Raw genomic sequence first — 143,099 nt, 5'->3', positions numbered from 1 at the left:
GGCAATTGCTGTGCTAATTGTAACTTTATTATTGTTATTTTTTTTTTTTTTGAAGCGTTTAACTCACTACAGGTTGTAACAGCCCAGCATCAGCTGCCTTCAGTCCTCCACTTTGGGGCATGGGATGAAGAGGAGAAAAGATCAGAGGAGGAGAGAAAATCCGCAGAGAGCCCATCTTCAGCTCCTTTCCCACAGCACAGATGGAAGCCCCAAACAGCAAGAAGGGGATGGGATTTGAATGTTGGCCCTGTTCAACAAACAAACCACACTTTTTAAAGGCTGCAGCTAGTGGTTGTACTCCCCAGCCCCTCCAAAAATGCTACCAGCTCCTGCAAAGTTATGGAGAGTCTTCTAATATTTAGCATTTTTGTGCTAAAGCCCCAGGTCCTGGAGTCATGAGAATACAGCAGGATGTCAGCCTCCAGCTAGAGTAAATAAAGTATAGATTCCCATTGCTTGGGCCGGCCCAGGGAAGCTGAATAACGTGACCCTTCAGGGCCAGAGGAAAATCATGGAAAGCACATAGAGGGACATGGAGGCAGAGTGCTGAAGGCTGGGGATCAGCCTGGTCCCACCTGCTGCTCCAGGGTCCTGCTTGTGCCATCCACCAAAGAGCTCCAGCTGGGGAAAAGGAGGCAAAAAAAAAATATATCCCTACGACAGCACTACATTTGATTTTGGTTAGCTAACGAAGCCAGCAGTTCACTTCCCATCTCTTTCATGTGGCCACGCTGCCCACCAAGCCACTTGGACCCATGGGGCAGAGCCCCAGGCCGCACAGCAGCCTCCATCCTGGGTCATCTGAGGCCAACCACTCCACAGTCTCCCAAATGCCTCTCCCGCAGGGCACATCGGCCAGAGCTCTGAGGCCTCAGCGAGGCTCATCCCCATCCCAGCATTCCCCAGTTTACCCCAGGGAAGGCTCGTCTGGGAGCCTGAATTATTTTGGAGCCAGCCTGCTTGAGAAGAGGAACAGGTGAAGGAGGCCGGCAGAGCCCGGGGAAGGCCCCCCAGGAGATAAATTACTCGCTGCCTTCTGACGGCCTCGAGGTTGGCTTGGATAAACCAGGCGTATGACAGCAGCGGGAAACCGCAGCAAAGTTGGCCTGGGGCAGCTCGGGATTAAGAGGAAACTTCGGCATCCGCCAAACCTCCCGGCCTCTCCCCGCCAGCTGCCTCCCAGAGCTTTCCCCCCGGATCCTGCCCTGACCTCCCGTCCCCTCCACTCCTGGGGGCTCAGCACCAGCCACGCATCCCCTGCCAGCACCGCGCTTCGTGCTGCGTGCCAAACATCCCCCCCGTCCCCCCCCCACATCCCAGCATTTGGGTGTTTAAAATGTATCAGCGGTGCCATCGCGGCTGCTGTTTTTCATCCTTCAGCGATAAGGCATCTGCGTGTACACAGCACCCAGAAAATTACTTACAAACAGCAGCTTCCTCCTGCAGATTTCCCCCCCCCCCTCACACAAATTATTAATATTATCACAGAGGCAGACCTGCTCGGGTGCTGTTTTCATTTAAGATATTTTTTCCCCGCTCCTTTTTTTGTGTGTATGAGTGTGTTTGTGTTTTTTTTTTTTTTTGATTCTACACCCCACATTGTGATCGCCGATTGGAGATCACAAACCTGACATTTTGGTGCCTGCTTTGCAGTGCCAGGCGGGCAAAACTGCCGGCAACAATCGATTCTCCCTGCATCGTCTACCGGTGCCATCCAAAACATTTAATCAACGCAAGATCAACCCTTCCGGCAGCTCTCGTTCGCTTTATTATTATTATTATCATCATCATTTTTCGCCAGCCTCTGAAAATATGCAATGCCCTGAAATGGGGCCTGTGGCACGAGCATGGTTGGGGGAAGAAAGAAAATATGCCCGGAAGGCGTGGGGGTGAGCCAGGGAGGGTGGGTGGGTGGCTGCGTCAGCCCAAGAAGTAAGGGTGACGGCCCTGTGCCCATCCAAAAGTGCATGGCAGGGACTGGGGGGGGGTGTAGGCACCAGAGAGGTTGGGGCTCTGGGCTCCCAGGGAGAGCTGCTGGGACAAAGTTTCCCTGAGCATCCCTGCAGGCTGGTCCTCAGCCACTTGGGTGAGGTCTCTGCTGCCGGTGGCTGGAATCTCACTAGGGAATTGCCCAAAGGGAATCCTACAGGGACAGTGGCGAACTGAACCCCTATGCTGCATTTATGGCAAGTTCCTCATTCACAGCCACCTCTCAGCCCCTTTCCTGCAGGTAATCCCCTCCTGCCCTGCGGCTGTGGAGATGTGCTGACCCGTTTGGCAGATCGGGGATGCTGAGGCAGCAGGAGGGAGCTGGGGAAACAACAGCCCCCCAGAGCCCTCTGCTAACTCACTGCAATCAGCAAACGGGCCATGGGGCTCCCCAGCCCTCAGCTCTAGCCGCCAAAGTGACGCCTGGCCCCGAAGAATGCGTCCCCCCCGTCCCCACGCGCCGTGCCCTAATCCGGGGGATGTCTGCAGACAGCTGCGCCTGCCCCAGCGGCCTGACATCACCGGCCAGCTATGAAAGCACTGCCTTGGCAAAGGGCTCCTTCTCCAAGGGTTTCCAGGGGAGGGGGGCCAGGGACGCCCACACTGCTCTTAACCCTCTGCTAGCAGAGTGGGAACATTCGCCTGCCGCTTGCACAATGGCCCCGTGTTGCAGTGCTGCTCTGTTTTGTCACCTCCCTTGCTCTGCTGCTGGTGCTTCAGAGCTGGGAACAAAAATATGTGGAAGGAGGGTTGCAAGTGAGCCTGAGCTGGAGACACGGTATCATGCAGGGCACGCAGATTCCCCGTGTCTTTGCTGCTCCTACACCTGAGGCCACCTCCGCTGTGGGACTGCTGTGTCCCAGGGTTTTGTGGTGACCCTGAGACGAGAGGCTGGCACCCACAGAGTGGCACTAGCAGCCTCACGTCCAGCCAGCAGCTGAAGCCCCGCTGTGCTCTGGTCCTCCAGATGCAGCTGGGTGACAGTGGTATAGCTGTGGACGGTTCCCACTTGCAGCAAGGGGATGGGATGTCAGTCACAAAGTCCTTGCAAACGTGCCCCGCCCCCCCCAGATCTGTCTGCTCAGGGTTTTCTCTGGAGCTATCAATCAGTGTGGGGACATGATCGTGTTTTACAGTCAGGGCTGCTCGTGAAACCCAAGCTCAGCGCAGCAGCCCCAGCTTTGCTCGGAGGAAAATCATAGCTGTGGCTTTAAACCCTTGCAATGGGTGCTTGGAGCAGCTCTGCAGTAGCCCCAGCTTTTTGGCTTTCTCCTCTTCATCCTCATCTTCTGGTGTGGGTCAGGTATAGCACAGGCATTGTTCAGTCAGTGCTGCACAAACAGGTGACATGCGAAGAAACACGGCTATGCCTTCCCGTACTATTTACAGCCCAGACTTGCTAAAAACAAGGCTGCACAAAACACAGCCAGGTCTGCATGTGCTCCCCTCCTCATGCTGCTGCTCAGATGCACACAGGCACTATTCTGCGGCATGCACACAGGGAGAGAGGCAGGTGAAGTTTTGCTACTTGTGGTTCCTTTCTGCCCTCCATCCCTCTACAACACAAGCATCCTTTAGGCAAGTCTTTGGAAACACAGTTCTTTGTCAGATTTCTATCAGCAATGTCATTACTAATAAGCTAAAACCAAAGCAGTGCTCAGGCAGGGTAGCATTGGCTCCAGAAAGTTTACCCTGGGGTGCCAGCCTCGGTGCACCCCCCCACCACCCCCCCCAGAAGCCTGCTCCCAGTGTGATGCTGTTCTCTGGGAATTGCTCCAGTGGCTTCAGTTGTGCTTGTTCAGGAACAAAGCGGGGTGACAAGGAACTGGGCTGAGGAGAACTTGGGAAGCACTTGCAGCCCAGCCAGCCAGGCTGAGTGGAAATGAAAGGTTGGACTAGATGAACGTAGAGGTCTTCTCTAACCCGAATAATTCTATGAAATCTGCTCTCTGAAGCTTGCAAATGAAAAATAGAAAGGACAGAGGGATGCATGCAAGTGGAGGATGTGTTTGGATCCCTGTGAATGTTTTGGGACCACTACACGCTGGGTGCCTCCTGAAATTCTACCATCTTTTCTGCACCAGGTGTTCACTGTCATGTAGCACCAAGCAGCTACAGGGAGCAGAAGTGGAGCCTGAAGACCAGAGCGTGCTTTCAAGCAGCACCAGCCAGAAAACAGCAAGGCTGCTTGATTCATGGGACCCAAGTGACCCTTGGCAGTGCCTATGGAAATGCAGAGGAGCTGCACATGTTCAGCTCTTCCACTATTCACATGCTTTGGGAAGGAGCCAGGGCAGCTGCTGTGATGTCAGGTGCCCACACGGCTCCACATCCGTGGTCCACCACAATTATGACTGACCACATCCATCACTCACCATGTCCATCATTCACCACGTCCATCTGGGCTTTGCTGGTCTCCTTGGGACAAGCAGGGAGTGCAGTGATTAGCTACATCAAATTAGTTGCTCACAGGGCAGAGCTGCGATGCTCTGAGGTGTGAGGTCTCTGCGTTCACAACCAGAACTTGCTGGCAAATGCTGCATTATAAATGAAGAAATTTGCTGATGAAGAAATTGAAGAGATGAGATGAAAGCTCTTTCTACGCTATCAAAAATAGGAACCAGCTGATTAAACCAGGGTTTGTCAAGAAACTGGCTCCAGGACTGTGCAGCCTTGCTGGGGACTTGCATAGCCATGGCTCTGCAGCCTGGAGAGGTGAGGGTGGTGGTGGGAATCAGTGAGATTGCCCCCAGATGTCCCAGAATGGCAGCAAGAAGGGGTCTGCCCCCTGCTCCTGGCTCAGCCACTGTGTGCTGTTGGATGGTTAGCCCTTGGAGGATTTCACGTTCCCTGTCAGGGACTGAATATGAAAGGAGAAAAGAAGGGAGGTGGCAAAATAGTTGTCTTTTCTTCTACTTTGGCTACTAAATTGGGAACTGCTGGCCTGTTTGCACAGCTCCAGTCCCATCGGTGTGTGTTGAGCTCCTCAGAGGACATCAGTGCCCACTGAATCCCTGGATCCCAATTAAGATTGATCTATGCCAGCAGCTCAGAGACCTGCTCCTGAAGCCCAGAGCTCCCTGAGCATCCTTGCACATGGGGCAGTATCTTTGTGGTGCTGATTTACTGCAGCCCAGGCTGCGGGGAAGGTGATAATTCCTCGCCAACACCTGCATTTGCTGCCTCCCCCACTTGTCATCTCCTTTTAACCGCAGCCGATAACTTGTCACAGGCTCCTGACGGCGTTTCAACCCTGCACTGGGCAATGTGGCCAGCAGCTGTGTATGGGAAAGGTCTCATCTTTCTGCTCCAGCCAGGGAGGACCCGGCCATAACCTCCCCACTAAGGCTCTGGCACCACTTCAGACCCTGCCTCCTGCCCTGGGTGGGTGAAGCCAGCTGCGACGCTTTCTCACAGCCTGGGAAAATAGCTCAGGGCTTGGCTTTTCCCTGAGAGCCCTGAAATTCGAGTGGCCAGCGCTGCTGCTGCCCTTCCCCATCCCTCTCCCCTTCTCTTTCCCTCCTCTTTTCTCACCCGAAACTACACAGCTCTTGTTTTGAAATTAAGCGTTCTTCCTCCCTCATTAGGGGCTGAATCAGGCATCCCATACCTTATGAGGGGTCTCAGTGCTGTACACATCCCTCACATGCCTTCCCCCAAATATTAACCTATTCCTTCACCACCCCGTTATTTTTTGAGACCGCAATTCCAACCATTCCAAGATATTCCTTAAAATCCCGCTCTCCTTTTCCATGTGGCTGTGACTGCCACAGGGCAAATGTTCCTCAGGATCCTCCTCAGCAGCCCCCAGGCAAAGAGCCCACATCCACGCACCTCTGAGACCTCCCAGTTGATTAAGCCCATCAACGCCTTGCATTTTGCTCTTCTCCCACGATGGATGAAATTGCTCCTTATCCCTGGTCTCTAGACAAGGAAATGAGGTGCAAAGAGATTTCATAGCTTCCCAGTACCACAGAGCATGGCCTGGGGTTTGCTGAACAGGAACCTTCCACAACCCAGGACCACTGTTTCAGTGAGCGTATGCCTGTTTTACCAACGAGAACCCCCAAAACACATCACAGATGATGATTTCTGTGGTTGCAGCATGAGTTTGTGGTGCTCAGACGAGTGCAAAGCCACCTTCTGTTTTTCAGCAGGGAGCTGAGGGACAAGCAGGGCTGCTGTTTTCAAGCTGGATCCTACAGCTTTGTGCATTTGTACTTCTGCAAAATGCTGATGACTCACAGTGGTAGTGTTTCCCACCCATTTTGCACCACAGAAAGCTGCAGCACGAGGTGTCTTAGTGTGGAGACAGCATAAATCCCTGCCCAGGGTAAAGTAGCATCAAGAAAAGGGCATGCCACCAGTGTGGGTGGTTAGACAGAGGATACACCTCCAGTGGTTTGTGTGGGAAGGAAATACTAGTCTTAACAACAAGTTTTACTATTAATGCACATTGGCTTCCTCTGCTTTTCTCCTTGTTTGTTCTACAGGAGGACAGGGCTGGTCGAATCCCTCCAGGTCCCTCCTGGTCCCTAGCAGAGGCTGCTGGCAGCAGCTTTGGGTGCGCATCTTGGCTGCCTCCTACAGATGATTTGGGTCAGCAATTTGTCACAACTCCCCCACTCATCGTGTTTCAATGATGGGAAAGATGCACAGATGTGAAAGCTCAGTCCTGTGGCGTTGATTCGAGGTCAGATTGACAACCATACGGAGCGTGATTTTTGATGCAGGTTCAGCCACAGCTGAGAGCCATTAGCCCAGTGCTGCGACCCATCATGATCAATAAATTTGGTGGTGGGGACAGAAACGGGCAGGAAAATTCCCAGACCGGGAAATCCAACCTTTGAGACAAAGCCTGAGCTCAGAGATCCCAGTGCTAGCCTCCGTCTCCATTTGCCAACCATCACTCAAACCAAAACCACTTGAAGTTTGGCCAAAACCTCATGCACAAGAGGCCCACAGATGCTGCAGCAAAGCTGGTTTCAGTTCTGCCTCCTCCTCGGTGCAGTTAGATGAGTTGTGAGGGTTTGGGGAAGACGAGCTCTGGTGCCCTTTCCCCCAAAGGCAGTATGCCAGCGCTTCCAAACTGCCCAAACTGCCCTGCCTCTCACCTCTGGCAGCGTTCCCAAGGGCAGGGCTGATTTCCCCTTCTCCATGCTGCTGTTGCAATCGGAGGCAGCTTTCAGCAGCTGTATTGTGCTGCAGGGACTGGTGCTGTGATGCTCTCACCAGCTCCCTCATCTGCCCCGACACAAATTTATTTATTAACCTCTTGGACGCGTTCCCTGTTCTCTCCCCTTGCCTTTTCCATTTGTCTGTCTGATGCTGGGGATGGCCCCGGGGGTAGGATGAGCAGATACCGGGATGGCACAGAAAAGTAAAGCCCACGAGTCAGCTGTGGTTTTACCTCACTGAGTCTTGGTTGCCCACATTTGGGAATGACTGGTTGCCCAGTTTGCAGCCAGTTTGGGAATGAGCTCCCTGACACAGAGAAGAGAGGATGCAGCTCCCATGGAGACAGCACAACCTTTGGGCAAGTTCACTCCTAACTGAGAGACCTTGGGGACCCCTATCCTCCTTTATTTCCACAAACTTCATTTCAGGAAGGCTCCCAGAGCTGAAGGAAGTCACAAACCAGGCCATCTAAGATGGAGTGTGATGCAGCAGGAACGTGACAAGCAAAAACAGAACAGCACAGCTGGAGTCCTGCGAATTAATCAGACAGGGGGGCCAGCAAAATGGGCAAGCAAGAACTGCATCTCTAACCTTGATTAAATTAGAAGGCTCTCCAACTAACACAAGCACCCCTCAGTAAGCAAGGATGTGGGGGCCGACAGAGTGGATGGGAAGCAAGCTGACAAGTGATGGGGATGCTGGCAGGGAGGTAGGGTGGCTGCAAAAGTTTAGAAAGGAGAAAAATGGGAGCGTAGAGACACGTGAGTGTCAGCAACAACCTGAGCTTGACTGAGATGTTGATTTGAACTCAGCAGCTGGGGTTGAACAAGAGGGAAGCACGTTTTGCTGCTCCCTCCCTGCTGTCTCCACCAGCGGTCATTTACTTCATTTGGGTGAAAACTATGGGGCCAGCTCTGGGGTAGTGATCTGGCTGAAGGAGCTGGGGATGCATCAGTGTAAAGGGAGGCAAGAACAGAACCCAAAGTCTCTTCTCCTTCCATCTGGGGACCATTTACCCCCCACATCCAGATGTGAGAAAAAACATGAAGTTGCTGGGACCTTTGTCTCTCCTTTGCAGAGACAAGGCCACCAAGGCACTCCATCCACTCATGTCCATCCCTCTGCCTCCCCTCCCTTCTTGCTTCTGCATCCTCTGCATTTTTCTGCTGGCTACTTAAAAACAGTTGTGTCTTTCTTTCTTTCTTTCTTTCTTTCTTTCTTTCTTTCTTTCTTTCTTTCTTTCTTTCTTTCTTTCTTTCTTTCTTTCTTTCTTTCTTTCTTTCTTTCTTTCTTTCTCTTTCTTTTTCTTTTCTTTCTTCAGTGCATGGCAAACCAGGAGGCAGAGCAAGTTTTTTCACACCCCTCCCCACCTCCGCTATGCCAGCGAATTTCCAATTTTCAGCTAATATCAAGGTCATGACAGAAAGCGCAGAGGCCCTGGTAGGACATAATGGCAGAAGAATTGTAAATGTTGCTTTTAGTGAATGCAGAATGAGGAAGGGCCAAGGAGGGGAAATTTTCCATTCAGTGCCGGCCTCTGAAAAGCGAATACATTTTCTCCTCCAGTGTGTCGCATTAGATTTCCAGAGGTGCTCGGCACCAGGTACATGTCATTAGTAACAGTTTGCGTGGTAATGAATCCTTTTATTTCTCTTCCACACAGCTCATGAATACATAAAGAGGCCGGTTTTAGTCGCATCTGGTTCAGCTGCAGGAGCCTCACATAACTTAATTTCTCAGCCTCTTCTGTACGGTGGAAAACGCAGCTGGGGCCAGCCTTAAAGGCACAGGGTTTTCAATAAATGAAGTAAATTCTGGTCTCAGAGGTGAGGATTTTCTTGGGGGTGGCTTTGGGCTTGCTAGTGGTTGCCCTAGGGATGGGGCTCCCTTTGTTTAACATGGACAAGGAGGTGTGCTCAAGCTGGACCATGAGTTTGAGTGTTTGGGGCAACATCAGGTAGATCTTTCAGGAACAGACAATGGACCAGAGCAGCCTGTTGTGTGCCTCACAGGGAACGGCATCCTCCTGGGGCTCATTTTTCTTCACGTCATCTCTCCAGAACCAGCGATGCAGATGCAGATGCTCTTTCCTGCCAGCACAGTGTCAGCATGATAGCTGTGCTTTCTCCTTCTGAAGTTTTATCTTTCTTAATTACAATTAATTGCTCTGTAATTTTAATAATAATAATAATAAAAACTCTCATGCATTTGGCTCTCTGTGCCCACCTGCTGGCTCCCAAGCCCTCCTGCAGGAGGTGCTGAGCAGTAACAGCAAGAAGTGGCTGCGAGGGATGAAAACTTCCCTTATCCAACAGAGATGCCCATGAAGCACGACAGGAGAACAAATTAAGCCCAAACCTCATGGAGCACCATCTGAAACCAGACCTGCTCAATGCCTAGAACTCCCTCCCACTGCTGCTAGATGGCAACTGAAGCTCTAGAGCAAGGCTCTCTCTCTAATAACGTACAACCCGCAGTTTGGAGAGACTCTTGGAGATCAGATGCTGAGAAGATGTTAGACATGGATCCACAGGACGTGGATCTACAATGGGAGTGAGCTTAAGCCACCATGAGTTCAAGCTATTCACGGAAGGTGAAGGTTTCAGAAGAACATGGCTGTAGACAGCATTATGTAGCTCCCAAGGCAGACATGGTCCTGTAGAGCAAATCCCGGTAGCTGGGGGGCTCTGTATGAATAATGAAGTGAAACCCATCATCTCCTGGGGTTGTTACAGCTCACGGGCTCTGCAGGGTGAGGCTGGGCCTCTGGCTGAGCTCGTTGTGCCTGAAATGGGAAGACAAGAACACAGCTGAGGCCTCGGACCTTTCCCCCGGGACAGCTTTCTGGATACCTGCGTCACTTGGTGGGTACCAGATCCAACACTGAGCTCTGAAAACACCTTGGGAGGATTTAAAACCGAGACCTCTGTAAAGAGGTCAGGCTGAGATGTAGGATGGGTGTGCAAAATCCAGGTGGGCGATGACAGCCTTGAGTGACAGAGATGGACAACACCTGGAGCTGAATGCAAGCCTGCTTTTCCTAAATCCCAGTCACAGGGAGCAGCTGAACCTCTGTCAGCAGAGATGCATCTTGGCTCCTTTTGGATTAAAAGGCAAGTGACAATAGTCGTGTAAACTATTCTCATGCTTCTGAGCACAGGCTGGGGAGGTTTGCCTTCCTGAGCACTTTTCGTTCCCCTGCTACGTGAGGGTGGCTACGCTCCCTCTGCAGGCACAGGGCTTGGCAAAGAGGGAAGTGTGGTTTTAGGGATGGTTCTCTTGGATGCCTCCAAACCCAGAGCATCTTCACTCAAATCAGGGACTGCCTCCAGTTTGGGGGGGAGGAGGGAGGTGGGGAGGGAGGGTCTTTATCTCTGCAAATTTGGTCTGTTTGGGACCTCAAGCTGAGCCTGAATGCCACCAGCCCTCAGTCTGCTGGGACCTCAATGCCACCAGGCCTCAGGGCTGCTGGGACCCTGAGCTTTGCCCAACGGAGCCCTTGCAGGTGATGCCCTGGTGCAGTGGGAGCACCGTATTTCACTGCTGGGTAGTACAACAAGTGGCTTCAGCTGCTGTACAAGCACTTGTCCTTACCAAATTAACAACAATTTCTCAGATGAAGTTATCGATTGCTTAAAAAAACAATGATCGGCACTTTTTTTTTTTTTTTCTGCTTATCTATCTTTTCTGAACTGAAATAAATGTTTGCTAGTAAATATAAAGTGCTGCTAGATTTTCTCAGGGAAGAAGGGAAATTTCAAAGAATATGTTAACAAAAAATGAAATTGTTTTTAATGGGATAAGACATCATTTCCTGGCAATCCCTTTATCCTCTGCCAGGCTGCTTCTGCTGCAGGTAACTGGACTTTGAGACTTCCCAATAAACAGTCCCCAGATCTTCCTTATTTATGCACACTCAGAACACTGAATGCCATAATTACCTTGAGAACAGCTTTAAAGTCTTCCTAAATTTGGTGAAATACCCTGCTCGGAGGATTAAGGGTCTGTGTGGTCTCAGAGAGCACCAATACACGTTCTGCGATGTGAGCAGCCACAGGGATGCTTCCCTCCAAGGGCATTAACACCTCTGAAGTCTCCAACATTATTATTTTTTTTTTATCATGAGCTCATCTGAATTTACCAATGGGTGTGGCTTTTTTCTTACCCTTCCTGACTTGTAGATGTGCTGAACGCAGATCACAGAGTGTGATTATTTTGTTAAGAAACTTTCCACTGTCATGTTTTTGCGGGTAAAGTCTTGGAAACGTGAACAAAGGTCAACTCACCTTTAAGCAACAAAGACTGGAAACACCACAGCCAGCTTCCCATTCCCTGTATGGCTGCTATAGGCAGGGACACAGTTTTGGAGAGACAGAGGGATAGAAATTGGTCCTACTAAGAAGGCAGGACCACCTCTGTACTCAACGTTTCTCAAGAATATTTTCCGCTGCACAACCACACACAAAAAGCCGCAAACATTTTAATTTAAAGAGCTCGTCGCGCCCTCCATGAAGCCAGACATTATTTCCCCCACACCAAGTCTCCATGCAAATGGTTTTAAATTCAGCCAAATTTTAAATTCAGGCTGCACAACAAAGAAGGGAAGAGGAGAACTCCCAACCTCATCCTGCCTGGGCAGTTTGCTGCCGATATCCACAATAGGTCAGACAAAATGTGTCTCCACCAGTTGTGTGCTGCGGCAAAGGCTGCATGAGCTAATTTCAAGGCACCGCTGATCTGTGCAAAACTGATGGGGTGGATTTTTGAGCACAGGATTGGCTTTTCACTCCTCCCTGGCCAATGTGCAGAACCATTGGGCTCACGGCAATGACGGGTGCCTGTATGTCATGGGACACACAGTCATTTCTGAAGGACTTTGCTCTCTTTCTCTGCTCCAGACCAAAAAGTTTGTATTCTATATTCACCATCTGAAAATATTGAATTGTGTTCCAGATAACAATTTAATCCCAGCACACACCCATCTGGTAAAATATTCCCGTGACCCATTTTATGAGGGGTTTAAAAAGGACCACTCCAGTGTAGGGCTACCAAAGCACCAAAGAACTTCACGAATTTTCAGTGTAAGAAGAGGCACAGTTCATTCTCCCAACCCACTAATGACCTTTAATTTAGATAAATTCTAAATAAGACTGCAGGTTAGGCAGCAAACTGGGAGTGCTGGAGGATGAAGGGATGGCAGCATTTGCAGAAGTCATGGCCCCAGCCCCACACTCCCTGGAACCCACCAGCAGAGCTTGGTTCAGGTGTGACAGGTTGCAAGAAGCTCCCAGCAAACTGCATCCCATGGGGGTTGGTTGCTTAAATCTCCACCAAAGCACCTCATCTTTAGGTCTTCAAGTGTGGCATTTTACCCCAAGTAACAGGCACCGCTTCTTTGCAGAGTGTGAGCTGGGCAGTGTCAGGACCCCTCTCACCCACCCTTCTCTTCCTTGCCAAACTTCCCTGCTGTCAGTAGGACCTGCATGGGCATGTGCATGGAGAATAATATCTCCAATTCACCTTGTATCTCTAGCTATCAAAAGAGAACATAATGGAAAAATAATTAAAAAATAAAAGAGAGGAATAAAAAAACATCATTTTAAGGGAGAAAGGGGGGGGGGGAGGCAGGAGATCTGCAGAGCCAGTAGATAACCAGCAGATGTGATTTTTGCAGATAAGCGTAGTAATTTAGATAAATCTGGAGGCTTTAGAGCCTTTCGCTTGCGTTCCTTTTCTTTCTGTCTGATTTTTTTTTTTCAATTTTATCTCATAAGTCAAGAGGAGGGGGAGTGAGGAGGAGGGGGGGGAAGCTTAATCTTTGGGTAGTTTTTCTTTTCTTTTTAATGTGTTTTTCCCCAGAAGGTGGGATAATGTGAGCTGCTCTCCCCCCACGCGTATACACACACACGCACGCACATGCACACAGAAGCTGGGGCTATGTTTTTTAAAAGCGGCGGACAAAAATCAAAATATTTGAAAATGTATTTCATGGTAATTATGTCATATTTCATGGACTGATGCCACTACTGAAAGAGAGCCTGAATGCCTTAATTTGTATAGAAATTGTAATCATTTGTTCATTTCAAGGTGAAAATTGCATTTTTTAATTTAAATTGTATCCTGCATGATAGTCTATTATCTAGTAAAATTGTCTCCATGTCTGAATGCCTTATATGCAGCTGCAATGCTTGTTACAAATCCAGTTATATTCATAAAAGCTTTGTCGACGTCTCAGGAAATGTGAACAGTTTCTTGTGGGTTTCTTCTCTCTCTTTTTCTCTTTTTTCCACCTCTTCCCTCCCATTCTCATCCTCCCTCCCCTTTCCCCCTACCCCCCCCCCCCTTTTTTTTTTTTTCCCAGTTGAAACAAGCTCATATCTGCTATTAATAATAATTAGCCTGGGTATACACAAAAGACAATTCTGTGTAGAATAGGGTGAGGAACATGCAGAAAGATTCCCCCTTCTTTATTTATTTCTGAGAGAGCACCTCAAGGTTGTGTATTGCTGGGGAGTAGGGGGCAAGAGACGAAAAAGGATGTGATAAACCAGCTCATGCTCCCCTGGGAACAGCAGGGCTGGGCCTGGGTGCAGCCCACCTCAGCACCCAGAACTCCTGGGAAAATGACAGGAAAGTCAGCTTGGGTAGGAAATGATGGGAATACAGGCCCAGGAATGCATAGCATTAGGAGGACTTAGTGCTGCTCGCTGCAGGAATGCAGGATGAGCTTGCAGGCTAGTGTAAATCAGCAAAACCAGTTAAAATTCTGGGCTGGTTTGTGCCTGGTGAGACTGTGGCCCGGCCGGGACAGGATATTAATTATATTAATCCTTAAAAAAGAAAGAAATGGGCCTCACAAGGAAATCCTTTTTCAGTCATTAATTCCCTTTCATACACCTCTCCCTGCTCAGAATACCCTGATTTTATGCAGGTCCACAGCCCATTATAATAAACTTCTCTACACCTATTCCGAAAAGAAATTGCTCATAAAATGCTGCAGAGCTAAAGGCTGCTGAGCCAGATTTGATGGCACGGTCACTGTCTGGCAGTAGCTCTAAGCACCAGGACAAGCAACAACAGCTCTAAACATGGGTTGTGCGTGGGGACTGACCCCAGAGGCAGGCAAACAGCCCTGCAGGAGCGGGGGTGACTGAAGTGCACAGCAATTCCTAGCAGGACACACTGTCAGGCATGCATCGCGTGGGCAACTCGGGATTTCTGTAATTATGCCTTTTTCAGCTTCATTTGTAATCTCCCCAGTTCATCAGAGAGATTTAGCGAGGGGAAATAGCAGAGAGAGCTGTAGGTGAAATCCAGGCTGAACTCAGGGTGTTGCGGGGCAGGAGGCTCGCTTGTGAAAAGTGAGGGAGCTGGTGGGAAGCAGGTGTAAGAGAGATCACATGGAGGAATTGTTCTCCCAAAGAGGTGTCGATGCACTCACCATCCCCGTCCTGCTCTCCAACAGGTTGCATCTGCTCTACACAAGACTGAATGGAATGAGTTCCACTGGAGTCTTGTGGTGGTGTTTGAATCAGAAGGGAAGTGCAGGTATTTTCTTGTGACTGGAGATCCTGCCAGAAACAACAGAGTGGGCATTTGCACAGGATGGATGCTCTGCACTTCCCCAAAAAATCAAGCCCATGATGCCAACTTTTGGAACTGAGCTAAAATCATGAGCAAGTTTTAAAGATCTCAGTGAGGTGCTTTAAAGAGCAGGGACTGATGTTAGGACAGGCAGCAAGGTGTGTGGACACACCTTCCCTACGTGTGCGCAGGGCCGGTCCTAAGTTGGGCTGCACCTGCACTCTTTTATGGTCCCTGGGTCATACTTCTGTGTGCATTTTCACCTAAAATGCAAAACAACAGGCAGAATACTATAAAAATGCCCCAAACTCTCACAGCACTCGCACCCTGCACAGCTGGACTTTCTGCCTCGCTTATCTCTAATCTTTAAAACACCACAGCTGAGATTTGGTGAGTGGTCAGCTGAGACACGAACAAGATTCAGACACTTAAAACAATGATCTTCTGTAAGTCACTTAACCTTCGTCTGTGTTTGTAAAACAGCATTTAAAACCATTACATTACAGCAATGCCGGGAAAGGTAACATGATGGAAAAGAGGAGAAATTAAAGCTGGTTAAAACAACATTTTCTGAAACATTTTGTTTGTCTAAACAGGATGTTTTACAAATTATTTTTAATTATTCAGTTTTTAATACAGAGAAATTAAGGGAAAAAAAAAGTTTATTTAGTTTTAGCTTTAAAAAAGTTTTAAATTCCAGGTTAGAAAGGCAAAAATATTTTGTTTCCTTTCCATGTTGTTCTTTTCTTTTCTTTTCTTTTCTTTTCTTTTCTTTTCTTTTCTTTTCTTTTCTTTTCTTTTCTTTTCTTTTCTTTTCTTTTTTCTTTTCTTTTCTATATTTTTTTAAATGAGGACTAAATGGAAAAGTGGAAGCAATCTCAATATTAAAAGTATTTTTATCTTTTCCTCTTATTTCTTCTTGGAAAAATATTTGTGAAAATGTGAAGATGATGTAAATACTTTGAACTTTTTTTTTTTTTTGAGTAATTCAAAAGAAAAGTTCTGATTACCCTGCCAAGCCCTCCCAGCCTCCAAAATCATGTAGCACTGACAGGTAGAGGTGTTCTGTGTCTGGGCTCACCTGGAGCCATGTCCTCCTGTGCCTTCCCCAGCTGCAGAGGGGTGACTGCAGTGGTCCAGGGGAATGTCCGTGCAGCACATACGTGCCTGGGTGTCCCAAGGTCAGACTCCACGCAGACATGACACGGTGACCCCTGGGCGCCTCGCACTTGCCCGTCCCCAGCCTGCAGGATGCAGTGCACTTGCAAAAGTTAACAGCTGGTGTCAAATTGACTTGAATTTGATTTATCACCGGCTTATCAGCAGATTAAAGTTGATGACAGCTTAGAGCCATAATTGACTGGTGATACTTGTAGCTGGAGCTCTATCGGCCTAGAGCAGCTCCCTCGTGGGCCAGCTTGCACCCTTGATGTCTTTCAGAGGGCAATAGATAGGCTCTGGCAAGGCCTGGGAAATATCCTGTGTTCCTCAGATAACGTTTGAGTCGTTAGGAGAGAGGACAAGGAGCTCAGGGAACAGTTGAGGGCAGTGTTGAAACGCTTGCAACTGCAGGGCCGGCGGCAACAGCGCCTGGACGTGACCAGTGCTGGAGCAAAGCTGTTTCTGGGAGGGCTGGTGGGGATGCACAAAGCTGTTACCTTCCAGTGGCAGCTCAGTGCAGATTTTAGAAAAGGGATGTGGCTAGATATGATGTCGTTTTAGGGCTCCTAGGAAATGACAGTCACCTGCTCTTCGCACTGCCCATACAAATCCCTGTGTGAACACCATGCGGCCCGCTGAGCCACTGCCAAAATGAGCCGGCTGCTGGGTGAACTGCAGCAGTGAGAGTGCATCTAGGGTGGAAAGGGTGTTCTGTGTGGATAAAATTAGCACACCTGGGATATAGTTCCCCTGGGATGCAGCTAAGAAGCTGGTGCTAGCATCCCTGCTCCGGCTGTTAAAATTTAGTATGGTTCTTTCCCAAAGGTGGCCTTTTTGTTTCTCATGTCATCACACACAAAAAAGAGCTTTTCTGACATCACAGCACCTTTGCCATCATGCGTGAGTTTTTTCTCCATTCATGCTCCCAGAGCTTGGCAGAGCCCACCACAGCCCCCAGCCCACTGCCCTGCTGCAAACCAAGCCCACCACAAAGCCACCTCCTGGGGTGGCTGGCCCCAGGCTGGTGTGTCCCCTTGCATGCTTGATGGGAAGGAAGGCAGTGGCCAGGGTTTGAAGCCCACCCAACCTGAAGGGAGCTTTGCTGTGTGCTAAGAACAGCTTCGGAGTCCCCTGGGAAGGCAGAGGACACCGCACAACTTCAGTGAAGATTTCTGCCCAAATCCAGGGTTCCAGGCTCAGTGTTTCCTCAAAGACAGCACCAAGGGGAGCAGGATATTTTTAAGACAGGATCTCAGCAACTGACTCTGAAGCTAGCTGCATGTGGCGGTGTGCACAAGGTGAAGGATGGTGCTGCTGGCAGTGTTTGCAAACACAATGGCCCCTTTGCCTCCACTGATTTGTCTTGTGCTGATGCAAGACTCCAGCCAGGCAGATTGCTGCCTCTTTTGCTCACAAGAGACAAATGCATGAGCAGCATCCCATCACACGTTTAGTATGTTATCTAACACTGATCTCAGCTGGGCTGGGGAAGGCAGTCAGCTCCCACTGCCCCTTTGTGGATTGATCCCTCTGCTGAAAAGCAACCAGAAAAAAAAAAAAAAAAAAAAAAGTCAGCACCTAATTACCCTGGTTTCTCTGTGCACATATTGGTCCAGCACCACTTGGATGAGGATCAACTTATTTTACAGAGAGCCAAAACATCTTCAGATGGAAATTGCTTTTGAATTCAGTGCTTTGTTTAAAGGCAAAATGCTTTATTACCAATTGCTGAAGCCCCAAGCCATGTATTGCTCCATAGAGTTTCAAAATATTTTTCCGCTTGTTGATGCTGTGCTTTGCCCTCTAACGAAAGCCAGGTGCCTGCAGAGCTGGAGTTAATGTGGCAGCCTGGTCCCAACCCAGCCCACACTGCCTGCCTGCCTCTGCCCCTGCAATCAGTTGCTGAAAATGAATGCATAAAGAAATGGTTGTATTTAGAACAGGCCAGGTAATTGTCCTTCCCTTGTGAAAAGTCACAGTGAAATTAAATATTTCATTTATTTGTGTCGTTTTTCTGCATTTTCATTAAGGAACAAAGCCCATAATTTTGCTTTTTTTTAGCAAAAAGATCTGTAATTTGTGTGTGGGTAATTATTTGTGATTTACCACCTTTTCTCCTTGTTCCTGGCATGCTGCAGAATGAGTTAAGCAAACAAGCCACCTAAAGACACTTTTAATTTTTTTTTTTTTTTTTTAATGTATAACAGTTATGCCTGAGTTACAGAGAGACACCTACAGGCAGCAGGTAGTTAAAGCAAATACCAGTTTCTCTTTCTACTATACTACTCCATATAGCTGAATAAATTATGGTGCGATTATATATATACACACGCACGCACGCAGGCACACACGCACACATACTCACACGCAGGCTTACACATGGAGCAAAATGGCTATGAGTCAAACACAGAAGCAACATATTCGCAGTTACTAGGAATAAGGAATGTCCTATAGTGCTATGTAGATATTCCCCAGGTGGGTATATGGAGGTGTTAGGGATGACGGGTTAGAAGCATTAAATACACAAAGTCTCTGAGCAACAGGAGCCAATCTGCTGAGCTACTGGACACAGTGAGGAAATGTCCATTCTGTGGTCTCAGGATGGTGTTGAGAGGTGAAGGAGGGGTGCGGGGAGGTACAAGAAACCCACTTGGCGGTTCTGCATTCCCCCAAGGCTGTCAGTTCTCATCTGCAGGCACGAAGAAATGTCGACCTGAGAGAACGGCTCTGGAGTGCATCACATCGCTTGGTGGCTTCTTTGTGCGAGGTGCGTAACCGGTTTTGGATCCCTAGGCACCCTCAGAGTCACCAGTGGGCGAGTGTCTGCTCAGTCCCTGTTTGGTCTGCTTCGAGCGACCACGGCCGCACATTCTTCAGGGTCCCGCTGTCCATCGCTTGCTTGCCTGTTGCCGATTGCTGCTCTTCCATGCTCGGTTTTGTTTCGCCTTCACGGCACCTCCCTCTGTTCTGTCCCACCCTACCCCCTGAGTTTGTTTCTTTCAGCAGAACTGAGGTTGGCAATCCATAAAACAAAACAAAACAAAAAATACTTTGACTTTCATACATGAATGTACCTTAAAACAAAACAAAGAAACCAAAAAAATCCTCAAATCAAACCCATCCCACCCCAAAGATTCTGGAATGTATTTTGAAAACACACGATAGGCAAATTTCTACATTTTGCCCTTCCCACCCCCTTTTTTTTATTATTTTTTTTTAACTAGCACGGTACTCACTGTGGTTTTAGTATAAAAAAATGTCAACTTTCTATAAACATACAGCACATGACCAAATTTCCAACTAATGTACAAAGTGCGACCACAAGGGAAAGGTCAGAGAATAGCTATTTGCACTAGCATGGGGCGTTTTTCATATTCCTCTAAGAACTCTATTTACAGCAGTGCCCGGGTGTTCATGGACTTTCTGGTGAAGCTAAGTGGCAAGCAGGTTTCTGCAGTGCTCCCTCTTTTTAAGACATTTTACTTGCAGGGTCCTGTACTCGGCTCTGAGCTCTGAAGTCCTGCTCAAGAACACATTTGCTGCTAGGACTGACTGTCCGCTCTTCGAGGATGCTTGGGAGGTGGGCTACGTGCATGGGTATGCACAACTGGAAAACAGGACAGTGGAGGGGAGAGGAGAGCTGACAGGTTTTTGCTAGTGGCAGTTGCGGACAAGCAATTCTCATAACAAACTGAAGCTTTCCTTCCAGTTTAGCAGGCAGCTAGGAATGCATTTGGTCAGAAATTTCAGTGTAAAGTACCAGGGATACAAGAAGGGATTACAAACATCCAGGGCAGGTACAGGGCCAGCAGTCACTGTCTGCAGACTCTGCTTCCTGGTGGCAAGGAGATGCATGGGGCTGGAGACTTGAAGGTGCTCTGAGACCAGAGATGATCAGCATTTGGCCTCTTTAATATTATTTGTGGTAAACAAGAAAATCATGTGCTCTGTTGTTTTAGCAGTCAGCTCAGAATGATGCTGACACGCAGGAGCAAATTCAAACAGGTGTTTCAGGCATTAATCCCTAGGCTGGTGTCCACCACAGACACCCTTGCTCTCAATCCCCCAGTTCAGCTGTGACAGTCACAGAAGGTGATTGTTCTTGGGAATGACATTTAAGCCAGGATTGGATTTCAAAAGGGATTTCTCTCTCAGATCATCTCTAAAGCATTAAGAACATGGAACGGCATCTTTTGTTGCTTTCCAAGATTCCAAACTGGCACAAAGCAGGGAGATGCTCAAGGTAATGTGACTGGTCCCTTCATTTTGGCTCTTCAGTCACCTCAAGGAAATCAGTGCCTTACCTGTTCATCCAGCTGTAGCTGCAATATACTGGCCTGAGAAAGGAAGCGAAGAATGCAAGCTACAAGTGCTCCAAAGCTTTGTGACCCAGGGGAAGTCTCTTGCGACTAGGGAAGATTTATGTGTGATACAGCCAGACAAGCAGAGGCTGAACCAGGGTCTCTGCAGTATAAATGACAGTAATGCAGCCTGCAGTTGTCACCCTCTCAGCTCCTGCACAGCCACATGCAGGTGAGTGTGAGGCAGAACGGCCAAGCTGGTGTATTAACACACTTCCAGGAATGTAGAGCAGGCTCTGTCACACCCATACAGCAGAGCTGATCAAAGCCACATGTGGATCTGATAGGATGCTGAGCAACATAAGAAACAAAACTCTGCTTTGGTCCCAACAGGTACTTGCCCACATGGCTCAAAAGAAAGCGCCTTGGTCGTTCATGATAAATGATGTTGGGGCAAGGCAGGGGACAGTTCCCCAGAAAAAATGTTGTTTCAGCTGCAAAAACAAGATCAGATTATTTGGAAAGAATGGAAGAAACAGCAGTAACAGAACAGGGCATGGCAGAAGTGTCTCCTTTAACAACCAGGCCCTAGGAACATATGCTAGACCAGAACTCATCTGACCATGTGGTCCCTTTATCTCCAGTGGGCAGAAGCAGGTATTTGTTATCCTTTAGGATGTTTCCTAAGTAGACATATAAAATAGCAGACTGTAGATGACTCTGTGTACTGCCTGTTGCCATGGGACTTTACAAATCGGCCACTGGCTGGCACAGATTCTGTGGATCAAGATGGTTGTCTCAGGGGTGGTTGTCTCAGGGGCAGCTTTCCTCATTGTCTCCAGGTCAAATTTCAGGGTGTTCTTGAAGCAAGCCCTCTGGATACAAGGAGATGAGGGAAAAAAAGCCTATATATATATTTGAGATCTGCTTAAGAATTGTCAAAGATCGTTACCACATGCAGAAGGGAAACTAAAACCCCATGTGGTTCATGACTTAGCAATAACTTCTTATTGTGGGTTTCTTTTATCTGAGCAGTGTGATGAGCAGAATTGTGAGCTGATACAAAAGCAAGAGCACTGGCTTCTACAGAAAAATGGGGTGATAAATCCAGAAAACAAGATCTAGCTTAGAGAGGGAGAGTCTCCAGCACCAAAATGAAAAGCAGAGGGAAGGAGCTGAGAGATCACATTGTACAGAAGAGGACGCAAAATGAGAGGGATGAGGGAAGAGCAGGGAGGATGGACAAGGGCAAGCATTTCTCCTGGTAGCTGGAGGATACAAAATGCCATCAGTAAGGTAAACAGTACTTTCTTCTGCAGTACAAACAGGTGCAATGTTGTGGGCAGAGAGCGCATTTTGTTCCTAGATGCTGTTAAAGACTCTTCAGGCCATCTCCCCTCTGACTCCACATCCATATCCATTCCCCTGGGACAGGCAGCTGCAGGACAGCACCTTCAGAAGAAGCACCATTTTCTTTCAGGTGGCCCTTTCCTTGTAGAAGAACACAGTTTTGCACACTGACCCCTGCAAGCAGGCAGCTAACAAACATCTTTGACTCTTCCCTCTCCTGTCTTTGCTCTCACGGCAAACTTCTCTCCCACTGAGTAAAAGAAGGGCCGTGACAGTCCTCATCCTTCTCGACTGGATGGGCAAAAGCTCCAACATACTCAGCTGTATCCAATGTCCTTCCTCTGTGCATGCAAGGCCAGAGTTTGCTATCACATCTGCAGCTGCTATCTGAAGCCCATGTCTTTTCAGTGATAATCAGGTCTAACTTGGTCCCTAAGAGGAAATGTAAATGTTGCTTGTGCCTGTGCCCATAATCTCCAGTCCTCATGCAGCAATTTACATTTACATTTTCCAAAGGTCCCAGGCTGGACAGACTTACATCCTGCCCCTGCTTAGCAGCAATCTGGCCTGCCTTGGCCCTGCTTTGGGAAGCCATCAGTGAGAACAGAAGGGTAGAGTGGGGTGGGGAAATCTGCTGTCTCTTTAATTTATGTTTATGATTTTTGTTTGTTTGTTTGTTTTTAAACAAGTTCGTATATTTGGTCCATAGGCCTTCTGTGGTCCCTATTATATCATCCTTAACGATCAGCTTGGTTATTCCTTCGTATACAACATTCACCAAATTTACACCAATGGAAAGAAAAGGAAACAAAATGAAACATTTCTTTTTTTTTTTTTTTACAAAGAAAAAAAAGATCAATTTGGCTTTGACTATGCCAGCTACCTAGATCAATGGAAAGTCCTTAAGTGTGGGCAAAATGCCATGGCCAGGTAGGTTAGAGGGAGGGCATGAACTCAGGGTTAATAAATGTACCCAACCCGTTGTCTCTGGCCACAGAAGTCAGGTCATTGAGGCCAGGCTTGCCTCTGAGTGCTCTGGGAGGAGCTGGATACTTGGAGACCCCTCCCCATCGTTTCTGTCTCCTTCACAGCTCAATTTGGTGCGAGGTGGAAGGGAATTGGGAAGGAGTAGGGTCCGGGTACAGGCAGATCTCTGGAAGGCTGGTGGTGTTTTCTCCAGTGGTACCAAGTTGCTGGAGTGGGTTGTTGGCACAGTCGGACTCTTCAGTAAGCTTGGCCTGTCTCTACTGGTAGGAGACCCAGAACAGCTGAATGTTCTCCCAGCTTCATCCTACGCTGTGTAGACAGGCTCACGTTCTTGGCCAAATAATCAACAGCAGCTGAAGTGGGGGAGGGAGGGGAAGGAGGGTGAGAAAACAGCACAACATGAGGATTAGCTTTTTGTAGAAATGAAGCATTTGACATCAAAGGATATGTAACCAATAGACCTTGCAGACTGACTCTTAGAAGAGAGGCCTAATTCAGTGGTTGTCCCAGGCACAAGGGTCCTGTTATACTCCTAGGAAGGAGTGAAAACAGTCCTGCTAGAAAAAAAAGACAGGGTTAAGCACTGCTGTGGAGTGCAGTGTGATGCTGCAGTCCCTCAAATCTCTCCATGGACCTACTGAGAAGAGCTAAAATTCTACTTCTACTATGGAAAATGGTGTTTCGAGAGGAGCTGCCTGAAGATGGGCCTGATCAGAAAGCCAGCAGGATCAGACCTCCAACTTCACCTCCCTGTGCCACCTGCAAATCCAAGCCCTGCATGCAATGATGCCAGTGTAAATGGCTGCAAAGATTTCAGTGGGACCTCCCCAGTCTGGATGGGGCTTGAATCTGACTCACCCACTGCATGCTGACTCATCTCCATGAGCTCTGTTGCCTGCCTTCACCCTTCCTTCCTACAGGAAACTGCTTTGTTTTGGTGAGAAATGCAGCCACAGCTCCTGAGGCAGTGCGTGAATCTACATCCCAGCTCGCCTGACTGCCCCGTGGTCTGAGGGGGATGAGGAGCAGGGCAGGATGGTGACATTGCTCATTAGCTGAGCTTCAGTCAAAGTCTCTCCCTTTCACTAGCTTTAATGTCTCAAATTAGATTAATAAGGAGCTGGCAGGAGATGTACAATCAGTGCCAATGAGTAAACAAATTTCAGCCATCAACGTCTTGTCAGATGCCTGCCCCAGAGGAGGTCCCTTCTAGACACAAATTCTTATTAGAGTTGTCATATCTATTAGAATTCCTTTCACGCTTCTGCGTTCCAGCACCGGCATCATTAACACAGCTCCGGCCTTTGGGAACCACAAGGACCACATTAATCTGGCATCTCTGCTCCTCACCGGCTGGGATAGCACAGGCTGGCATGCTGGAAGCAAGCAGGCTCATCTCAGGGTAGATTATATGGAAGCACGGCTTCTACTGGTAGCAGGGTCCTTTCAGATCTGAGTTGGGCACTTGGGGATGGCATGCTGGCTGGTGCTCCCCATGGACTGGGATCCTGGAGTAGCTTGTCTCAAGCACTGGTCTCTATCAAGTTGTGTGATGGTGTATCCAGCTTCAGGGAGATACCTAGGATTAGAGTCTGGGAAAGACCCTATGCTATGGCTCTTGTCCAGACCTTATCAGTTTAGTCCCCTGATATTTCAGGTCATGACATTAAATAATGACTTTGAGAAGCTGTATGTAAAGAGGGAATTCACTCCTCAGGCATGTGTGTGTGGTTGTGCCTCTTTTCTTGCTGGTGCCTGTGCTCTGGGTGAATTTGAATGCATAATTGGGAAAGGAGGGAGAGCAAGGTGAATGGTTGGAGCTGTTCATACTGCTCTTGGCTGTACCCAGCAAAACGGAAATTTGATGGCAACCCTATCCTCCTGAAAAAAAACAAAAAACAAAACAAAAAAAAACCACCACCCACTTTCAACTCTCAATACTGCTTTTTGTTCCTAAATTCCTGTGGGAAGAGTTAAAAGGCACCAGGGCATCCCACACCAGAAGTCAAAGTTATGTTTTGTTGGTTTAATACAGGGGAAGCCAAAAAGGCTTATGATTTTTTTTATTTTTTTTATTTTTTTTTTTTGCCACATCACAGAATGAAGAAATACATAGTTTGAACTTAGCATCAATAAATAATGCCTTTATGGAGGTCATCTCACACTGATCAGCATTCAAAGAGAAGCAGTGAAGAATTAAACCTGGAAGGAGTTAGAAATATCTGCTAAATTCAAGATGCACCGAGAAAGACAAGAAAAAAATTTCTTATATGAAGGTCAACTTCATGTAAGTGCCTGCTCTAGCAGGACTAATTAGCAATGAAAACTGTTTCCTCAAATAGAGGTTATTATAAATGGAGCTCATTATAGGAAATGTTTGTAGTGAAGCAGACATATATTGCCTGAATTTACCTGTACGTATAAATACCTATACATATACATGCACACATGGAGAATTTGCTGCTTAACATAGATCCCATGTTAGAACAACTACAGTTGGCTTGTGCTGCAGCTGCCGTGCAAATTCTTAGCAGCTTTATGTGTAAAACTTGCTGTCATGCTGGGTGTGACTCCAGTTCCCTGCACTGCAGAGCAGCAGCATTCTAGACAGTGCGTGGTGGTTTCTCACCTACCTTCCTCGCTCGAGCATGAATCCTTCATGACTAGCTACCTAGAGGTCTGTGGGCATGGGACACATCTGGACTAATTCTGTTGACCACACAAGGTTTGCTGTTAGTAGCCTGGGATTTTTAGCTCCTGTGATTACTAACAGAAAAATACTCCTGCTCCAAACCGAGCCCAGTGGGCTCTATACTGGACTTCTAAATCGAAAAGAGGGAGCTGTGTGACAGAAAGCAGGAAAGGGAGGCAAATAGAACAACTTAAATAGCACTGGGTGAGTAGCTCTTCATGAGCACAAGGAGAGGCCCAAGTAAAATTCCTGCAGCAACCAAGACAAACCCTTCTTTCTCTTTCCCTCTCCTTTGCTGGTTGTTCTTTCTCAGAAAATGTAGATCGTCCTCCTTATTTTATTTTTTACACACATGGGTGTGACTAACGTCTTGCCTAAGGGAATCTTTATTGGAAATACATGGTATTGGAATTTGTTTAAGATTTTTATCAATAGCACGTGTGTCCAGCCTCACATTCAGAAGCGAGGGGAAGGTCAAGGGGTCACAGATCAAACTCCCGAAAAACAAAAAAAGGAGGGGTGGGGGGAAGCTACTATTGATCCCGTCTGCCGCCACAGCCGGTTCTCATTTAGCTGTAGAAGTTAAAGACATTAAAGGGCTGTGACGGAGAGGGGAATAAAAAGCCACAGCCAAATGGAAAGAAAGGTCACTGAGGACAAGCTATGGGCAAGCAGGAGTGCTCCAGGAGGAAGAGGATGCACCTTTAACCCTCCGCGGATCACTCTCTCACAACACCATACTTATTATTAGTTTAACACTGGCAGGTGAGCCCTTTGCCAGGCTTTCTGGAGGAGAAACAGACCCTCCAAGGGCCTCACTGCCTTCCAGGTCTGAGCTTTGGGTTCGGGATTACAGTTCCAGCCTCACTTCAGTCTTAGTAGAACCACAGCCCAGTTGACAGGCACTGGCTTAATGGTTTTTGTAGCAAAAGCTGAGTGTGGACCCAGCCCTTACATTATGGAGGGCAGGGGAGGAAGCAACATACATTGCTCTACATCACTAAGGGATGGCATTAAAATCCCAGTTTTCCTTTGGCTGAACAGGATGAACATTGTAGGGCTTTCGGAGAAGCAAGAACTGGAGATGGGGGAGGGAATAGATCTGGGAATTCCTGTTCTTCTTTACTAATAGAAATGTTTTTACCTAAAATATTTTAATTAGGAATTTTGAATTGGACTGTAAGGGTTCTGGGAGCAATCTCTCTATGCGAAGCAAGCTCCAACTATCTGGTGACTAGATTCCCTTTTTCTCTCTAGATGGACAAATTTCCATGCAATCCCTTCCAAAACAATAGCCGTACCTTCACAGGTCCCCTCCCTCTCCTGTCATATACCCTGCACAGAGGAATTAGGAATACATTCAGCACACTTACTTTGTCCATACTGTCCATATTGGTAGCCAGCCACTGGGTCCACACTGTAACTGGTAGTGCTGTAGGTGGGAGGACAGTAAGACTGCGAAGTTGGGAGGCTGTCCACGGACTTGATGGAGTCACTCCGCTGGCTGCAGCTGGCAGAGATGGAGTTGGTAGTGTCCAAGCCACCGTGAAGGGGAGAGATGGAGAAGTCAGCCTGGGGCTGTGGAGGAACCCCACTGGGGTTGCTCAGGATGCTCATCACCTGGAGAAACACAGGAGACAACACACCATCATCCAGAGGAGAAAGGACGTGCATACCTTCATGCATTCCAGGGAGAGGCTATCTATGTATACTGGTGCTTGATCAGTATAATATGCTGTATCAATATAGGTTTAACTCAGATGGAAAATGAAGGCCTGCTTTCACCTAAGACAGACCCCACATTTGGCTCCCCTGTGCTTAACGCTTTATATGAAAGACATTCCTAACAGGTAATGGAGAGGTTGCTTTGTGGCACACTCAGTCTTTGGTCTGTTTTTTGCTGCCCTCTGAACAACATTGACTGTGCTGTTCAGAATGAACGCTAGAGAAAGGAATAAAGCAAGGAGAAACCTGCTCAACATGCTGCCGTGAGCTAGCACATCCTCCCTTCCTATGCACAGCCCTCACAGAAGAGGGGACCCATGAGATATCAAGCCATGATCTGCATTTTGAAAAAGGGACTCTGAAGACAGCCACTGTCTTTGGAAGTCTGAATGGTTTGTGAAGGTCCCTAACTGAGCCAGACACAAACCCTTCCTGGTTTGGATGCAGATTCTGCAGTAGGGACTGAAATGTCAAAGCTCTCTTTACCCTCAAAAATCTGCATTAAAGGATAACTAGTCCCAGTTCAGCTCATTTCAGTATAGTGCTTGGTTTTAAAATGTAATTAAATTTGCACACAAGCTATCTTCCTGCTTAGAGACCTGAAACAGATGAACTTTTTTTTTTTTTTTTTTTTTTTTTTTTTTTTACTTTTTTTTCCCCCCACAAAAATGCCAGATTTGTTCCTGTGGGTGAGTTTGAGGTAAGCTGCTGCCTACAGGCCTTCACACCAGTGCCCTGATCCCGCCAGCGCTTTAATGCAATTGCCTTCTGCAATCAGCAAAATGACCCTCGGGCTGCCAAGTTAAGAGTGTAAAGAGTTTGCAGGAGCGGGGCTGCGGCGAGGGAAGGAAGGGAACTCCTGATGCCTCTCGTTGATCTCTGCCGGCCGCCGCAGGCGTGCCTGGCTACATTTGTGCTGGGGAGAGGTGGGGGGAGAGGGGACAGCCTGTCACCTCGGGGGGCCAGGCCAGCGCTCAGATGCCGAGCGGCTGAAAATCTCCGAATTTAGCATAACCTTATTGACATCAATTAAAGTGGCAAATTGGAAATATTTGGAGCCTGGCAAGTGGTAAAATGAGCCCTTTATCCCCCACCAGCGGCCTGGTGAGCTATTGTGCGGAGGATACATTCTCTGGAAGGACACAAGAGGGGTTGTATAGAGCGGCGTCTCCCCTTCCTCCTCACCCCGACACCTTCCCCATCCCCTCCTCCCTCACCTTCCTGCTGGAGCAGAGGCTTAGGCTTGGCGCTGGCCTTTGCTTTCTAAAGCTTCTCCTCCCCCCCGGAAGGGCTCCGGAGTCTTGCCATGATGCTTTGCCTTGATGTGATGCCACCTCCCGGCTCAGCTGGCCTGAGACCCTTCCCAGGCATTTGTCTGGGAGGGGGATTTGGAAGCAGGGGTGGCTGGACCCCTGCGGAGCAGGAGGTGGTAGGGAGGTACTGCGGAGGGGGGAGTTAAAAAGCCTGGAAAATCAGGCTTACTCTGACCACTGGGTTTGCCTGCAGTTAGGTGCAGAGATGCAGGAATAAGCTTTGAACAAAAAGCACAGTGTTGGCAGCATGGAGCTCAGAAAAAGTTCACTTAACCTTTCCTCCTTCAGGTTTTTCAGCCTGCACTGAGCTTAGGGTTTCCTACTGGTCCCCAAAAGTTAAAACCATCTTAGCTGTTTCAAGAACCAGGGCAGACTCTGCTCCAACAGAGCCTAAATTACCTCTAGCCCTCCAGACCCTCCAGGCACAGCTTCTTAATCACACCAATGAGGCCTCGTGGTATCTAGATGAACTTGTTCAGTCACAACTGTTCACAAAATGTGCCCGTGGAACTCCTTGCCCCATGACAGCACAAAGACTGACATACAGGGAGATGAAGAAAGGAAATTGCATTTAAATATGCAATACTGAGTGGATTAATATGAGAATAGGGCTGTCAGGATGGATGTAACATAAACCTCTCTGCCTCAAGGCTTATGCAGCAGGGAAATCATGGGAGTGTAGCCTGAATGTAGTTTTCCAGCTGCTAAGTTGTTTGTAACCTTCCACTAAAGCTGGGTCATGAACTTTGATCTGTCTCAGCTACGAATCCTCCCTCTCTGCCCCTCAGTGCTGCTGACTGCAGACATACCTCCTAGCATCAGCCTCGCCTGGGCTGTTGGTGTCACGCCCTGCACCGCCTTGCCCCCATGGATATCCAGGACACTCATGAATGTGGCAGCCACAAAACATCATTGGACTTCATTTGCAAGCAGAATCAGATGTTTAAAACAATAAACATCCTTCTTGCATGTACTAATACACAGACGCAGGAATTGTGAGTTATTTTGGGCAAGCTCCAGCTTGGGCAGCACTAAGTAGGAACATTTTGATGCTCCCTCCGTGAGCTGTCCAAGTCTGGCAGGGCTGCTGGACTGCAGATTTGGTGCATGCACTGCAAACCTCTGCAGGTGCAGGAAGAAATCATGCACTAGAAAACAACGGGCTACTGGAACCTCAGAGACTGGAGGGCTTTCTAGTGCTCTCTGTCTTGGCCATCTCCCCAAAAAGAGTCAGCTGCTTTATATTACTCAGGAAAAATATAAAGGTCTTAAAGAAAGCAGAAGTCATATTAACACTTCCGCTAAGGCCTTTTTAAAAAGAAAAGGGGTTGTAAAGTAATGTTGGTAAATGAAACCCAGATTCACACTCTTTAAAGTGAGAGGAGCTGAGACTGGAGAAGACACTTGCACAAATCCTACTAAAGACAGTAATTGGCTTTAGTCAGTCAGAATCAGGACTGGTTTCTAATCCTGGCTCTGCTACTGACTCGCAAGGGCTTGTGCGAGTCACTTAAGCTAGGACTCAACTCAACTGCCCTTAGCCACGTGAAGTTAAGTTTCTAGTCTCTTCTAATCCTCCAGAATCCCTCTACAGAGAGACTGACACTTCTAAGGGACAGTTCACCCTGATCTAAGACCCCTTTCATAAAAAGATGGTCTTTATTACCCTCTGGAAATGCACTGTGAGACACAAGGATGCTGATATTTCATCATGATGATACCAGGGTGGTGAACGGACATGTAAGCGAGCAGAGGTCAGAGAGAGGGGGTGCTGGAGGGTGAGTGTGAGATGCACATCCCTGCTGGATGCTCCCACAGGGGTAGGGTGGCTGTGTACTGCAGACCAGCTGTGATACAGGCTCAGCGGAGCCAGGAGCCCCAAAGAGCCAGTTCCCTCCTCAACAAGGCTGACCGTGGGAAACATCTGCCTTTTCCAGGCACACTGAGCAATTTGGGACTGCCAGCCACCCCCCTCCCCCTGACTCTGTTTGCACAAGGACAGCATCTGATCTTCCCCACCCCAGGACATGAAGGTGTCAGAAATAACAAGAGCAAACCACAGATTTCTACTCCCCCTTTGCTCTGCAGCCGCCCAGCATGGATAACCCTACATGAGCCCTTCAGCCTCGGCAGGCCAGCATTATCTGACTTCTTGTTTCAGCTGGATAAACTCATTTTCCAGGCAACTTTTGAACTTAGGGAAGTCTGAGGCATCTGGAGAAATACCCTCCTCAAGAATGCAAAGTCCTTTTACCTTTTCTTTTTGACCTTGCTTTCTTATAATTTATTACTTCTTGGTGCATTATCATCACTAACTAAAAATCAATACCCACTTCACATCTGTAAGGTTTTATCTGGAGGGAAATCTGCTACCTGTCCATCACAGTGACTGACAGCCTTCCCTTTCCCCTCCCTCTCATCGGTTGTCTCTCTCCCTTTCCCCATCTCCTTTCCCTCTGCTGCTGTCCCAAATCAGTCACAGGCTTGGCGTGGGCTTGCACTTTAGGCTAAGTCAATAACAGCCACAGTGCTAGGGGCCTTCGGCCTTGTTCCTACCCTTTCCGGAGGTCATTTGTCATGGGGGAGAGAGGATACAGGTCTCGATGTGTTGGGGAGACCAAGGTTAATGAACAAAGACCCTCATGGATGAAAGAGCCAGCCCCCCCTCCCTTGCCTCCTGCTGCTGCTGCCCTCCCCACCCTCATCTCTGCAGCTCCCCCCTGTCCCCCCCCATCCCCCCCCCCGGGACGTTTCATCACTCTCTCCCATACTTTAAAAGAGTTAAAAAAATGTAATTAATTCCCTCCATTTCTGAGCTGGCCCTCAGGGCCTCTGGCCATGGAAACTGTAGCAGGGGAAATGTGCACCCTTTATGATAAACGAATGTGGCTTTGGAAAGGCAAGTGCAATTAGGGCCTTCAATCTGTGCAATCAGGCCTTCAGATTTTAGGTTTGGAGGTTGGGGGGGCAGGAGGGGCTCGAGGGACAGACAAGTGATAGGGAGAGATACTGCTCAGATAGAGAAGGGTGTGTGCGTGTCAGGGAGGGGTAAGGGGGGATAACAGGTTGGTCTGATAACAAAACCTTGCCCCTGCAGACCTGGCTGCTGGACGGCCTCTCTGGCCAAGATCTCCATGGGATGTACAGGGATGGTCTGGGCCATGTTGGACAGGCTTCACCTCCTCAGAGTCCCCACATCTCCTGCCCTGCATCACTGGTTTGCTCTGGGCTTGCAGAGATGCCCAGCCAACAGGCATCAGGCCCTGAGACACTGCAGACTTGCCATCTACCCTCAAGTGGTGCTGCACTATCTCATGACCAGGAGGACGCAGAGACATTGTAAGATCAGATCCAAAAACCAGAGTGATTGGGAGGCAGGAGCCTGTGGACAGCATTTTCTGGAGTGACTCCCAATGCTGCGTGTCTCTGGTTTTGTGCACCTGATTTGACACAGCGTAAAGCATCCAAAATCAGAGGCTGCCTTAGAAAAATGCTGCATTTAGAAATTGCTGAGCCTGGCTAAGTTCTGAATAAAGGGAAGACGTAATCATCTGCAACTAGCTGAAGGGTGTTAACTCCAAAGAAGCTGCCGGGTAGTCCCAAAGGAATGCAAACTGGATACCAGGCGGCAACTGAAAAGGACAAAGCAGAGGAAGGGTCTCCTGGCAGTTGGCAGTATTTCTGAGGCTGTGGTACTTTTTCCCTAGGAAGAGGTAGAAATCCTGTCTTTGGGAAAGGCTGGAAACACAATTGGTTTGAATATTTAATCCTAATCAGAAACATTTAGGAAATTCTGCTGTGAAGAATCTGTTTGTAGGCTGAAATCTCTCTTTGTTGCAGATTCTGTGGGGACAACTTTTACACCAGTTAGCAGGGGATGAATATCTGACTGATATTCACACTCGTGCTTTCCCAGTACGACTATGTGCCTGACAGTCATGTTGGGAAAGGTGTTAGGTCTTTTGGTTTTATACTGTGTGGAGCAAGCTGCCAGTGCACTGTGAGCTCCTCTGTGAGAGGTTGGTCTCTGTCATTCATGGTCGATTCAGCTTCTGCTTTGGGGAGGTCATGTGCTGTCCTCAACATCTGTTCTTAGCTACTTGGTGGGGACCCAGCTTAATCTTTTGCATCTTTCCTTTGCAGTCTTTTCAGCTAATCTTTTCCTTCTCTCTTGCAGAAGGCACCTTTCCTCATATTAATGCTTTTTGATCTCTGTGGATTCATTTTCACTTGGTGGGAATAGGAAGAGCTGATTATTCTATACATATATTAAATAGAAACAAAATGAAGAGGTGACTGTAAGACTACTGAAAGACGAAGAAAGAGTTGGGAGGAGATAAATAGTTTCCCCAAAGATCTTCACTTGAAAGGAGGATAAATATATGCAAATATGCCCCTAGGTAGGACTAAAATGACTTATGTAGCAATCACTAACAGTGCACTCACAAAGCCAAGCAATTAATTTTGAATATTTTCTAAATCACTAGACCCAGCTGAGTTGTATCCCAATATGCCAATCCAGTAAGTGTACCCATTAAATTTGATTTTGCAGTCAGGCCAAGAAGCAGGACAGTGCTTCACATTTTTTGTGCTTAGAAAATATCTGATTTGTTCAGTCTAATAGCATTTCCAAATAAATTTTGGGGCTTGAGGAGTGAACTTGACATTAAACTTCCTTACCTTCACTGACTTCAAGCACAATCCTGATTCACACTGGCATAAATGAGCAATGACTGACTCTGTACTTCCACTTTGGTGTGGGTTAAAGAAAGCTGGTGCTCCACTGCCCCAGCTTTACCTCACTAGTTTAGCATGAGCAGCCTCTGAACAGACTCCATCCAATGCCCACCGGTCTGAACAGCAGAAGGAATGGAAACAAATATCACATCCTAGAAGATTTGGTTTTATTTCAACTCAACATAAAATTTAATAGTGCCTTTTAAATAGAATTTGAAACATCAGGAGTGAAATCTAAGCTCCAGTGAGGTATGTGGGAGTTCAGCCATTAATTTAAATGGGGCATTTATTTTGCTGTAGGATTTGGTTGTATTATAAAAAGCATTTGATGTAAATGGCTTCATCTAGCCCAGCACTTACAATCAACCCATCAGCATGTTACCTGAGCATCAGATGAGGATTTCTAGTGCTGAGAGTGCTGAGGAGAATGGTGTTATAAATAGGAGCTAACAGAATCTTACAAGCTTTAGATAATTCCTCATCAATCCGAATTCCATGGCTTTGTTTTGTTTTGTTTTGTTTTGTGTTTGAGAGGCAGATATGCTATTGATTGAAGGAATGCTTATGGTCTTCTCTGACTGGAGTTTCTTATAAGGCGAGAAGAAGTAGAAATATTTGCTTCCTATTCTAATCAATGTTATTGCAGTTGGTGTATTTACATTGAATAGATGCAGATAAAATGGCCATACCCCCCAAAATGTTCATCACAAATGGCAAAGGATTGCTGTGGAAGGACTCCAGGGCTGCTGTTGTATAGCAGTGATGTTTCATTTACGTAACCTTTTCCACTCCAGTGGAAAATGTGTGGAGACAAGTGAAATGACTTTCCCAAGGCCACACAAAGTGGATCGGAACCAGAGCCAGGAGCAGAATGCAATGTTTCTGAATCCTTTCTGGTAAGTATGGGACAGACCATACTGGACCCCTTCAAAGTGATCAGAAACAGTTACTACAGGTCTGTGCTTGAACTGTGATACGGTTTGCCAGTGAACAGTAAAACCAGAAATATTGTCAATGCCTTTCAGTGACTTAAAACATCTGAAGGATGTTTCAGCACAATAGGGGAGTAGTCTAGGACACAGCAGGTGAAACTGAGATGAGCATTTGTGTCCTAAGACGACCCTGGTCACTTGATGGATGACAATCTGCCACACACTCAAGATGGAGAGGGCTTGGGGAGATGCTGGTGATGAGATGGAGCTGGGGATGCAATGGTGAGCTGCAGCAAAGCAGGCCAACGCAGGCTGCACAAGGGGAGGATTAGAAAAAAAAGGCGATGGGAAGTTATTACCTGATTGTTCAAGGCTATGGTGAGGTTCCACCTGGAGCACTGCATCTTGTTTTGGGCACCCTGCTTCTGTAGAGATGTACAAATTATGGAGAAGGTCTAAAGAAAAGTTTCTAAGCTATACAAAAGAATGGGAAGGTCTTAGCTGTAATGGTAAGAGAAATTGCTTAACCCGGGATGGGCTAGAAAGAGAAATGGGCTCTTCTTGCAGTGGAAATACCATAAGGAAACCAGAAGTACCATGGGGTTATACATCCAGTAAGGGCTATAAGGAACTTTGCAGCAGAAGTGTAATTTGGAGGGAAGAGGGCAGGCATCACTGTGAATAGGAACCACTTGATCTAGAAACAGGAGCTGCTATCCCTTGTGATAGGGCACCAAATTCTACTATCACTTCTGTAAAAACAGATGCTAAAGTTTCTAAAACTCTGGATAACCAGAGAGGAAACAAAAAGACATGCTGTGCTAGCATAAGCTGTTGGAGTTAAAGGGAGGTTCCAGTTCTATGGCTTTCAAATTCATTAATGAGAAAAATCAAAAGACAGGACTCACCCCTTTCAGAAACAGGAGAGACTCAAGCCTGCAGGCTAACTAGTGCTGTGCCATGTTGAAACTGTCGGGGTTTGATTTTCAGGCACTGCTGAATATTTCTTGTCTGAAAATGGGCTGTTTGTGCTTTACATCAACATCTTTATTTGCTTTATGTTACCTAAGCTTGAAGTGTTTTTTCCTGATTAAATTTTTGTAATTGCTAAGACACTTTATAGAGAAAACCAAAAGAAAGTCGGTGCTTCCCAAATGTGCTGGGTGGTGATCTAAGCCACCCCATCTTCCTTATTTCCAGGTAGTTAACCGCACTAAAAAAAAACAAAACAAAACAAAACACAAGCAAACTCTACCCTAATTCTGTTTTACTCCAGAAAATGTTTCCATGTTTCCCAGTGAAGACCAAGTGAATACACTGGAAAGGAAAGCCTCCATGGGAAAATTGCTTTGTTGAGATATGGAGCATCTCTGGGCACCTTTACAGAGGGTATTAATTGCAGGAAGATGAATCTTGCTTGTGGCATTTTGGAACTCACAAAATCATCTCAAATGAGAAAGCAGAAAGGCACAACCATGGAAAAATGGAATTCCTGAACATTTTCAAGCCTTGGGAAGGACCCAGCTTAGGTTTGGCTTTGGAAATGGGTTGGGTTGGGGATCCTTGTGTCTTATTTTGCAACTATCAATCCAGTTCTGGGTAATCTCAGACATGCTGATGACAGGTGGGGAATGAACATTTTTCAGGTCTGGGTGAGAGATTTAAAATACCAAGAAATAAACAAACACATACAAAGGTTTCCTACCATATCAGCCCTAAACCTATTGCTGTGCATCTGCCTGACATGAACAATGGCAGGATGGGGAGATCATGCAGTATAGCTAAGTCCCAGCAAATTAAAACTGTTTTATGAACTTCTGTCATTCCCCACTGAGCCGGCTCTCCTGTCAGCAGCCCCACACCAGCAGAGACTAACAAAGACAAGCCAAAATTCACAGAAAGGTCTCCTTTTCCCCTCCTCCCTTTCCATTTCTCTCCCTCGCTTTATTTATTTATTTTCCCATTTCCCAGCTAAGCTGATCTGTGCTCGCTCACTATCACAACCCCCTGCGGACACTGGTAATGGAGTGCGGGTGCTGACTTACTGCTTCGAAACAAGATTTCCTGAGATCCTTTGAGCCTGCTCCATGCCCCCCCTCGTCTGCTTTTCTCTCTCTGTCTCTTTCTTTTTGGAGAGTGGAGGGGAGCCTCTATAAATGTGAAAGGAGCTGCACTACAAAGAAATCCCCGAGTGGCATATCCCAGCCCCAGGCGAAACTGCTTGGTGCACTGATAGTCCTGCGTATCTGCTGGAGGACTCCTCTTTCTCTTCCCCTCCCTCTTTCTCTGATCAATCGAGGGCTGTAATCAGTTAAGGTCCAGCTTAGCTGCAGTGTAAGATACACCAGTTAAGCAAAGCCAATGCCTCCAGGGTTCCCACCGTAAATACGGAGAGGTCATGGGGAGATTAAATAACCCTGATAAGTTCAGCAAGTGCAGTGCTAGCTAGGCGCGCACCAAACACTTAATAACTTGAGCTGGCAGAAGAATGGAAGAAGGAAAATCAGAAGTGCTTCCTAATCCCAGCTCCTCTGCTGCTTGTTCACTTCCTCTCCCAGTTCCCAGCCTTCCGGAGGAGGGTCGGTGCCTTTTTTAAGGTGAGGGTTTCTCTTTTCACCTCACCCCAATAAATGAACAATCCCCTGGTACTGTCCAAGAGTGCAGGGATGAATTTGTAAAGTCAGGACCTCGCCTTCCCTCACCTGCAGGAAAACGACAGCTCCTGAATCCAGGGAAATGCCTCCTGCAGCCCTACGCAGTGTTATGTGCTTTCCCCTTGGACTTCTCTCTGCTGCTAGGGAGCAGTGTGGGATTTTTAAAGACAGGGAACTACTTGCTTTTGCCAAACATGAGCCCCAAACCTTTTAGGATCTGAACGGTGGGACAATGGAGCTGTGTCCACCATGGTCTGGAGCCAATGGTGTGGAGGCATTAGTGCAAATAAAAAGGTGAGAAGACAGAAGAAAGTTGGTATCTTTGCTGAGAACAGTAACTTAAATAAAGGATTACCCTTACAGTTATGATGTTCTAGCACAACAACCTTTTCCTTTTTTTTTTTTTTTTTTTTTTTTTTAATGGTAAATCTTTTCCTTCCTCTCCATAAATGCCCATTTTCAGAGATGGCCCAGGAAAAATTGAGCCCTTTGTATCCGTTATTTATAATCACCTTTACACTAAGTTAATCACCTTTATACTAAATTCATGCTGTGCTGGATCCAAGTAGCTTATATTTTCATAATGCACTTCTTGAAGAGGCTGGGGATGCTTGGGCTGCCGAGGGGACTTTGCTGTGTAGGATAAGCTACTGTCTGCTTCTGTTTCAGAAATGCCAGAGCTCATTTCTGCCCCTCAGACATGAGAAATCTGGCAGGATTTGGTGACTACCAAATCCTCCCCCAAATTCTACCTGGTCTTAATCCTGAGCAAGTGACTGGCTGAACACAACATGAGGTTTGGAGCCAAACAGCACTACATCAGCTCCCATCTAATTGGACATTGGCCCACTAGGCATTACTGATAGGGAAAAAAAACCAAACATGTAAGATTTATTAAAAACGATGCAGACGCACAAAGAGCAGAACAAAATCTTTAACCAGAAGTGATAAGAAAGCCCTAAAGGATTTGAGTTTAGATAAGTATCCCTCTTTGAGTCCTCCAGCTCTCTAAAAGCTATTTGGACTGGAGTTTTCCTGTGGTGTTATAGGTGCTTACTTAAGCAGGGGATGAGATTACCTCTTCCCCGGGTGTTTCAGCATTTCTGCACCTGGGGTCTGCTGAGGAGCAGCACAAAACTTGATCAGTTTGCAATGGTTATTTGATTAGCCATCACAAACAGGTGAAGCCTTGGAACAATAAAGTATAAAAATAAAAGAAACTCCTGGGGTAATGCATCATTAATTGTGTCTCTTTCTTATTTATCTAGCACAATTCAGTTCAATTGTGGCTATGTCTGGCAGCACTCCAAAATAAAGTATTTTTTACAATTATAATACAAAGCCACTGAGAAGCACTCTCAAACATCAGAGTAGTAAAATGCTTACCTTTAAAACCTTGCTTTTCCTATTAACATTGTTTACTGCCTTGAACTAAGTGACTTTTAAGAAGAAAAATATATGTTGATGAAAAGTAGCTGTCTGCTGGCAAAACTATACCCGCACCAAAGGGAAGGGTCAGTACCTCATTAAAACTAAACCTCTTCCAAAAGAAAACAGTAACACGTTTACTAAATGGGTACATAAACCAAAACATTCCTTGCTCTCCAGTACAAATGCAAGGAACTTTGTACATTAACCCCACAACTCCTGACCGAGCTACAAAATCTCTTTTAGGAAAATATCTTGACTGAAAGACTTGAAAATGGCAAATCTTCCAAGGTGCTGAGTCAAGTTGTGCCCCTCGCCCGTCCTCCTCCCTGTGGAGCCAAGAGGAAGAGTAAAGGTATCACACCCTTGCATTACTTGAGCGGAGTTTTTAAGGCATCTCCTGCATGCAGAAGTTTAAATCACACAAGCCACTGCTGATCCAGAGATAAATGGTGGAAAAGGGATTAGAGATACTTAGCGGAGGAGAGGGAAGACTCAGGAAGGGCTGATTATTTTAAAGATATGACTATTTAAAGATAATGATTGCATAAATTTAATTAATGCATTTTCATGCTGCAAATGGCCGTTTTGTAATTAATGTATCTGGCCTCGCTAAGCATGGGAGATCACATCTCCCAGCCCCCCCCTCCCTTCTCGATTCCCCCCTCCGCCTCTCGTTTAATGAAAGACAGAAAGCAGATGACAGAAACAATTTGTCAGCCAGTACGGGTGTCAGATGCCTAATTGGTTGCGCTGAGTTAGTGGAAAGTAAAGGGGGAGAGGGTCGAGGCTGGGGGGGTTCTTTCCTCTTTATCAAGGCTTCAGGGTGGGTGCCTGTATCGGTGGGGGGCGCGGCGAGGGGGCGAAAGTGTTTCTTGTTAATCGATGGAGATTAGGACACAGATTGGCTGTGGCAGGGACTGGGCAGTGACAAGAAGGGGACAGGAGAGGCTGGTTAACACCCGTGCAAACAAGCTGCCATATCTCACAACGTGTTAAGTCCCGGCAGCGCTGACAACACCAGCGGTCCCTGGCTGTGACGGCTTGGGGAGAGCTTGGAGAGTGGCTCGGCAGCCCTGGGCACAGTTCCCCCCTTTCAACGTGCACCCTTCAGAGAGGGCCAGATCACACCCTCCAGCCTCACTTTGGAATTGAGGAATCGAGGCATTGGCAGAAAGTTTGGGATCCTGGGGATGGGGGGGGAGGATGAGGGGCTGAGGCCATGGGTAAAGCAGAAAGGAGCTGGTCAGGATGTCGAACCCAGAGCACTGCGCAGGTCTTACTTGCCCTAAGCTTTGCTCTGGGTTCAGATCACTGTCTCGGTGTAGGATCCTCAGAAAACCCACACGTTCTGTCTCCTCCCATGCCTGCCCCATTGTGAGGTTGCTTTAAAAAGTGCAAGATTAAGCAAAACAGGAATTAATGTATGTTCCATCTGGTTCCTGAGCTTTGTGGGTGCATTTTGGTCACTTGTCATAAACACCACAACCAACTAACTATCCCCATGTCATTATGTGGGAAGCAAAACCTCCTTCTCCATGCAAGAAGGCCCATGAGTCTGAATCTTGCTGAATGAGGGAGCAGAGGCTGCGAGCCCCCCCCAACCTGACTCCAGCGAGGACTGAGCATCGCGACCCTTCAGCCCCCCCAGAAGGCAGCAGGACACAGCACAGGCTATCCAAAGTCACGGCCAGGAGAAAAGCAGAAATGTGTCTCATTTCTATGGTCTAGGCAACTCCCATGTATTTATCCCAAGCAGCAGGCAGAGCAGGGCTGCCACCTCTCACCTTACAAGTGGAAAAATGAGCCCAATAAAGGCCGATAACTTGAGACTGCACCAAAGTTTATGGGGGAGCAGGAATTTGATCATCCCAAACCCAAGGCTGATGTCCTCATTCCTGACAGCCTTGCTTTGTACTAAATTAAGCAGAGAAACGAGAAGAATATCAAAACGTTAGATGCTAATTGCTTAGTGTCTCTACAGGACTCCCCCTGGCAATATAAGAAAGCTTTACAAAGGTGGGAACAGTTTCATCAGCTCTCACTGACACCAAGAAAGGTGATAGGCAGAGAGACATGGGGAGAAAGAGCTAAGAATAGAAAATGTTGAGTTTCCATACTGGGCTCTGATCACATTTAAACATGCAGCCTGTGGTAATAAACATACTACTAAGCTTCTGCATTACACTGCAGGTCCCTTTGTAAGTGGTTTACGAAGGGTCGCTAGGTGATGAAAAAATGTTATGAAAAAGATAAACAACCGTTTCTTTTAGATGAAAGAAAGACTTTCAAATAGCATAAATGGAAATGGAAAGGGAATGGGTGATGGATGCAAGTGAAAATACAAACTTTTGATTTTGAAAGATCAAAATAAAATAAAGGCTGCAATTTGTAACAAAAGTATATTTAAAATAAAATATCCAATTGAAACAATTTTGTCCCTTTGCTTACAACAGAAAAAGAAACTCTCCAGAGAGCGTTGAATGAAATGGCACTATTCTGCTCTTTGCAAAATGTCCCAGCAACCTGCCCCCTCATCCCTGGTCATCTCAGTTACCCACTCAGCTGCAGGGTGAGCCTGTTACAGATATGTGACAGCATCTTGTAATCTGAAGCCATTCTTATTGCTACCTATTTCTGCTGCAGTGACATGGAATTGCTGCAGTCTAGGGGCATGTACCACTGTGCAAGACCCTGCACAACACAAGAAACAAGATCCCAAATCCTCAAAATGGCAGATGTATCAGATCTGGGGACTTGCTATCTCCCATCAAGCCTGGCTCTCCTACTACTCACACCCCAAGAAAGCAAACTCAGAAGAAAAAGAAAGAAGGTGAGGTATCATACCCCTGAATCAATTCCCCTGCCCAACTCTAAGAAGCAAAAAATGGCCTAAGATGCTGCAGGTAAAATGGAGGAATGGGAATTACTAATCCCTGCTGAAAATTTGACTTGCACAGACATTGAAGAAATATTCAGCATTTACTTCTTCCCTACACACGGCATACTCTCTCCCCACCACAGCCCAGCACTGTCCTGTAGACTCCGGTATACACCTAGCTTTTTCCTTCTGGTTTATATGACAGGAGAGCAAATCACTGGGCAGGGGAGCTCTGTGCGGGAGGAATATGGTCTATTGTGTATTAAACAAATGCTAAATGATTACAAGCACCATATTGGCAGAGAAAAAAGCAGGCTGCGGTGAGTTGTGCCTGTCACATCACTGCTCCTGCTTGGCAAATAAGTTCTAATGCCCAATTGGTATTTATTAGATGACATACAACAACTGTCTCATTAAATCAGGGCTTGAGTGTAGGCCGGAAGTCTTAATTTAAAGTGTCACAAGCTATTGAATTCAGATGCCTTAGACAGGAGGAGAGAGAAGGGAAGGGAAAAAATGGGGTTTAGAGAGGTAGGAAGCAGTAACTGGTCCTAACCCACCTTCTGAAATGGGTTGTGATTTTGATGCTGGTCTGAGCTCTGGTTCAAAAAATATTTGTTCTGCATTTGCTTTCTCTCTCTCTCACTCCCCTTTACATGCACTTTCAAACTCTCCCCCTAATAAACGGTTGGGCACCTTTCTCTGTGCTTTAAATGCAGCGTCGAAAGCAAAGGTTAATGCTGGAGATTGCATTCCAATTGAAAACGCGGCAACCGGTAAATTTGGTTTGTTTAGAGTGGAAATGCTTGAACTGCTGTAGATGGGTGGCGGGTGCGAGAGCATGGGGAGAAGGGGGCGGGAGGCGCTCCACGCGCCCCGGCTCCTCTCCGGACAAAATTAAATTTCAAAGTTTAATGAGTTGCGAAGGGCACTGGATTAAAAAGCCTGGTCCCTGCGCTACCAAAACTGAATCTGTGCGATGAAGAGAGAGAGAGAGAGAGAAAAAAAATCCCACCAAACCCAAAACGTCAGGGAACAGAGCAAGTGAAAAATGTCAGGGCAAATTGCTCTTGACAGTGTTAATATCTGCACCTCATAGCAATAATTACATGTAAATAAATAGTGAAATAGCTCTCAGCTGGAGTCTGTACTCCGAGTGCAGATGCCACTAACAGCCAGCTGGGGACCTTTCACTCTTCGACTGCCATTTTCCCCCCTTTCTTCCCTCCCTCCCTTCATTTCATCTATGCCAGAGCTGCGAGCGCAATTGCTGGCAACTGCAGGTCTGTTCGCAGCCCTCCCCCCTGTCACAGCACCATGCTCCCTCCCTCTTCGTGTCGCCCTCCCAGCCAGGGGCTGCAATCGGCTGTCAGGGGAAAAAAACATGCTGCTTTTAGCCCCTTGCAAGGGGAAAACAAGCTTTCCTGGATTCACGTCTGGCAGTCATGTGAGTAAAGCTGAAGGGATGAAAACAGCGTGGCTGGCTACCCTTCCATCTCTGTGGGCTCCTAAAAACATCAGATGGGATGGAGCTATCTCTTTCAAGCACTGGGATTAAGTTCCTCATATCACCAAGGTTGTCTATATTTCAAAAGAACACTGGAAAACATGCGGTTCAGCATCAGAATGCAAAAAGATGCTTCATTTCCACAGGAGACACATCTCCCATTGCTATCAGTAGCATCCACAGAGATTTGTGAGCCTGAGCTGGCTCTTCTAACCTTTGCCCATAAGAAAAACACACTTGTATAAGCCCACATCATTCTGCACTTCTACAAACCCCCGTCACTCCTTCCTAGGGCATGGCTCACCACAGGGCATCATGCAAGGCTGCTGTGACCTGAGCAAGGGGGAAAAAAAGCCACCGCACCATCAACAGCATTGGTGAAGGTGGGCTGGAATCCATCTCTTGCTTCCCCAGGCTCTGGAGATTTGCTGGCAGCTTAAGAAATCACAAATGATGGGGAAAGAGTGAGTATCACCAGACTATTCACCATCACTTCCATTGAATAAAGGGAGTAGGGGTGAAAACCAAAGTGCACGAAGCGTTGCTTCACTCGGTGGAGCATCGGCCTGCGGGACTCCTTGCCACACGAAGCAGCAGCTGTGTGGATCAAAAAGGAGACTGGAAAAGTACATGGAAGGAAGGTCCATTGAGCACTACTAGACAGAAAAAACACCTTTTTTTTTTTTTTTTTTTTTTTAAGGAAATTCCCTAAGTGAAAATAGCGAGAGACCAAGCAGTGCGACTACCACTGTGCTCTCAACGGCCCCGATGTAAACCTTCCCACCACCTCCCAGGCCCTTCACTAATACAGCCAAAGAGCTGCAGGTGTCTCAGCAGGGAGGGTGGAGGGGAGGACTGCGGAAAATAAACATGCAATTGCATACAATTATGCAGTTACTAAAAATGGAAGCATTTGTACAGAGAAGGCCTTTTGGGCTAGAGCAGGGAGCTTTGACTACACCCAAAGTCTCAGGTGATAAGGTTCCTACCTTAAAAGTCTAAATTTAAGCAAGATAAAAACCCTGTGTCTCTGTTCTCAGTCGTGGAGATAACAACCTTCCCCACGGAACCGTGAGAAGAAACACATCCCAGGATGATGAGATGCTAAGATATTACGATGAAAGTCTTAGATAAAGCTAACCTCATTATTGTAGTCCCGTTTTCTTCTACTCGATCAATTTATATCTCTGTACCCTCAGTTTAGCTCCCAGCCCTACAAACCAGGGCCTAGTTATAAAGCCACAGGGCCCCGCTAACCATCCAGCAGACCCATGCTGCCTACTCTTTGCTGGAGGAACTGCAATAACTTGTGGTCTGAGACAGCAGCAAACAAGCCCACAAGGTTAGCACACCCAAAGGGGGCAGGAATGGTTTCGCCCAGCCACACAACCCGACACCCCAGCACCCAGGGGTTGCTGCTCCTCTTGCCTGGCGGGTCACCCCGAATGAAGTTGGTCCCACCACCAAAAGGTGACGTGCTCTCCCACCAAACCAGCATCACTCCAGGGCCAAGCTGCTAGACCAAAGCAAATGAATAAAAATAACCTGCCACTGATAATAGGGAGATATTCTTAGTGAACTACTGCCTTGTGTAAGGGAGAAAAGCTTTGAGGGTTTTCCTTTCGGCTAATGAAATTCACAACAACACCCCACACTGCACTGAGCAACAAACACAGCTCCATTATTTGGAAAACAAATATGTTCTTTAGAGCTTCCTGGTTGTCAAACACCTTTTTGTTTAGCTCAACAACTAATCCACTTATCGGAGGATAAAGCTGCCAGTGAATCACCAGTATGATAAAAGCATGCACAAAATTAGCAAAAATTTGCCTATGGCTCCTGCACATTTAACAAACACCAGCTAAGAGAAAAATGATTTTCTTTTTTTTTTTCCTTTTTCCTTTTTTTTTTTTTTTTTTTTTAATAACTGAGATCCCCAGGAGAGATTCTGTCAGATACTGGCTTTTATTTTGCTTGCAGTTTTTCTCCCCCTCTCTCTCTTTCCATATAACCCAAGCACTGAGGCAAGGAGATGCTGGGAGCTGATATCAGATGCACGGTGAAATTGGAGGTATTTGAATAAGCAAGAGATGCAGACAAGCAAAATTTTATCTTGTTTATTGTTATTATTTCATTAAAAAAAAAAAAATAGTGCTCAGGCATTGGCTGCTTCTCTAGGACCTTGGCTGTGCTGGATGTTTTCCTGCTCCTGAGGCTGTAACACCTATAGGACACTGGATTTGTCCTTCCCTGCTCTTCAGTGTGGACTGCAGCCCTTTGGGATTTTAGCTTCTCCTTTCTCCTGCATGACAGAGCCATGTGAACTCTCCCTGTTATGTGGATGAGGAAAGGTTGGGTAACCAAGTTGTTCACAGGGGATATACTTCTCAGAACTTCCAGTCCTCTGCTACGACCATTAAGTTACCATCCCACTCTTAAAGTCTTTCACGGAAACCTTCACAGGGACCTCACAGAGCATTAACTGGGTAAACAGAAGTTATCTGCCCTCTGAAATTCACTCAGCTACATAAACCTTGGGAATTCTCCATTACAGATGTATGCAGACATGTTCTTGTGAGATTTCCAACATTTCTGGGCACAGTTATAAAGCAGTGTATGTGAAAGAGAGAATGAGAGAAAGAGAGAAACTGGGAATGAGAGCTCCTTAGCACTGGAACCTAGATAAAGAGGGTTTCTCCTGGCCAGGAGGAGCGAATAAGCCGATGCACGGAGCAGCAGCCAGACCTTGCACCACATGTTACACACAAACTGCTTCAGAGCCCACCAAGGTAAAATCAGGTGCTGAGGATGCTTCCTTGATCCCAAATCCTTATTTTCCTGAGGTAGTATCAGTTTCAGCCAGACATTTGCTGGACACTGTAGATGAGCAGGAAGATGAGGTTAGTTCAGGACTGAATTGCTGCAGCTGAGCTGAGAGCACTGGGGGCTTTGAAGGCTTCTGGCTGTACTTTCTGAACATGCACCTTTACTGGAAAGTACCACCAGCACCATGAGTATTGAAGGTGCAGATCAGCAACTGTTCCAGGCCATGGTGCCACTGCAAGAGCCAGAATGGAGAGTGCCTAAAGCATCTCAATACCTTCTTTTCCTCCACCAACTTTGCCTAGGCTTGAACAGGACCACAGCACATGATGAGGGGATCATTTAGGGGAGCTGGGAATTAATCAAGAGGCACCCACCTGTCAGGCTGGTATCTGGAACTAAATGGAAACACTTGCTAGTGCTTGACCTCTCGCCCTCCAGACAAGCCTGCGGCTCTTGAGTGGCTGGAGAAACCCTCTTGTCGGGGCCACAGCTCTGAGACCCCAGGTGAAATAAAGCAAGGGGAGCAGGCAAGGAGAGGTGTGGGAGCTGGGTTATAAGAGGTGGAGGAAGCAGAAAGAGGTCATAGCTGGTGGGGCTGATGCAGGGACCAGCAATCTTTTGGCACTGGTGGCAGAATTCAGTCAGAGAGCTGATGAATGACTTGGATGTGATGGGGAGACAAAACAGCACACAAGGGGTTGGCCAACAAGCCAAGAGCAAGAACTGCCTGAGGCTCAGTGCTGTAGGCAACAGGCTGCATATTCAGAGATGCTGGAGACAATTAAAGTCAAATACTCCCATGCCTTTCTATATGTCCCCTGGATGGGCTTTGTTTTGGATGAGGTATATCAAATGCATCGGTGTGGGCTGTTTAGCAGTACAGCACATGTTTCAGTGTTAAATCAACCCTTCTTGTACTTAACAGAGGCCAAAACTGTACTGACTAGTGGTCAAACCAAGGCAGTGCTAGCTGCTAAACAGCAGAAGAGAGCCCTGAATGCCTGCCAAGGGATCTTCAAATACCAGTCCTAAGGTATAGGATTAGGACTTAGGACTTCAGGAGCATCTGTGTAAACACCTGAGGGAAAGGAAAGGACAAATGCTTCAGGGAAACTAGCCTTCTCCAGCTGTTCAATACTGAAGAGAGAAGAATATGGAAGAAGATCTGAGCCAATGCATGATGTGTTGGGACATCTTATACTGGTGACAGCATCTTATAAGATGTCCCCTGGACAGAGTTTATACTAGAAGCCTCCTGGAGCTGCAACATAGACCCTAAAATTCTCTACATGAAAACACTTTACAAATGGGCACAAAAATGAAAAAGGGAAAGGACATTCATGGGAGCTGGGCAGAGACTGAGAGCTAGGACAGCAGCTCAGAGCAAGGAGTTGATTTGCTTCCTGAGTTTTAGTGAGCCTGTGGTCTTGTGATGGGAGTAAGAGGACAGAAGTGGCTGCTATGGGAACCAAGAAAGCATTTTCCACAATTGGTCCTGCTTTTTCTTCTCCATTGCTCCAAGCAGCAATGACTGTGAGGCCCCAGGGAGAGTTCTAAGCCTCACTGCACTGGGTGCTGTACAGAAATGTGGCTGAACTGCATTCCCTTGGGCTGAAAGCCTGGAGGTATGGATGCTGCAGTGAGCAGTGCTTTTGTAGAGACTCATGCATAGAAGAGATGAGGAAACAGAACACAGCTCCAGCCAATGATGCAAAAACATCTGGGGGATGGTATGTGGCTAAATTGAACGCCCTAGGAGTGCCAGCCCTATCTGGTGTTGAAGTCACCCTGCTTCCTGGGAGAGAAGAAGGTGCTGGAAAATCATGCCACACAATGACGGAGCAAATGCCTTTAGAAGCAGGCAAGACAGCGTCACATTTTGCTGCAATACCAACGATCCCCTCCAGCCCAGCTCTCCTGCATCAGCGACCTGGCTCTCACCACTGCTGCCCATTTTTAAGGAGCCCTATGTCCCCTTGGAAAGTGATCCCCCAGGCCACCACTGCCCCACCTCCTTCTCCTTGCTGCAGCCTGCGTGTCCCATGGCAGGAGGTGGTGCCCACCAAGGTGCCTCCTGCAGGGCACAGAGGTGCCAGCAGCACAAGCAGCCCCCACAGCTTCAGTAGAGCTGTTGGACCCACATTCCCAACAGAGTTGCTGAATCCTGTGCTGGCTTTTAGGTCTGGGGAGACCCCATGTGGCTCCTAATTCGGGGCTGGATTTGTGCTCAGCTGCACACTCTAATCGCTAATTAAAGGTTTGCCATCATCCTCCAGCAGCTGTCAGTGTCCTACAGGTCGATCCCCAAGCAACACTCTGCTGAGCCAGAGCTGCCGATTGGAAAGTTCATTGTATGGGCAGTGTCCAACCCCTTCCCCATCCTCAATACACCAGGGTATTTATTTCCTTGTAGAAAAGGGTTGCAACATCAGACAATGCTCTGCTTTGCACCATCTATTTTCCCCTTCTTGCAGTCAGCCCACAAATATTTCTTGCTTTCTCCCCTTGTTCATTCTTTTTTCTTTTTCTTTTTTCTTTCTTTCTTTTTTTTTTTTTTTTTTTTTTTGAACGAAAAAATGTTATTTTGTGCCTCCTGAGCCTTGTCGGCTGGGCTCGGCTTCTGTATCAGCTGGAGGAGCTTATGAGCCTCGTCTCCTCGGATTTAGACTGAAATTTTGATTTTCTGCCGCGCTCAGATAATGTGGAAATCCTGTTCCCCGATATTTACTGTTTATCAGTGCAGCACAGCGCAGTTCTGGGGGGAAGGGAATCTCCCCCTCCGTGTCTCCCCTCATCCCCTCCACCCCCCATCCTGCATGCTAATGGAGTTTGACTTTGGAGCAGACGCTACAACAAAAGCCTAATTATGGTGAGTGGAGGGGACAAGGAACTTCCCGGCAAAGAGGCTCTGCATCCCTGGGACAAACCCTGATCCGTGTCCCCATCACCGGGGCCTGCCAGAGCATGGGGCTGTTCCCTTGTCCCATCTGTGACCACCGAGCCATCTGTCCCTCTCTTGGCCCACTCCTTGCAAGGCTTTGTCACCTTGGGCGGACCTGAGGTCCCCTCCAGCTTTATGAAATCAAGGATGGGGGAGTGCAGGAGCATGGCAAGACTTGCCACATCCGCTTTCCCCCTGCTCCTCACCTGGATTAAGTGGTCTTGTCTCGTGTCTCCAGGTTGCCCTGAGCATCCTGGTCTATTGGATGAGCTCCCTCTCCTTTCACATCACGTTTGTCCCAGAAGAAGCCCACGTGTTTGGGGACCCTCTGAGCATTCCGTCTGCAAGCGCAGTCTCCTTCCAAGGCACACATCCTGCTCCCCGTGTGCCAACACACACACCAAGCCCCGCGTCCTCCAGCGTGGATTAGTGTTGCTGAGCCCTTGCAAACTCATTCCTGAAAGGAACCTGGAGGCAAGAAAGGGAAGGGGCGGGGGGGGGCACTTCGCTGCCTGACATGAACTAGGCAAGAAAAATAAAACAATAATAAGAAAATCTGGGGCTCAGCAGCAGGGGAACAGCTCTAAGGACCACTTAAGTGGCCAGCGGTGCATAATGCCTCACTATTAATGAGGCCTGCTGCCGATCCCTAAAAGGATTGGTTATTGTCAGATAATGTACAGGGTTTTCTCTTTGCCCCCCAGCCCCTCACGGGGAAAGCAGGCATTTCCCTGTGGTTGGGATTGAGCTGAATAATGTCCTGGCCACCTGCAAACGTGCTGGGCTTTCTCTGCAACTGCATAATTAGAGGCAGGAGGGTAATGCAGCATGGAGAAAGGAAGGAAAAAAAATGGGGAAAAGAGTGTTTTTTTTTAAAAAAAAAAAAAAGGGAAAGGAATGGAAAGGGAGACAGGAAACTTGATAAAGCTCAGCTAGGCGCTCTCTGTTTGCACTGTTCTCTATACAGCTTGGCTGTTGGCTGGCTCTTCTGGTTTAAAGTGACTCCACTTCTTATGGAAACGGAGAGGCGGTATTAAAAAAAAAAAAAAAAAAAAAAACAAGACACAGAGAGCTTCCTTATCTCATGGAGACAGTTGTCAGGAATCACTTTGACTGAGTCGTTTTGTCTCCATGCTTTTTTTCGCTGTCAAGCAGGCCTCAGGACATGGATCAAAGGAGAGGCGCTGAGCGCTCGCTGAAACTTCTGATCCCTTCTCGGTACAGACGCACGAGTGGCAGACAGCTCTCCTCCACATCAAATGGAAGGAGAGAGGAGAGGGAGGAAGAAGGGAAGGGAGAGGGAGAAGAAAAGCTGGGAGAGAGACAGAGAGAGAGGAGGCTGCGAGGCGCTCTCTGCCGCTCCAGATCTCAGGGGACAGACAGACAACACCAGCCTTTGCTTTCCCTCTTTCCCATTTCTTATCCAGAGCATCCCCTTGCCAGTGTCCCCCCAGAAAACTAACAGTAACACAGATATTTGCCCCAAACTAACAGGTGAGCTCCCCAAAGGAGCCTCAACCCAGCTGGCCCCAGACATCAGTGGTTCCCAGACCAAGCTTTGCACTGAAGCAAGAATCAGTGTGAGAGCTCCCTCCTGCATTGCACGCTTGGATATCAGTTTCAGCTCCTGCACTGGTTTGGTGAGTGAATTCCTACACCAAAACTACCCCCTGGGTGTCAGCCTTGCCTCCTTCCCTTCAATCTCTAAAGCTGGTCCCAGCAGTTTTTCTGTTTTTGCCAACAAGCAGTTCCCCACCCTTTTCCCTGTGCTGCTCACGATTCCCTTTCAGGTACTTATTCCCTGAAATAAGATCCCCCTCATCTCCAAACAGGATAGGCTTAAGGGCTGACTCCAGCTTACTGCGGCGAGCTAAGACCCTCCACACCTTTGATCAATTCACTCCTCGCACACCCTAGACCCTGCTAGGATTTCTGCTCTTCAGCCCTCACTGTAAATTGATCTGGTGCACGCCTGTCTGATGGAGGCAGGGAGCAGCATCTTGCATCTCACCTCACCTCCACTGCTCTGCAAGGAGAAGACCCCTAGGTGGCACATTCCCTACAACTCAGCAGCCCCCCCATTATCTCTCTGCTGCACACACGGCTACATCTTTTCGCCTCTGCTCTTCACCCAAACCTTCACCCAAACCTTCACCCAAAATGCTGCAACCTGGCTGTCCGCAATCCCAGCAGCTGGAGGGCTCTAGGATGGGGGAAGGCCTGGGTTTCCTTTATCATTAGCACATGTAGATGGTGAAGTGAACAGAAAAAAAAAACTGTACTGCAAAACAACCCCTTTCAAAAGGCATCCCTCAGGCCTGGGAAAGCTGGAGGTTGTGGCATATCCCCCTAACCGTGCACACCTGTGGTGGTAGGCTGTCCTGCCTCCTTGCATCTCTGCTGTTCTCTCACACCCACCGAACCCAACATACTTTCCACAACCCCTCTTTGGGGAAAAAAGAGGAGGCAGGTTGGGCTTAGTGCCTGACCCATTGCAGAGCTCGTAGCTGCAGATTTCTCCTGTCATAGATGGCTTTTCACAGCCATGGCACAGCTGGAGCACAGCTGTTACACCACTGCCAGACTTTAACAGGCACACAGAGTGCATGGGCACGTACGCTGGTGTGCACACAGTGTGTACACGTGGGACATTGATGCCCTTGTGCACACAGGCGTGCGAGCACATGCACGTATGCCCCTGCCTCCGAGTCCTTATTATTCCTTTTATTGCATTCCTCCCTTTTAAGCTTCCCCTCTATTTCATGTCCCTCATTCCGGCGCTGCCTTTCCCTGCTGCAGTCCCTTGATTCCTCTCGCAGCTCAGCACCAGCTCCCCAGTCCCTGGGTTATTGCAGCTCTTCGAGCCACGTGGCGAAACACTCGCCTCTGAATGCCAGAGGTCGCTCAGAAATGCCTGTCACCAGGCTGGATGCTGTATTAATTGCTAATCTCTCATTTTCTCTATCTGCCCTGCCTGCCTTGTCTCGAGTTCCCTTATTAATCATAAAGCAGGGCAAATCCTGCATTTGATTCCTCCAAGTCTGTGTCTGCCAGCCAAGTCCCTCTCACCCTCCCCGGTGTGGAGAAGAGACAGGACCCAGAGGAGAAACATTTCAGCTGAGTCGGTGCAACAGAGCTGAAAGCCCCAGCAGCCCTGCTCAGCCGTCAGCAGGAATTACAGCCCCGGCAGCACCCACCCGGCTTTCACTTTGCTCCCACCCGCCTGTAAAATGGGAAGCTACAGCACAGGGCTCAGGTAGGAAGGAGTATTTAAAGATTTTAGGGTACAGATTTTCACGTCTTAGCCTTGGGTGTCTTAAATACATGCTCCCTGCTCCTAAGTCTGGGGGCTTATCAGACATTTTCACACCTCCCTGCATTTATTCCTCCTGTTGTCACTGGTCTCATCATTCTCCTCACTTCCCCCCTCCCCTGTATTTCTTCTCCTATTTCCTCCTTATTCCCCTTTCTCCCCACTTCATCTGTCTCTGATACCTGAGTTTACCAACAGCGCAGTCCCAGGGGCTGATCCTGGGCCATCTGAAGTTAACAGTGAAGCTCCTGGCAATCTCAAGGCTCAGGAGCCGTTTGCTCTGAAATCCTTTGGTGTTTCTCTGATTTCAACATCTCAGTAATACACACAGAGAACAATGTCTGGTGTGGAAACCACACAGGAACAAACACCACCGGTGCCACCCAGAGCATTAGAAGTAGGGTTAAGGTAATAAGATACTGTTTTAATTGTTTCTAATCAGTTTTTAATGGGACCAGAGCATCCAAATAAATCAAGGAAACTCATGAAACCTCGTTTGCTACACATCCCCAGTGAGGGCTAAAAGCAGTTTCTGCAAACTTCCTTGCATGCAGAGTTATGTGACAGTCAGGTGTAAACGGCATGGGTGAAGATAGTTTTACTGCAGAGGAAAAATGAACAGAAAGCATTTTGGTGCCTCAGATATCAATTTTCCCCCTCCCATCCTATTCCTCTGTTTGCAGAAACAAAATCATGAGGAATCAGGCAAATAAATACGTATCTATTTTCACACGAGAAAAATGTTCCGTTCTCCCCTTTTGCCACTGCTTGGAGCAGAGGCGTCTAACTGACAAGAGCAGATGGGCTTTGTTTGGTTAAATAAAAAAAAAGAAGAAAAAAAAAAAAAAAAAAAAAAGAAACTTTAGTGGAAAAACCACCAGCTTTCCTGGGACACATAGGTTAAAAGTTTAGAGAGACGGAGCTGCATTTGACACTGAGCAAGGGAAAACGCCAACGCAGTCTCAGCAGAGCCAGTTTCTCCTGGAGAGAAATCTGGAACCCCCGTGCCCCTGGCAAAAAAGGACACGGATTTTAGCATGCGTTTGCCTCATCCTCCTAAAATCCTGCATGCAATCTGTCACAAGGTTGTGGGGAGGCTTCTTTGGTGAGGTAGAGATAGGGTGCAAAGAATAATCGTGACTCAAAATAGGGACAGAAACCATCTTCTGAAGGAGAAAAACTTTATTAGAGGGAATCACAGTCCTCTGGAGAGATGGGGCTGGAGGGGGAACTCAGAGGAGGCAGCATACGGGGGAACAAGGCAGAGACTACATGGAAAAAAACCTGGAGTGGAAAAGGAGTGGTAGGAGAAAAGGAAAGGAGAGGTAGAAAAGGGAGGTAGAGAAAACCGTGAGGAAAGGTTAAAAAAAAAAAAACTTCTGTGGGGTGGCACCCAAGAGCAATAGAGGTTAAAGAATATTAGAAGAACATGTTCCTACACTAAGATAAGCCAGAGAAATGAATCCTTATCCGTCCAAAACCAACCCTTTAAAATTCGAGTGAGAGAAGGGTCTCCTTTCAGGGAAACGGGGAATCCTTAATGCTTCCTCCCTCAGCAACTGTAATGCCAGGATGTTCCCAATCTGCTTTGAGGGATGGAAAGATTAAGAATAATAAAAAAATTGCAATAAAATATGTGTGAACGAGGGGGTAATTGTGGACAAATGCAGCATTCAAATTCATTTTTCAGCTCTTTTACACACCATTTCAATCTTATTTTCTGCTTGTTAATGAGATCTTGTTGGTTGGGGTGGGCACGGCTGCCCAGTATCGCTTGGGTAATTGCACATAATTTTCTCTCTACTAGTGATTTGCATCAGATTTTTTTTTTTCTAATTCTTTGCTATTTAAATCCCCTTCTCCCTTTCCCCCTCCCCCCCAAATCTCACCCTCTCCTCCCCCTCTTTCTTCCCCTCCCCTTCTCCTGGCCCAGCAAGACTCATTTTGAATGCTTATTATAGGCACAGTGTCTCCAACAACAAAAAAAAAAAAAAAAAAAAAAAAGGGAACTAGACAGAAAGGATCCATGTCACTGAAGGAAGCAGCGCTGTCTCTCTGGAGCCAGACACCACGATGCCTGCTCCCATCTCGCCAGCTAACATCGTGTCCTTCCCAATTGCCAGTTTTCCCAAAAAAGGCTGCAGCTGGCTCTTCTCACACTTCTGCCAGGACCAGCGTGCTCCTGACAAGGATTCAGATGATCCCTAATCCCACTCCACTGGGGCCGAGGAAAACATTACCCTGGACAGTGGAAAGAACTGGAGCCCTGGGATGATGTCAGGAAATGTGAAACTGTGCTACGCTTGTGTAGACTAAGAATGTCCCTGAGTTTAGGACGTAAAATTTCAGGCAGAGCCTGACCTGTGCCTTTAAGGCTCCCTCCAGGAATGGTGATAAACCTGAAATTGTAAAACCTGATTCCAACCTTCAGTCTCCAGCCACATTAACTCTCTGTGCTGACTATACTGCCATTACACTGGGAGTGAACTTGCTCATAGAGCAAAAAATCCACTGAAAGCCCCAAGAAAATTAAAGCAACAAATATGAGATGATGAACAAGTTTCTCTTGGCTCTTAGTGTTTCTGGAGGTGTCTTAATCTTCTGGTGATCCTGTGGGTTTGCTGAAAGAGTCAGTGCTCTCAGAAATAACATGGTATGAAAGCACAGGAAGCGCCTGACTCTTAACTATGCCTCAATATATTCTTCAGCTAGACAGTGGCCATTTGCAATAAACTAATTATCTTCTGCTTTTCAACAACCCCTTGCAAGACCCCAACATGCTACAGTGAACAAGTGAATCAGACACATTTGAGATAATAGGCCAGGAGCTAAAAAGGAAGCAGAAATGTTAGGAGGGGAAGCAGTGGACAGGATCCTTCTAAAAATGTGAAGACATTTTAAGAGGCAGAAGAGATGTACTAGAGAGGAAAGTAGCCCAGAATACAATATGACCCTACTTCTTTGTTGTTTAAAAAGCACCCAGGGAATTGCCCATCATCACAAACAGCAGAGGCTCAGTCAAACGTGGCCCTCATTTTTCTCTTTGTGTTGACTTGTAAGGTACTAATTTACTTTATTTCCTTCCACCTCAGCCCACACTGCATACCGCTTTCCTGAAAGACCATCAGGCAAATGTTGATCTGAAGTTATACTGATTTTACCACTACAATGAGCCACTTGTCATAAACTTTACAGCAGCCACAGTGAGAGGCGAGTCCCAGCTAGCAAAGATCTGAACTTCAGAACAGTTGGATGCAAAGTTTGTTTTGCTGTCAGTGTGAAGCAGGACCTGGCTAAGTATCTCTTGGTGCCTGGCCTTGCTCTAGTTGGATTTGACAGGTATTCTCAGATAAAAGGGAAACGGCTCCTCTGTGGGATGAAAATGAGTTGGAAATGTTTAAAAGGTATTCATGAAATCCCACCCATCTCCACACACACTAGTTTTACAACCTACTCTGTTCCAGTGCTTTGAGAAATGGTGAGACTCCAGGGCCAGAAACCACCCACTGGATGACTGCTACCTCTGGTTCTCACCCTTTGTATTTAGCTTTGCTTCAGGCCTGTATCTCTTTGCTAAGTTTTGGCACAGGCATCAGCCAGCCAGGAGGCAGCTCCCAGCCGCAGTCAGGCCAGCTGAATCTGTGACAGCTGCTGCTAACCCACGCGACCTCTGGGGAGAGATGGGGACCTCACTGCTGCATGCTCCGGCTCCCTGGTACTGAGCTACTTTCTGCTAATCTGTGACTGCTGCAGCCACTGAGTGCACCCTGGCAGATGCAAGGTGACTCATCTGGCTGCAGCTGGCCAGCCTGTGACATACACATTCTCAAACAGGCTACGCTCAGAGCAAGATCTCTTTCCTACAAAGGCTGTCCCAGCACGAAGCAATCTGAAATAACTGCTCAGGTTACCCTGAGGTTTCTCACTAAGATCTGGGAAGGGGTAGGGAATAAAGAATCATGCTGGGTAGCAGTTTAATTGTGTGGGACTCTCCTTCGCACAACCGAGACAGTGTTCTTAGGTGAAGTAAAACATCATCATGGGATGAAGTAGCTGAACTTCCCAGATGACTTATTGCTCTTTGGCAGTCTCAGCTCTGGAATAAAGGCACAACAGCCTCTAAACTGGGGCAACTAGATGTCACTTCCGAGGAGGGCTTTAGAGATCCAGGAGCAGAATAGGACGAGGCACAAAGCTGTGCATGCTGCAGGCTGGAAAACAAGCAAGAAACGTGGCCATTTCCCATGTGAAGTTTGGGTAGAACTTTCAGCAACGTCTGCCCTTTCTGTCAGGAGGGGGAGGACTGAAGTGCATGCAGGGGGAGCGCACCGAGACTGCAGAGGCCGAACGTAATCCCCTTTTCTCTGTTGTGGGAATGGAAATGCCATGCTTCTCCTCTTGAATTTCAACTGCCAGCACCGAGCCTGTCTGGTGGATTCTGGCCGGGACACCCAATCCCAGGGTAACTGGATAGTGTGCTGAGCGGCAGCAAATGCTGGGAGCTCTTGACCTGGCAGGCCCCCACCCCCTTGTCAAACTGCAAAGAAATCTCCCTCCTGCTGCTGCTGAAGGATGAAACCAGAGAACTGTCTGTTTGCAGCTCTCAGACAAATTGCCATCATTTGAAGTTCCCATTTTTTTCTACCTCCTGACCACTCTCCTTCCCTGTGGTTGATATTTACCCCTGCAGAGAGCAAACAGATACCACAGATACTTGCTCAGGAGAATGGGAGGGTTGAGGTGCTATGGGCTTTACCTGTAATGCTGTGAAACAGCTGAATCTTATTGAGACCTCGCAACACTTACACACACCCCACAATATAGATGAGGATACTTCTGTATTTCTCGCATCCCTCCACTAGGAACAGCAGAGAGCTTAGAAAGGCAGGAAGTTGGCAAGATCAGTAAATATAAAGCACTCATAAAATAACCTGGGTTAGCCTTTTCATGCACAAAAGAAATAGAAGAATTTATATGCTGATATCTTGGACCTCGCATGATTAGAAGCATTAGGGAAATAGGAATCTCCCCTTCTTGGGGGTGCAAAGCTCTCTTTTCTTCAGGACTTCAAGATAATGTATCCTCTCTTTCCCATACAAAGGGCTTATTGGCTCAGGACTCTATCTTCCCCTACTCTGAGCCTGGGGGCAGGGTAATTTGGGATAGGGATAAGCACAGAAAAAGCATTGGTCTGGTCATTTTAATGAGTCTCTGACTTAGCAAGCAGGACTAGTAAGTAGATGATGAACCTACAGAAATGGAAATTGCATGATGGACTAGTGTTTGTGCAGCTTATCACGTGCATCTCATCCTTAACTTATTCTTCAGTTCTAAATTGCACTTGTGAAAATCTGAATTAGTCATGTGCCCTGGACTATCTAACCTGCAGCCTGCCTTTGAATTCCATACCATATGCTCATCTCCCAAGCCTAGTGCTATTAGAAATCCCTTGTCATAAAGATGTCTCCCTATTTCCCCCACAAATTACACTGTTTGAAGCAATATTCAGTCCTGTGCCAGTCACACTTTACATTTTCTATCTTATGACCATTCAAAGCTAGAAGTGGGATTTTTATACCATTTCAGAGAAGCTGCAAAATTTCCCTCTTTCCATTGACACTCAATGTTTGTTTTCACACTTGAGAGATCACAAGATATTGGACCTTAAAATCTATATACCTCAGTGATGTCCCCATTTATTGGACTCCTCTCTAAACAGTTGTAGCCTTTTCATTTCAGATACCTACCTCATTTCTCCTGTAGTTTCAAATTATTTTGTACTTCCTGTCTTAAATAGTGTTACTGGCCACTCTGAAACAACTGCTACAGGGCACTTCATATGTCTCCATATTTCACAAGTGACCGAGAACAAAAGCAAAACATATTTGGTACCCTTCCAGGACTGCAGACACCACAAGAATACAAGTCCTTGCTGTTATTTTTTAGTGTGCTTTGTTGCACTTAAAAGGAAATGTGTATTTAGAATATAGATTACATCAAGTAAACCAAAGAGAAGATTAAAGGCTCTATCTAATGAGGTGACAAAATATTAGAATTCTTATTCCAGGATGGTGATAGAGAGCAGATCTAGTGTGGGCTGTATTCTCAGCTGGTGCAAACCCTGACATCTCCATTGACTTCAGTAGAGCTCACCAACTGAGAACATAAGTCTGCTCCCATTACATCCACATAGCACGAGCTCTGCTCTCTGTATTCTCCAGACTTGCTGATGATGGAAGACTTAACCTCTCTACACTGCTGAGGCTCATTTCTCTGTCATGTGCAGCACTGAAAAGCTGTGCATGCAACTGGCAGCAGTCTGATAAAACCTGGGTACAGGGCCCTTCAGAAGGCAGCTGGGCAAGCCTTGGCGCTCTGTTCTGAGCTCAGGCAGGGATTTCAAAATCAAGGGTGTGATATATGGGGAGGCCGTAGATGTTGCCTGATATCCTTAAAACACACACACACTCCATTTTTTACGCCAGCAGATGCATGTGAAACGTATCTTTCCTCCTTTAAAGCTTACCTACATCTCTTATTCTGATCCTGTGGAAAGCATTTAGCAGAACTGATTACATGACAAAATATTTCTCAAAACTAAATCCCTGATCTACAAATCCTTATGTTTTAAGGAAAGTCAGACCCATGGCGTTTTCACAACTAGTGGCTTTCCAAGTTTCAGCCAGACTCGGACAAGCTGGCTCCAACTAATCTCTAGATCAGTGGTCCACAAATCATGGCCTACTCTAAAGAGTCTGAAAAAGGTAACTGAGAAAATCAAGCTTGCTGCCATTAGGCTAAAATCAACAAATGAAGGGCACACACCTGCACTGGAATTTTTCTGGAGTGCTGAGAAGACAAACACCAATGCTCTACATCCTGCTGTTTGCAATTACATTATGCTATCCTGAATACAGAAACTATCAGGATACAAATGCTCTGGCAGTGTAGTGCTGAGCTCAGGATAGATACTGCCGATAAACAAATTAACTAATTGTTTTAACTAGGCTGCCTCCAAGAATTCCTGACAATAATAATAACTCCCTTGTTTACCATAATTCATTGTGATAGCCTGAAGTCTGCCCTGCTCTCAGAGGATCTGGACCAGCCAAATACTGTCAGCCAAATAAAGAGAATGGAAGCAGGTCACATACCTGTGGAGAGAGGCCATTGCTAACAGGATTCATGTGGTTGGCAGGAGCTGCAGCATTCATGAAACTGTCTGAGTAGCTGGAGAAGCTGTGTCGGGCCCCATAGGCAGAGCCGGTGTCGGCAGCAGCGGCTGCGGCAAGCCCTCCCTGGTGCATGGTGGATGGCGGCAGGGGCTGGGGTCTGTGCACAGTGCTTCCCCCATCTGCGGAGAGATTGTTCAAAGGTCAACCAACAGTCGTGGGGTGGTATGGCTGGTGCTGCACAAAGCATGGACTGGTAGTTTGGCTGTCCTGATCTCAGCTTCTGTGTCCTACCATCAAGGTGTTCCAGGTGAACACAAACATGACACGTGACAGCACAAAATGTGCAAACCTGGGACGAAACGTCTGAATTTTCTCTTATTTTTCCTCCACACCAAGGGTGCAAATTCCTTTGTAAAGGCCAAGGCCAAAGCCGGCTAGAATTAGCAATACTCCTAGCAAAACCACAAAGGAAAAGGAAGGGAACCACAAAGGAAAGCCTATACCATGCTCACTTTGGACTGATGTGCTCTTCATTTCAAATCTGAGCAGGACAACAGTCATGAGACACACTGGTGTAGCAGAAAGGTCCATGAGACAGTGGGCAGGCCAGATCTGCCTGTTCTCCAGAGGAGAAAGCAGAGTCTCCAATGACTTGAGGCAAAAGCTGTCCTCCCCAGCTAAAGGAAAACCACCTACCTGTTACAAGAATCTAAGAGGAATGTCACAAATCAGAAAAGGAGGTGCCAATGGGATGAGTTAGGGCAAGGGGAGAGCAGGAGTGCAGGTGAAGGGGTGCTCACCTTGGGAAATGGTGGTTGTTGGGTAGGTGGAGTCCGGCAGTTGGTACGGGGGCAGCGTTGGCATTCCTGTGGGTGGGAAGCCCCCCGGCAGCAGGTGGTTGAAAGCCGCGAGTTGGTTCGCTCCTGCCTGTTTGCGCCATCTCGCTCTTCGGTTGCTGAACCACACCTGAGACAGGGACAGGAAAAAGTACGTGTGACTCTCGGAGCAGCTGTCCTATCACACCTAGACTGGGTTACAGCATCCTGAGTTACAGCACTGGCCAAAACCAGGTTCAAATTGCTGCCTGATATTGACTTTGAGAATGTTGGTCTCTGTTCCTTAGTTTCCTTTCTTTCAAGTGACAGTACTACTACTGCTCTGTTTCCTGGGTGAAGACACATGCATTTAAAATTGTGAAAGATACTGTTAAGAGCATGGGAGGGTGCTATCAGCAGTAGGGTGAGACGAAGAGGAAAAATTTAGCTTGTGTATTCTGAGACAGTCCATACCAAATAGATGCGTTGCTACCACCTGGCCATTCTGCCTTGTTATCTGACAACTATGTGAATTATGCTGAAGGATTATGTACCATAATAGCAACACGGCTGCACTGTTAGGAGGGATAAATAGACAGATTAGCATCATGGTTTCTATGTTAGACAAGCTAAATAGATAGAACCAGACCGGAGGGAATACAAGGTTTTCTTAGCTTCTCTGTACTGCAGCAAATCACTGTTGTCTGTATGCTAAGACATGCTCTCCTTGCAAGAGGCACTGCAGTGTGCACTAGCATTGTACTGCAGCCAATTTAAATCTCCATGCATTAAAATAAACTCAGTATTAATGCATGTGCAAAGCCAAGCTCATGTTTCCTACAGTGCTACTTTACCTGTAAGACGCTAGGAGAGATTTTTCTAAATGCATTTGTCTGCCCTGATGTGTTTTATCATGAGCAATCTCCCTTCTGGATAGCGGAAAGGGCTTCTCAAGCTGTCTCTTGGGCTTGGTTTACTTTATTTAATCAGAGAGGCTCTCAGGACCGATCTCTGTTTGGGGTTCAGAAGTATGCGGATAAGCTTTCAAGCCAGATGAGAATGCAGCTGCTGGACTTTGTGAGGCCTAAAGGGCTAGGAAACATGATTAAATTTCACAGCAACAAGAAAAAATGGAGCAAAAATCAAGAGCGTAAGACATTCGGAGAAAAAAAAACCTCCATCAGGCTTCCAAGCTGCTCAACGTCAGATCAGAAGCTGGGGTTACAAGGGTTTGAGGCACTGCAATCCAAACTGTCCCCACATCTTGTGAACCAAAACAAAACTCTCTTCCCTAAACATAATGGAATCTGAGTCCAATGCTCCGACATGATCCAAATCTCAAAGTGGGAGTCTTGCTCTGGCCTTTAAATTGAGTCTCTCTGTAAATGCTCACTTCTTAGCTTGCCTTTTTCTTATTGGCACCTGTGGGTATGTATATTCATTCAACAAGGCAACCTGTTTTCATTTAGAGATTCTCATTTAATGGAGTGTTGGCTCCAAGTCCACACACACTGCAGTGCTGCTGCAAAAACAAGCATATGATGAGCTTTATGCACAAATTCCTTTGAGGTTCTCTAGATCACAGTCTATTATTGCTCTTTGGACATGTTACTCATCTAACTAGTGTGCTTTAAAAACAGTTTGATTCAGACCCGCTAATGACAGCTGTGTGTGACCTGCTGGCAATGGCCTTGTCCTGGTCAGTCCTTCAGTTCTTGCAGTTATTTACATCCATGCACAATGAAAACAAACAAACAAAGAAAAAAGCCCAGTTTTCTTTGGAGGAGCTCATCTAAATTAACCTCCCTGAAATGTATACAGTGCTGATGTCAGGTCCTTGGCACCCAATGTGCCTCTTTACAGACCTGTTCCTACTGCACTGCGCTACTGAAGCAGCGTAACCTCTTAGCACCTTCCAAAAGCGTGACAGAAATAGGTCAGCTTACATCCGATCTGCATTGATCAACAGAGTCCATGCAGGTCAGAATCTCTGTGCTCATTTTTGGCACCATAAGTCACTAGCAAAATCTAGGACAGAGTTAGGGAGAGAAAAATGAATGAACATCAAGGTCTGTAGCACTTTATAACATTTTTACACAGCCCAACACATGGCACAATTTCTAGAAGCTGTGAGCAACACAAATAAATAACCTTTCGTTTGCCCTGCTCATAAAAAGTGGATGGTCCTGTCCTTTTCTCACATGTGCAGGAATTTGTTAATTCATGCATATTAAGGATACACTACGTGTCTCCTCCTCTCATATCATTTACTTTCACTTGCACAGTTAAGGACATAAAAACTTGCTAAATTTCTATAATCTAGAACACCAGGATATATATATACCTCCTCTCTTCATAGAAAAGGGCCTGGCCTGTGTCTGGAAGAGCTCCCACTCCAACAAAGATCTCAGTGCTGAGGACAGCATAAAAAATTCAAATAACCAAGGACCTATGAATCCAGGAGTTGGGAGGGAAAGAGAAGATGAAGTCCAAGAAAGTAAAAGCCATTCTGGTGATTTCTGACTCTTTCCCAACATCAGAAAGGGTGGGAAAGTTCCTTTTTATAACCAAGAGCCAGATGTTGGCAAATCCACTGGGGATTAGAAGTTCAGAAGAAACATGTGGAGTGAGAAGGTCTAGTATAGGACTGGGTTCTCCAACAACATCTCCACGCGTACTCTGGTTTCCCTGTGGTGGTTTGTCAGTCGGCTCGGCTAACATATGATCAAAACACAACTTTGGAGAGATTTGCACTGTATTACATTACACCACATGAGGTTAGTGCTGCCCATGCACCAACACACGTATCTGCGTAGAGTTCAAATTCACACCTGTGTGTATAACTCCTCCCATCTTGCTTCTCCACATCCACTTGAGGGTGCAGAGCTGCTATTTCATTTCATTTTATTTTATTTTATTTTATTTTATTTTATTTTATTTTATTTTATTTTATTTTATTTTATTTTATTTTATTTTATTTTATTTTATTTTATTTTATTTTATTTTATATTTCATTTCATTTTTAAGGGAGATAAAAGGATACATTGGATCCTTTTACAACCATGTCGTGTTGACCAGAAAGGCCTCTGCAGGGGCCATTCTTGGGGTGCCCTCCAAACTTCAGTCTGCAACACACAAGGGTATGGGAAGAAAGGAGGGAATGCTATTTTGCATGGCATTGGACTACAACCAGAGAAAAAGTCAGTTCCTAATTATACGATGGGATCCTTGTATGACTTCAGGGAAGCTTTGCTTTTCCAGATTGAAGTCAGTGGAAATATTACTTCATTCAATAAATTTTGGTCCTTACACAGTCCATGCATCAGGTTACAACTTCTACAGTGAGGATAAAACCCACGTTTTCACACATTTTAATTTATTTCAAGAATCAACCACCTGAGTCAGAGGCTCTCATTAACTGCTGGTATGCACCACACCCAGCACAATGAGGTCTGTGTCTCAGCTGGAGCATCACAGCAAAAGGAATAATAAACAATAACGATAGTAAATACATTTGCAACCAAATGTGATTCACAACTACATGCTGCAGTGCACTGCTTCCTAACGGAGCCTGGCTGGAGAACGCAGCCCCAAATACACTGAAACCTTCCACAAAGAAATTGATAGGATTTATCTTCCCGTGCAGAGGAAGGGACATTTCATGGCCCAAACGGGTTGATTCTGCCCTTTACTTATAACCCACAGAAAAAAAAAAAACAGATACATTCCAGCTAATGACGTTAGCAATTCTTTCCCTTCCCCCGCCTTAAAGGTGGCTCAGGCCTTTATGCTTATAAATCATTTTATTGGTAGTTAAAATATAGAGGCTAAAGCATCTAACTGTAATGCGAGGCGCACTTCAAAGGGAACCTGCTTTCATTTCACAACAGTTAAGGTTTTATCAGCCACTAAAGATTCCCCCTGCCAGAGGATACTGTTACACCATGTTAAGCCCAGGGTGAAGGCTACGTCTGCTAAACCCAGACTGGTGGGAAGAAGATGGGAAGGGGAAGAAGTTTTGAAGCTGCTGGTCTGCCTGTGGAGATGTTGTTTGAGAGGCTGCTGGGGCAGAATTGCACAATTACGGTTGTATGCTGGGACCAGGGCAGCCAGCACTTGCAAAAAGGACTGTGTGAAGAACCCAAGAGCATAAAAACTGGCACTGCAGAAACCTGCTGCTTCTTAACAAGACAAGTTCTTCGCAATCATTTCTCTGTGCATAGCAAAGAGATCTCGTGCTGTTTAAATATGCTGCTTGCCAAAGGTATGGCAGTACATGTATAATACAGGTCATTGAAGGCAACAGTTCATACCTGCTAGAGATATTTGGGGCTTTTGTCCCCATTGATTGGCTTCCAAAAAATGCATTATATAGACAGGAGATGTGTTACATACACTGCTCAGCTCTGCTGAGGGCAAGTGCATAGATACAGAAGTGCCTGTATGGAAAACAACTTAAAAAATTACGTCCTAGAAGGTTCTTCATGTTCATCCTCCCAGTCAGAGTGGGTTTGGGGCAAAGGTTAGCACTGGTTTTTATTTAACATGAACACTTGCACCCAACCCTGCCAAGGGCTGGCCCGAGATGTCCCAGCCACTTGTTCTCAACCAGCAGAACAGTGGAGAAGGGCTGCAGAGACAGCTGCCTGCCAGGATGGGGCTGGACTGAATTATCCCTGCAGCCGCTGAGATATGGGTCAGCTCCCACAATTTGTCAGACAAGGAGAGGAAAGGAAGGTCAAAAAGAGCCTCCTGTGGGAAAGAAAGCCTGTTGTGTTCCTGCTCAGCCTAATCAGGACTTGATGTTGGAGAAAGATGGATGGGATAAATGAGCTCATAAATGGAAACAGGGATGGAAAAGCCAAGCCGTGCCCTTGTTCTCCAGCAGCATGGAAGCAAACATGTGTTTGCTTTCACAGGCCCAAGAGGCTGCAGAAACCAGGTGGAAAAGAATCATCCATCCCAAGCAAGCACACAAACTCCACCAGAATCTGATGAGGTCCCTCCCCAGGCTGCATGGGGGAGGCTGTGCCAGGTCAGGTTCTCCCTGGCAGCAGGGCAGGTCCCTGCAGTGCCTCCTCACCTTGTCCACACTATCATAAATGCTGCAGACCCTGGGCTTTCCAGGCGGCTGATGCAGTAGGCTTTCAGAGAGAGGAGCTCTAGCAGCAGCACTGATGAGAGACCCAATGTAGTTACAGCTCCATCCTAATGTCTTCCCAGGCTGGAAGGGCCAAAACATTACAGTGAGATGGGGTCCTGCAAGGCCCTACAGCAGTTTAGTGATGCCAGGTGCTAAGGGGTGCAAAAAACAGACATCAGGGACATACGAACATCATCAAGGCTATTGAGATAATTCTTTACAAAACAAGAAAAAAAGCCCCTAGCAGTGCACAGATTTTAGGCATGCAGATTTTATCTGTGCGTGTAAGGATACAGCAGTATCTGGTGACACTTTGGCTCAGTGCCCAAAACACTGAGCCTCTGTCACTTGTGGGTGATACGGTTAAGATAAATATTAAACAAGGTTAGTGGAGCAGAACAAATGATTCTTCACAAATGAGATTATCCAATGAATTTAGCCTATATTTCTCCTGGCATATCCCTGTTCCTGAAGGTGTTAGCTATTTATAACATTCTTCTGAAGAGTTTGAACAGTTTCTGGTAAATGCATATTTTTTTTTTTTTGCAAACTGCTTTTTATTAAACAAACCATTGTTGGCAGTGAAATATTTCATTATGGCACAAGTTACTTTACTCTTGCAATATTATTGAGTAGCTATCCATGAATTAGTTGTGACATAAACACTTCCTCAACCAAAAAGCCATCTCTACCTTTAAATGATCATCACAGTACGAACACCTTGTAACTGCTGATAGATTGCATCCTCCAGACATGGAAACAGGAGGCAGAAAAAATGGAGCAGGTCCATCTGTCCACTTCTGTGCTGAGACATTCTGTCTAAGCCCACATTTGAACTCATGGCTTCACATCTCCAAACCCAACGCTGACCAGTGATACAGCTTCACCATTTACTGTTACAAGGGAGTTCATACTTATAAAAAAAAATATATATATAAATATATATATTTTTTTTACATATATATATATATATTTTTTTTACATACTGTGCTTCTCAGTGATTACTTCAAGTCGTAAGAGAAAATTCTGTTAAATAAATAAAACCTCTGTTTTATTTATCTGCTTATCTTTATAAACTCTGTGTCTGAGGGTGAATGGGACTTCTGGAAGCCTGAAGACATCTGGATGACTTCAGTGCTGCCATAAAGCAGCTGCAAGACTGTGCATTTTATGAAGTGCTCTCTCTGCACTTGCTCACTTGCTTCTTAGATGGCCCAGTTTTAATGGTGTTTGAGTTGCATTTAAACATTTCAGAATGGGCTTTGATGTTCACACCTCACTGAGGTGAATGAGATGTTGGGGGAGTAGATTTCTTGCTGCTGTTGTTTGCCTGGATATAGACTGGGCTTTAGCAGCAAACCAGCAGCACTTTGAGTTACACTATCAAGATTTTCTTTGCAAGGAAAAGCTATGAGCCTTTATAATAACTTAAACACTATGGGAAGGGGCTTAAAGCTTAACAAACCCTTGCAATGCCTACCCCTGATTATTATAAACGTTCTCCATTATTGACCAAGCTGAATCTATTACAGTGGTGCCCCAGTAAATAGAAAGCCTCCTCAGCTGGGGAGGTTGAGGACAGCCTGAGCACCATGCGTGCTGGTTCACGTGCTCACTTCACCTGGCACACACAAGGCAGCAGCTCTGCTAGCATCAGAGCTTCAGCGCAGGGCAGATGAACAAAGCGTGTGAGAACCATTTTGGTCCACCTTTGTTGAACTGGAAATTTTGGGATAAAGGTTCTCCTCATAAAACCTCTCGGAGGCCCTGTTTGTTTTTAATACAATGGGACAGACACTCTGCTGCTATAAATCAGTGCAACTTCACTGACTTCCATTTAGACCAGCTGAGTGCTCAGTGTTACACACAACGGTTTCATCCAAGGCACTGGGACCTAGTTCATTGCTTTGGCCTCTGGGCCCTCTTGCCTTTGTAAGAAAAGTAAATTGTTACCACATTGTTTAGGCGATCCCCTTTTCAGCTTGTGACTGTGAGGGTGGCAGTTCTGCTCCTTGGTCCAAAGCAGACCAAGAAAAGCAGAATAGGACAAACAAGCAAAACCCAGAACTGACTTGTCTGAATCTCAACACCAAAATCCGTGATTTTTCCTAAAAACCACTTTTTACTGTATCAAATGGATTCCTCCATCTGCAGAAGCCAGCAAGCTCAAAGGAGCACTTTCTGACATAAAGTACTCCAATTGTTTCCTACAGGTTCCCTGCCACACACGTACAAACCAAGCTGGTCTTGTCAAATTATACAGCAAGTCCTGAAGTTTGTATTCATTCCAGTTGATTTCAAGCAATGTTTTGCTAGAAGGACTACAGGATTAAGTTTATCATCTTCATCTTCAGTAAATTTCATACTTAATGAAATAATGCTGACTCTCTCTAGCAAGATGCCCTTAAGGCTGATGCAGCTGGGACTTTGTCCCCCATGAATGGGACATTTCTATTTCCAAGGGTGCTGGTCACTGTAATTCTCCTACAAATATCAAAAGTGCTGATGCTTTTCTAAGGAAGGCCATAGATGTGGGCAAAGGATGTGCTCACAATTTCAAGAGATCACCTCTGGCTTTAGGAAAATTTAGGTCAAAAAGGACTTGCCACTGCAGTTTGGATATCTGAAAATTTACTTTACATTTTGTTTTAATTTATTTTTTTTCTGTCGCAAGTAGATGGATCAAGGGCTTATTTGGAGGATATTAGCTGGGGCAAGTGTGTCGTTGGTTACTCTGCAATCCAATTGCATTTCTGTTTATAATTGTATATTTATAATTGATGTGAAAGAACAGCAGAAACACTGTGAGACATCCAGCACCGATTCACTAAGCGAATGAAAACTTACAAGCTGGGTTGTACGAGGCTGGTTACCAACCTCTCCCTCTCATCATCTGCATCCTTCTGTAGCAGGATCTCCCTTAGCCGCATCCAGGGAAGCATCCAGACCCCACTGCCATCTCAGCAGCATTCAGCCCTTGCTGGCTTTACCTTGCGGAGCCGCTTCCTTTCAGCTGCCTGGAACAGCACACTGCCCTCACCCTGACCTCCCTCGGGAGCTGGATGCCGCTTGGCACCGCGCCGCGGGTCTCTCGCCGTGCCTGGCCACACGCACCGGCAGCACTGCTGCGGTTCTCACGGGCCAGCCACCGCAGTGCCAGGGGCTGTTCTCGCGGCAGGCCATCTAGCTGGGCGCTCTGGGGCGCGAGAGTGCGGTTGGCCCCGTGCCGTGGAAAAGGAGAGTGCCAAGCTAGGCTCTGCCAACGAGAGCTCCAGCTCCCAGCTCCTCCGCACGGCCTCTCAGTGCCCCAGCTGCTGCCAAAAACACGGGGCAGCTGTTGTGTCATAACCTCATCGCAGCTCTCTTCACAAGAAATGTAAACGAGTCGGACCCTCAGGAAGAAAGAAAACATTCCCAGCCGACCTTTAAGGGAGGGGGACTGCCTCAGAAGGGCCAGTTTGGACACTTCTCAAAGAGTTTGGGAATCCAAACACCAGGCAAACAGCATTAGGCTCCAGCAGCTTTTCATGACTCCAGCTTATGCTCAAAGCTAGAGGAAGCCTGGCTGTCACCGCACCATCCTTCCACATGACGCCTTTGTAAAGCACCATCTCAAGGGCAGGCCTCTGACCGCAGGGACAGCTGGTGAAAGCACCGGGGTCCCCACTAGCACAGAGCAGAGAGAGAGCTGAGAAGTTCCCACGAAATCTGTGTATTTTCTGCATAGACTGCAGAGAGCTGCTGGGAAATGGGGGAATGGTGGTTTGAGCTCCTTCACACTGAGAACAGAATTGCTTTGTGAAAAAAATTTCAAGCAAAATGGAATGGAATTTCTTTTCTGGTGCTCCATTCGGCATGTCTGAGCTGCTGCAGCATGATCTAGAATATGGCTGTTTACTACAGTTTGAAACTGTGTCATAAAATACATATTATGTGAGTAGCCTAGAAATGCACCGAGATTTCAGAGACAGAATTGCTCTGAGCCTTTTTATTAAATGAAACATCCATTTTCTCCCAGGCAGAAATCACAATGGTATCCATCATAAAAATGATCAATAAAGCATTGGGTTGCGACTCCTGCTCTCCAGTTTAATTTTGTTATTGAAATAACGGTTTCTCAGTGCATGGAATTTCCTGGGAATTAATAACAGAGATCAGCATCACAAGGCACCCACCCCTTCTCACTTTTGATTTAATTCCAGAAAGTGCCCACTGCCTAGACTATAGGAACTAGAATTAACGTACTTGCTTGCAGTATGCATGCTTGTACCCAGCTGCCTATGGTAGGACCATCTGAATCACACTGAGAAGCTGCCATTTATTTTTTTGGGAACAATTTTGGTGGGTTTCTAGGAAAGCATTTTGAGATAATATTTTGGAGTCTGTCATGTCTGAGTCATTACAGCAGTAGGGTGAAGGGAGAGGGGCTGTTTGGGTGGGAACCTATGCACTGAGGTCTATTTGTGAAAAACATTTCCAGCATACACATTTCAAAACGACTTGGGATTGTGGGGCCGGTCTGGGGACAATTTATGCATGCGTTCTCCTTTGTTTTACCTTATATTCTTTTTGTTGATAGCGTTCAAATATCAAATTGAAAAAAGCACTGATGTTTGTTTGTGACTAGCCTTCAAATTACAACACATTTGGCCAAGCAGATACACAAATGGGATCATCTAAGAGAAGGATTAGTTTCAACTCGCTAGCCCTATGACTGATGTACCTGGTGTCTCTTCTGACACTGACACCGGTGCTGCCTCAAGAAGTCATTTCCACACTTAAATACGAATTTCTGACAAAACTATTTTCCTACTGAAAAATGCTATACTGACAAAGCTGAAACCATTTGTGAGAAATGGGTTGTTCTGAAAAATGTCCATTCTCTAGAAATACCAGTGAGAAGAAGTTCAAAATTATCAGAGAATCCCATTAAGGTTGTTTTTTCCATATAAGAACTTTAATGCTGTCAGTTATGTAGTTGCAAAAAAACAGTATAAAAACCCAGAATACACTGCAGATCAAAATCAAAGCTTCCATTAAATTCACTAAGTGAAATGCTTAGCTGTTAGACTTAATTTTAAAATCCATGAACACTTGGATTCAGCAACTTGTTTTCTGGAAGTGTTGAAATGGGACCATGCAGATGGGCAGGAATTTGTTCAGTACTGGACAATTTGTGTGGCCACATGAGTCAAGACATTGCCCTGCACAAAAACAAGTCAGTGGGAATTTCCACTGGTGGCCTCACTCAGCACAGATCTGGCACCATAATCCTGGTTTTGCGGAAATCCATGGCAGTCTGCGCTGTGTTTGGGATTAACCTTTTAATGTCTCACACCGTATGGTGTGTTGAAGCCTGAACACTGGAATCCCGCATCTAACCCACACAGACACTGCCGTGACCCTGCTAAAATATTGCTCACCCTCCCGTGATCTTCCTAGCAGATGAGAAATTGGAGCTTGGAAGTGCTCCCCCTCCACCTCTTCTTGTTGTTCAGCTTGTGGATTTTATTAGCTGTCAACGTGTCAAACTTCCACTTAGCTAGACAGCTGCAGGACTGGCCGGACTCTAAGGCCTGCCAATAAAGTTTAACAGAGCTATCAGCTTTTCATGTGGAGGAGATTACAGTACGTGAACACTCAGGTATCAGAGGGAATGAATGTGACCTAGGCAGGTTCATCTTTCATGTGGTAAACCAGAGAGCTGAGCAGGAGAAAGAAGCAGGGAGAATATATGCACAGGCCTTCTTGTTTTTGTTCAGTGCTGGAACAGTGATTAGCTCAATGGGATTGCAGTGCAGGGGTGGTGTTAATACACGACACAGTTAGAAAGCTGGGTAGCAACATCTGAGCTCTGCTTCAGAGATGGGTTTGATCAAGGGACATGGCTGCACAGCAGACAGAAGGCACAGTTCCAGAAGATGGATGAGGAATGAACAAGCACCAAGGAGCAGTAAGGGCTACTCTCAAGTCTCTTTTGTGACCACGGGTCACCAAATGCCTTTCATACGTCCACCTCCCATATTATATGCTAATATGATAAGCTTCTGCAGACAAAGTCTGTCTCTGGGTAGATGCTAGCATGGCTCTTAACACCCAGAAACCCTGGTCTCAGCCAGACCTACTGTTATTGCAGCTATCTTTAATCCAAAAGTGCACCTTTTGGCCTTAGAAACTCTTCTGAGACAGGAGTACGACTATAATGTGGTAGAAGATATCCTGCTGGATGGTGCATGTGAGTGCGTTTGTGTGTGTGTGTGGCTTTCCCCCCCCCAAAAAAAAAAAACTTGATTGACTAATGTTTGTAGGTCCCGAGAGCCAGTAAAAGATCTGCTCTGATATCCAGAAAATTTTACAAGGGGCGGCAGGCTTAAAAGTGGTGGGAAGAAGCTGAGCCTGCCAGGATGTCAGAATGAGAAAGCCATCAGGAATGTGCCTCGGAGAACAGCTGCTTGTGGAGCCCTGGCAGAAACCTCCATGCAAGCTGCCTGGGAGCAAGTAGGGGGATTCAGAGATCACAGCTTGAGACAAGGGAAAGGTTCTCCTTATTTATTTATTTAGCTTTCCCTTTCTCTGCTCTCACCTCCCTCCCTTCTCCCAGTCTTGTCACGGTGAGGCCAGAACCCCTTGGAAAAACAGAGAATCTGCCTCTGTTTTTGCACTCCCTGGCACTTCAAGGCTCTTCCCATCCTCCCTAGCATGTCCTCATCACAGCTCACACAATGCAGGTTTTCTCTTACCCCATGACAAGGTGTTACCTGAACTCTGCTCTTTCTTGAAATGCCCTTTTTTTACTTTTTGCAACTCCATTAACAACTTTATGTTCATCTACACAAGCAAGAGCAATTAGGAGTGGAATATGAAAAACAAAAATGGGGGAATCCACACATTCCAACATTTAGTAGATTAGTTCCCTAAATTAGCCACTTTTCCCAGTCTCCACCTAACTAAGGTCCTGCATGTCTAGCAAATTAACACTCTTGCTGTTGAATACTCTGACAAGGCCTTTTGACTAAGATCAAAACTGGAAACAGCTTAAAGTTCACCAGATTCACTTTTTGGTGTTTTTATAAGGCAGACCATGAGGGATGATGGATTCATGAAAACCTGGCACCTCCCAGGAGGAAGCTGGAGGGATATAAGGATGTGTCTGCTGCAGTGCTGTGACTGGCTTAACACTGGGAAAAGTCCTTAGCCAGGGAACATCCCAGGTGTGTGGGAGAAACATCCATGCCCAGACAGCTCAGGGAAAACAGCAGAAACTTTTGGCACTTTTGGCTTCTGAGCAATCACATCAAGCTCATTATCGTGAGAACCACAGAACAACAGAAAAAAAAAGAAAAAAAAGAAAAAAAAAAAAAAGCCTGTTTTGTTCTGGAGAAGCAGGTTAATTGTCTGTGTCCCTGCCACAAGCCTGGAGTACTTTCCCTCCTCTCTCTGCCCGCAATTCAACTGTTGGCTGTGTGTGCAGAGAGCCCTGTGCTTAGCCTGAAACCTAATCACACCAGCCACACGGAGGACGGACTGCTGGGGTCTCCATTTCACTTCTTTAACCCAGCACAATCCCCAATCCCTCCCCCTTTCCTTCCCTTTCCCCAAGGGACTCTATTATACCCCCCGATCTGTTCACACTCCTTATCCCTCTGCATGTTTGCACACACTGCTGACCCAGCCTTTATCTGGAAGACATAAGGGTCTCTGTGTGGAGTTCCCACAAGGGCTATTAATCGTGTAGATGTCAGCATCCCCCGGCTCCAAACCCTCCCTTCCTTCTCCTCCCCTCTTCTTCCCTCCCCCCGCCCGTTTTGTACTCTCTGGAGATCAGGGGGGAAAAAAAAAGTTTTATGAAAATTCACACACACAACTTGCAAACTTTGCAAAATATGATCTGCTCCCCTGGGCAAGGTTGGTAAATGGTGTGATTTCTCCTAAAACACCAAATACAAACATACACACACGCTGCTTCCTCCTAGGCAAATGGAGGAATTTCCTCACACAGAAAACAGAGCTGAACGCCTTGCCAAGTTAGGGAAAGTTTGGCTCCTAGTCCCAACCTGGATGGAAATCCTCCAGCTGGTACCTCTGCAACAGGCCAAATACAAATGGCATATCTGCAAATTCATGGGAACGTGGGAATCTACAGAGCTGGATTTCTGCCTCAGATTCTTGTGAATGGGGCTCCAGAGAAGAGGTGCAACCAAATCACCACCTTTCAGCACCCTCCTCCCCAGTGCTACCACCTCCTTCCCCAAGGTAAGCAAGAAGCTGTGCCACCAGGTTGACTCGCCATGCGCCGGTTCTCGTTCTTACCTGAACTCGGGCCTCAGTGAGCTTGGTTCTCTGAGCGAGCTCCTCTCGTGTGTAGATGTCTGGGTAGTGGGTCCTTTCAAAGGCCTTCTCCAGCTCCTCCAGCTGCTCAGCGGTGAAGGTGGTTCGGCTGCGGCGTTGCTTACGCTTCAAAGGCAGGTCTGGTTCAGATTCAACATCAGAGCCTTCATCCAGCCTGTTACCTGGGTAGGAAAGAAGTACGAAATTATGTTTGCATGGGTAAAAAGCAATAGGGAGAAAGGCTGTTGAAACAGTTCAGCATCACAGTAATCTCAGTTCTGTAATGAAAGTGTCCATCAAAACAAATTATCTGTCCCTGTGCAATATAGCTATCAGCTCTCTACTGCTACAGTAGTTTCCTTCTACTATTTTTTCCCCACATTGTAAAAAGACAATTGAACAAAATAAAATTTGTTTGCATGAATGAGATGGCTCAAAGTCCACAGTGGTTACAGTGAAAGAGCTTCCAGTTGTTGACTTATGTTATTTCAATAAATTTCCATTTTTAGTTTGGAATGACTGTTTTTAAGAGTTGCACATTTTACATTGAACATATGTAGAAACTGAAACGAGTGCACAAAGTTTTCAACACATGATGCTTTGGCTTTTGCAGCTATTTTTCTCTTGTGTTTTTTTTTAAGTATTAGTGTTTGATATTTCAAGTTTTTAAAGAATCTTGGGAAGAAAAGGAGAAATAGGAACTTTTGCATTTGGGAAAAATATGTCCTGCTCCCCTTCATCTTTGTGTTGGACTGCCCACAGGACACAGTTCTTCTTCTCTTACTTTGCAAATTTCAGTGGGCATTTTACAGAAGGTCAGACTCTGTGAGCATTAAGGTGAACAAAAGTCCTCCACCAAGCTCTATTTGTTCACCCATTTCCTCCACCTTCCCTTGCCCTGGATCTCTGCCCTTCCCTTCTCCCTACCTTGAACCCCAGGCCAAACCTATCCCTTTCTCAGGCCCTTTGCTTTTGTCTCTCTTCCATAGCCAGCAGATGATGCCAGCTCTTGTCTGAGCAAATTAAGCAGGGCTTGCTGACAGTAAGTGCTGTTTGCAGGGCGCAGAAGGTGCTATCAAACAATAAACCCAAATAGAGCTGGAGTAAGCCCAGTTCTGTTCCTTTTGTTATCCAGCGGTAAAGCAGAAGGCACTATGTTGATTTACACCAAGGCTACAGCCAGACCCATGGATTTTAGATGGGACGCACTGAGCACGGCGTTAGCTGCGTCCCCAGTGTTTGCGAGAAGCCTCTCAGGGTACAAAGCTGCAGTTTCAGAAATCTGTGCCCGAGGCTTCAGGTTATCGCTTCCCTGCAGTGCAGACAGTGATGTATGGAGGATCTCAGCTAGGACAAAACTTTATGTCTGTCTTTGGGACAGTGAAAAATGTGCCAAGGGATCACAGCACTAGAGAAAGAAGAACATGATATATGGAGCCTTTCAGCTAGGTGAAAGATCTGGCCTCTGCCACCTTAGGATCATAGAATCACTAAGGTTGGAAAAGATGTGCCAAGATTATCTGGTCCAACCATCCCACTACCAGTGTTACCCACCTTTTCACTCACTCTCATGAAAATAAGAAGCTCATTAAATGTGCAATATTATTATTTTTTTAACCACGCTTGGCTTATCTTTCAGAATAACTGTACAAACATAAGACAGAGCTAAAACACCATGCTCACATTTATTTTTTCCTTTTAGGTAAACCTTTCACAATTCGGGATTAGAAGTGGGACTTACATACGCTCACCTTGACAATAAAGTTCCCTAAGGCTAGTAATAGTGCTTTGCAATCTCTTTATGTTCAGGTCCTATGCTATCATCACCCAAAGTCTGCCTTTTTCTTTTCAGAGCTGGGAACAACAGCTGTGACTTCCCCAACAGCTGCTCAAGAATGGTGGCCGTTTGAGGAGGAGGAGGCAAACATCCCATCGGAGCTCACTTGTTTATACTGAGAAGATCACAAAATGCCACTGAATTCAGTTGCTACAATACAAAAATGCTTTTATTGTCTTGAGGCTTCGCTGTGAGGATGCGATGTCAGAACCGAGTAACTCCAGTTAAGCAAAGCCATCACTTCAAAGCTCTCCCTTCTTCTAGCTCTGGCTTACCAATGCATAGCATCTTCAGACACATCTGTGTTGTTAGATCAAAACCCCTTTATTTCTCACTGAAGGCAGTGAGAAATATTATTTCTCACTGAAGGCAGTGAGAAATTCACTGTTGACTTCAGGGGACCAGCATCCGTCCAACATTTTAAAGACAGTTTTAGTGTACATAGTAGAAAATTGTTACTAAACTAGCTTTTTGGTTATGTCCATTTCCAGGGAAGGTCTGGAATCTCAAGTGGTTAAAAGGAACATCTGTACTTGAAAATAGCAGCCCTGCACATCTGCATCCCAGATGATTTGATGCAGGTAGAAGCACATCTGGACCCCAGAGTACCACGCTGCGCAAAAGCACATCTGGAAACCTACAGCATACAGTAAATTTCTTTAAGTTGATCACCAAAGTCACTGACTATTATTGGTTTAATTAGTACCTTCTCGGGTGATATGAAAAAAATGATAGAGGTGAGTTTTGGTCCGGAATGTGAGAGGGACAGTGTGAGGAGGGAAGGAAAAAGTTACACAAAGTTAAATATCATCTATCTCTGCAGCAGAGCATGTTTCCTTATAGCTAATACACGATCCTACATGGTTAATATACCTCACAGTAGCAGTGATGCTTCTTTATCACAGGAGCTATCATTTGTGGCCTGTTTCACACCTGGTGCAACAAAGGCCCAGCCTGCCTGGCAAGTACTATGGTGACAGCAATATCAAAGTGACTTTTTAAGATATAACTCTTCTCCTGCCCACTTGATAGAAATGCTGTAACATCTACTATGGCCCACCACTTCTTTGGTGCAACTGCTCACAACATTTGTAGCAAGGCTGGGATCCAGCATCTCCCCAGGTGAGGAAAGTCCACAAAACAACCTGTAACCCGTTTCATCTCCCACACTTCACTTTGCTCACTTTTTTGCTGTAGAAGTCTGCAGGGGAAACAGCCAAACTTTCTGCAGTAGCTTTATGCTCCTAATTAACTATCCCTGATTGGACCACAAAGTTTTGGGAGAGGACAAGCAAGTGTCACAAGCAATTGCCTGTCCTGCTCCCAGCAGCACCAGTGACCCTGCCGGCCATCACCCTGGCTACAGGGCTAGAAAGAAAGAGCACCAAACCTCGCAACATAATTTGATGTAACACTTTCTACCCGCAAGCCTCCCAGCAGCTCCCAGCTGGCATTATCTCCATTTTACAGCCGTGGCAGGGATGGCGGAAGTCACACACCTACGGTCACCCTGTGAGTCAGGAGCAAAGCTGGGAAAAGAAGCCGCAGCGCCTCGTGCCAAGTCCGAGGCTCCAACAACCCGACTACAAAGATGAAACCAAGAGAACAAGAAAAATCCCAGGGCATGTCTGGAACCAGCTGGTCTTAGTACGATGCAGCTGCTGCTGTCAGACAGACTCACTAAATAATATAGAAAGTCTTTTGGCTGAGACAGACTGCAGTAAGAGCCTATTATCTAGTGCATCCCTATCGTCAGGGGACAGTCTCCTTTACCTGTTAACATACTATTCAAAGATCTAACATTTTTTTTCCCATTCCTAAGTGGCTGAAATGTGCCAGACAAACCATTGCCATAATCTCTACAAAGTTTCTGTGCAAGGAGAAGGTTCACAGAGCTGCAAGAGCAACTCACAAAAAACTCCCTTGCTAGGCAAGTCTGGGGGGGATCCATCCAAAACCTGAACACTTCCTTTCTTGCCACACATCCCCGTGTGAAAAACAGATGCACAGCACTACCACCAGCATGAGCAATGGGAGAATCCCCATTTGCAGCCTCCAGCACAACCGGGCAATCACTGCAGCAGTAACAGTTAGCACGCGCTGGCAGTTAGTCAGCACGGACAGCAGTGAACACCCTGTAAATAGAAAGGTGGAGAAATATCCGGCAGCAGCTTCTTGTGTGGCTTACCAATCACTTGTTGTGATGAAGGATGGGAAACAGCTAGCTGTCCGATAGGCAGCTCCCCCAGGATGTCATACTGGCTGAAGACTGACAGGAAAGAATGGAACAGAGGTAAATGGAGAAAAAAAAAAAAAAATCTCATGGGAGGACAAGCCAGGGAAAAGAAAAAAAAAAAAAAAAAAGAAAAGTGTGTGTTTTACAGGACACACTGACCCCAGTGCTGTGTTCAAAAGCTATTTCATCTTTATTATTTAGCATAACTGTTTGGTAGCTCAGAAAGAAAAAAACAAAAAAACAAAAACAAAACAAAACAAAACAAACAAAAAAAAAACCTGCTGCAATCTCTCTGCTTTGCAATGCTTCTGGAAATAAACACAAACTTCAATATGGGAATGCAAATAAATTTGTAAGTGTGAAAATTCCTAATTTCTTCCCCCTGTTCAGAGGGGGCTACACAAATGTAGAGGCTCCTTCTCAGATCAGACCCAGCATAGCCTGTGCCAGAGGGGAGCAAAGACCACATGAAGGGACTTGCTGAAGGTCTGCATGGACCAATGTCAAGTCCCACATCTTTAGGGAGGAGGAGCTGGAGAAAACTGCACAAACCAAGAGTTTTTTCTCCCCATGGAATGAAATGTGGCCAGCGCATGGGTGCAGGTGTGCCCTCAGGATGACATAAAAACAGTGACAAACATAAGCCTGGGCTTGTCCTGAGACCCATTCTAGCATGAGAAAATGTGTAAATTATGGCCCACAAACTCAACATTCCTGAATAATGCTGCTGCTTCAGGTTGGGGTACAATTAACATGAGCTGGGCAGAGCTCTTTGTAGGGGTTTGAAAGGAACAGAAGTAGACTGGGGCTTGAGGAAAGGAGCAAGGAAAACCCTCTGTAATTATGGACTGAATTTGTCCTCCCTCTCCACAGCCCCTTCCCTCTACTTCCCTTCCTCCCCCTCTCTCTCCTCCGCCTCCATTGACTGCTTCTGGGCGCTTCTTAGCCCTGGAGTTAAATTAATCAACAGGATTAGGCAGAATCGGCCACAACAAGACACTCCAGGCTCAGACTGAGCCCTTGATGCTCTGTAAGGACCTGCTGCCTTGCCTTGAAGCACCTTGGTGCCGTCTGGAGCGATTGGCAGACAGGACCAGACATGAAAACGCATTCATTAAAGTGGGGCTCGGATTTTGTTAGCAGGTAAAGGGGAATCACACATTTTTTCCTGCAGTATTTCTTCTCTTTGTCACCCTCTCTCTCATTTCCTCTCTCTCTCTCTCTTGCTTTCAGCTGCACCATCCTAAAAATTAAATGTGCGTTGGATGGGAGAGATGAAGAGGAGGAAGGGAATGGCTCTGTGGAGGGCTTTGCTTTAACTGCACCGCTTGTGCTACAATTGGCTTCAGCAAATTCGCCCAGCCACTGCTGGAGCAATGGTGATGCTCCACAAAAGCGGGCTGGGAGGCGGCTGGCCGGGAAGGTAATGCAGCCACAGGGGAGCTTGGATTTAATGGCACAAGAAAGGAAGGAAAATCTCACTTTGAGGGCATCGCTGAGATCTGAGCACCTCATGTTACAGCCCCACACCCGGTCTCCCCCTTATTCACAAAGCTCTTCATCCACCAAAGCTGTTGGCTTTGGTGTCCCACGTGCGCATGCACGTTTCACGAGTCCTGTACATACACGAGTGTCAGGGCAGGCTATTTTATGCTAGAGGGCAGCTAAAGAGGCTCTCAATGACCTTGGATAGGTTGCTTCACCTGCCACATGATACTTTTGATGTTTACACTGCCTTAATGATTGGAGCCACATTGCCACTAGCCAGTAAGGAGGCACTCATCTCACAGGTGGAAATACCTCGATTGTGGGTACACATTGTTAGGAGGGCCCGAAATAATAAAACGGGACAAAGATCTGCATATATGCAATACAGCCACAACGTTATTCTCTTCATTCCTGCTCTATTTCCAAGCACTCTTACTGAATTTAGCAGGTTGAGACTGGAACAGGCCACAATCTAGTTCTGTGATGTTGGTATCTCCTTGCTCTTTTTTCCAACTGCTTGTGAGACCAGCCCCTTGGCAGAACTCAAAATATTGCAGCAATAAGCAGCTTTTCTATGCTATTGAAAACAAAAGTATTCATGCACCTGATCAGACTACCTAAACAAACAGAAATCTATCTTTGCTGAGGAGACAAAGCAGAGCCAGAATAAAAGTCATACAGGAAAATAAGTCCATAAGCTAGAAAAAGGAGTCCCTGTGCAGCCCATAAGTAAATAATTACATGCTTCAGAGTTCCTACTGCAACAGGACAGACAGAATCACACAGAATCACAGAATGTTAGGGATTGGAAGGAACCTTGAAAGATCATCTAGTCCAGTCCCCAGAAGGTGTGATTCTGCCCAGTGCATCTATAGCAGAGCCTCTGGGTAGAGCAAAGTCAGATGAAGACATGGCAGAGGGCTCTGCTGTTGCTCTTAGCCATGGCACATGTGTTGGAGCAGTGCGGGTGGGACTGCACACCCCTCAGAAGCACGCTAGCATCCAGGTGGGATACCAAGGATCAGCAAGACGCAGCCATTTATTCAGAGCATGTCCCCTGCACTGCACCTGCAGTCAACAGCTTCAAAAGCAAGAGCTGAAACTCTCCCTGACTTCTTAGCATCTGCCTTTCCCTCTGGCAGAAAGCAAACAAAACCCATCAAAATGCAAACAAGACTATGGTAAGCCTGAAAGAGGGAGACACAGTGGTAGCATCACAGACACAGAATTGCATTGCCTAGATTTTTCTTCCTAATGTGAAAACCAGAACAGCCTCTTTTCTCTCTTCTTGGAAAATGATAAAGTCTTGAGCTCACAATGAGAAAGAGATTCATATTTGTGTGGAGAATAAGCCCCACTCACCTCCAAGCCTATTCAACAGCAAGTGGAACTGCAAAGAGAAGACAGAGCTGTTTCAAATTCACCTCTCATCCCCCCTCCCCTGTCCAAGCGCATTCCCAGATTAAAAAAATTAAAATAAAATAAAATAAAATAAAATAAAATAAAATAAAATAAAATAAAATAAAATAAAATAAAATAAAATAAAATAAAATAAAATAAAATAAAATAAAATAAAAGACACAGCCCATACAATAAACCTTGGGTTTCCCCCTCCCTCCCCTTTCCAAACGGTAAACTCCCCATTCTCCAGCATTTGCTCATGCCTGTGTGGCTGTATTACAGTTTAACATAGTTTAGAGGGCTGTGGTGTGGAGCAGAGGCAGAAAACGAATCACATAATAGTTGATATGCGTTTTAATCAAGTAATTCGGCCCAAGCAGAATGATAGAGCCTGTTGGTGGGGTGCCCTTGAATACCAAACAGACTGGGTAGCAGGCCTAGGAAAATGAAAAAGTCATTTACAGCTCAGCTGGGGACTGCAGTGTTCAGCAAAGCATTAGTGTGGGGGCCTTAGGAGATAAAGGTTTGGGTATTTTTCTTTTTTTTTTCTTTTTTCTTTTTTTTTTTTTTTTTTATTCAGGCACTGAACTGGCCAGCTGTAACCAAAGCACAGACTGAGGTAATGCCCATTGTGGGTTGTACAACTTAGAAATAATATGGTGGAGTGGATGCTCTCAAACAGGGGTGCAGGGAGACGGAGGCAGAATGTACATGTATGCCTAGGGGGAACATGGAAAGGTGAAGGTCAAAGCGAGAGGTGTTTTGCAGCTTGATAATTCCCTCACCATGCCAAGATCTCTTCTGAATAACCATGGTCTTATGTGGAAGGAGAAGCTGCAGGAAGGACGGAGAGAGGAATGCTGGAGGTTTAATAGACAAAGAGGGAGCACATGTAAAAGGTACCCAGGCGTGCACACCTCCTGTAGTGACTGAGGGGATGCAGCCAGCCAGCAGGACAGCCCCAGTGAGAACCACACCACCTATAGCAGCAGTCTGACTTCCTTCGTGCCTCAATCCCAGGGATTCAGCCTGGAGGAGCCCCACATTCATGTGTGGGGCTTGAAGACAAGACCTGGATCAGTCTGGCAGGCTTTACCTGGCTCTGGCTGTCCTACTTCCCAAAGCACTCAGCCCAAAGTTACTTTCCTCCCAGCTCTGACAGAATTTGCCTCATAACTCAGTCTGGTTCGGGGCCTTTAAGAAAACTCTTATATGAGAGTATCTCACCTGGCACTTGACCATGAAATATATACATGCCTCTAAACAAGATAAACTTCTCCTTGGTCAGGGTGCTTAGGATGCACAGGGGTCCAGAATTCACCTCCATTTGCCATTATAACTTGTCTGCATCTCCTTGAACAAGCAACCTCTGGGCTCAGATCCAGCCAGGTGTTTAGGAATAACTACAAGTAGAGTGTTGCAAGACTTTGGAAAGAAAAAGCTAGAGGGCTTGTTTTCCTTGGGAGAGTCATCTGTCATTTGCATCTTGCCAAGCTGAGGACTTGCATGGAGAAAGGATGCAGCCAACAGATGCTCTCCTCTGCACTGCTCTTGGCGCCGACCGCAGCTGTCCCAGGCAGCCTGCTTAGGTTGGGAACATAACTTCCAGCTTTGAGCCCAAGGTAAGCTAGATGAGGGCTTTTCCAGCCCCACAGAGGAGCAGGAATTGCATCCCTAACCATTTGCTTATACCTAATCCGTGCCACGCATACAGACGAAGCACACTCCTTTGCGGACGTACCCCAGTGCAGCTCTGGTAAAAGCCAGGAAGCTGTACTCCTTTATCTCGGGGGAGGGATCTGGCCCCGGAGGCTCCATCTACTCTGCATGTGAAAGTCGTAAGAGACATCAGGGCCCCAGCAAACCCCACTGCAAATCAGGGCCTGGCAGCCAAGGTACCAGCTGTGGTGCCCCCACGCAAGGACACATGGTCACAAAAAAAACACAACATACTCTGTTCCTTGCGAGTAGTGAACAAAACCAAATCATCCAGAACATTTGGAGAAAGATAGGGAGGGAGGCAGGGAGAAAGAGAGCCTATGTCTACAACAGCCTTTGTTAATTCCCAGCACTGGTCTGAACATAAACAGATGGAATATCCATCAACTCCAGTCGTCTTTTCTTTTCTTTCAACTTTTTTTCTAGTTCTCGCCTCCCTGCCCCCTCCACCCCTAACACTCTTTCTTCTGGCTTTTGTTTGGCCTTTTAAAGAACCCCGAGGTAATGAGGCCTGCCCCAACTCCCCAGCACATCTGTGAAGTCCATAAAAGGCCCCTTTTTCACTTCAATATTCATAGCCTCATGTTTGTAGCAGGCGCAGGATCCAGCGGAGGGCTGCACGAGAGAGTCTGCAGGGGCTTGCTGGCTCCTCTACTTGAATTGAAATGATGTAGTCAGAGAGGCATCAATAGCGCTCCCAAAAGTGGGAAGCAAAGGGAAACCAGCTGGGATATAGGGGAAAGGAGGAGAAGAAGAGGTCTGATCAGTTTTTCTGGAGTTTTCCCTTTTTTGCTTTCTTCCCTTTTTAATATCATCTCTCCAGCTCCCTTAAAACAATTTCTCGCGGATGTACGGAAGTCGATGGAGCAGCGCAAACACGTCCCAGTTGAGGGTCTGAGCTGCAGAGAGTAGCACAGGGGCGCCCGGGGTGCTGGAAGCCTGCTAGCATTAAGGATGGGAGAGCTGATCCTGCCTTGACTTACCTATCAAAGGAGCAAGCAAATCCAGGCCAGACCAGTGGGCCTGCAGCACAGGATGCCAGGCCCTTTGGCTGGGCAAGGAAGACTGGCACACAGCTACATGGGGCTGACGAAAGCTCCTGATACCCTAACCCAAGGGAGAAAATGCACCCATTTTGCTTGGCACTCTGTGTCCTGCTTCAGCCCTGCTCCTGGCAGTGGTACCCAGGCTAAGTACTAATACTATGTTTATGCCATGCCTTGACAGGCCTGAAGCTGGGGGCCAAAGAGATGCAAGGACATGCTGGTGGTGCCCAGCTGGCTGTAACCCCCCTCCGTGCTCCAGCTATGCTGCTTTTCCCCCAGCAGCAAGAGTACACAACATCACAGCCACTATAATGAGGGGGGGGAACCTCCAGGAGCCCGTTGCACCAGTTTGACTCCTCATTCTGTGCACAATACAATATCTGACCCCTCCCTGCATGCACTCCAACCACCCTCTGAGGGTGCCCAGAGGTACAAGCACCACAATAGAGAAGGTACTGTACTATCCAAACACCTTCAGGAAAACAACGCTCGGATCCACAGGAGCGAGATGTTGAATGGAGCCCAGCCAGATGACTAGCACCTCCAGGCAGCTTTTGCCCTTACACCTTGGTTCTGATATTGGGAATGTGTGCCTTTGTCCCTGCCCCAAGCCCTCGTCCTTAACCTAATCCAGTGCTTTTTCCTTAGAATTTTCCCCAACGCCAACTGAGCAAGAAGCACCACACTAATGTCTCAGCCATTCAGATACCATGTGGTACCTAAAGCAAAATTTACCTTCCTCCAGCACAGGAGTGTAATCCACTTGGCACAGCACACTCAGTGCGTCGCTCGTGCACAGACATGCTATCTTTGGTGCCCAGCATCCTAGTCAGGTGCACAAATCCAGGTTTCACAGATGCTTGCCTGGGACATCCTCTGTTCCTCCCGACTTTGTCCCACTACCCCTCTGCTCACGTACTTGAAGTGCTGCCACCCTTCCTATTACAGTCCTGGGCCCTGTGTGCTCTGCCAGCACATCTCAATCTCAGCTGATGGCTGCCTTGCTGTTCCTGCTCTGGGGTCCCTGCACAGCTCTGTCACTGCTTCTCTATCCCAGTTTGTGACAAGTTCTTTTATTTTCATCCTCAACCCCTGTATAGCTCTGCCAGTGGCCCTTAATCTTGTCCTGTAGCTCCTCTGCTGTTCCAGCTCTGGGCCTCCCTGGCTGGATACATCGAGTTAAAGACCTTTCAATATAAGACTCTTTCAGGAAAGATAAACAAATTTAACCTCATAAACCTTTCCCAACCCTGAAAAACCAGCCTGTGAGAATGAGGCACCAGAGACCACTTAACCACACATGAGAAACACATTCCTCCTGCTGTTTGCAAGCCCTGCTTCATTTATCTGAATGTCAGAGCGACTGCCTGAAGCCAAGAGGTGTGTGAGAGTGGGCACGAGCAGCCACTTTGCTTCCTTTACTTTGTCTTCTACCGTGTCTGTGGAAGCAGAGGGAAGCAGTAGGAGTCATTAAGGCAGGTGTCTCAGGAGAATATCTGACTCTTTTTCCCTCTTCTGCTTCCTTCCCTTTCTCGTGCCCTTATGCTTTATGCATACTCACTGCGTGCATACACATCCTCTCTTGCTCCACCACTTCCACTTACTTCCCTGGTCTCGCTGCTGTGCTCCTGTTAGCTCCTCTGTCTTTCTCTCTCTATTTATAACCCTCCCCTGCCTACTTTTCTCCCAATGCACACAAACACTCACAGCTTTACATTAATTTCAGCCCACGAAGAAAACTCCAAAGTGCATGAATGTTAACAGCTCCAGGAGAAAAAGGCCCACAAGCAGAGCATGCCCCGTATCAGGTTGGCCAACAGCAACTTTGGCTGCCGCTGAAAATGTGTTGAGAAGCTGGACTGTGACATTTGCCTGCAATTGAACCCCTCTGCTTGTCTCTGCTGCTCTCTGCTAGCTGAGCTGGGAGAAGAAAGAGAAGAAAGAAAAGCAGAGGGAGGAGAGAATGCAAGTGACAGAAAGAAGGATTGAATGAAGGAGTGAAAAGAAAGAAAGATATCCCTGCGCCGCTTGGTCCTTTATCAGCCCTGTCATCTGGTGCAGGGCCCTGCACGCATTGTCTCACCTTGGACAAAACAAAAAGGCGTTTTTGTGCAGATTCCTTTAGAGCTGCCAGAGCCCGCACCTTAGGGGGTCGCTCAAGGCTGAATGTGCAGCTGACAGCCCTGTGCAGCCCGATGTGATATCAATAAACTCCGACACGTCAACTCTTCAGCACAGCTCATGTGGAAGGTACGGCTTGAATATTAAAACCTCCAGCGGCCGGGAAATAAGCTTGGGGTGGAGAGGGGAGGAGGTGGCTCAGAGCAAGATGAGGTTGGCGAACGAGGGGGCAGTGTTAGCAAAAGCTAGGGGCAAGGCAGCCAAAAAAATCACCATTACAGATCTGCTACCTGCTGTCTGTGTAAGTATTCAGTGTCATTGCTCTTCTTCTTGACCACCGGTGAGGACAAGAGGCACATGGGCTTGTGAGATGGCTTCCACTACAGGTCCTGGGACAGGGATTCTCTGCTGGGAATTGAGCTGGGCAGGAGTCCAGCAGCCAAAAGAGAACCTGAGCTCACCTGCTCAGTATTCTGCCCTGCCTCTTGCTTGGTGGATATTTGCTTCAGTCATGTGTGTACAAGGGAGCAAATATCCCACCTCTGTGCACACTGCCCTTTATCACACAATGCTGCTCCACGGCATCAACCAGTGACAAGGTCCCAGCTGAGCTGCTGGCAAAGCTTCCAGCCCAGAGTGACAAGTGCCTGTTTTGCCAGCGCGATACTGAAGCATGGTAACAACTTTTTGCCACTTCTGACACCGTAACAATAAGCCTTCCAGATGAGTAGGAACAGCACATGACAGAAGTACTGCTGCTCATTCGTGCCTGCTAGCACTGGCTGCAAAACATTCTCTACTGATACTTTCCACCACTAGGTTCCAGAGTGAACACACCCAGCTGAAACAGCAAAGGCGACTCACTCCACAGAAATCAAGTTCAGAGCCAAGTGAGGCTCTCCAAAGTCTACATAATATCCACAGCCTCTATTTCAGCTCAGATGACAGCTCTGAATTTTTAATTTTGACACAAAGGTTAGAACATATTTTTCCTGAATTAAATACTTGGAGCTCCCCTTGGTAGAGGGGAACCATCCCACCACCAGGAGCAGAGCTGTGCCGAACATGTTCTTTAGTCCTGACAAAGGCAAGACACAACTGCTGCATGAGGCCACGACCAAGACAGAACAGTAAGTTTCAAAGCTCCAGCCCTACAGAGGAGCTTTATTGGGAGGTAGGTAACTATATATGCATAATATTCTGTGTTTTTTATCTGCCAAGAATTCCTCAGGATACATGACTTCATTCTTGAGATATTTTAAAATGTAACAAGGGATCTTTCAAGGGCTTGTGATGATCTCTTTCCCTCTCGGATTGTGATTCTATGAGGCAACTGTGCCCTGACAGACACACAGCATAAGCTGAAACCCTTCACAACTGCTTCTTGCTTAGGAATTCAAGATGAGGAAGAAAGTCAAAAACATTTCCCACCACCATTAAAGCAGAAAGATGTGTTCAGCAGAGCTCTGCTCTTACAGATGGAGAGACTGAACATGTGCAGACCACTGCTTTTACCTGTCAGTCACTGATGGGAGCAGATACATTTGTCACTAGACCTATTTTGGTTAGAACAGTGCAGATCTTGAGATTTTCAGTTCAACAGCCAACTTCCCCAAATGCAGGGAGGTGGTGTATTCCAGGATAACCTTAAGTAACATCTGTTTGACTGGATTTGTTTGTTTTCTTGGGGGTGTGTGTTGTTTTAAAATCTTTTGTTTACTTTTTTTTTTTTTTTTTTTTTTTTTTTTTTTTTTTAAATCCAGGTAGTCAAAACAACTCAGCTGACCTGAAACGAAAAACTTCAGTTGAATGTTGACCACGTGCCCTTTGACAGTTCCAGAAATTAAGGCAGCCAAGCGTTGCCCTGCTGTTTAGAGACAAGGGACACAAAGCTTGGTGTCCTTCGTATTTGGCCAGAAACAGGAGCATCACATAGGAATACTAATGGTCTGCAACCTAGTGCAGGGGCTGGATATGGCAGATAATAAGTGGCATCAGTGAGAGTTTCTTAAGCTGGGCAGACATTAAGTGGGGAGTTTATAAGGTGCCTAACATCCAACAGGTGGCTCCTCAGTGACTACAGGTGTGCAAATGGGAGAGTGTTTGTGTGCCTGCTTCTCTGGGACCTGCATGGACACACGCAATCTTCTGTGACTCCAGCTAATTTCTGGCAGCAAGGTGGTGGCCATGTGAAAAATCCCATGAGCTATATGTGGGACGGACACAGTGAACAAACTGACTCTGAGCAAAGATGGGAAATAAAATAGGTACTGGCAACTCCATTTCTCTCTCTCTCAAAAAAAAAAAAAAAGAAAAGAAAAAAAGTCAGAAACCCACAGAAACCTACTCGAAAACCAAGCAGTGAAGTGGTACAAGAAGGAAGTTCTCACCCCCAGCTTGAACAGACACACCAAGTGCACAAACAGTCACAAGAAAAATATTTTTCCAGCTACTGAGGAGCCTGCATGAGAATCACCCACCCTCCAAGGGGCTTGGTAATATGTAAGTTAGTTCCACGCCACGTAATTTTGAAAGCTGAGCACTGACCATGCAAAAGCCTAACCCCTTTCATCCACCCCTTCTTCCCAACCAAATTTTACAGACCAGAGAAAATTAGCTGGAATGTTTAATGAACCTTTTGATATTCATACTTCTTCAGCTGGTAAATAATTTCATTCTGCACGCTGAGGACATTCAGGGTGCAAGCATGGAGATTTTCCTCTTGGGATAGAGCAAGCTGGCTTAGCTAAATTAAGAAATTACCTCCCCTGAAATTTGAAACACTTCAAAAATGCAGTTGCCTGCATTGTCCAGATTCTCCGTGTTTTGGGGTGTAAAGCATTAACTGTTACTTATATTTCTGTAGTTCCTACAGCCCATTCCTAGGGTTAGGAGGGAATTTTGCACTGTACTGAAGAAAATACGGACAAATGATGGCAGAAGGACCTGACAAGGGAAATAGATGGTGGAAATTCATTTTGCAGGTCTAAGTCAAGACTAGAAATAAAACATGGATGTCCTGGCTCCCAGGCAGCTGCTAGGTGCATTGGCCGGGGTGTTATAATCTTAAAAATATAAGAAAATTCATGGCTTGGTCCAATTCCTCACACCTCACCAGGTGCACTGCATAACTCCTCCTATATCAAGCCTCAAACTCGTACTTCGGTGAAAACACACCTTTATGAAAGACACCACTCTGTTGAATATCACCTACAGCTCTAACACATTATTCACGTAATTGATTAGCCAGCCCTTCTTACTTCAACACTTCCCCTCCATGCCTAAAGATTCCTATTTCATGCTTCAGAAAACCCAGACAGACCAAGCTCTTGGGCTGCACGAGTTTGTTGGGCAGCCCCATTGCTGTCAGCAGCAGCAGCAAGGCAGACCCTGCTACTAAACAGCGAGCAGAGCACTCAGATGCCATCTAGCAAATCCAACTGGTCAGCAAAGGTCTGAACTCAAAGGTGCCCTTTGAGAGCAGGAGTGTTGATTTGTTTTGGTGGATGTTTTCTAAAAAGACAAGCCAACAGTGAGACAACTTCCTCCACAATGCAAAATAAACCACGCGATAGGGCAGTCAGAAGAGTAAGCAACAGACCTAAACGTGAAACCTTGGTAAAACGCGCGCTGAAGAGCAGGCCCATACTGCCAGGATATTAATTTTAACCCTGGACGTGACGTGGTTTCGAGGAGAAACCCCACCGGGATATTCAATCACTGGGCTCCGATCGGCAGCAGCAGGAGCCAGCCCTGTTCTGGGAATGGCGGGGCTGCCCCGGGTCACGTAGCCACCGCTCCACTCCCCACTGCGAGGGGCCCCAGCGCTGGATATTTGCAACCGGCTTTAGCGTCACAGTGGGAGCTGGAGAGGACTTACCAGCCCTTTGTGCTGGATACGCTTTTCGGTCCAATGCTGCCAGCGCTATCACTATTAGAAATGCCACCAGAATACAGGATAGATTTTCCACTCCCTTCTCATCCATTATCTTATCTGTCTGTATTGTCCCCTGTTTGGTATTGGGCTCAGGGACAGCTGACACACACACAGACACAACTCAAGAGGTTCCAGCAAGCCTTGAACCTCGTCGCACGGGCCATGACAGGGTCTTTTGAAGGCACGCTTTGCACACTGTGTCTCTGCGATCTGCGCGAGATGCTGATATTTCTGGGAACGACTTTCAAAGCGCAGCACACGCCCTGTACCTACTAAGTATTAGGTGGAAGCACCCATCTCAACCCAGCGGAGACCGACCGCTCCCTTTGTACCGAAGAACAATCTTCCCCTCGTTGATTACGAAAGATTTTGCCTCATGCTGACTCCATGGGAGCTTTGTCGCACTAGGTGCCGAACAGAGCCATGAAAAATCATGGTACCTGCTCCACAAGCCAGGGTCAGACAAATCAGGCATGCATGCCCTCTGGGAGCTGGAGCAAAAAAACATTTACGTTCTGCTTGAGTTCTTTTAGTTTGTAACAACGGGCCATGGCCAGCCTTAGAAAAACAGTAGGAGCAGTACAGATTTTTCTTGACTGCAAGTGTGATCTAACATTTATATTATTTTGGTTTTCTGCAGAAGTTCACTTGGATCAATTTCATACCCAGAAGACAGAAATGTTTCCCTCACAAGAATTGAAGTTTCCATCAAAACATGTACAAACAAGATCAGGTGCATACTTTGGTATACATATATATATAAAGTGCTTGTATTTATAAAAATAAGAATTTTTAGAGTCAGAAATAATATTTAAATTTAAAATATTTTTGTAGCCCATAGTAATGACAACAAATTATAAAGAATTATTTAAGTGTAACAGTTTTCACTAAACCAAAGTTACATTCTTTAAATTGGGAACCATTCTAAACGCTTCGATTTCAAAGTTTTTGTTGATGGCACTCAAGATTATTTCCCAAACCTGCACAATGTCACCCTCTGCTGACGCATTCAAATATAAGTTTTTATTTAAAAAAAAAGAGATAAGCGGTCACTTTAGTCCATAATCCTGCCTCTGACAGTTCCCAATGGCTGGTACTTCCTGGCCGAGGCATCGGCTACCCTGTAATTATCTCCTACACCCTTCACTCAGCGGAAGCGATGGTGATCTGCCCAACACCAGTGAACTCAGAGCTGACTTGCTCAAAAAATCGAGATCAGTTTCCTCATTAAAAATAGTTATGCAGTGCGTAGGATCCACCTGGGGCAGTATCTAAAAGTTCAGCTGCTATTTAAGGTATCTTGAAATAGCTGGGCTGGAAAAAGTCTCTCATGAACCACACAATAATCAACATATGAAAAATACTTACATTGATAAAAAGAGAAGAAAAATCCACAAAGACTTCATTACTCGATGGCAAGATTCTGCTATGAGAATTGAAAGTCTAAGAGGAATTAGAAGCCAGCTAAGTAAGGCCATAAATAGCTATTATTTGTTAGAAAAGATTTTATATTCATGAGACAAGGCTGGAGTCCCCTTTTCCACCTTCACCTCACGTTGTCTTACTGTGCAGAGGCACTTAGCCACTTGGTTTAACGTTCTGTCTGCTCACACGCACACAAAAAGCACTGATTTTACATCATTCTCTCAGCACTTTCTAAGCCCTGCTCCATAAGCTTTAATTTGAGATAGAAATTAAACTGAAATGTTTTCATCTGGTACTTCCTGGGTCCAAAGAGCCAGGTAAATTTAAGTACAACAATACATACAACATACTAGCAAGGCACATACCAAAATAAAGACTGTGACAAGTGGAGTAAGGCCAATATTTACCATATACCAATAACATTTGGGCCTTTTAATATGCTATTCGTGATATCTGAAGGGGAAGACACCTAAATCTGGACTGCTCAACGTGCAAAAAAGGCTGCACCCATAGTTTCCATCTCACATCCCCATCCCCAGGCCATTCCTCATAGGCACTGACAGTAAAGACAACATAAAGGAGACAAGATATTTTGCCGTGCTCCAAATGACCATGAGAGGGGAGATGTGGAAATTAGAAACTGCTGTGGGAAGTGTGATCCCTGCATCCACCTGGATGACAGCTTTTTTCTCTAGTCAGACTGATCATTTGGTGTAAACTTCCTCCTACTACTCCTTCTGCCCATCACTGCTCTCTCCTAAGCCAGGGATAACGAAATAACAGAGCTCACAAAGAAGGTTAGGAGGTTTTTTGTTTGTTTGTTTTGTTTTGTTTTCCTAACCCCTCAGAAACCCTAACATCCTCTGAAACAAACCCAACAACAACTCAGCTGGTTTTCCCTTTATTATTGTTGGAGACATCTCCTCCAGCCCCTCCCTCCCTATGGATCTGCTGCTAATAAGAATCGTGTAAGTTTGCTGTACACCTGCCAGATAGTCAGATGGGCCCAGGAGCCAGCTTGTGTGGTGGCTGTTTTTCCTGGAAGAGAGAGGCTGCAAAGGCAAGGAGTGCTGTAACACCAGGGCTGGAAAACACAGCAGGAGGCACCTCACACACTGCCACACTTCACAGCACCACACTGGGAGCAGGAATAAAAGGGATGGAGGAGAACAGAAGCACACGGGAACGTTAGCCCTAGGTAAGCAATGCCCCCAGAGGCTCACCAGAGGCAAACCCTGCCTCAGCTAGGTGCTTGTTAGAGAGAGGAGTTCAGCAGAGGCTGAACTTAACACGGGACTTGCTGCAGGTTCCTCTTACTGCACTCACCCCTGCCCAGCACAGACATTTGGCCTGAGCACAGCAGCACACGTGGGGCTGTGCTGACACATTAGACCCTTCAGGGAGCAGAGCCAGGCAGGGGACAGGGTTAGCACAGACCACTGGAAGGGCCCTCACCTTGCCGAGGCTGCAGCAGGGCGCTGAGTCCCTGCTGGCCCTGGAGATGCTGGGGCAGTATCACCCAGACTGGCCAGCCATGCTGGAACATGCAGGCCAATGGCTTGTAAGGCTGCCCCGCTGGCCCACAACACTGCAGCTGTCCTGACTGACCAGCCACAGCTGGCTAATTACCCAAATGAGGGCTACTTGACTGATTAGTTACCTAGAGCAGGGCTGTTCAAAGAACAGCCTGCCAGGCCTTGCTCAGCACTGCCACATCTCAGCCTGGACACTGTGCTTGCTGGGGCCTGGAAGGCGCTGAGGGGGTAGAAGACACTCCATTTTCTCCTCAGCCAAAAGAAGGGAGGTTGCTGCCTTACCTCCTGTCTAGCTTGAAGATCTTGAGTGCCTGAGGCATCTGTTTGCTGTGAGGGAGCAGAGGGTGGCTACACATGTGAGAGGGACTTGGCAATCCCTGAGGTTTGGGGGAAAAGATCTGAGAAATTATTCAATAAGGGTGAAAGAAATGAGAGAAGAGGCTGGATGGTGTTCAGGGAGCAAGGACAAGCAGTTATGATCAGGGTGGGTTACACAGGTCCCGCAGGAGGAGGAGAATTTTGATGTCTCCCTGAAGAGAGAGGTGCTGGCTTGTAGAGAAGGTGGATTTAGCAGCATAACTCTGAACATCCAAGAAAATGGGGAAGAAGAAACTTAACAGCAAGAAAAAAAAAAAAAAAAAAAAAAAAAAGGTCATTTCTTGCACACGTCCATCAGCCCGAGGCTGCTCTTGCCAGTGAGAGTTTTTCCTTCAAAAGCCGATAGTTTAAGTCCCAGTGCTTTCCCTAGTGTCCAAATGCCACAAGAGAGGGAAATCCGGGACTTCACTAACCACTAAGACCTAAAATCCTTTTTTTTTTTTTTTTTTTTTTTCTTCCCCTCCCTGTCCCTATTTCTTTTGATTCAGACAAAACTTCTGAAGTTGAGTGGACCAAATACGAGGGCGTTTACTCAATGCTCAATTCAGATGTCACTGGGGGTAAATCTCCATAATGCCAGCTGGCGCTTGCTTGAGTGAGCAGTCATTACTTTCTAAGTCAGCCGCCCAGGAAAATCTGCACCAGGCCTGCAGGAGGTGGCCCTGGTCAGTCTGAAGTGGTAAAGGAGTGAGTCTGCCATTGAGAACAGGGTTTAGGTCCCTACACCTTCACAGACTTAGAAAATCTGATACAATCTTAAAAAAAAATAAAAAATGTGTAGCTTCTGTTTTTGCCAGCTGTAAAGCATGAGGTGCAGCACAGTCTGCAGGGGAAGACAGTTTGCAATACTCCGGTCACGAGGCCAGACAAGCAGCTTCCTCTGTAAATTGTACCAACTAGACAACTCTGTTTTTGTTACAGCAGCCCGATCTGCTCCATTGAGTTGTCTGTGGAGAGCGTTAATTGTAATTTACGGAGGCTAAATTCCTAATAGTGGACTAGTTTAAAATCGCAGGCTCTGTCGAAATTAGCGGTCCGCTGATTTAGAATGGTTAAAAATATGTCTCGCAGGCAGCTACCGACTGAGTGAGATGTACTTGATGTTTTTTTCACTCTGCAGGCAGGACCCCGTGCTTATTTCTTCCAGCTTAAACAGCATAGGACACATTAAAACAGAACAAAGCAAAAAGCCTGAAATGAAAACCTCGATAGTAGGAGGGGGGGAAAAGTTAGTGAAAACTCAATGAAGGCAACAGCCGTTTCTTCCCGCCTCAGGTCTGATTCAATCAGGTCTTTCAAAAGAAACTCCTGTCACCACAAACTGCCTTTTCATGCCAGATTCCTCCGGCTCCCCCTCTCTGCCCCATCCCAGCGACTTCCAACAGCACCGATCAATCTCCGAGCGACACCCTGCCCCCCCGCCCAGCTGCCTCCAGCCACCGCCGTTCCCAAGCAAAAGGCAGCTTCACCCAGGAAGGTGGTGGAAAAAATGTGGACAAATTTCTGATTTGCAACACTCTGTGAATGGGTTTATTGCCATTGTTTGAGTGCAAATGTATAAATAAAGCAAAACGAAGATTCCAGGGTGAGTCCGATGAAAAGCAGAAAACAAGAAATTTTATGGCCATAAGTGGCGTGGGCTAATGGTGATTTTTGAGGCACTGGACCATGGTAGTTACTTAGCTAAATGATTGCTGTGAAACCGGGCAAGAGGCTTATTTCTTAATTACTGTTACATATTATGTCAAGCTGACACTTCGAGGCGTGCTCGGGCACTGATAAAGTTAGCCAAAAAAAAAAAAAAAAGAAACTACCAAGACACCCTTGCCATTCTGAGAGGCTGTTTTTAAAGCGTGTTGCTGGGGGGTGACGGCTGGCACTGGGAAAAGGCCAGGCTGGCCCCCAGAAAAGGGTATCCCAGACCCATGCTCTGCAACAGAACAGAGCTAACGGCAGTGCTTACCTCTCCTAGATCCATAGGATAATAAGACTGGATAAATCTCTGGGAACCTGGCAGCCTTTCAGCTGGCTTGCTCACCACTACCATAGCACTGCTCTGAGTGTCTTCGGCTAGCCCAGAGCAAAGCATAACCGCCACAGTGTGGGAGCTGAGCAGGAAAGCCATAGGGGACTGAAGAGCCGAGAGAAGCAATGGCACGAGGATGCAGGAAGTGGACATCCCTGCTACCAAATGCCTAGAAAGAGTGAGAGCCAGATTTTCCTCTTGGCTGCACAGAGCCCAAGCATTGTAACTGGGAGCATGATTCAGCCCCGAGGAAGGATGCACACGGGATGGATCACGGAGCAAGGCAAAGCAGCGTATTGACCCCATCTCAGTGGAGCTGCTTTCATTTCTAATGCCCACAGAGCTGATTCTGCTTATACGCAAAGCTCTCCAGAGCCCAAGTCCTGCCAGCGTAACCCCAAGCTGCTAATTCCTTGCTCCCAGATCTATCTATTTAGCTATCAATTATATTATACATATACTTTGATCATGTATACCCCGTATATAAAAAATCTTACTTTGAGGCAGCTCTGATTATAGAATCACAGAATGGGCAGGGCTGGAAGAGCCCTCTGAAGATCAGTTAGTCCAGCTCCGTGGCAAAGCAGGATCACCTAGAGCACCTTGCGCAGGATGGCACCCAGGTGGGTTTTGAGTATCACCGGAGAAGGAGACACCACAACCTCCCTGGGCAACCCGTTGCAGTGCTCTGTCACCCTCCCAGTAAAGAAGTGCCCCCTCATATTGAGCTGGAACCTCCTGTGCTTCAGTTTGTGCCTGTTGCTTCTCGTCCTGTCACTGGGCACAACTGAAGAGAGACCAGCTCCATCCTCTTGACACCCTCCCCTTAGATATTTATATATATTAAGAGGTCTCCCCTCAGTCTTTTATTTTCCAGGCTAAACAGACTCAGTTCTCTCAGCCTGTCCTCATACGACAGTAATTTACAGTTTCTTATAATATCCCATAGGCTTACAAACCCACAGGCTGTAGCTCTGACCTCTACTACTTCACAAAATAAATATACACCTATAGAGTTCCCCAGATGCTGCCCTCTCTTTGCACAGTGCACCAGAATCTGTACAAATCCTGAACAAAAGCGTGGTCTCTGCATGGTTTTGTCAGTGTATTTTCTTCCCAGTCTAAACCGGTGCACTCCAGAAAAAGAAATAGAAATTACACATTTGCAGTGCCTTGAAATAATTGGCTCACCACTGGCTTCAGTTGGACATAAACAAACACTAGAGAATATTGGACTAGAAGAGATGTAAAAAAAGTGGCATCACAGTGGTTTTAATTTGATTTAACCGGCAAAATCAACACCTCTATCTCCATGTGACTCTTCAATTTGTGGCATGCAAAGTCCAGATACTAGTTTTACAGCTAGGTCAGTTTTATCCCATGTAAGCTGATTATACTCTGCATTTAGAAAACAAAAACAAAAAACCCTCACTATGCAAGAATGCTAATGGCAAAATATATTCATAATTAATTTAATAACCCAAACTGCATAATTGCAACAAGTAAGCTCATCCTGAGGTGTTTAACTTATATTTCATGAGCAGAAAATTCCTCTCCCTGAAAAAAATAATGGAATATGAAAAGTCCTCACTGAGATTTCTTCCCAGACTAAGAAATTTCATTCCCTTGGAATTAGTTTCTGTCCTCAAAACTCCTCTGAACAAATGTAATTATTTGTAAATTGCAGGCTTGCTTTGCAGCTAGCTGGCCATGCTCCCAAAAATGCATTGATTGCCCATTGATGTTGGAGAACAAGTAAGGGCACTCATTCAAAACTTTGGGAGAAGGAAGAAAAAAAAAAAAAAGAATGCAAAAGTCGGGCTTCTTTTTTTTTTTTTTTTTTTATTTCCTTCTTATTTTCCTTTCAGCCCTTTGGAATAATTTGCCTTCAAGAGTCCTGGATTTGCTCCAGTATTTTTGAGGTAGGAAACATGCAGAGGTTTCATTCTTTATTGACTCCATCAGGTTCAGGTTACACGTTGGGGTATAAAATTATAAACAAATGGACGGCATTTACATTTCTGAAGTGTTTCCAATCCCCTCACCCTCTTGCCCCACTTAAAGGTACATCATAAGCAGTGCCGCGTGGGTAAAGGGAGCCAGGTGCTTAATCGATAAACAAGACATCCTTTCTCCCCTCTTCTGGAAATGGCCTGCTCTCTGGCTTGAGTCCAAACTGAAACATGCACTGAGCGGGTGAGTCTCAGGTGAGCCCCAAGGAAATCAGACTTGTGTCCCAAACCCCAGGGTCTGAGCAATTACAGTTTTGTAGTCCCTGTAACATGAGCATCTGATGAAGGATAAGCTGTAAGTTGCCTGTTTTCATGGGCAGGTAACCTCTGATCAGAATCAAAGAGAAGGTGTCAAAGAAATGGGACAGGGATATGCCTGGCAACTGCTGCAGCAGCCCTCTTGGTGCCACTGCATTTTCTAGGGGAATGTTGATTCAGACCAGCTTGGCAAACAGGCCCAGCGGTATTTTCTTCTCTCTGTAGAAAATAACAGCCATCGCTTGCTCTGTTGTCATATTTGTGACTGGGAAGGGAGGAAATGGAAATTGTAAAGTTGCACAACCCTAATCAAGGCTTATGGTTCCTGGAGAGAGGAGGGACAAAGTGACACCAGCACTGCCGATGTCACTTTTTGTTCTAATGTGTTTCAAGCAGACAGTCCTGCCCAACCCTCCAAGCCCCCTGCAAAGATCAGAGGCTTGAGTGGCAAGAACGTGCAGGCAGCTGGGGCAGTGCTGGAATCGAAGCCAGCCAAGCCCCGTACAAATCACCGACAGAGTTTGCCCTTGATATAGTGGTTTGTCATTAGAAGCTGGAAGTGCAACACTTCTCCCAATAAGATTTAACCTTGACCAAGAAATGGTAATGATGCCACTTCACAATAGTATCAACATGGTCCTCGTGCATCACTGCATGACTGCAAAGTCAGTGCGAGTTGGAGCAAGGGCTCCTACTGATGCATAACCAGAGCTGGGGGGGGATGCAGTAGCTATGTGAAAGCTGGCGTTTGTTTTGGGGGAATAAGCAAAAACAGGAGTCTGACAGCAACAGAGCAGTTTCCCATGTGACAGATCATTAAATACCCAAAGTGGCAGCAGCCCTGAGTCTACCGAGTGGTTAAGGGACCGATAATCATGAAGAGCGATCTCCTCAGAGACTTGACATGACAGGGACAACAGCTTTAGCATGTTTGCTAGTGGTGTTGAGAAGTGCTAGTCCAGAGCTGTTTCACATGAAAAAGGGTAACCTGATGAATTATATCTAAGTGCTCTTGCAGCACTTAGAGGTTTCTTAGCCATCGTCCAGCCTCAGGAGACATTTAGCTAAACCAGAGCAGCAGTGTTCTGTGTTATTATCGTAAGAATGAGACAGGTTGGTCATTTTGGTTCCCCGTTATGCTGGGCACTGGAATGAACACATAGTAAGAGACAATCCCTGGTCAGACAAGGCAGAGGTGGGAGCAGAAACAGAGCCACGGAAAGGGGAAGCAGCTTGATCAAAAACAAAGCAACTGACTGCTAGAACCAGAAATGAAAAGTTGCTGCTTGGAGTCCCTGCTCAGCCCCATTGCCAGTAGACAAAACACTCAGAGACCTGGGTGAGGTTGCACATTTGCACATTAACTAAAATGGTGGTGAAATAAAATTCAGTTCCTTTTTAAAAAATCAATAACTAGATTTAACAGGTGAAGTTCCGTATTTTGGTGCAAGGTAAAGTATATCCATCAGATTCACTGGTTTATAACAGAACCCGTCTCTTAAGCCTTGCACATGACCACAACTCTGCTAAAACAAATATAAAAAGAGATCTTGCATACACTGGGGAATGTTTATTGCTAACTGAATTAATGACCCCTCTTTCAGCTACTCACTTTCACAGGAGGTTATAGTGGAAGTATCTTCTTACTGTGCCTGTGTTTCATATCATCAGACTACTCACATGTGTAAAGTTAAGTATGGACATAAGTAATTGCAGATTTGAGACAGGAGACAATAAGGACCAAATTTTCATTGGCTAAGCCTAAGCCTCCAAAACTGCATGCCTTAAATTGGGAGATGTGGTTATGAATGATCACGTTTTCATATGCCCCAGAGCTCTGAAATACACACACAAATATATTTTGCATGCACCAACCTAAGTTCTAAGCAATGAAACACAGACCAAATATTTATAGATTGGAGAGGGGAGTAACTGATTCCTTCTCTGATGTAAATGGGAAATCTCCTACAAAATATACTCGTTTCTTAGCACATAAGGAACATGATTCTAGATTGGTCCTCATGAGACTCCTTAGACATGTCAGCACAGATGACTTTTAGCAAACAAAATTGGGAAGACGGTGGTATAATTTGCCAAATAATCAAAATGCTACTCCTGGAAATACATAAAAAATAGGAGATACAGAGCTTGTGGGTCACAGCCCTAAAACACCAAAAGACCCTTCTCAAATCCACAGTCTGTGACCTACTCAATTTGCAAAACTCTATGAAGTGAAGCCATTTTATGCTATATGAGAATTTGGCACAGCGAGTGGGTTTAGCCGCAGCACTGAGACGATTTGAGATGGAGAAGGCTCTGATGGAGGGGGAATCTCACAAGACACAGGCTCAGTTCCTTCTTTAACTGTGAGCTCCCGATGGGACACGGAGTGACACACCTGATCTAGCCTGTGCTTTAATTTCCCTCCCTATAAAGTACTGATCATATTGCCCTTCAGCTGGGGTGTGGTGACCCAAAATCCCATAATGATGCTTTGGTGAGTGTGTTGCCTATGTGTTCCTAGATAGATTTTTCCAGCCAGTCACATTTCACTGTGACCTTTTAAAAGGCTTTTCTTGCTGTTACAAAGTGTGAGATATCTGTTTCTAGGTGGAATAAACCAACAACCATCTATTCAGTGCTTGCTTGCAAATGAAAATAACAAAAAATAAATAAAAAATAAAATTAAAAAAATAAAAAACACAACATTCAGAGGAGATACAAGTGCTCACAGGAACCTTGAAATATATATTTTTTTGGTTAACTGTGATGTTGCCTGTAGCTCTTTATAGCACTTTTAAAGCATCAAAGCTCAGATTTGTTATATTGAACCTGGAAAGCTTCAAAAACTTTTTGTAAATTAAAATTAAAAAAAAAAAAAAAAGATACCAACAGCTATGAAGTGGTATTTTTCAGATGGGAATATGCTTTGATTTCAGTGGCTAATGCAAATAATACCCTCTCCTCCTCCTTCCCCCTGCACCCCCAACAGAGTTTTCAGTGCTGCAGACAGAAGGTGGGGAAAAACAAATATGACATAAATTGTCTTGGTAAACAAGTAAATAGTGTCATTTAACTCTTCCCCCTATGACTCCTTGCTGGAACTTTGAATTAGTTTATGGCAGGGCTCTGTCAAAAGACCCCCCTCCCTGGAAACAGAGGTGAGACCTCAAAAGCCATTGTCTCTTTAGTTAATTAATTAAGGTAATATTGGGTAGAGCTTTGCTTCTAAGTTCAAGGAACCCAGCTGGGGGCAGCAGCCTCTTGTTTGATGCCATGAATACGATGGAATGAGCTCCGGGCCCTGCATTAAAATCCAAAATCATTTAAAACATGCCGGGGAGGAGGGGATGGGGGAAGAAGCCCAGGTTATAGAGCTTTACAGCAGGGCCAAGCCTTCTTCAAATAACTACAGGGGGTTGCTTTGCATTTTACACCCCTGCCAGCTAAGTGGCGACCAGTTACTGGGTTCATGACTTTTGTTTTTTTAAGACCAAGACAGGAGGAGGCTGCCTTAGTTGCAGAGCTGATTTTCTTCCCCTTGCAGCCTCCGTTGGCTGGGGAATGCTTCTTACCGGTGCCTGGCCCAATCCCTATAAATGTCATATTGGTCAATTTTGCTTACATGGGGAATCCTCTCACAGACATGGGATGGGATGACTCATTTGGATAAAGTCGCCCACAGACGTAAGCCTTTGCATCCTAAGCTGGAAATGTGTTTTATTTCCAAGTAGCATCTAGTTGTTTGCTCTGTGAGCTGATTTGCCTCTAAAGAAAAATAAAAAATAAAAAAAAATAAGTAAAAAAAAAAGAGAAAGCCAAATCTCCAGGTCCCTATTCAATCTTTTGGTAAAACTCCTGCAGATACCATGGGAATTTTCCTGCCTAAAACCACAAGGTTTTGAAGGAAAAGGCTGTGGCTGGGGCTCTGCTTAATAATTTTCACATGGAGCTCCAGTCCTGGCTTTGCTGCTATGCTGTGTGAACCTGAGCAAGCATCTTCACTTCACTTTTCCCCCGGCTCCTTCCTGCGCTACAAACCACCTCTCACTGTGCATCCACACGCCGCCAAATGCAATGGCTACAAATGTCACTCCCGTCACCTAAGGCAAACAATATCCGTCCATCAGTCTGCAAAGCAAAGTGCAGCACTGGGCCTCAGTCCCTACCCTCGTGCCACAGGCTCCTGTCGCGTAAAAGCCGATCTGTTTCTTAGCTTTTTACATAAAACGGGAACTAACAAGCTGACGGGTGCAGGATTTAATGCCTGGAGATTGCACGATCTTTGTGGATTTGAACCTCTCTTTTCCCCTCATCCCCATATGCTGTGTATTAACGTCTGCCTCTGTGTTAAGTCTAATTTAGTTTGGTATCTTCTCAGGGGAGAGGTTGGCTCTCATCTGTATGTGTCTGCCGAGCGCCAGGCACACCAGTGGCACTGTATAAATAACAGTGATCATAAATAGCTGACAACACCTGCTGGTTTTGAATCGGCAACAAGTGATAATCCTGCGAGCAGCTAAATGGGACTTTGGGATTCCGGGTATTGGCCTGGTTAACTGGCTTCTTGGTTTGATTATGTTTGTGTTTTCCCATTTCTTTTTTCCTTTGAAATGCCTCAGGGAGCCACCGTGGGGATGGGAATGATACAAAATCTGCTGGTCTTTCATCACGTCAGCTCCTCATCTGTTGCTTTTTTTTTTTCTCTCCACCACCCCATTTGTGATGTGTTCAGGCAAAGGTGCCTTATGGAAACCCCAAAATGAAATACAAAAAATATTCCCACATTTAAGGGGCAGCAACATATCGCCTGTCCTACAAGCACCTGTGCCCATCACCGAGGGCAAAGGGATTACTCATGTGAGTAAAATCAAATGTGGATGCGTTCGCTCGAAGGGTCAGAGGCCCAGCTAATTCTAGCCTGGGACCAAATTGTCACGCTTCCCTGAAGTCAGACCCTACAAGCAGGAGCTGGGACTAGGCACATGCATAGATTTGGGCATGGCAGGGCTGTCACCAGAGCTGCACAGCAGTTCCTGCAGCTCCTTGGGAACTATTGCCCTAGCTGATTGAGCAGGTATTTCCCTAACAAGGAAACAGTTTTGCCTTTATTATTATTTTTATTCTTATTATCATTATTATTTATCATCATTATTATTACTTTTGTTCAGTGTTTCTTCTCCTGTTGCTGCTTTAGGTTTTTGTCAATAGATCGGTTTTGCCCTTGTGGCTCAGTCTGCGTTCAGGTCACCTCTCTAGGAGCAGGCGTCCTTTGGAAAGCACTAAGTACGGGTTAGCAGGGTCATAAGTCGCATAACCCCCTTGAGGGAAGTTTGGCTTTAGCCAGCCATGAAATAGCAACTCTTCCGCTGCAGAGGGGAAGGTGAGGCTGGGGAAGGGGGGTAATTTTATTATTATTATTGTCGCTTGACCTCCCAACCTAGCACTCAAAGCTGCCTCTCGTTAGGAGCGTGCAAAGAGGCATATGGCCCCGTGGTGACCAGAGACGCACTGGGTCAATGCAACCCATGAGCTGTCAGCCCCCAAAACCCTCGCAGCCACTGTGGCAGCGGAGCTGAGGTGCTCCCACCTGGAGGGCTCACTGACAGCTTTCTGTAGCAGGGAGATCACCTTGGTGTGACAACGGGGACGGAGGGGACCTACAACCCCCCCCCCCAGTGAGGCATTCTGGGGGGCTGCAAACATCTCTGCATTCAGGTTTACACCCTACCTGGGCTGTGGTCTGTGCCTCTAGGAGTTATTCTGACAGGCAAAGTGATGGGAAACTTGTTCTTTCCTTATTTTTCTACCATCCAGGCAATGAAATGCTCCAATATCATAAAGTTAAAACACCATCGACTGCAAATGGGCATTAGTATCCCCTGGAACTGGGCTCTCGTAGAGCTCGCTGCAATTTTAAGGAGAAACCAAAGCTGCTGGGTATTACCCAAATGTACCCAAATGCTGCTCACCCCCATCCCTGCCACCCGCAAAGTTGAGGCTGGAGCAGCTGGTGAGAGTGAGGTGACCCAGTAGAGCCCGCAGAAGATCTGGCATTAATTTCAGGACTTCTTTTAATTAGTTAATTATTATTGCATGCCGGTTTAGGCATTGGTTTCTGGACTCTTACAGGTTTGCCATCCCCTGCCCCTCTCCACAGGATGCTTGGGGTGTTCCTCACCACAACAACGACCGGACAGCGCAGGGCCGATCTCCCAGGGTAAAAAAATTAAAAAATAAAATAAAATAAATCCATCAAAGCCTATTAGTTAAATTGCTCTGTGCAAACCTAATTGACCACAGGGGATCTCCTAGGCAAGCAGGCCGTAAATCGCGATTTTAACAGCGGCGGGGGGAAGGAATGGAGGGGGGAAAAAAAAAGAGAGCAGAAAGTTTGCGATTGATGGCGATCGTTTTAGGCGACTGCCTGGCTGGAGGCTGCGGAGAAAGGAGGCTGATCTGGAGCATATGGTGCAAAGAGCCGGTGCTGGGGGTGGAAGAATAAAAACCCCGAGCGGCGCAGATCCTAAGGAGCTATTTATTCCTCCCCCTGCAGATGTACATTAATGCAGGAGGAGTAGGGGGAGCAGATCTTTCGACTAGAGAAAGAGAAACAGCGCTCCTTCCTTTTAACATGCTGTTGTCTGGCTTGATCTTGTCACTCCAAAGGGACCCATTCAGAGGTATTCATGCATCTGCCTCGGGGGGACAATGGGACCTTAGTTTATAAACTGTCTGTCCAGTTGCCTGCGGCCTTTAGTCCTTTTGTTTTCGCTTCTCTTAATAAACTTTTTGGGGGAGTTCATCAATACGCTTGAATAGCTGATGTTCTCATTCTCAGAGAGGGGAATAACAGAAGGTCTCGAAGGTTTTTTTTTTTTTTTTTTTAATAGGGGTGGGGGTGTTTTTTTTCCCCCTTAAAGGGGAACCGAGGCTTGAAAAGCATCAGAACAAACCCTTTAAAAAAAAATCTGAATGAACCCCAAACAAAACCGCTATTCAAAAGAGACGGAGAAATGCGCAACGTTTAATTGCGCGCACACACCCCGAAAGCGATTTTCGTCCTGCCGACAGAATTAAGACGATCTCCGACTGATTTTACAGCTCTCAAAATATTTTGGGTAGGGGGATTGGGGAGGAATTTCGGAGACCGGGCTGATTTCCAGAGGATTTAGGGCTGAAAGCTTGCTCTAACCTCCTCCCCCCGAATTCCTCCTCACTCCACCTTCCTCCGGCAATTGCAGAAATCCCAGCCGAGCAGATATATAGATATATCACCCAAATCACATCGAATGGGGATTGTTTTGGAGCAGACCGAGCCGCCCGCCCCGGTCCTCGGTGCCCTCCCCTTCCCCGCGCCCCCTTTGCAGCCCAGCCCGGAGGGGGTGGGGGGGGAGAGAGAGGGGATACGGAGATGCCCCCATTTCCAAGCAGCGGCCCAAAGTCCGCCCCCCTTCCCGTGGCGGCTCCCTCTCTCCTCCCTTGATTTCTCTGTTAACGCCTTTCTTTGCCTGGCAGGGGGTTGTTTTCCCCTTCTCCCGCCCCGCAAAGCCCCGGCCCCGCAGCCCGGCGTGGAGGCGATGCTCGGCTGCCCCCTCCCCACCTCCTTCCCCGAGCAGCCCCCCACCAACCGCTCTCCCCGGTGACTCCAGTTCAGCGTTTTAAGGCCCTAATGAGTGTTGACAAGTTTAATGAGTTTGTTTTAAAGAGGAAAAAACTGGTCAAGTCGAGATTTCCGAGTCAAATCCATTAGGAGATCCCATTCAAACCCTGCTTGACAGCTCAGCCGCTCTCACACTCCATCAGCCAGCGCATGGCCAGCAGAACCCCCAAAGCCCCTGCCCCACAGCCGTCTCCCCCCGGCCCCACAGCATCCCACCCCCCAGCCCGGAGCTGTCGGTTCCCTGGCACAGACCGGACCCCGCCGCATCCACCAGAAGCCCTCTGGAGAGGGGGGGGGGGCACAGCAAGGAGATGGTCGCCCCCAAACCCACCCCACGGGGCAAGGGGCTACAGGCTGCTGAGAGGCCAAACGGGGCCGCCTATTTCTGTTGGAAATTGCATTAAACGCCCCGCTATTTTCCTTCCCACCCCCGTTCTGCCTCTCCCCCCTCAACCTTCATATAAGTAAACAGCCCCGTGAAGCCGAGGTGGAGGTCACGTTAAGTCATGCAGGCTGACTTCGTGAACTTTGAGCTGGGTGATTAGGAGGGGGGTTCTCCTTTTTCAATTTCTCCACTTCCTAGGTCTCTCCATTGTTCCAATTCCAAACAGCTGCTGGTGCTAATCTTTCGGTTATTTGCAATCAGGAGGAAGAAATACCCACACCCTAGAGCGCTCCGATATTAGCCCTGCCAGCGGAGCAAAGAGACCACTGGAGGCCGAGGCGATGGAGGAAAACAAAACCCACCAAATTTACTGAACCCAGTTTGACTCTGAGCCTTTCAGGTACCTCTCTCAAGCCCCAAACCGCTCCGGCAGAAAGTCCCGGGAGAGATGCTGCCAGGTACCGCACCGCTCGGGGCAGCCCCCATTTTCCAAAGGTTAAACTCCTTCATCTACTCCGAGCCTGGCCGGAGCAGGAGAGGAGGAGAAAATACCGGCCGAGGGCGAACTGGAAGGAAAAGAAACCAGCACAAAAGCCCAGTTGGAGGCAAACCTGGCGAGCTACACCCGGGAGCGTTCTGCTCGAGATGGCTCGGAAAGTTTCCTGTTTAGATATCCCTAAAAAGGGACAGAGCGACCAGAGGGACTCGGGAAACCTTCCGGGCAAAGGAGATCGCCCTGGCTACGTGAGGACAGGCGGGAGCGGGTCTGTCCCGCACGTGGGGGACCCTTTCCCATTCATTTATTCTTCCTGTTAATTAGGGGCGATGGGCGCCGGGCGACGAGAGGATACCTGCCTTGAGGCATCGCGAAGGGCGATTCCCAGGGAGCACCAACAGCAAAACCGGCCCAAACCTTTACTCAGAGCCTTCAAACACGGGCTCCTGAAGCCGCTGGGGCTCGGGGGGTCCCACGCGTGCCTCGGCGGGGACGAAAGCGCCGTTCCCGGGTGGGGTAGGGTGGGGTGCCCCCATATGCCCCGCCGGGCTTGCCTGGCCCGCAGCCCTCTCGCCATCCCCGCGGAGCCTTTATTGGTTTACTTAGGTGTTAATCCCTTCACAATCAAGTTGTCTGACCACGGAGCCCCGTCTCTATTCTTGTTTACATCTAATTACGGGTCTGAAGCGCCACTTCCCTTCCCCAGCCACAAAGCCTTCAAGCCAGCTTCCACCTCACCCGCTGGTAGCAGGTAAAGCCTCCCCCCCCGGGGGGGGGCAGCGGGCGGAGGGAGGGCTCCGGGCACCCAGCCCTGGCAGCAGAGCCACCCTGGGGGGGTGCCCGAACCCCCTCTTCTCCCCCCGGCGCGCTCCTGCCGCCCTCCCCCGCCGGGCTCAGCCGCCGAGCCGCAGATGAAAGGCAGAGCTCTCCCGTCCCGGTGTCACCAGCATCGCAGAGCTTCTCTTAATTCAATTAAAGCTCGCAACGCCAGGAAACCGGCGGAGATCCACCCGAGCAAGCCAGTAGCCGGGGCTAACAAAGGACCTTTCTTTCCAGGGGGCGTGAGGAGCCCGGCCAGCCCATGTGTCATCCATCCCCGCGACTCCCGGCTCTTCGGGGTTAACGATTCAGACACCACTGAGAGCTCTGGGACTGCAACTTGGCTTAGATAGCGTCTCAGCCCTGGGGCAATTCCTCTAAATCAATTTTCAAAACAATCAGTTTAGGGGCTTTTAATTAAGCTTTAAACCAGTGGTTAAAAATAGCAGTTTACTTCTTTGGGATGCAAACTAGGCTAGCATAAAAATAAATCAGAGAGACGGTCCCGCTGCCTTTTGGGATTCAGGGCAGCGTAGATTATTAACGTCCCAAGATTACGAGGATTTTTCTTTCTTCCGATACTTATTCTCCCTCTCGCAGCAGCTGCTCTTTCCCTGCCAGACACTGAACTGTCCACAGGACTGCAAAGCCAGGGGATCCCGTGCAGCTTCCCCAGAGAGAAAACTCAGCGAGGGACCCCAGGGTCCCGTGTAGCCCCGGCCAGAGTACCGCTGCGAGCAGCAGGTTCACCGCCTTTTTCTTTACGTATATACAGAGCGAAAAATGAAAACAAACACACACACAAAATAAATAAATAAATAAAACCACACGACTGGGTTGTATTGTGAGGAAGAAACCCAGCTGGCCCCGAAGCCGAGATGCTCGGCTTGCTCCCTGCAAGCATCCACACGCTGCCCCCGCTGCAAACAGCCTGCTCTCCATCCGAGGGGATAAACTCGCCTAAAAGATGAATTTAGGCTCCCTGTGTGCTTTTGTAGTTTAAATCGGATCCTCCGGGTTATCACCGCCACCCCCTTCCTTTGTTTAGCACTTCTGGGATTACAGAAAAAGGGACGCTCGCGGGGCCCAGCCCGAAGCACGCGTTCACACCTTTAAATCTCTTAAACTGGTGTAGGTTTTTGGCTCCCCAAACTCGGCCAGAAAGCAGATGCTTAAATGCAGCGCTTGCACCAAAGGAAGCTCTTTAAAGGGACCACAGCATTAGGTTGATTAAAGAATAATTAAGGGCTGTGGGACTCCTTTGGTGCTGCTCGTAGGACTCCCCGTGCCCGGAGGATTTCTCCCTGGGTGACCCAGATAAATTACAGATAGGGCTGAAATAACTTTTGTCCGCGACGGGCCGGGATGAGCGCGGCCCGCAAATCCCCGCGCAGCGGTGGCTGATGAGGCAGTCATGCAAACGCGGCGACTTAAACCTGAAAAGAGCCGACGTGGGGTGTCTGCTCCTCCCTGCCGGACCCGTGGGGGCTCCACGGGTGGGTTCCGGCCCACTCCCATTTCCATGCCCCCTCTCAGCTCCCGGAGCTCGACCTTGACCCAGCTCGTTCCCGGTTTAAGGGGAAAAGCGGGGTTCGGCCGCCGCGCCCCCGAGCTTGGGCTGTCCCCCTTCTTTTCCTTCTTTTTCCTTCTTGGGGGAGAGACCCCAAGTTCCTCGGGGGCTGCAAACCTGGGCTCGGCGGGAGGAAACTCGCCGGGAAACGAGGGCATGTGCAGGGGCTTGTGGGGGGAGGATAACAGGGGGTCGGAGGGCGGGTGAGCGCTCTGGAGGGGGGAACAGCCCTTCCACCGGCGGGATGATTTCCCCCATCCCCCCCCAAGCTCTCCCCTTCCCAAGGGCTTTCTGCTGCCACTTTTCCTCCTCTCCTTCTCTGACCACCCCCCCCCCCCCCTCCTCCGCAAGCGTCTTCCCCCCTTTAGATCTCAGCGTGTTTGCTCTTGACTTCATCCACTAAGTCAATAGTTTGGAGATGCCCTCATCCTCAGAGGCCCGAGCCCCCGTGTCCCCTCCCTGTTTTCTCCCGCGGATAATGGCAGCCTTTTGTCGTGTAATCAAGCTCCCGAGGGGTTGGGAGACAGATATAGATTCTTGGCATTTGTCGGTGAAAATGAAAGCTGGATTAGGCAGAGGCGGCTGCACACTCCATGGTAAAGGACAACAACTATTCCCCCATTGAAAGTCCCATTCTGGTTTGGTTATTTTATCTTTAAAAGTTGTTTGTATTTCTAAAGTGGCTATTGATGCACTTAGAAAGTGTAGCAAGCTGTAAAGCCTCGCTTCAAATGAAAGGCGGACAACAAAAAGAGGAGGTTAAGGGGAGAAAACAGAGTGAGAAAAAATACCGTCATAAAAGGCGGGGGGGGGGGGGGGGGGAGGTGGGAGGGAGGCAAAAAAAGAGTGAAAAAGATCAAATTCAGCCGGGGTAAAGTTGAGAACCGGCGAGAAAAGTCACGAAGCCCCAGCGGCCGGGATGCGGCGATGCGCGGGGGCTCGGCTTCGCTTCTGCCCTGCCCTGCCCGGCTGCCTCGCAGGGAGGAACCGATCGCGACATGCGATTGTGTGTGTGGGTGGGGGGGTCTGCGATGAGTTTTTCTCCCCGGGGGACCCTTGGCAACCGAACCCCACGCGGATCTCTGTTCCGCCCTGAAGTTATTTCGTTCTTCAGCAGTTGGTCCCAACGAGTTTTCCCCTTGACAGAGGTTTGCCTACGTCTGCACCGTTAACCTGTGTGCATTTTCCCCTGAGAAGCACGGTGGTTTTGACAGTGTCTATATTTATATATATTTTCCCCAAAAACATCACTTAGATTTAAACAGCTTGGATCCCCTCGTCCTCTATATGCGTCCTAATGTGGGGCTGTGCCTCCTCTCCCTCTTCACACATCCCCCCTCCGGTGAACTGAAGGCAGCGAGAACGGGGTTATTTTGTTTGTTTGTTTTTAAAGAAAAAAAAAAACCACATTTGTTAAATCTGCAAACTTTTCTCCTCCTTTTGCTGGAGTTTCAGGAATGGAAATTGCAGCTTACCCGCTGCGAGCACATTCAGCCGCACGCACAAGGGAGGGTTTGTGGCTGGAAGGAGATTAAGGAGAAAAGTCCAGGAAAAAGAAACAGAGCAACAAGGTACAAACCAAATATTCCAATTTTCACATTAAAAAAAAAAAAAAAAAAAAAAAAAAAAAAAAAAAAAAAGCACCTTCAAATAGCTCAATTTACTGCTATTTAGCACCAAACACTCATCTCCTCGAGAAGTGGGGAAAGAATTTGCAAGAAGTGAGTTCCTGCACATAAATAACGAATCCCTCCAGAAAATGCCAGCTTTTCACCAAATCCGCACGTAACTACGTGGATATAGATATAGCCCTTTAAAATCACCAGCAGCTCCGGCTATCTGCCCTCTCTTGGATAATTTATACTATACAAAGGTTGGGGGCTATTAATGCCGTGTCGTCCTCCCCCCAACCCCCCCATTCCTATTCATGTCAGTGTTTCTTTCTTTTTTCGAGCAATCAAATGTGCTGGGGACAATTGTAGCGAATTTAAACATGACTGTCCCCTGAATATCCCTCGACATCGAAGTGTCCTTTGTACGCTCACCCTCTCTTTTCAAGGACGCTTATACATTTAAAAATGCAAAATAATGCAACCAAGGGATCTTTATTAAAGCGCAAGCCTGGGCTCTGTTCGTATCAGTGAAGCTCGAACCCCAAATTTTTTTGAGCTGTTTGCCCGTGGGAAGTTTCGCGGGCGGTTTGAGGACGTTTGTGCTAACTTCGGGAGAGGCGAAAAATCACCCGAGCGTTTTTAACTCCACTTGAAGTTGCTCGAAACCAGTTTCTCGTTGAGAAATCCTGTCGAGTCAACTTTCCTCTCTCTCCTTTAATTCCCAATAAATATGCAAATCAATTCGTCCCCATAATGGGAACGGAAAATAAATAAATTACAGAATTGCCGTCGCTTCGGACTTTTCCCTCCACTCAAGATGCGGGCGCAAATGGCGATGGCAGTGGGTCAGAGGCAGGTGTCCCCGTGGCCCCCCTTCCCTTCACCGCTCCCCTCGAAAAGAGGAAAATTAATTTTTTTCAGCACCCCCACCACCACCAAGGGTTGGGGACGGCCCCCGGGGGCCGGGGACACGGCAATGCTGCGTCCCCGCCCGTGGCGGCTGCGTCTCCATCCCCGTCCCCATCCCGACTCAGGCGGCAGAGCGGGGAGGGGGCAGCCCCCTGGACCCCCCCCAGGGGGCTGGGCAGGCCGGTGGGGACCCCCTCTCCTCCTCTCCCACCCCCACTTTGGGGACAGCAACCTCTCGGTGGGGACGCAGCCGCTCGGCTCGGAGCCCGCAGTTTCCCCCTCCCCTCTCCCTCCTTTCAAGAAGCCACCAGGTCACTTTGATCCGCGCTCTTTAGGGGCTCCGGACAAAGAAGCCACTGAAGGCTGAAGGCTGCCGGGTGTCCCCCCCCCCCGTTCTCCCCACGGCTGCCGCACCTACCCCGAGCGGGAGCCTCGCAGGCCGCCGTGCCCCCAGCCCCACTCTCCAGGGTCAGGCAAAGTGCTTCCTTCCAATTTTAGCAACAGCAACAAAAAAACAGAGAAGAGTGAAAACCAAGAAGGGCTTCCTCTGCCTTCCAGAGGGAGCCCGGGGGCAGGGGGCGGCCAGCTCTGAGGGGGGGCAGCGGGTGTAAATGGAGGCGGCTCCCCCCCCACACGCACACACTGCCGAGCAACCCTGAGTGCCCTCCCGTGTCCCCCAACGCCATAAGAAGCGCGACCCCCTCCTTGAATGCCATTTTATTCCCCCTCCCCCCCAAAAAAAAGAAAAAAAAAAAAAAAAGAAAAACAAAGTTTTTTCACCCCTTGCCAGCGCTTCCCGGACAGATGGAGGTGCAAGGGGAGCGCGGGCAGGGCTTGAACATCCCTTGGGTTGTGCCTTGAAAGGAGGGACCCCCCCCATTTCCAGCTGCCTTCTCTCCGGGAAGACCCGACGGGGTGCGGAGAGGTTTTTCGGGTCGCTATTGGCGGCGGGGATCCCCCCCGAAACAAGCGCTGCGCCCCTTCCCCGGCCCCCCAGCACGGACAGCGCAGCCCTGCCACCCCCCAGCCCCGGGCCATCCGTCGCCCAGTAGCTGTAGGCACATCCACGGCCCTGGCACGGGTATAGCTGCAGGCACAGGGCAGGAGCAGGCTGTCCCCCCCCTCCGCTGCCCCCGCAGGACCTTGGCGCAAGAAGGGCCCTTTGCAGCAGCAATTCAGCGCCGGACCCGGAGCCATCCAAGCACGTAATGTGCAGCGCCAGATCTCCCGTGTCCCACAAGACAGAGCGCCTGCTAATTAATAGACAGCGATTCCTGCAAGCGGCCCGAGCAGTCTGTAATATGATGAACTTCCTTTGTACCGGTGTCACCACAAATGTTTCTGATAACGAAAAGCATCCAAGGATCAAAGACTATAAGCTTCTCAATTTCCTCAAGCTGCCTCTACTTTTCCTCACCTACTTCTTCTCTCTCCCTGCCCCTGTCCCTGCCGTTCCCCCCCGCAGCCCTCTGCCCGAACCCGTCCGAAAAGCCCCCGCTGCCAGTCCTCAACCCCCCCAACCGGGCGTCGTCTGGCATCTCATCGCTTTTGGGGCCAGTTCACGCGAAATGCTGTGCGCACCGAGCTCCGTCCCCGGGGAGGGATGAGCCGGGGAGGAGGATGAAGATGAGATTTTTTTTTTTTTTTTTTTTTGAAGGGGGATGCAGCAGAGCCGCTGCCCCCGGCCCCGCCGCATCCCTGTCCCGCTGTCAGCTGCCCACCCGCACCTGCGCCCATTTATTCCTTCATTTCTTTTTCTGGGCTGATTCGGGATAGAAAGGACAAGGGACCCGCCCCTCCTCATACGCAGCCCCCCCTCACCACCACCACCCGGCCGGCTGCTTGCTCCACCTGCATCTTCAACACCCCCTCGAGGGGGAAACGGTGCCACCAGAGTCCGGCCGGGCAGCTCGCAGCCGGGGGCAGCGGTGTCCCCATCCCTGTCTCCATCCCCAAACCCTTTCCCATCCCCGTTCCTTGTCCCCATCCGGCTCGCAGTCCCCGCTGTTGCCCGGCCGGCAGCCCCCAGCATTTTCTCACCTCCTCCCCCTCCCACCCAAAAAAAAAAAAAAAAAAAAAAAAAAAAGTCCAAACCAGAGTGAAGTTCAGATTAATAAAAAGGAAAAAGAAAAAAAAAAAAAAGCCATTGGTAGAGAGGAGTTATGTGGCAGCTGATTGAAATGGGCTTTTTTTTTTTTTTTTTTTTTGGAGAATAGGCTCTATAAATATAATATCTCCAAAGCTCAGGTCTTAAGAGGGTCCCTTATTTGCTTATTTCTTTTGTAGCAGACGTAATTTTCAGAAAGATGCTTCCCCCTCGCCTTACCCTAATGCTCGAGTAAGTACCTTACAGCTTTAAGGCTAGTGTTATATATGCTTTAAAATCCTGCCATGTAAATTCCCCTGAAAAATTTGGAAAGCTTCTCGGGGGGGGGGGGGGGGGGGGGGGGGGGGGGGGCGGAGGGGGGGGAGGGGAGAAAGGGGAGGTTAATCCGGGTTTAATGCTATGATGCAGTCACAGGACCAGGGCTAGGCTGATTGTGTTATCTCTTCCCAACATTTGGGTCTCCCATATTTCACCCAGCCAAATAGCTGCGAGAAAAAAGTGCGTATGGAGGCACTCCTGACGCCTCAGGAAAATATGTTATTAATATCTAAATAACTTCCCAATACTGTCTCTAAATCTCCTCTTCACCACTCCAGATGATGAATTCGTTTGAAGTGTTCTCCCGTCTCATCTTTTCAGTGTCTCTCTCTCTCGCTTTTTTATAACCAGGCTTATTTCAAACTGGTAAATATCTAATTCCTTTAACCATACTGCAGACACGTCTCTCCCTTCTTATATACTATTCTCATTTGGAGAGATCCATATATATATATATGAAACAGAGAATAAACCCCAACACAGCCTTAAACTACTTCTTAAAATTATTCGGGCATTAAGAGCGTTTTTTTTTTTTTTGGGGGGGGTGGGGGGGGACCGTTTGTTTCCGAACAATCCCCGCGCACACCTGGATCCCACATTTGCCTCGCAGTCTTCCTGCCGCTTAATTCAATCTGTGCCTCCTCTCTTCTACCCCAATTACCGACAAAACCTGGGATTAGAAATATACCTTACAGCTTCCTTCCTCCCCTCCTCTATCGCGGCATCCATCTCCCCCACTCGATTACGAAAGGCAAAATAGCCGCTCTCTATCCCTCCCCGTGGCTCACGCAGTCTGCCATCCACCTTCAAATCGGGCAGCCCTGGCTCGGCCCCGTATTTCCTTCCCTTTCCCCTTCCCCCTGCATTTGCGAGCCCAGCTCCGGCCCCCCGCCCGCTCCCCTGCCCGCAGCCGCGGTTGTTTCCCCAGCCCCACAACTCGACCCCTTCTCCCTCCGAAAAGAACGGGGGGGGGAAAGCAGAAAACAAACAAGCAAGCAAGCCCCGGATCATAAACGTCTCCCTTATATTATTTCACTTCCTACTGTATAATTGAACCTCTCTCCCCGCATCCTTGTCTTAAGTTTGTTTTTTAAAACGTCTTGTATTAGATTATACTCGTTTATTCCCCTCTCCAACCTTATCTCTCCTCCTCTCTTCTCTCCTTCCCGTCACACTTGATTTAGGAAGGAGTTTATCTTGCAAACATTTGCCTACTTTGTTTATGTAGACCAGGTTCTGCAGCTACTTGTTCCCAAAAGCCACTGTTTGCCTTTGTAATTGTTATCTGTGTTTATTGTTGTACCTCATTTGTCTCAGCTTTTTTTGTGACATGTAAGCTCCGTGTGTGCTCACATACAGCCCCCCTTCCTTCTCCCTCTCCCTGTATTTTTTTTTCCCTTTTCCCTCCCCTCTCCTCTCTCTCTCCCTGAAATATGCACAGAATAACTGAGCCTAAAGCCAATGAATTGCTTGACACTACCCTATCTCTTTCCTGCCCCCCATTATTAGAGCTGATCCCACTCGCAACACTCACAAATCCCGCCTGGTCTCTGTTTGATTAGATTGCCAACCTTTCGTAATCCCTTGATTTGATGAAGTGTCTGTTCCCCCCCATTTCCCTCCTAAACACACATTTACAGAGAAAGCGCTTGTTGGTTTTAAATCGATGCAGATTGTTTGCTGATAAAGGGGCTACCCCTCCCCCCCGGCTCAGGGGGACAAAGCCACTTCCCAGGTGTGAAAGCAAGGGAAGCCCCCCCAACCCCCCCATCCCGCACTCTTGCTGTGTATCCATTCACAGCCCTGACCCTAATTAAATTTGGCAGGACCTGTGCACATACCCGAACCTCCCTCCCACCCCTAAAAAAAAAAAAAAAAAACGAACCTCCCTGCACCGGCGGGCACCAAATGCCACCGTTAGTACCGGGGGGTGCACCCCAGCAGCCCCCCGCTGCTGCTCCCACCTGTTCACGTTTCCAGCCCCCAATAAACCAAAATCCTCTTCCAGTCCCTTCTTCCACACGCGGCCTTCCCGACCTCGCAAGGCACCCACGCAATATTGCCACGCTGACCCGGGGTGGGGAGGAAAGGGAAAAAAATGGGGCAGAGCTCGGTGCTGGAAGCCCCGTGCAATAAAGCGGAGCTCAAGAGAAATAAAGCAGAGGAGGACACTAATAAAATATATATAATTAAAAAATATATATATATTTTTTTTAAATATGAAAACTCGCGCGTCAGTCCCGCCTGCCCCTGCAGCTCCAGCCCCGAGCCTCCCCTGAGGGCAGCCGGGCCTACGCTCTCCCCCCTTGCCCCCCTTTAATTTGGGGCTGCCCAAATTATCCCCCCCCCCTCACTCTCCCCACCTCGCATCTCGCGGTGCGGGGGAGCATCGCATCACCCAGACGTGACCCTCCCTAATAAACCCCAACAGTCATAATAAATAACAACAACACCAAATAATAATAACTCGGTCTTAACAAGGATAAAAAAAAAAAAAATAAAGTGAAGCCTCATGAATATATGCCCAGGGCTAGCTGGAGTGAGCCGTTTAAAGATGAAAGTGCAAAGAAATAAAGGCTCAATTTAATCTGCCTTAAAACCCTTCAACTTAACGTTTGTGCTGGGAACTCAGAGAGTGAGTACTGATTGGGGATAAATACATTTCTTAGCATGCCTTGGAGCTATTACACCCTTCTCCAACACAGCTCCCTATTCAACAGCCACAGTTTTCATTACCAGCTCTAATAAGTCTTAACATTATTAAATGCCAAGCAGACGATAGAAAGAAACAGGCGCAGGGTGGAAGCTTTCTTTAACACTTAAAAAGAGAGAGCATTTAGGGCTGTCTTCCCCTGGCTCCCCGCAAGGAGAACCCGCAAATGGAGCAAAGGCGTTTGTCAAGAGGAAAAAGGCCAAAACAAAGTTTCCCCTCTCCTCTTTCTCCTTCTCCCGTGCCGCCCCCATCCGCGAAAATAATGAAAAGGTGTTAAAAAAAAAATAGTAATAGTCAAAAACCCACAGAGCCACTCAGTAAAAGCTGAGCTGGAGAACAAGTGTCAGGAACGCATTGGTGGTTTTGTGGGTTTGTGGCAAACCTCGCTCTCCCTCTCCTTAAAAAAAAAAATAATAAATTGGTCGGGTGCGGGGGAAGAGACCTCCGAAGCGTATTGTTATTTCAGATTAAAAAAAAAAAAAAAAAAAAAAGCAAAATACACAGCGCGCACTCCCCGCCTCTAAGTGATTTACAAGTTGAACGGTCATCATTTACCTTAATTGGGGCTATTATTAAAACATTTCAAAATGCACACTGGTGGAGGGACTGGGCTGTATTCTGATTATTTTTTTTAGCGCTCCCGGTCCCGAGGCAGCGGCGGATCCCAACGCTCCCCGGCACCCCCTGGCTCCGCTCCTCCGGCGGCTGTGGCTCCCCCCCGGCTTCGGGCTTTTGGGGAGGATTTTATCCCAACCCGCAGAGTCCCGGCGTCATTATGGGGCAGGAAAAACAACAACAACATCAATAAAAAATCAACAAAATAAAGAAAGCCAAGCACACGGAATTCGGGGGTTATCTCTCGGGATGGGCAGCGCGGCGCTCCGCGGGCTCCCGCACCCGAGTTTGCCCAAATTAGCACTCGACTGCAAACGGGCTGGGTTCCTAAAATCGGGGGCTCGTGTTTTGTCTGCCCGCGATATTATCCGCACAGGAATGGAGCCCGTTCTGGTTTGCTTGTTGACACGCAATTCTGCATATTATTACGGAATAAAAAAGCCTCCAGCTACTGCGGTCGTGGTGATTTTGGGAAGGGGGGGGGGGGACGAACAGGGGAAAAAAAAAAAAAAAAATCATCCCGCAGTTCCAATTTTTTTCTTTTTGAAGCTAAGGGACCCGAAGAAAATAAATCTTTAAAGCCCCCAAAGCTCCCCCCGAAATAAAAAGAAATAAACCGCGGCGTGATACGGGGGGAGCTCTCCTCACACACAATGGACCCGATTTGCAAATGAGCATCGCCTATTTCCAAATCACAAGCAACATTTTGCAACGTCCAACGGCTATCCTTTTTCCAACAGACGGTCCTATAATATTACAAAACTATCTAACAGCAGGGAGTTTTGAATAATTTATCTCCCTTTCTTCCCTTCCTTGGCCCTTTGTCCAAACTTTTTCTCCTCCTTGCAGAATTTTGAATGAGAATAGACAAGCCCTCCCTCCCCCATCCCTTTACTCCATTTTAAGGCAGCCTAGGGTTTTTCCCCCTTTTTTCCCCTTTTTCTTTTTTCTTTCTTTTTTTTTTTTTTTCTTTTTTTTTTTTCTTCTAATGTTTGCTTTTGTGGCCGGGAATCTTTTGCTTATAAAGGTTCAATAGACTTAAAGGTCTTTGTAAGTGAAGTTCATCTTCAAGGTTGGAAAAAAAAAAAAAAAAAAAAAAAAAAGGATCGGACCCTTAAAGAACCCCCTTTTGTGCACCTTCATTTAAAACTCCCAGTAACGTTTGATGGTGACACGGAGAAGCTTTTCTCTGCCCAAAATTCACCGCACTTCAATATTCCCCGCTCGCCCACATTGTCTCAAATTGGGGAAAAACTTTGCAGTCAGAAACTCCACAAGCAATCACCCTGCTTCCCACGCGTGGACGTGGGAGCGTTTCCACGCAGGAAGGACTTTGTGCCCACTCCGTCGGCGATGTCGCGAAGTTTCCCCAAACTCCCACCGCTTTAACACCAGTGCGACCCTGACGGGCCTGTGCCATCGCCATTTTGCCATCAATTTTGAAGAGAAATAGCAAAACCTCTTTGACACAAGGGAATAAAATTCTGTGCCTGAACCACTACCTCCCTCTGCTTTAAGTTTCCCCCTGTTTGACAAGCTTCAATCACATCCACTAAAAATACCACCTTTCCTCTTTGTGGGGGGTTGGGGAGCCATCTCCCCCTGCCCCCTTCCCCAGCTTGCCAAAACTAAAACTACAGAAGCCACACGGCCTGCTCCAGCTGCGTCTCGCCCCCAACCCCACATTTCCCCAGGCACAAGGAGCTTGAAAAAGTTTGATTTTTCATCCCACGAGAGGAAAGCACCAGCCGTAGGAGGTGTCACCAGTTCTCCCCCGGCTCCGCAACTGGCCTCAGGCCTTTCATCAGCAGCCCCAGCTTTATTATCCCTATTTATTATTTCACTCAGGGGGGCAGCCCCCCGCGTGCTTCCATCCACAGCCCCCCCTTGCCCGGTGCTGGTGGCTCCCACCACAGCCCCACAGCAGCGCACATCCTGGGCTCCCTAATTGATATTGATTGGCCAAATCGGTCAACTGTCAGCCAGAGTTTCAGGGGACCACTTAGAGAGCAGGAGAGAAATCTGTTTAACAAATTCATTTAGGAATCAGAGATGCCTCCCCCGGCCATCTCTTTCCCCCTTTATAAATAATTGACCTGGAGCAGCTGTGAGCAAAACACTGACAACTCTTCCTCCCAGGGATGGGAAAAGCATCCGGACCCCAAGGGGCTGGGTACCACTGGACCCTGCCAGGGCAGCACCGCACCTTGACTCTGACACCAGACCTTTCTGGAAAGCAAAAATAGAGGGCTCTGGGGCCAGCCCCTATTTGTTATCGATCTGAGCGGGCAGGGACATGTCCCTGGGCCCACCAGTCCCCTCCAGCCCAGCCCAGGGCACGCACGGCCGCCTCTAACCTTTGTCGCCCAGGATGCCGTCTATGCTGTGCTTGGCCTTCTTTTCCCCATCTTCCTCCTTCTTGTCGCAGTCCTCCTCTTCCTCTTTCTTCCCGAATTTGATGCGTAGCACACGGCTAATCGAACTCACTAAACCTCAGACAGTCAAAGACAAGAAGGCAAATATAAGCTGCCTGGGAATGCAACACGGGAGCCGGTGGGGAAACCCAAGCCAGAGCCTCCCAGACATGCAGGAGCCCCCACGGAGGGCAGCTCACCCCCTTTCCCAGGGGCGTGCTGCACCTGCCTGCTCAGCCACACCAGCCCCAGTGCTTCTGGCTTCTCCCCTGAGGTGCCACGAGCCAATGGCATGGATGCCCCAGGTTGGATGCACTCCTCATCCTCCACCCAGAAGTCCCAGAACCCCAGGGGCTGTGTGCAGGGTGTCCCAGGATGTTCCCCCTGAGGTTACCAACAGCTTTGTGTTGGGGATTTGGCTTGCACCCTGTGGGGTACCTGGTGAGGCCTCATCAGCTGGATCCAGCCCCGGGCCTTCCTCTGGACCTCACTCTGGGGGAACTGTGCCCTGAAGGGGAGGCTCAGCCTCCCCAGAGCAGATGGAAACTTTTAGCCAGAGGAGCCAGGACCTAAAAAAAATGACCAGACCCTCGGCACAGCCCAAGACTGGGGTACAGCACTGCTTCCTGGGGGTGATGGGGAGCCCGGACTGAGAGAAGCACAGCTGCACGCATGCTCCCACTGAGTCGAGTGGGACATAGACCCAGCAGGATCCCCTTGACCCCCGGTTTGGGGCCTGCCCCATGCATGCTCTGCCCAAGGTGAGGACTCCTGGTACTTTCCAGAGAGATGAGTAAATTGAGGAAATTGTCTTTATTGCATTTCTTTTTTTTTTTTCTTTTTTCCCAGTAGCTCTGTGCATCCAGGGCACAAACACTCCTCACCTCCACCTTGTGCTTATTTGCTGCAGCAGGGTTTACTTGGGGCAATCCTTTCCCCCCTTCCCATTCAAAGTAAGGGCTGAGAGGATGCCTGCAGCCCCTGGGAACGCATTTGGTGTCAGCTGGAGATAACCATGCCCCAAAACAACTCTCTCTGGCCGTGGGGACCCTGCTGGCCAGGCTGCCTTCTCACCTGAGGGCACAGTGCTGCGGTCGCAGTGCCCATCCTTCAGCAGCCGGTCCCGGATCTCCCAGCTGAACATCCCAGGGTTCTCCCTCTTGTACTCCTCGATTTTCTTCTCCACGTCGGGAGTCGCAACCTGCTTTTGTGGTCAATGGCCACCAGTGTGTGCCCGCATGTGCAAGTGCAGAGAGAGGGAAGGGGGGAGAGAGAAAGACCTTTTAATTGAAAAAATTAAGCCAGGCCGCTAGTTTTGGGGGTCAAGAATAGGTATTTGAGGGGTGGAAAGGGGGAAAATAAAGCTGGGAGAAGGCACTCCTCTCCCACAGCTGTGGAGTCCACTCACCCCCCCTAAAACTAAAGTCTCAGGGGGACAAGGAGACAGCAAGCATGGATTTATCGTGAGCCCGAAGAAGGGAAGGAGAGGGTGTGAGGGATGCTTTCGGGGGAGAGGTCTATAGCTCCCTGAAGGAAACCGGCTCACCCCCTCCCCGCGCACGGGGGCTGAAGCGAACCCTTGAACGTGGGCCACTTGTTGCAGGGGAATCCCGCGTTCATTTCTTCATCGCCCGGCACCGGGCTCTCTCCCCAACCGAGCCTGCAAACTGCCGCTTGCTCACAGCCCCTTCCCCTCCACCTTCCCTCTACCGCTCCCCGTCCCAAAATCCAAGAAATCCCCCCTCCCGATGCTTCCTAACCTCGGGGAGTTTGGGGAGGCGGAGGGTGTGTGTGTGTGGGGGGCACCGGCCCAAGTTGCAGCGCGGCCCCCACCTTGCACTCACCCTGGGCTTGCTGCCTCCGATGGCCCCGGGCCGGATGGAGCCCGTCTCCTGGTACCTGCAGAGGATTTTGGAGACGCAGCCGTGGGAGACGCGCAGCTGCCGAGATATCACGCAGGGCCGGATGCCGTGGTGAGCCATCTCCACGATTTTGTGGCGGATGTGGTTGGGCAGAGGACGCCCGTTGATGAAAACCCCTCCGAGCTGGTTCACCCGGCCCTGGCCCAGCGGGGTGGACACTGGAGCACGGAAAAATAAAAAATAAAAAATAAATTGGAGAATCCGGCAAAACGCGGCGCGTCCCTCCCCGCACCTCTAGTTTGCACCCCCGGCTTTTGCGCCCTAAAGCCGGGCAGAAACCTCTCCTAGCCCTTGGCCTCGGCTTTTGTCCCGCATCCCTGACGCCGTGCCCCGGGAAAACGGGAAAGTTTTCCCACCGAGGGGCCGAAAATGAAGGGTCCCGGAGCCGCACTCCCCCATCTCCCTGCTCTCCCCGAGGTGCTTATGCGTCTGTACGTATTTTTGGCATTTCACGCGTACGTTTTAAACCAGACCGCCGGTGGAAATAGGAAAAGATTTTTAAAACTGCATTGCAAAGCTAAAAACAAACAAACAAACAAAAAAGTTCCCACTTCCCACTAAGGCGCTCTCCGCTCCTCGCTCCAAGTTACGGGCAGGCGGATATCTGTTTGCAGGCAAACTTTTGTAAATAACCCCTCTAAATACCCCGGAGGGGTTTTGCCGGGCTTTGGGTCCGGTTTTAGGCACGTTCGAGGAGCCGCGATGGGCGCGGAGCCCCCGCCGCATCCCCGGCACCTTGCGCGGCCGGAGCCGCTCCCGAGCAGCGCTCCCCTCCCCGGTGTGCTCCGCATCTCCCGAGGTGGATCTAGCAGATTAATACGATTTCACAGGTTCGAAATTAGGGAAGGGGAAAAAAAAAAAAAAAAAAAAAAAAAGGAAGAAAGGAAGAACTCAGCTGCGTAATTTGCAGAAAGGCTGGAGGGGGCGAAGGGGTGATTTTCTCTTTACAAAGAAAAGTCGATTCCAGAAATTGCCTCGCGATTTAACAAGAATCATGCACCACTAATTCAAAGTCACTTGGCCAGCACTCCCTGGATATATCATTATCGACAGATAACACTCGAGTGGCCAATTTTACATTCAAGAGGCACTAAAACCGCCGGCCGCTCTCTCTTTTCATTATTCCCAGTCATGTTGTGCAAATATTGTTGTAATCCTTTGATCCTTTCCCTTGCCGTCTGTTTTACTTCATTTGCTACAGAAAAGCACTTCAGCAAATCCCCCCAGCTTGTATGTTTTGCAGCCTGCGTGGCTTTCCACAGGTTTGAGTTTCGCCACTTGATCACGGTCTGTATGAAATTCTCCCGGTTAATAAATGCGGGGAAAGGGCTCCTGCTCTAATTTTGCTTTCTTTTATTTTATTCCCTCGCACAGCCTTGGGCAGAAATAATAACCCGGGTGCCGGGTGCCCACACAAAGGGAAAGCAGACGACCGGGGAAGTTGGGAGCTCTGCGAGGTGGGGATGACACGGGGATGACACTTCGCGAGGTGACAGCTCCCAAGTCCCCCCCCGTTTCCCCTCACCAGCCCCGGCCAAGGCCACACCGCTGCCCGCTCCGCGCTGGAGCCGCGCGTCTGCTCCCGGCTCCAGCAGATGCTCTGGGCTTTGGGTTCTGCTTTCCTCGGGAAAAGTTGGAAACAATCACTTCGGTTGTTTCTTTTTTTTTTTTTTTTTTCCCTTTTCTTTCTTTTTTTCTTATCTCTTTAGGGCTGGGACTTTTTTAGGGGGTCGAAAGAAAATATCGGAACGTGCTCCCCAAAACCTGCATGCTGCCTGTAACTATTTTAACAGGGGAGGGAATTTGGGGACGCAAAGCTCGGAAAGGCGCAGAGATGGAGCCCTACAGCTGCGTGGGGAAGGGCACGGCGTGGGAAAGCGGCTACACCGCGGAGAGGAGTCGGATGCTCGGCTCGGGACCCTCTGATTTAAGTTGAACTTCGAGCCCACCCAGCCCGGCTCCCCCCTTGTGAAAATCCACCAGAAAAAAAGCAGAAAAAAAAAGGGGAAAAAAAAAAAAAAGAAAAAAAAAAAAAAAAAAAATAAGAAGAAAATAGGCATTGCGGGGAGGGGGGGTGGTGTCCCAGACCTACCTTCCAAGGGGAAGCCGGTGCGCGGGTAGTTTTGCCCCGGAGCCGGGCGCATCATCCGCGGCACCGTCCCGGGCAGAGCTGCCATGGCGGGGCAGGCCGGGCGGTGGAGGGGCTCCGCTGCGAACCGGGGGCACCCCCGAGCCCCGGGCGAAGGGAGGGAGCTGCGGGGTCGCCTCTCGTCGCCTTCTCCGGGGAGGCTGAAGGGTTCCTCTCTTCCAGCCCGCGGCTGCAAAACAAGGGAGAAATCATTGCTCCGAAAATAAAAAGGATAAGAATCGAAATAATGATGATGATGATGATAATAATAATAACAAGGGGGGGGGGGGGTTGGGGGAGGGCTCACCCACCAGAAATTCCTCTTAAAGTTTTAGGGCTATGTCACGACCGGCCTGAGCGGGCGCTCCGGAGGAATGTAACCCAGGCTGCTGGGAGAAGCAGACACATCCAAAGTTGCCTCGGTGCTGGGCTGGGCTTAGGGATGGGGGGGCAGAGAGGAGGGGGGGGAGCCGACTTTCCCCCTTATTTCGTTGTTGCTGCTTTTTTTTTTTTTTTTCTCCCCCGTTTTTTATTTTATTTTTTTTTTTTTGGTGGTTGGTGCCTGTCGCTACGGGGATGCGGGGGAGAGGGGGGGGGGAGCCGGAGGGGAGAAGGGGGGGGTGTCAGAGGGAGGTTTGGAAGTTGTTAAAGAGCCCAACTTGGGTCGGTGGGGAGGAAGAGCGAGCCCCAGCGCTGTGATAGGCTCCAGCTCCTTTCTTTTATTCATCACCGGGGAAGGGGGTACCGCGGCGGGGCCGAGGGACCAATAAGAGGCAGCAGCTTCCCAGCGCGCAGGCAAATCTACGGGCTCGGGTTATTTTTTTATATATTATTATTCATTACTAGGCTTGGTTTCCTTTTGATGGAAAGCTGGGGCTCTCCCCCCTCCTTTTTTTAATTTTTTATTTTTTTATTATTATTATTAAATACATTGGGGTGAAAGCAGGGAGGAGAAACTTTAGGGAAAAAAAAAAAAAAAGGGTTTTGCCTGAAAAAAGTTGGGCGCGTACCAGCCGGAGCATCCCTGCGGTTCCCAGCGGGGCCGATCCTGCCCCAGGTTCAAAAAAAAACTCCCCCCGAGCCTTCACACCCCCGGTTTGAGGGGGACTCCTACCCTTTGAGGGGGGCTTGTATCCTTTGAGGGGGGTGTCTTGCCCGTTGTTCCCACTCCTCATGGACTGGGGAGGGGTCGCACCTGCCCTTCCCCTGAGCAAAGGGAGTGCCCCCCTCCCCCCGAGCTCCCCGCGCGCCTCCCTCATTAACAGCCTTAATTAAACGGGGCTGCTCAGCCGGGTCCTTTCAGGAGGAGCCGAAGGGGCCGGGTTCTGCCGCTCGCTCCAGGTGCCCAGGGCGGCTCCCGGGGCCGACCAAATCGGCGGTGTTTTCCCCCCAAAAAAGTGGGAGCGGGGCCGGAATCCTCCTCGCAGCGGGGCATGACGCCAGGGCTCGCGAACCCTTTTGTTTGCAGCTGTAAAAGGACTTTCCGTGCAAACCGCTGGAAACTTCTCTTTTTCCCTCCTTTAAAAAAAAAAAAAAAAAAAAAAAAAAAAAAAAGCGTCCTGGGGGGAAATGAAGCAGCCAGCCAGCGCTGCTTCTGACCTGTCTGGACCCAAAATGTGGTCCCTAAATTATCCCCTGCCCCCCGAGGGCACCACCACCCCTAATTACACCCCCCCCCTCTTTTTTCACTCCCGTGCTGTCTTCTGCAGCGTTTGCTTTGAAATTAAAGCACGGGCAGACCCTTCCCAGCCCAGCCGCATCCTCATTGCTCCCACTCTTCCTCTCCCCCGCCTCACTGTGAACCCCAATTTTATATTATTTTTTGTATTTTTTTTTGTTTGTTTTATCGCATTACCACGTTTAAACTTCGTCCCCCAAAATCCTCGGGGGAAAAAAAAAAAAAAAAAAAATGCTGAAATTCTTTCCAAGGTGTCAAGTTCCTCCTAAAGTCTCCTAATCTCGGCGCAGCCCAGCGGTTGGGGCTCCGGCAAACGAAAATAAGGACACTTCACCCCCCTCTGCCCCAAAAGCGCCAATTCCCAAAGTTTTAGGCACAAAAATAACGGGCAGCTAGGGGGAGAGGGCGGAGAGGGACCAATTTGGAGCCCTTCTCAGCCGCATTCCTCCAGCGCAGCTGTAATTCAATTATTTGCCTTTCATATGGTTAGATGGACAGAGCCTGGGAATAAAGTTGAAAATTAAACGTTTCTGCTCCGCCGGCACCGGGGGAAGAGAAGGGAAGCGGCCCCGGGTCACAAACCCCTCCCGGGTGCGACGGGGGGGAATTGGGTGAAGATTGGACGGTTTCGGCCCAAACTTCACTTTCTCCTCCCGCACGCCCCCGGGAGCCGCCTGAGTTAATTTTGGGGACGCGGCGACAGCCCCCGGGGTTGCTTCTCGGGCTGGGGAGGGGACGGGGGGGGGGCAGGCGGGCTGGGGGCGGCACTCCTGGCGGCGAGCGACTTCACAAAGCATTTTTCCAACAATTAAGGAGTGTGCAGGGGTGAAATGGCGATTTCACATGCAGCTCTGGGGGCCGGGGGTGTTACCTGCGCGCCCAGGCAGCGAGCTAAGAAAGTGGGATCCCCCTTGTTTTTTTTATCACCCCCCCCCTTTATTTTTTTTTTTTTTTGGGGCCAGTGCTCTGCTTCATTACCCATGCCCACAAAAGAGAGACCCCTTCTTTTTTTCTCTCTTGGGAGCAGCAATAGATTAAAACAAGCATCAATCAGGAAAGGAGCAAGTAACCGCTTAAAGGAGCAGGGCAGAATTCCTCCCCGCTCCCCCATTTCCCTGCGCATCTCCATGGTTTCCTAAGGTATGTTTCTGGTTGATAAATGCCGTATTTCGCTATTCCCTTTGGAGAAGCGACTTGTAAATCAGCCAACTCGTGAGCAGAAGGAATGGGGTTGGAGTTTTTTGGGGGGCGCATCTCGCCCCCTGCCTCACCCGCCTACCGCTGCCAGGGGAGGGGGCTGGATCCGGGGGTAAAAAGATTCCCGGAGGGCAGAGCCCTGCGGAAAGCCGCGGCCAGGTCGCCCAGGAGGAGGCCCGGAGCCCCCTCCCCGCCAGTCGCGATCCCACCACGCGGTGTTAATTGCGATGCTCTAATAAAGTTTGTTTTTTTGTTTTTTTTTTTTTTTTCCTTCCCCCCTTCCCGATGCCATTCAATTTCTAGAGCGATACAGAGATACAGATCTAGAAGGGAGAAAGCTGCTTAGAAGCTAAGTCAGATGCGGCTCGCCTGTTCAGCTAGTGAAACCTGAAGAATTTGATGGCGACTCCCACCCCCCCCCAACAAGTAGGATGCAAAAGAGAAAAAAAAAAAAACGCCCGGGGATGAATTATTTAATGAAAAGTTGCTACCTTCTGCAATTACAAGAAGATTACTAATGTGGGAAGGTTTTCCACTTGAGATCTCAACGTAATAAGCATTATTTTTTTAAGCGATTATCCAATAAATCTCTCTTTAAAGGGCGATAAATCCACCTTGAAAACCGGGGATTTAAAAAAAATATTTCTGAGGGACTTCCGCATTTTTTAAAATGACCATTGGAAAAAAAAATCAAGAAAGGCAGAGTAGCACATTCAGGCTGAAGTGTTTGTTTTGTCAGAAAACCCGGAGAGGAGAGAAGGAATATTTTCAGAGCTCAACAAGGCAGGCTCAGGAAAGCAGGCTGCTTGTTTGAAAAGGCAGCTCCAAGCTGGAAGAGCGGAGTGCTGTTCACAAGCTCCTTCCCAGGGAGGCAAAGTTAACATGCACATATGCTCAACATCACCAAAATTAATTTTTTTTTTTTTTTTTTTTTTGCATGAAAGCCCAGGAGCTGCCAGATGAAGCAGATGCAGTTTGGGTGCAGGCATTTGGTGCCTGCTTCCGCTCGAGCCTCCTGCAGCCCCGCAGGCTGAAGTGCCCACCTTTGCACAAGCAAAGTTGCAGGTCTGAGGAAAGCCTGAGCACCCACAGATATCCACGACCCTCAGGCAAGACAGCTCCTCGAAGGGGCACACAAACCACATCTGCTGCAGAGATCTGCTTTTTGCTACGGGGGTGTGGAAGCAGAGGTAGGTCAGGGAGCAGAAAGCTAAAGTCTGGATGCTCTGCTTGAGTGCAGCCCCTCAATAGCCTGGTGAATGCGATGCTGCTCTCCAAACCTTCTTCCTCCGCCTCCCCTCTTCTTCCTTGGGGAACAAGCCTCTGTTTATTTGCAAGAGATGCTCTTAACATCAGTGCTAAAGAAAGTCCCATGCATTTACACCATGGGCTTTTCTGAAGCCCTGAAGTGGGGAAGGAAACAGTTCTTACCTCCAAGACTGTTCCTAAAGCAGTTTGCATTTTTTTCCTAGAGCAAAATGCTCATGCACCAGTACAAATCTTCCACACAGACCCTGCAGCTTCGCAGGGAGCCCAGTTAGCCATGCTGTCAATTTGTGCATGCAACAGGAATTCTTCCCCCACCCAGGGGCAGCAAGAAAAAACCCAAGAACAAAACTCCTCCAACTTCGCTCCCCGTCAGAATGCCAGACAAAAGCCAGTGTCACAACACCACTGGGTTCCTCGGATCTGCCTCTCCACTGGGTCAGGTTTAATTTGCCCAGAGTGCAGTATTAATAGGATGTAAGCTGTGCCCTGGAACAATTACCTTATCAAAGCATAACATCTATGGAATGAGTAAAGTATTTTCATTAAACAAATCAAAATAATAAGGCTGGCAATGGCCTTGTTCATTCTTTGAACCTGTAAGTGGCTTTAGAGATATTCAACAGTACCTCACCAACTTCTACACCACTGGTAGTCCCTGCTTAGTTTTTCTAAAGAAGATTAACTACCCCTTGCTAAAAGGCTCACTTCTACTTTTGTCAGGGTGCACAGACTAATTGGGTTTACCCTGCATACAACAGGATCCCTGTATTCCCACTCCTGGTCTCACTTCCCTTTTCATGTGGTTTTTCAAGACAGGGAGAACGCTTTGCTCCAGGCATTTGACTTGCTCAGCATTATGCATTGACAGCAGCATGCTCCAGAGGGCCTGACCGCATGGGAAGGGTGCCCAAGCACAGATGCTGCTGGAGCAGGGTGAGGGTGCAAGCAAAGAGGGGTTTTTCCTCTTAGCTTGCACCTTCCTGGGGTCAGCAAGTTGCACATTTCAAGGGAACAGGCTGGCAGAGGAGGTGGCGAGGGACGCAGCTGCTCCCAGGAGGGATGCACTGAGGTCATGCATTTAAGAGCCAACGTGTTTTAAAAGGAAAGAGGACAGTTTCGAAGCAGGGGTTAGCACATTCCACAGGATCATGATTTCAGGACACTGTTCTTTTTGAGATGCTCAGCTCCAGGCATGTTGAAGATGGATTTGAAGAAAAAAAAAAAAAAAAAAAGGAGCACCTGCTCTCAAATAAGTCAAGATGCCTCTGCACTGGATGTACACCCAAATCCCTCATTATCTGGAAATAGCAGCTCATAGCTCACCTGTTTCCAGATTAGTCCCACTCCAGTGCTCAGGGCTGGGTCTGCAGCAGCACATTTCTCACCCCCATAAGGATATCACTTTCTTTCCACTGATGGGCAAAGCAGACCCAGATACCTGTGTGCAACATCCAGCTGGTCTCAATGCACCCCCAGCTGTCTGAGTTTTCTGGAAAGCTGAATCTCCACCGTAACTATAATTCACCTTCTCCTTTCTTGAGGGCGGACCTCAAGCTTCGTGAAGCTCTTGGAGATCGTCAGCCACGAGCTAGGTAAATCAGAGCCCAGGACTAGGCTGCATCCCAGCCCACAGCCTGGAGCTGGATTGCTGTCAGCATAGAGGAGAGCACAGCAGCAGCAAGAAGACCTGGAAGGAGCTGTGTGCACGGGGGGACAATGTACAAAGGGGTTGGCTTGGTCCTTCCTGACATGCAAAGAGTCAGATGGAGCCAAGCTGCATATTTGTCTGGGTGAATTAAGAGCACAATCCTCTCTTCCCAGAGGGAGCAGTTGCTTCATATTTATACATTTAGTTTTACAGGTGTAAAATAGCTTCCCTTTATGCTTATATAATAATTTTTCATTTGAATTTCAAGGCTTTATTCCCTTCTTTGGATTCAAGTCTCCTACCTGAACCTGATTCTCCATATTGCCATTAATTCCTTCATCACAGAAATGAATTCCATTTAATTCTCTATAGTCGTTGTTAAGGTAGATCAAAAAATGCATTTGCAAAAGCTTCTTCCCTTTCTCCCACATAGTTTCCAGATCAATGGTGCCCTGAAAATACTTGAACTTGAAGCCTTGTCACTATTCCTCTCCAGCTCCTCTCATTGCAAGAAGGAAAAGGGAGGTGAGGGGGTGTCAGAAGCTCCGGTGGGCTCCCCACTTGCTCCCAGCAAGGTTCCTCATCCACCCCAGCAACAGGTACAGCTCAGCTGCAGCACCAGAGCCTTACCACAAGGCAAGGCCAGGCACCAGAAGGGAAGGAAAGCAGTGGATTTCAGGGAAAGTTTCAGGCACCTGGGTTGTAGGAACACCAGACTTGCTCTCAGAAGCACTGGGTAAGCACAGCACCTCCATACAGCTCGCCCCATTGGCAATAAGTAGCTAGAGAAGGCTTTTCTGGCTATATATTTCTGATGGAGAGTAGCTTTCCTCAAGAACAAAGGAGTTGGTACATAGAAAGGGGCTCAGAAAAGCAAATAAACAAAGGAAGAAACTCAGTCCAGTGTCTTTGCACATATATGTATAATGCATAAGGTGACTGTATTCCATGTGGTGCCCCAAAGCCACCACATCTTTACACCATGTGGCATGGGAACACAGCTCAGATTACTGAAGTGTCAAAGGAAATAAGTAAATACTAGCAACACAGAATTTATACAGACCAGGTTAGCTCTCAAGAAAATTTGCACAGTCACCTTGGGCTTGCTGCTGTAGCTCAGCAGTTATTCAGAGAAGCTACTCATTTCAAGTCCTCCATTTAAAGTTGCTTAGCACCCTGCTATAAGAAGTGCTTATAATGCCTATTTCAAGTCAGATTTTTAGTTCTAATACTGTATAATTAGAAGCGTTCCACTACCAACCATAGCATTACATGAGCACACTATTATAGGGACAAGAAAGGTTGATGACCTTATAGCTTTCTTGTTTGTGCCTTCAATCTGAACTCAATAAAGACCTCACGTAAAAGTTCTCTTACGGCGCTGAAAAGATGCTAGTTCTTCTCTTAGAAGAATGTTTTGGGGTTTTCCTTAACCTTGTGCAGCTGGCCTGACTGCTTTTTGTTCCCCTTGCAAGGGTTTCCTACTGTTGGGGCAGTGCTGGGAAGGTAGGGGGAGGCACCTGGGCAACCTAGCAGTGGATGCGTGTGGGGAGTGAGGTTGGACCCCTCCGGGTGTCTTTAGAGGGCTGGGGGGGCTTTGTGTGCTCTGAGCCTTGTGCTGGGGTCACCTGGGGTAGGCTACTCCTGAGGACCAGCCCCACAGATAGAGGTGAGGCTGTGGGAGTGGAGGTAGCCCCCTGGGGGTGACTCTTACACCCCTTTATGTGGCTAAAAGTCTCTTGGTGACTGTGAGTCCAAGAAAAAGTTCATTTTGAGTTAATCAGACTGTTGCTGATAAATATGATTTATTCTAAAGGAGGTTGACTTGTCATGGTAGGAGGTCCCTTCTGGTGGAGGAACTTGGCTTCATCCTTACGGTAACTGTTTAAATTATTACCTTTGCCCCAGACTCATGTGACTTAACACAGTAAGACCTCTTAGTAAAAGCAGGTTAATGTTTCTGTTACTTTCTTGCTGTCCTGTGGACAAGCTTTATATTGTGGTTTTCCATTGTGCATAGGGTCTGATACAGCCCAGCACCCTGGGTTCTGAGCTCTAGGCTGGTGCCTTGGCTTGTCTCCATCCTGGGTGGCAGAGAAAAAGGGTTGAACGCATCTTAATAAAATCCATACTGGTGTGAAGAGTGGGCATTGGGTATCTTTTCCTGAAGCTGAGTTCATCCCTGGTCATCTCCAGCCCTGCAGAACCTGTATGGGAGGCTTGCTGGGCAGCTGAGAGGGCTGCTTGCTCCTTCCCTCCCTTGCATGTTGACTTTTTCAGTGATGCTTGTTTTGTTTCTCCATGGGTTTTGTCTTTCCTGGGCCCATGCGAGGTTTGCTGATCCTTCCAGGGCTTGTTCCTACCTTTCCAAAGAACTGTAATTTCTATGCTGTGATGTGTGTCAGATTTCACATCCCTTCCCAAAAGCCAGATTGAATTTGGGGCACATGCAGCATTGAGGAAGAGGGATGCAACAAGCACAGGGAATGAAAAGGTTAAACCCCACTGAGCCAACCTTCAATTCCTTTTCATTCACACCAGGTAGCTTCTAATTACTCCCAATGGAAAAGGTCAGGAGGTGGGAGGAGGCTGCCACAACAGGGAAAATGTTTTATTAGTTACTGAGTTAAGGGTTCCCACCCCTGCACCCTGCTAGGCTCCTTACACGCTTCAGTCTTAGCAATGCCAGGCTCCTCCTTATAGGTGATACCTTTGATGGCCAGGTGTTTTTTCCATGAAAAATGCCCCAGATCGGTTGGTTTTATCATTTTTTTATGCTAGGGTGTGATTTCTGTATCAGTCGGGCTGAATGCAAAGTGGTATCAGAAGGGGAGCTGCTCTCTCCCTTTCCTTGTAGTGATGGTATGTGTGTGGAGCCTGAAAATGATGCTTCTGCCTCCGTCTGTGCCCAAAGTGCTGGGGCTGGGGGATTGCTTCCTCTCTGTACTGTGGGAAGAGCAGTTTCTGCTTCTGCATGAGTGCTTTCTCCTCTGTGGCTGAGCGCTATTGTAAGAGCTTGCTGTGTCTGAGATGAAGCCGTTTGCTTTCCTAACGTGAAACTCAGTGCTGTTTTGTCTTCTTCTTAAAATGTATGTTTCTAGCTATTTTTCCTCATTCTATACTAGTGATTACACCAATTCACAGTGAGACAAAACATTAAAGGAGAAAAATCCTGGTTTAAGAAATTCATATTTTTTTTGTCCAAGGGAGATAAGTCTTCAGAAACACAGAAAGAAATTTGCACGCGGCTCAGCCTCGTTGTGCTTAATCTCATGCAATAATCGCTGCTTCTTGGGTTGGGAGTGGAATAATTAAACAGATATTAAAATTGCAATCAGCTGTCACTGGAATCTAATAGGAACCCTGGGTGATCAACATCTGAACCTCTGCCTGCGGAGAAGTCAAGGGGAGACTTCCCGTGGCTTCCTCCAGCTCCTGGGTGGGTTTTCTCCTCCTGTTTGGGTTCCTCAGACCAACCTGTGCTTCAGGTCCAGCTGCAGCAGCAAGAGTCTCAGCTGGAGCTAGCCCCGTGGGACAGCTGGCTGGTGCTGAGGGCTGCAGACCCAGCTGGTGGCCCTGTCTCACCCCTGTGGGGTTTGGGGCTGCCAGAAGTTTTTTGCCTGCTTTCAGCTGGTGAGTTGCTCTCGCCACCATCTCCAGAACTTCATATGCTCGAGTGCATCCATGCTGGGGGCTGCATTGGTGTGAGCCCTGTGGCTGGCTGAGCCCATGGGGGCAGTCTGTAAGAGAAATCCTCTTCAGGACATCTTACTGCAGCTGGAGCCCATGGATGCGTCATCTGCATCATGCTGTGGTGTGTTGGAGATGCTCCTGACTTTGCAATGTCACCTGTGCACCGAGTCCACGAGATCCTTCACAAGGACATCAGCTGCCCTTGTCTCAAGCCTGAGGAAGTGCCTGAGGACTGCGAGAAGAGAACTTTGTGCCAAGTTTAACACAGAAGAGGCAAAGCATTGGCTTTGGGTCAGAACAGCTACTTGGTGCACAACCCAGGGAGCTTGCTTTACCTTGGTGTGGGCTTTTAAACAGATTATTTATTTATTTATTTACTTACTTGAGACCAGTTCAGGATTTGGAGGTGGAAGACAATCCAATTGCTAACATCATAAAGCAAGGGGGGAAAATCTGCTGATAAACCGAGTAAATAACGCAGGAGGGTAGTTTTTCTCCAAGAGTCAATTCTCATTTCCTGAATTTTATTAGAAAGGAAGGGAGAGGTTTTCTTTCCCGTTATTTTCTCTTCGTGTTCTACCCATAATCAATTGATTTGCTTTAATATTTGACATAGGCGACAAACTGTTGAAAGCACGTAATTGAATTGTTTTGCTTGCTTTCGCTATACTTAAATATTTGCAGAGTGACCTCCTGCTTCTGGCCCCACTGAAGCCCCTGAGATGTCCCTCCCTGCCCCAGGGGACGCAGCGCAGCGGGGCACAGTGCTTCCCGGGTCCGGCCCCTCCATAGCATGACCAGGGGATGAGATTTTGATCTGAATTACTTTGGCAAAAATCCAAAGCAACTCCTTGACTTCAGTGCGGTCGCTGCGCCTGGATTTGTGCCCGGTGTAATGGAAAGCAGGGCTGGGGCCCTGTTCTGGAAGCTGATATTTAACATTCACAAGTTATTTCTCGGTGTTAGGAAAAACAAATTAACAAGCTCCCAAAAAGATTTCTTCTCCCAGAACAAAAAGAATCAAATTGCATTTTTCCCCCTTTAAGCTAAAATCTTTCTGTCTCTGAGACACCTTTGCTGGTTTTGATTAGATTTTTTTTTTTTTTTTTTTGAAACCATTACCTATATCATTTTTTAAGCCCATGGTTACATTAGCTTTGGAAGATGCAGTATCTGTAAAGGAAAGCTCTTTTCCTCTAACATGCAGCCTGTACTTGACTGTTTCCTATTGATAGGAGATAGAGCAGCATGGAAAATAGCCTGCGCGAGGCCATGGTGAAAAGGGAGGAAAGTTAGCAAGGCTGCTCAGCATATAAAATGACCCGTTCCCTTATCGTAATCCCTGGTCCCACTTTCCTACCATCCCCTCCGCTGTCTGGGCAGAGGTAGAGCTATCTCCCAGGCTGTAGGGAGCCAGATAGTAGACGAGCCACACACTTATCGCCCAGCGCAGCGGGCGTAATGGGAACTGAAAATTGCTCTAAAATAAAGTTGCTGGGGAATTAACTTCTAAAGGGTGGAAATGCTCAGAGGAGAGGGGGTGCTGGCCACTTGCTATCCATACAGAATTAAAATTAGGCTTGTGCTCGGTCTTACTCTGTTTCTGCAAAGTCAAAAGGCTCTGGATGGCCAAGTTTTTGCCCCTGACAGCCCATAAAGCTCTGGTGTAGAGGGCTGGATGGATCTGGCCACGGCCGTGTGCTCCTAATGACGGTGAGGAAGGCACTTGGCTGCTTTAGGCTGTCTTTGGGCTGACTTGGCTGCTGGTGCCAATGGCTGTGGGAGCAAAATGCACCACAGGATTTTCTGTGTTCATCTTCAGTGATGCAGCCCAAGCTGAGACCGTTGCGCAGCTTTCTGCTGAGCCCTCCCAGGCTGCCTCTTGTTCCTTGGTGAAACCACGCAGACCATGCCCAGGCCCTTGGCCTCTTTACCAAGAGCCCTGTGTTTTTCTTATGCGGCCTCAGCAGAGCATTTTGCTTCCACTCCTGCTCCATCAGCAACCCTGGCTGCCTCCAGGGCTGTAATTTGGGAGTGTTCAAGCCATGCTTAAAGCAATTATAAGCAAGCAGGGGAGCGAAGGCTTGGCTAGGAGGGAGCCCCACTGAAGGGAATTTGGTGTTTTGTGTCTGCAGGGCCTTTAGAAAGGTGTACTGCTGGGAGGAGGCGTCCTGGAGGGGCACCAGGGGTGATAAGGGTAGAGCTGCTCCTTGTAAGCTCATTTTTTCATATTTTTAAACTTAGTTGCTTTGCTAATTGGCTGGGCTCTATGGCAGTCAGAATTTGAGATTTTTTTTCCACTAGAATATAATCTGCTTTTCTTCCCAATATCAGACTTGGGAATAAGTTTAGAAAAGCACTTTGAAGTACAGGCATAATTCATTCTGCTTCCCTGGATGAGATGGGACCTGTTGGATTGAAGGACAATGGTTAGTAAGTACACTTCTAGATAATGCTTTTACCACATTGCAATCATGAAGTGGTCTCGAGGGCTGGGTAGAGATGTGCATCTTTCTGGTGTGATGTGAGTTATCCGGATGGGCTAGCTTCGGTGCAGGGGTCACTGCTGTCCCCTACAGCAACAATTGTCCAGCTCCAGACATGCTAGAAGATGTTGTAACCCATACATTAAGAGTGGAATCAAAAATAAATCCCTAATAAACACTCTAGGGGATGCCATGTGAATGAAAATGGAAACAGAGCCTGGCACATGTTTTTATTGACTTCGGTGTTTTGCACCAAATTGTCCCCACACTTGCTTTTGCTGATAAATTACAGCATGTTTCTGACAGGGGTGGGATGATTAAGCTCAGATGTCTCATTAAGATCTCCTCTTCCCAAAATGTCACGTCGCATTGATGTTTAAAGGTCTCTGTTGTGTGACAAACACGGTGCTGCCGCGAGCAGCAGGCTCCCTGCTCCGTTTTGCAGGCCGGGACGGGCAGGCCCCACACTGGGGAGCACGTGGAGGGGGCTCAGCATCCCCCGGGGGATGCTGGTGTCCCCCCTCCTGGTGACAGGGAGTGAGAAAGAGAGGGGGGAAACGGGGCAAAATCATCCGGTCCCTCTGGGTGTGACACAGCAAGCGCAGGAGGGTCAATCAACCCAATCCAGGCCCCTTATGGGCCCCCACCTGCCCTCACGAAGCAGTTTTAGGGCCCCTTGCCCATTCCTTGGACCACAGGCAGCATCTCCTGCCCTGTGTCCTCGCACCACCCCGTGTTTCTGTCTAAAGGTGTTGGGGGCTGAGAGCTGTGCCTCCAAACAGGTGACTGCCTGGCCCCCACCAGGGGATGGAGAGGGGTTTGGAGCCTTGCTGAGCCTTTGGCCCTGTAGCAAGCCCTCTGCAGGACCCAAAACAACCATGGGCTGCTGTGTGCTTGCTGCTGGTGGCTGAGCATGGAGCACAGGACTCCAGTTCAACAAGTCCCTCCAGCGTTACCACCATGTCAGCACCCTTGTAATGGCACAAGCTTTGTATGCATGGGCACATCAGGAGCGTGGTGTTGGCAGAGGTGGCAGACCAAGTCCTAAAAGGCGATGCAGAAGGAGAAGGCAGGTGTCTTGGCCATGGTTCTGGCTGTGGTGCCTTGGGTTCTGGGTTCAGATTGCCCACGGGGCTTGCTGGCATGTCCGTGTCACCCGCCAGTGGTGTCCCAGGCCATGCATGGGGCACTGGGCTGGGGACTGGAGGTGTGCACGGTGCAGGGATGCTCCCCAGCCTGCAGGGCACAGCTCCGCTCACCTTGGCTCAAAGCTTGTCCAGCGTCTGCCAAAATGATTTCTCACCCCCACACTTGAACGAACTACGGTGTGAAGCACTCTTAGCCGGGGTTCCCCTTCTGTGCTTGCCCAAAAAAGCAGCGCCCGGGCCGGGTTTTGCCTCTGCACCCCCGCGCTGCTTCTCCTCTCCCCGGCCGCTGCTCTCCGACGCCATCAGCAGGAGGCTGCTGCCACCCCGCGGCCTCAGCCTCCTCCTCCAGCCCTCCTCCTCCTCCTCCGTTGCAGGCAGCCGGGAGGTGAAGAAGAATTTGGGGCGTGCTGAGGTCTCGGCTGGGCGTTGAGCTCCTCGGCTCCGAGCTGCTTGCGAGCCCCGGGTGCAGCAGCTCCACGAAGGCTCCTGCGCAGTTTTGCTTCTTGCAACCTGCAGAAGAGAGAAGAAATCTGATGAATTGCATTTTTTCCTAAATTTTATTATTTTATTTTATTTTATTTTATTTTATTTTATTTTATTTTATTTTGTTTTGTTTTGTTTTGTTTTGTTTTGTTTTGTTTTATTTTATTTTATTTTATTTTGTTTTGTTTTGTTTTAATTTCCCCTAAATTTTAGACTCTGATTTGGCTGAGCCTTTCCTTCTCTCTCTGTCTCACCTCTGTTGTCTCTCCCACCTGCAGTCTGAGGGCATTTCACAGCTCCTGGGAGCGTGAGGGGGTGGGGGTTGGCAATAGGGTTAACTGCCCACAAAGCGATTTTAGGAGAAAGGAAATTTAGGCAACTACCAGCGGGCCTGGAATGCCTGTTTAAAACACAGCCCAGTGCTTAGCACACTGAACTGCTGTCTGTGGTCAGGATTTTCGTTCTGAACGCTGGTGCTGGTGACTGGGGATCTGAAAGAGCTGCTGCGAGTGCACTGCTGTGCAGCTGAGGTCAGGTCAGGCTCCTGCATGCAGCAGGGATGTGTGAACAGCCTGGAGATGAGATTTTTCTCTTCTGCCACAAGGATGTTAGGGGTTGGTTTGAGTGCATTTATTTGACGTTTATCCACAGGGTAGCTGAGCCGATGCTGACCCCTATCTTTGCAAGGTGAAACAGGTGCTTGTGCATTTCACCGAGTTAGACCTGGACTTGAGCTGGACAAAAAGAAAACCTCTCCGTGCTTTTCCTTCTGCTGCAGGCAGTGTGACGCAGCAACTTGAAAGGGATGGCTGGGCCCTCTTCTGCACGATGCCTGCTCCTGAAAGCAGCTGCGAGGGTCACGCTCCCCCCACTGGCTTGTAAATCAGAGCTGGTGCTGTGACGGGTCCCGGGGGGGAACGGATGTGCCGTGAGGTTGCTCACGTGCCGTGGGAAGTTGCTTGCTTCCTGCCCTGGGCATCGCCGGGGAGAGAAGCTGCTCTTTGACAAGCTCCTTAATTAGCCAGAAAGTTAGGTCATAACCACTGCTGTGTCTCCCCTTGTCATGGTTAGACTCCAGGGCGTATGAAAAATTGAAACAGTACAATGAGCATTTAGAGGAGCTCATGTTAATTTTAGAGAATGAAAGAGGGATTTTTTTCCCCCTGTTGATAATGATTTTTTGAGTGTTGAATACCCGCAGTAAAGGAAGAGAGAGGGGTCTCTTTTAAGTGGCTTTAAAAACACATCCCTCAAGCTCCTCTGGTTCAGGAGAGAGGTGTCGGACTTGTGATCTGCTGCAACAACCTCTTGCCTGGGATATCTGGGGCTCTGGGAGCTCAGGCTTTGGTTGCTCCATGTCAGGGCAATACAATGGAGCAAAAAGCAGATTGTTTAACCTGGGCAGCACATAAGTGGTGCATTCAAATAGGGAGCAGTGGGTGTGACACAAGCACTGCTCAGGGTGGTTTGGACAAGCTGTTGGCCACCAAGGAGCCAAGATTGAAGTCATCAGCTTCATGCAGAACCTGATGCTGTGGTGGGGTGTGTGCCACAGTTTCTGGTTTGATTTTACTGCCCTAAATGCAAGCAGATCCTTGAGGTTGTGGAGTTCTTCAAGGGGTGGGGAGAGCTCCTCTGGCCCTTTGTGGTGTCCTTGGTACTTCACCTGGGGGTCTCTGTTACTCTGGTAGCTCTGGGTGCCAAAGGACAGTCCTGGTGGCTCAGCCCTTTCCTGCAGCACCTGGAGGAGTGGATGGATTGCCATTGCAAGCAGTGTGCTCTGCAGAACAAGGAGTGCAGCATCTGTGCTAGCTGATTGTGGTATGTGATGGTGAGGACAAGTATTTGAGTGCTCCAAACCCTACTCATAACCTTAAGTATGTGTGTAAGTCCCAAAAAGTGAAGTCTAAGGGCTTAGGTGCTTGGGATATTCTGTGTAGATGCGATCTGGAATGTTTTCCTCTGGTGCCAGTTATCTTTCAGAGCTGGAAGATGCTGGACTTGTTGCAGTTACCAGTGGTGAAGTCCCAGATCCTGCCTCTTGGAGCAAAAAGCTGCTGGTTGTGAGGGGCTGAAGGTCACTTATGTTCTTATTCCTTCTGGAATCTTTGTCTGGGGTCTCAGGATAGCACGTTGCATGCCTTGACTCTTCCCTGTCCCTGTGTCTAGGTAATGAAGCCCTGGTGTCGAGGCTGAGAAGGGATGCTGGGTGTAGCTGAGGCCTCTAGTGGGAGCTCCGAGCCGAGGCTGGAGGTCCACCAGGGTCTGCTTCCAGTGCAGAGGGAGATGAAACCTGGAGGGACCTGCCTGAGGTGCCACCTGCTGCGAAGTATTGAAGTATTGTCATGGACTTGTTTTGGCTTAGCTGCATTGCTCTTGGCACAGAGAGAGGTGTGAAGGGCACCGGGGTGCTTATAGCCCTGCTCTGCTAGTGAGCAATTTGGGAAAACAGACCCAGTTCAGGCCCTCTGCAGACTCCAGGGAGGAAAAGCGTGGTGTGTGACCAGGCTTTATCCCCTGCCCCTTCCTTAAAACCCTCTTGGCCAAGCTATTTCTGGAGCTTGCCTGTTTAGCTGCTGTAAGGTTCAAAGCCTTGTTTATACAACAAGAGCAGTTAAAATAATAATGGTAAGAGCTGTGTGCGGATGTTTCCAAAAGGCATGGGAGCCCAGAAAATCTGTGCTCATTCAAGAACAGTAATTACTTGTATGGCTTCGGCAGCAGTAAAAACAGCCCTGCAGTGTTTCAAAGTTGAAAGCCTTTGCCAAGCTGCTGAAGGTGAATGACTCGGGTACGCAGAGGCTGTCTCATTGCATTTCTCAGTTCTTGGCTTACCCTTTCCCAGGCACTCTGCCATCTCTTTGCAGCGCCGAGCCTCTGTTTCCTGTGCGTCCAGAGCCATCGAGCAACCGTGAGCACATCACGCCTGTCCTTGAGTCTCTGGATCAGATTTGGGTCAAGGTTAGATTCTAACTTCCTGTATGTGTGGTTGACCTCCACCAGCAAACAGGAGTGCTTGAAGCAAAGTCGAAGCACTGAGAAGTGAAATATTGTGTGTTTACCTTTGCTTTGTGTTTGGCATAGGGGGGGGTGGAATGTGCTGGAGACCCTCCCCACTCTTGCAGCGCTCAGGAGCTGTGCCATAGAGGCATCAAGACATAGGAGACATCACAACTGAAGGCAAGAAGGTGCGTACAAAGGACAAAAGTCCTTTCAGATGATGTCTGTGTGTGCATTTCATCTCCTGCCTGGTCTGTGGGAAAGCTTGCTGCTTAGGTGGTGCTGTGCATCCAGGTGATGACTTTATGCTTCAGATTCTGAGGACAAATCCTAAATACTGGACAGAGATGTCAAAGGCAGAAATCTCACCTTAGACTCCTTCCCTGAGACTGACTTCAAACACTTTCCAATGATAATTGAAGATATCTATCCCAAGATAATTAATTTTTTGTTGCCATCTGACCTTTTAATGAAAGCCACATCAGGGTTCTCTACAACTTGCATGCATGCTTGCCCAAAGCCCCCCAAATGGTCCAGCACGGGAAACCTGGCTTGTGATGGTTGTCTTCTAAAAGGCTAAATTTCAGCAGCTCTGATGCTGCTGATATATGACCTGGTGTGTAGGATCTGTGTCACTCAGCATGCCTAAAGTAGCTCTGTCTGACTGCAATGCTCCTGGCCGCTTTTAAGATGCATGGCCCTGTGAGCAGTGAAGAAATTCACATAGGTGCTGGGAAAAACCCTTAAAGCTTGTAACAAGCCATCTGGGTGGATAACACTGTATGGACAAGTCAGACTTGCATTTATTTGGCTGGCAGGAGTAAATGAGGGAGGAGATGCAAAGGGGTGGATAGTGGCAGCCAGGGCTATGATTTCAAAGCTTGGAGGGAGAAAGGGCATCTCCTCTGCCAGGGGAAGAGCTGCACTTGAAGCAATGCAGCGGAGCAGCAAAGTGAGTCAAGGCTTTGAGCCAAGTCTTAAGTGACTGGGAAAGAGCCAGCTGCCTTGGGGCAGGGGCTGGTGGATTAGCTCCACTTGCAGTGGGCCAAGAGATGGGTTGCTGGTGTGTTATCTCCACTGCTTGCCATGGACTAACTGCAGAGAGAGCCCTTGGGGGTAGGTGCTGAAGGAGATGAAGCACTTGTCTCGCTGGGCTGTGGGCAGCCCCATGAAAGTGCACACATCAAGGTGCTGCTGGCTTTGGAGGAGACCTGGAGAGTCCTGCATCTTCGTGCCGGGTGGCCCCAATCACGGCAATGCACAAAGCCCTGCTGTGCTCTGATCTGCCGTAATGCTCAGCATCATCAAAGCACCAGGCAGACACTGGCTCTGCCAGCTTGTGGAAAGGCGGCCACCTCTGGAGCTGGGATTTCATGCAAGGTGGGTGCTTTGTGAGCTTCTTGTCCTCGCTTTTGGGGGAAATGTTTGAGAACTTCATCAGCCAGGCTGGGAACTGTCCTCTTTGCGTTGCTGCATCCTGCTCATTGTGTCCCTGTCTCTCTGCAGAATGGACAGGAGGATGGAAGGTGCTGCTGGGGCAGTCTGCTATGGGGCAGGAGGGTTCCCATCTGCAGCTTGTAAATCCCACAGGGGAGCTGTGCTTCTGAGCAGGGCAAAAAGCTTCTGAGTGTACTTATAGCTAGCCCCAAGATGTTTGCTGCTGAGATGCACTCGGGGCTTCAGTTGTGAGTCAGTGCTGGTGTTCCTCGCTTGACTGATGTTGGTTTGTTCCTGTTAGTGGCAAAGCTCTGGGCTGTAGCTTTATAAGAGTTGGTGCCCTAATAAATGAAATAAAAAGCCTGAGGGGGAGCAGAGGTGCACAGAGGGACTGCACCAGGCTGCCGCAGGGTTGGCATCAGCCAGAGGGAGGGATGTAGCTGGGGAGCTGTGAGCACGTCCCTGCTGTCAGACTCACACAGAGGTAGCAAAGCTTGGTGCGAGGGGCTCAGAGGGTGCGCTGCCAGGAGGTTCATGTGGATTTGGTTAGGGGCGTGAAATAGCGATGCTGCCGAGTGCTCCTTTGCCATTTATCACTGTCTGGGCAAAGGGTGTGGGAGATGGGTGAAGGCAGCTGACAGCCCTACTTGGTAGCTGTAACAAATAAGTGAATAATGACAAGTGAAATCCCACCCAAAGCACAGCCGCATTCTCCACTGCTCACCACACGCATTTCTCCACTCAATCCTGTCCTCTGTTTAGCACCTGCAACACCTCCAGCCCCGGAGAGAGGGGCTGTGGGTGTTCATCAGCTGCTGTGAGAAATGTCCTTCATTCCAACTTGGAGCTCCTTTTCGAGCCGAACTCATTTATTTCTCCAGAAGAGGATTTTGGATAGGTCTCCTGTGCCAAGATTATGTCAAAAGGGAGGTAGAGGAGCAGGTGAATTTGGAAAACAGATGCCTCACCTGTTATGTCATGTTAGTGTCAAGGCACAGAGATCAGTGTGAATAGAAGTTAAGCTGGAAAACACAAGGAGGGGAAAAAGTAAGGCGCAGACATAAGGAAAAGGAACTGTCACTGTCTGCTGGCTTGCTGCAGGAGGCTTGGAGTGGCTCTGTAGCAGCCTGCGAGCACTGTGTGCTGGGCTGCTATTTGGGTTTTCATTGTGAACCTTGGCATGGTAAGGGTGACTTGAAGGAAGCAGCTTGAGGAGGGTGCCTATCGCCAAATGCCAGCAGTCAGGTGAGGAGGTGGGCTTCTGGTGAGCAGCGTGTGTTGTGGTCAGGGTGGATGAAGGTCAGGGATGGCTGGATGTGAGAAACTGAGCTTGGGGGCCGCTTGCATTGGAGGTGAGGTGGTAAGGGCTGGAGTCTGGGTGGGTGCACCTCTGTCTCATAGAAGTAGTGTCTTTCCTCCACAATCCCACAGCACATCTGAGGGGCTTTGCCTTCCCTTGGTGCTCTGGGGTCAGCTAACAAGTGTTATGTGTCACTGTCCCCTAGCAGGCAGCCGGGGATGGTGCACGTGCTTGTGCTGAGCCGCGTCTCCGGCTCTTGAGGGCAGAGTTGGTTTTGGATGTCATGTTCGGGGGACAGATAGCATGGAGGGCTTGGAGGTTAAGAAAACCAGGCCTCAACAAGAAATAATCATTCTAAAACTGCTACCTGTGCCTTACACAAAGGACAAAACCCTCCACTGCCCTCTTGCTGTCCCTCTCCTCAGTGTCCTTTCTGCTGGGCAGCCCATGGCACCTGGGTGATCTCCTGCACAGGCTCTGGGCAGATGGAGCAGGTCTAAATGCACCCAAACACAAACTGCAGGGTCCAGAGAGCATCCAGCTCCTTCTGTCAGCAGAAATGCCTCTTGAACAGCTTGAAGAAGCAGGGTAAATTCATCAAATGTCTGTGGAGCAGACTGAGGGCAAGGTAGGAGGCGAGATGTGGGTGTGAAGGAAGTGGTAGCAGGGCTGCTGTGGTATCCGCTACTTCTAATCGTGTGCTTATGGGGTGTTGGGGGTACAGGGAGGAAGAGGCTTTAAGAAGGGAAGCTTTGGGGAAGTCCAGGACAGTGCTGAGCAGAGGCTGGCTCTTGGGGCTGTAACTCTTCGCTTTTAAGTGTGGGCTGCTCAGCTTTCATTTATCCACCTCCTGTACAACACAGCAGCAGTAAAAGGAGTTCTGGCCCAGATCAGTGACATCCAGGTCCTGTGCACGCACATGGGGAAGCCTCCACTGCCAAGGGAGGAAAGGTTGATGCCCTCCCCAGGGGTACTCTATGACTCTCTATTTGGGGAATCCAGATGATGGAACCAGAGGCTTGAGGGCCTCAAGGCACTGCAGGAAGAACATCAAATACAAGTTCAAAGCATCTAGGGTAGGAAATCAGCTAAAGCTAGGCTAGGGCAATGAAACTACTTGAGACTAGCTGGTGCACAAAGATCACACTTGTGGCTTTTTCCTCCTGCTGGTCTCTTGCTGGACCACAAAACCCTCTGAGAAGTTTGCCCCCAATTAACATGCTGCCTGTTGAATAAGCAGCTGTCAAGCCCGTGGGTCTCCACCAGTTCATGTTGTGCAGCCACAGGCTAAGGGATGCAGGACACAAACATCTATCAGATGAAATGGTTTCTATTTCAGTAGTGGAGGTAGCTGTGATCAGCTCCAAGTCACAGCTAGTGATGCTTGGCAAGTGTGTGGCCACTGAAATGGAGCAGTTCACCAAAGTTAGGCACTGTGGGTGCTGCGTTGCCACTCAAAATGCAATAGGGTCTGGAGGAATTTACAGCAGAAGCTGTCAGAGAGGATCTCTGAGGTGGGGTTCAAGTTTACTTCATACACATGAACACTGATGACAGAGAAGGAGCAGTAGCTGTGTTCGTATCTGCTCTGTGGTTAAGCTGTGCAAATACTCCTTTATCTCTGCAATAAAGTCATTATATATGTAAATGAGTAACTGCAGCATTGTCTGGCTCTAGTTTCTTTAAGCCATGATTCAGTAACTAAGTAC

The 143,099-nt window shown here is 47.9% G+C and overlaps 1 protein-coding gene across 3 annotated transcripts; it reads right to left on the bottom strand.

Annotated features, from left to right (window-relative positions):
* Positions 1-22,787: 22,787 nt before the first annotated feature.
* On the bottom strand, positions 22,788-122,100 carry PAX7 (paired box 7). 3 transcript variants are annotated; one of them, XM_032201519.1, is made up of 10 exons: positions 122,016-122,100; positions 119,846-120,081; positions 119,076-119,205; positions 117,945-118,073; positions 72,943-73,142; positions 59,475-59,640; positions 58,654-58,853; positions 34,309-34,374; positions 26,616-26,862; positions 22,788-22,903 (listed from the first exon to the last, which is right to left on the bottom strand). In XM_032201519.1, the coding sequence occupies exons 1-10, from the start codon at positions 122,098-122,100 to the stop codon at positions 22,788-22,790; spliced, it is 1,575 nt and encodes a 524-aa protein (XP_032057410.1). The 3 variants fall into 3 exon arrangements, with proteins under 3 accessions (XP_032057410.1, XP_032057411.1, XP_032057412.1); XM_032201520.1 differs by lacking the exon at positions 34,309-34,374 and having other exon boundaries at positions 117,945-118,079; XM_032201521.1 differs by lacking the exon at positions 34,309-34,374.
* Positions 122,101-143,099: the final 20,999 nt, after the last annotated feature.

This window comes from Aythya fuligula, chromosome 21 (assembly GCF_009819795.1).
Source record: "Aythya fuligula isolate bAytFul2 chromosome 21, bAytFul2.pri, whole genome shotgun sequence".
Taxonomy (NCBI): Eukaryota; Metazoa; Chordata; class Aves; order Anseriformes; family Anatidae; genus Aythya; species Aythya fuligula.
This window is presented reverse-complemented; position numbering and strand designations above follow the sequence as displayed.

Bases quoted from the DNA above. Each gene is read 5' to 3' on its own strand.
- PAX7 (XM_032201519.1), bottom strand. From the start codon at position 122,100: ATGGCAGCTCTGCCCGGGACGGTGCCGCGGATGATGCGCCCGGCTCCG. The intron at 120,082-122,015 runs GTAGGTCTGGGA...TCCGTGCTCCAG, and splicing joins CACCGGCTTCCCCTTGGAAG to TGTCCACCCCGCTGGGCCAG. The intron at 118,074-119,075 runs GTGAGAAGGCAG...TCTGAGGTTTAG, and splicing joins CCGCAGCACTGTGCCCTCAG to TGAGTTCGATTAGCCGTGTG.